General features: G+C 41.8%; 4 protein-coding genes across 6 annotated transcripts in view; 2 read left to right on the top strand and 2 right to left on the bottom strand.

Annotated features, from left to right (window-relative positions):
• The window catches only part of LOC120557475 (ataxin-7), a 31,765-nt gene extending 20,931 nt beyond the window's left edge, over positions 1-10,834 (top strand). Inside the window, exons 6-13 of the mRNA XM_039797832.1 lie at positions 1,520-1,790; positions 3,852-4,180; positions 4,548-4,630; positions 5,992-6,272; positions 6,578-6,767; positions 6,957-7,078; positions 7,207-8,350; positions 9,675-10,834. Of these exons, the coding sequence (XP_039653766.1) occupies positions 1,520-1,790; positions 3,852-4,180; positions 4,548-4,630; positions 5,992-6,272; positions 6,578-6,767; positions 6,957-7,078; positions 7,207-8,350; positions 9,675-9,692 (2,438 nt within the window). The 3' untranslated portion in view covers positions 9,693-10,834. The remainder of the gene's footprint in view (positions 1-1,519; positions 1,791-3,851; positions 4,181-4,547; positions 4,631-5,991; positions 6,273-6,577; positions 6,768-6,956; positions 7,079-7,206; positions 8,351-9,674) is intronic.
• Positions 10,835-12,887: 2,053 nt separating this feature from the next.
• psmd6 (proteasome 26S subunit, non-ATPase 6) lies at positions 12,888-18,985 on the bottom strand. Its single transcript, XM_039797833.1, has 8 exons — positions 18,692-18,985; positions 17,826-18,031; positions 16,304-16,449; positions 15,987-16,206; positions 15,278-15,386; positions 14,852-15,020; positions 13,198-13,275; positions 12,888-13,105 (listed from the first exon to the last, which is right to left on the bottom strand). Exons 1-8 carry the CDS (start codon positions 18,834-18,836, stop codon positions 13,009-13,011), a joined length of 1,170 nt encoding a protein of 389 aa, XP_039653767.1. The 5' UTR covers positions 18,837-18,985; the 3' UTR covers positions 12,888-13,008.
• A 2,145-nt stretch (positions 18,986-21,130) lies between these two features.
• slc2a9l1 (solute carrier family 2 member 9, like 1) lies at positions 21,131-32,064 on the top strand. 2 transcript variants are annotated; one of them, XM_039796716.1, is made up of 12 exons: positions 21,131-21,187; positions 22,258-22,353; positions 22,991-23,151; positions 23,227-23,351; positions 23,428-23,557; positions 23,908-24,056; positions 24,502-24,689; positions 24,791-24,901; positions 28,176-28,277; positions 30,177-30,252; positions 30,349-30,476; positions 31,274-32,064. In XM_039796716.1, exons 1-12 carry the CDS (start codon positions 21,131-21,133, stop codon positions 31,451-31,453), a joined length of 1,503 nt encoding a protein of 500 aa, XP_039652650.1. In that variant the 3' UTR covers positions 31,454-32,064. The 2 variants fall into 2 exon arrangements, with proteins under 2 accessions (XP_039652650.1, XP_039652651.1); XM_039796717.1 differs by lacking the exons at positions 21,131-21,187; positions 22,258-22,353 and having other exon boundaries at positions 23,000-23,151; positions 23,271-23,351.
• A 10,292-nt stretch (positions 32,065-42,356) lies between these two features.
• On the bottom strand, positions 42,357-138,780 carry prickle2b (prickle homolog 2b). 2 transcript variants are annotated; one of them, XM_039797359.1, is made up of 9 exons: positions 138,595-138,780; positions 137,880-137,965; positions 57,026-57,209; positions 49,891-50,004; positions 49,406-49,543; positions 47,060-47,263; positions 46,265-46,451; positions 44,183-45,070; positions 42,357-43,962 (listed from the first exon to the last, which is right to left on the bottom strand). In XM_039797359.1, exons 1-9 carry the CDS (start codon positions 138,634-138,636, stop codon positions 43,025-43,027), a joined length of 2,781 nt encoding a protein of 926 aa, XP_039653293.1. In that variant the 5' UTR covers positions 138,637-138,780; the 3' UTR covers positions 42,357-43,024. The 2 variants fall into 2 exon arrangements, with proteins under 2 accessions (XP_039653293.1, XP_039653294.1); XM_039797360.1 differs by lacking the exons at positions 137,880-137,965; positions 138,595-138,780 and adding an exon at positions 63,458-63,953.
• Between the last annotated feature and the right edge of the window lie 5,399 nt (positions 138,781-144,179).

Genomic DNA, 144,179 nt, shown 5'->3' with positions numbered 1-144,179 from the left:
AATTGGAAGAAGGCTAAACAGTTTGAAGGTGTGTGCTTCTGTGTGTGTTGGGGACTGAGGGAAATAGGGAGTGGCAGCTCTGTGCGTGCATGTGTTTAGCATCCCCTCTATTGTTTTTGCAGCGACAAGCTTGTTTGCAGATCACCTGCTGAGACTTAGCTTTGGCCTACGGCCCGGTACCCTGCTCAACCAAGGAGTTAGCCCACTAAAAGGTTAGCTAACCAGGCCCACAGCTCACCACGTTAGCTAGCTGCAGACAGACTCTTTCTGTGAAAACCTGTACGTGATCATGAAGCTGTATTCTCTTACATTGATGCTGTTAGGTTGTTGTTTTTTTCATTGTTTGCAGTTTTGCTCATGCGTCAGTGTTGACAAGAAGAGGGTAAAGTTAACCTTCAGTCGCCTGTTTCTTCTGAGCTCAACAGTGAATCTCTCTCTCTCTATCTCTCTCTGGCACTCTTTCTCTCGCCACTTATGGTCAGAGTAGTAGTAGTGTCTCTCTGCATGACCCCAGGGGGCCCAGTTTGTTAGGGAGCCGCCCGCTGCCTGGCCAACATTTAAGACTTTGGTGCAAGTTGCAGTTATTTCTAAATATAAAAAGAAAAATGCCTTCATGAGGTTGCTGCCTTTTTCTTAGGTAGTTTTTGCCGTGGCAGTTAGTAGACTCTAGACTCTACAAAATGCGTCTCTGTTGTGGAACTTTATCTGTAATGTCAATGAAATTATTTTGAGAGTGCTATTTCGTTGTTGTATGCTGTTACTAAAAATAGCAAGAGCTTCCTTTGAAAACCCAAACCCATCTATGACGATTGTGGGTGCACATGCAAGAGACCGTTTGAATATCTTTTCAGAGGAAAAGATATTTAGTTTTGAGTGGAAGCACAATTTTTTTTCCCCTTCTATTTCTGTCTTTGTATTCACATCTCCATATCATCCTAACCTTTTCTGCTGTCATACTGCCTTTTATCAGTTTGCACAGTAGCTGTTCTTAGACCTGTTGGCTGCTTCTATTTCAGGCTAAGTTGGCATGAATCACAAATGCTGCTTATTTATTGTCGAGGTAACCTGCTCACTACTGTCAGATTTCTATGTTCCCACGTGTCTTTCCTTTTCTCCTGACTTACGGCCTAATTATTGCCACATTTACCCATATACATTAGTCTGTTAAAGGGCCCATTTCCACCTGGTATAAAAATCCATCGGTTTCACTAGTCATCGCAGGTTTCTTCGCTCACACACATCCAGCCCATATGTAAATGGTAACGAGTGCATCTTTTTTGCATTTAGAGCGGGGAAGTGAGATCCGATCACAAGTGGTCACTCATTTGGAGACCCATTCTACTGCCAGGTGTGAACACACATACTTAGAGCTGTCCACTTGTGACTGGATCAGTCAGGACAGATTTGAATGCCAGGTGGAAATGGGCCCATAGTGCAGCTTTGTGATGCTTCATTCTCATCATCTTATTGAGTTAACTATTATGTTTTAATGCCAGCCTGGTTTATATTGTCGCTCCAGAGAGAAGACATAGTGCGGCCAACAAGCCAGCCTCCACCTCGCCCTTCCCTGTGTCGGGCAGGAACCGGAGCAGCGGACTTGGGCCTGGGCTGGGCTCGGGCTCTGCAGCTGGAGTGGCGAGTGGAGGCATTGTTACCCGACCCTCCACCGCTGGAGCCAGCTTAGCGTCCTCCTCCTCTAATCCTAAACTCCTCAAAACAGCCAAAGAGAAGCCAGGCATTCAGCGAAGAACCCCCTTTGCACCCTTCAGGACGCCCCAGCTGGACAAGATGTAAGTTTCACTGTGTAACATTTGCAGTATAGTGTGTTTTCAGGGTTGTGCAATTTGTTGATATACACCAGGACTAGTGCTGAACAATTAATTTTTATATCAAAATAGCGATTTAAAGGTTTAAGCCAGATATTGTTGATTTCACTGGCTGTAATACAACTGCTGCCTCCAAATGTACTCGGCTGTAGTTAATTGACGTTAATTCATTGTTTTGGCAAGCTAAAAAAAAAAGGAAATCTTGGCTGTTGCCTGGTTAATATGCTCTCTGCTGTCTGTACACTTACATTCTGTCAAAGATAGCTTTGTGGAGAAAGAAATACCACTCATCATTTTTTAAGTTTAAATAAGGAAGGGGACTGTACCATTTTACTGTTATAAAAGACCAACTCAAGATCTTCAGTACAAAAATAATCTAAGTAGGGATGTCAAAGTCCCAAGTTCTTTTGTCCCCTATTCGAGTCCTCAAAACTATTGGTAAACTTAAATTATTGTACTGTTTAACTGTATATTGACATGATGTGATCAGCTTATTCAAGAAGTATCTGTTAGGGTTGTGGGAGCTCTTATTAGGAAGGGATCTTTTAATGGCCAGTGAATGAACAGAAGGAGCAATTACAGCAAGCAAAAACAGCTTCAATGTACATATAGGCACCCGGCTCATATTTTTAGACAGACCTGAAAGATTGTGAACCTATCCTTTTTAAAGCAACACTAGAGAACTTTTCCCGCTTCCGTCCCCCTACAGGTTGGAAGTGGAATTGTCCGTTACATTACATTGTCCAGTTCATTCGAACTACAGATCCGCTACCCGATCTGGCAAACTTGCATAATGTAATGTAATGGACAATTCAGCTTCCAACCTGTAGGGGCACCGAAGCGGGAAAAGTTACATAGTGTTGCTTTAATGTTGGCTCGAGCAGCTACAGTGTGGTATCATCAGGGGTCATCAGTCTGATTGCAAAACATTGTCAGATGTGACTTCCAACTATCCAACAGTTACAGTAAATGGACAACTATGCAGCAGCTGTTTTATCAATACATATAACACTGCTTTGAAATGTTATAATTATATTTGAATATTATTGAGTAATGTCAAGTATACCACTAATGTCATATCTTAACAAATGTGGACTAAATTGGTCTTTTTTTTTTTTTTTTTCTTCAATAAAGAACTAGGCCAGTTTACTGATCTATACCCACATGTTATATTGCATTTGGTAATCATTAATTAATCAACGGGGTAGTAAACCAAATGGTATAATCATGACAATCATTCTTATATACAGTACACATATCAAATTAAACACATCTATGCACATGCATTGCCATATTTAATTCTAAACTCTCCCAGCTCTTAAAGTTCATGTTCACATCACCTTGTACAGTTTTATTCTGATTTATTCTCTTTTCAATAATCATAATCAATCACACGCTGGCTAGCCTTTGATGGTCAACTTGTGTTTTGAAATGTTTCTGCTAATTTGACAGGCTGCAATCTAACTGAAAAAGAGTTGTAAGTGCAGTGTGGTGTCATTTAGGAATGGGCTGGTATACGATTCTGACGGTATGATAACCTTCAGCAAAAATCTCACGGTATTGCAATTACAGTTAAAAATTTATTTATATATTTTTTTTTTTTCAATGTCTGGGTAAAAAAAAAAAGGGAGACAGATTACTAAACTGCAGTTTCTGTCCTTGACCATTCATAAAAAAACATCTTATACCTTAGTGGTTTTGAAACCTTGACTTTTTCAAACCACGGTATACCTTGAAATCGGTAACCGGCCCATGCCTAGTGTCACTATTATCAAAATCTCTATTTCGACCAGGATCTGTGTTCAGGATCTGCCAGAGAAAAATATATATATTTTGAGACCTGTTTTTATTTTTAGTTCGCTGATGAGTCTGATAAATGATGGATCATAGATTTATGCTTTGTCCTCCCAGCCCCCTCCATACGTGCACATCTGTCTCTTACCATGCGTTTCTCACTGGCTCCGTGTTTCTAACTCTCAGCTTCCTCCTTGCTGCCCTCTTCATCTCTGTAACCTTCTCTTCCAGCCTCACCCCGGCTGTCAAGGTGGAGAAGATGCATCTCAGGGTGGACTCGTCAGTTAAGCTGGTGCAGGCCCCATCTGCCCCTGCCACCACCTCACCCTCCTCTACATCCTCCTCTAGCATCACTGTGAGCTCCAACACTACCACCATCACCACCTCCTCATCATCAGCCCTTAAACCAGGCCTTAACTGTCCTTCCATACCAAAGCCTCCATTACTGGCCCCGGGTCAGATTCCCAACGGCAAGGGCCACCTCTCAGTCCTGTCAGACAAGAAGCAGGACAGCAGCAGCAGTGCCAGTAGCAGACGCCACATTAACAAGAAAGTGACAGGTCAGTTGGAGGGGAACTGTAGGGAAACTACTGTTCCAGTTTTGTGCTGTCAACATGTTGTACTGTCAGGTCTGATTCATGAATTCAGTTCAGACTATGATGTACAGTATTTTGATACAGTCTCATAAAACATATTTCTGTGTATCATAAATGAAGTATAGGGCACAATTTACCCAAGTTTGCTGGTAAACAACAACTCTTCACATTGTCACATACATCAGTTTAAAAGGCTAAGGTGCAACTAAGGCGAATATGTTACATAACACAACTTACAGTTAAGCAAGTTACCAGAGCAGGTGATCTGTCACAATGTATGTAAGTAACAATTTTCTTCTCCCTCACCTCACTCCTCTCTTGTGCCTTCAAGAGCGTGAGTTCAATGCAGATATCCACTGTGGCGTTGTGGATATAACAGCTCGGAAACCATGCACAAGATCCCTAACTTGCAAGGTAACCAGTCTTTATGCTTTGTGCTGTGCGTTCAGGCTAAATTGTATATCATTTAAAACCTAAGGATGGCAATGTTCTGCAATTATCTTATTGTCAACAAATCCCATTTAAAGGACCAAATCCTTAAAGTCAAACTATCTGGTTCTAATCCTCAACAATACCTGTAGTACGTGAACATTTTTCCATTTTTCAGAAGAGGAGAGAACAGGTACAACGCACTGTAATGAAGGAGCATGTCATCCAGTGTGCAATGGTTTGGCACATTAATGTATTTTTTTTATTTTTTTTAAGATAATATTTTGGGCATTTTTAGGCCTTTATTTGACAGGACAGCTGAAGACATAAAAAGGGAGAGAGAGGGGGAATGACATGCAGCAAAGGGCCGCAGGTCGGAGTCGAACCCGGGTCCGCTGCAAACCTCTATATGGGCGCCCGCTCTACCAACTGAGCTATCTGGGTGCCCACATTAATGTATTTATTTATTTATTTTTTTTTTTGTTATTAAACTTTTTATTTAAAGAGAATTAAGTTATACATGTTGCTCTTAAGTCTGTATACATGCCATGGATCAAGAAAGGAAAAATTCACATCATTACAAAAGCACCCACACTCACATCACAGTACCTCTATACCGGTTCTGGACTCGTATGGAATTTAAGATTCCAAAAAATAAGAAGTGGCAGTGATAACTACAAGAATAAAAATAGAATATATAAAATAGGTAAAAATACAGCAGTAAGTAAAATAGACAATAACGGCTGTAAAATTTGTCTGCTCCATATGTACCTTTCCTCAATCATAAACTTTTCCTGCAAATAATATCCTATAGTGGGGTGACAATAACTGCAATGGCAAATCAATAACACAAATGATAATAATTCTAGATTAAGTAGGATAGTTTGCTGTATAACCTGTATAATTTGCTGAAACAAAGAACGAAAACTGAACCAGATGAGTGGAGTCAAAAACTAGGGGGATTTAACACATTACATTAATGTATTTTTAATAGTTTTTGGGGACAATCGAGTTCTATGGCACTGAGGGATACACGTTAATAAGTGTTAGATACACAGACAATACTTGTTAGTGGGATCCATGCATTGATTGTGTTGGGCGGAATTTGTTGACAATAATAAACGTAGACTATGACCAGTTTTTTTTTTTTTTTTTTTTTTTAAAGGATGGTTGTGATTACTTAAAGCAAAATCACACGTGTGCCATATCATCTGAAGCTTTTCAGAGCTGTATACGTCATGTACAAATCGGAGTAAAAAAAAAAGCCCCATAATTAGACTGAAACCCAAGCAGACCCACCTCCCAAACAATAATTCTGACCTTTGACCTTTCTAATGTCCCACCAGACACATTCCTTAAGCCAGCGGAGGGCGGTGCCAGGGCGGAGGAAGCGCTTTGACACACTGCTGGCAGAGCACAAGAACAAAGCAAGGGAGCGGGAAAAGGACAGAGATCTCCACCAACCCCATTCCCAGCAAAACCCCTCTCTCAGGGACCCACACCCCTCCTCCCACCTTGCCGCTGGCCATGACGCCCACCAGGTCGCTCATGGCAACGGCCCCGCCCCAGATGCCACTAAGCCTTTGCCTCTCAGCAAGCCCAAATTTCACAGCCCTGGTCTTCCACGGTACGACTTGCTCCAGATCTGTATTTCGTGTGTGTGTGTGTGTGTGTGTGTGTGTGTGTGTGTGTGTGTGTGTGTGTGTGTGTGTGTGTGTGTGTGTGTGTGTGTGTGTGTGTGTGTGTGTGTGTGTGTGTGTGTGTGTGTGTGTGTGTGTGTGTGTGTGTGTGTGTGTGTGTGTGTGTGTGTTGTGACACTGACAAACTAGCCTTTATCTTGAGAGGAGAGGTGAAAAAAAACAATTTTGTGTGGTTCTCTGAAACCGTCTATGATTAAGGTATAAATTATCAGCCATACTATCTGTCCATCAGACTAAACAGCGGTCACGGAGGTGGTACCCCCGGAGACCCCGCAGTAGTCCACGAGTTACCACACCATGCCCAAACTACCCCCGATGGGTTTTCTCGACCCTCCAGTGACGAGGGAGAGAACGATGAGCGGGAGGACAGCGCTGACAAACTGGACTGTCACTATTCAGGTTATCACCCTCGACCGGCAGCTGTAAGTGCACCCCTACCATCACTGGTCTCTGATTAGCCCCAGACTACTGTTCCTTTTTGTTACAGTAGTTAAACTTAGATTTTAGATTTTCTAAAGATAATCCCTTAGTTGTTTCAGATTTCACAGAAATGTTAAGTACTATTTAGTATACTGACTTACTGATAATTGATACCCCCTCTTTGTTCCCAGTTCTGTACATTCAGAAGTCGACTGTTTGGGAGAGGCTGTTACTCCTTTGATCGGCGATGGGACAGAGTGCGATGTGCCCTCACCACAATGATGGACAAGCATGTCAACTCTCAGATGTGGAAGTAAGTCTGTCCAGCTCAGATTTCATTATGGCCAAAGGACATAATAATTAGCCTCCTTGTCTTTCATGGTCACCCTTCTTGACTTATTAAAAGTCAAAGCTAAAGAATGATATCGTTCCTTGTTGCAGGAAAATCCCCTTGGCCTTAGAGAACTCCTCCTCCGTTGCACCTACTCATAGGACAAGCACAAATTCTCACAGTAGCACTCCCTCTTCAGGCTTCCTGGGCCCCCCTTCCACCTTGCCCCAGACTCCTTATAGCCAATCCTACGAGGGCAAGTCAGTGCTCTCCTATGGGACCACCTTAAATGCCCGCAGCTCCCCACAGGGCGGGGCTGAGCACCCGGCCTACGGCATTACGCAGGCCCGACAAGTGTCTTCGTCGCCGCAGATGCCTTCAGCCCACTCATCCTCATCTTCTTCAGCTCCTTCCCTAGCCTCAGGCCGGGTGCCTAAGTCCCGTTCTTCCAGCAGCAGCACTACCAAGTCGTCGTCGTCGTCATCCTTCAGGCCCAAGGAGATCTCCTCTGGCTCCTCCACACCCGTCATCCCCAACTCCATTGGTGGGGGCAGCAGCGGAGCCAACAGTAACAGTAGCAACACTAGCTTCAGCTCGGGGAAGAAGAGAAAGAACAGCTCAATTCTATCTTCGTCCCATGGCCCCTCTGAATCCTCGTCTTCTAATGCCAACTACTCTTCCTCCTCCTCCTCTTTCAAGAAGAACTGTGCAAATGTCGGCAGCTCAGGGAGCACCTACCACCACGGCTCATTAGGTCCTTCATCCTCATCGTCATTATCTTCCTCCCACAGTGGAGTCCACAGTGTGGGTCTTAACTGTGGCCCCACTGTGCGGACCAACTCACTCAGCCTCAAGGTGGAGCCTTCTGGAGGTTCAGCAGGCGGCTCCTCAGGGCCGCCTGGACGAGGTCCTCCCTCGGGCAGCCCTGCAGAATCCATCAAGCGCATGAGCGTGGTGATGAACAGCAGTGACTCTACCCTCTCCCTGGGACCCTTTGTCCACCACCAGTCCTCTTTCTCATCTGACCACCATACAAACTTCAGCCACCACTCCGCAGATGGGCGCCTGGAGGGCAAGAAGCGCAAGAACTCTCCTGCCTCCAGCGGCATTAATAGTGGAGGAGGAGGCGGAGGGGGACCTGGACCAGGTAGACCCAAAGTGGCCAAGTCACCTGCCATTAACAACATCCATGGGAAGCATGGGCGGAGCATTCCAGGGACGCCAGGGCTACCCAACAACTCCCATTTACATCAGGTGGGTTTTGTACTGTACCAATCGGGATGCTTTTTTATTTCAAAAGTGGAGTGTGTGAGTGTATTGTATGCAGGTAGGGAGTTGAGGAAAAACTGCTAATTGGCATGTAACCTAAAGACACAACTATGCAGCTGTGTTTTGCTGGGAAAACTGTTTAGCTGCCCAGTGTATTTCCCCTTTGCATCCCCACGTCATGAATAAGGGGATACAGAGAGCCAAAGTCATGAAGTCCCATCCTGTAGCTCAACGCAATGTCTCATTCAGCATTTCTTTCATCAGTCTCTGAAAAACCAAGATTGTTTCCATATTCCATATTATAAGGCCACACTAATACAGTTTTGTTAAAAAACGCATATCTTTTGCTACGTTTATGCCTCACGTCCACACTCCTCCCGCATTTCCGAGCCCCTAAAACTGAGACATTTGGAAGCACTGCTGACCCAGTTTGAAAACTCTGGGGTTGCATTGTAGTCTGGACGCGCAGAAACTGAGACCTTTGGAAACGATGGTGCACATCAGTCAGTCGTATCAGTTAGTTAGGCGTACATACCTTTCAGTAACACTTCCACTTTGTAAAAATAAAAACGTAGCAGTGTGGAGGTAGCCTAAGACAAGTTGGCGTCCACAACAGCACTTGCTATGAGACATTTGAAACCTTCGTGATTTTAACTAAAATAAATGTTGTACTCTTTCGACACCTTTGTTTAATGAGGTTAAGGTTTTTCTACCAGCATAACTTTTCAGACATTGAAGTATAAAATGGTTAATTCTACTATTCCAACCCTTTTGTAATTCCCTGGAATGTGTCACTTTAAAGCAGTTAAAATGCTCATATCGTTGTATATCTTTTTTTGTGCACGTTATAGGTTTAAAAAGTTAAAAAGCCCAAAGTTCACCCAAAAGGGACTGTAGTCCAGCCTTTACTTCAGAGACGAACGTGTGTCACTTTGTAACACGTTATAATGCTCGCCTAGCTGCTAGCATGGCATGCCCGCATACTCTGCTTCTGACTGGCTAGTAGTCCTTACCTAGGTACTGTGCATTTGCGACTCCCAACAAGGATGGTATAGAAGTGAGATGCCTCACTCTGTAGCTAAAACAGGGAGCTGAACACACAGGGTGAAAAGAGGAGCTGCAGCAATGTGCAGTACAACAAAAATATAGTGTTTTTTGAAAATGAAACCATGTAAACCTATTCTGATATAACCTCTAAATACAATTATGAACCTGAAAATGAGCATAATATGAGCACTTTAATATTTTAGCAGAGAACTAGTATACGGACCACTTACTTAACCATTTTTTCTCCCTCTTTTTCCCCCAGCCAAAGGCTCGTCCCTGACAGCGGTGTCCGGCCTCTGTGTATGGAACCGGCATGCGGATGGGGAAGTAGTCCGGAGCAGTCCGCACACTGCTCTGGGCTGCACGAGGCCTTCTAAAATCAAACCCACTTTACTCTTAGCTTCCCACAATCCTCAGGGTGGAGATGATCTGGACTGCCCAGTGAAGTCAATGTGGTCCTTACTATTTCTCCCAAAGCCATGTGTGTGTGTTGGGGCGAAGGGTGGTGCAATGGCACTGTATGTATAGCGTGGAGTGCCAGTTCGTCTTAGGAGCGAGCCAAGGACCCCCTACACAAGTGTCGTCCCAGTATTCTGAGAGGTCTTCCTGTGTTGAAGTAGTAGGAACAATAGCAACAGCCATGGGTCTCTTGAGCTGTGGTTCAAAGCTCATTGGGTTCAGGTCAAGGGCTGCCGCGACAAGCCGAACACGACGCCGAGCAACTGGGGAGACAACAAGCCGATCTCTTCTGTTTGTTAAAGAATGAGTGTGTGAATGTGAGTGCGTGTACGAGTATTTTTCTCATGTCAGATTCTGCTGGACTACTGGAATTTCCAACTTAATTACACCCCCAGCGCCTGATCTCAGAAGCCTTGGAAGGAGAGCAGGAGAAGCAGCTAACTGTTACTTGCAACACCTTAAACAACACACAATCACCTTGTTGTTTCACTTTTCGTTAGTCTGACTCTCTCTGGCGACACGTTTGAGTAACCTCTGGGTTACCCGCTGTAGCCTGAGAGGAGCCCATAGGGACGATCTGGTCAATTCTTTTATTACCCAGAATAATTATGCAAGTGTTACCTTTTTATGATTTCTTAAGAGCTTTTTACATCAAACTACCAAGAGTCTTTGTAGACGTGGTGAAGACAGTTGTGCTTTCAAATGTGAAAAGATCGCCTGATGTGCCCATTCGATTGAATCCTTTTGTCAGAGAGAGAACTTGGTCTCGAGTACACCTGTCAATTTTCTAAATCTGTTCATTGTGCAAAAAGATCGCCACAGTAGACCCTACCCCCCCCCCCCCAACTGTGAACAGCACTAAATAACTACTTTCTCCACAGGCACCGCTTAGCAGTCCACAAGGCTAGCCAAAAGCTGCTATCAGCTTTGCCACTACTTCTTTTTTTTTTTTTTTTTTTTTTTTTTTTAAACTGAAACACCTTTCAGTCATGCTCGTGAAGCGGTGATGGTGTATTTCCTGCGTGGATAAAAAGAAAATCTGTGCAAACGGTATTGTTATTGCCACACTTTACCTACTTTTTACCCAGCTGTGCGAGATCCACAGCTGTTGTGGGCAGATGTGAATTGAAATGTTTATTTTTCCTACCTAGGGAATCAGGTATGGTACGTCTTAACTGGAGCAAACTTTATGCACGTCACCTGTCTTCTGTGGGTTTGATTGTCCCTCCTTGTGTAACCACTACCCAAACTCTGGATGTTACCGTTTTAACGCCCCACCGGAACACTATGTTGGTCTGTGTTGAGAAGGGATTTATCACAGTAGAATAGGATAACTAGGCATTATACTCTATTCCTTTGTCAAAATGGAGTGTTAAATCCGGCAATACTTGCCCGTCTCGTCAGGATGTTTGCCTATTTTGAATGGGTTTTATGGTGTGAGATTCATGGCGATGGCTTCACGGGACATATTTAAACTTTTGGAAACGCCTGTTGATTTATTGAACCTCCACTGATGTCAGTGTGGAAAAGTAGAGGAGACCATTTTTTTTTTTTTTTTTTTTTTTTTAAAGAATCTTAATTCAGCTTTCTTTTCTTGTAGCCTATGTATCAAACAAGTATTGAAGTATCCCTATTTGAGAATACATATTTTGTTAAATTGTACATAGTTAAATATGTATTTTTGCACAGGCTTTTTTTGTACACGCTGAATTTTTGGTACAATAAAAAAAACGAGATGAAAAGTCATTATTTATTTAGTAAAGATGAAGTCCGAGAACTTGATTATTTGAAGTGGTTCACTGCCAGGTCTATATAATGCAATACGCCTATATGTAGAAGCTGAAGCATCTCATGAATCGTGTACTGAGATCCTTTTAAGAAACAAAGGTGAAGTGTTGCCACTGTAGCATGTGTCTGTATGACGGAGGATATCTTTATTCACTTTTCAAGGTCTCAATCACATGTGCTTTTACAAGACATTTTACGTTGCCTATGAATCAACACAACAGTTACTATGTGACCTAATTAGCCTGTGATTTTTAAAAACGTCCTGCAGGCTTGAAGCTGTGCCCGTTGTCTATCCAGTTTCCACGGACTCTTCAGTCACACTTTATAAGACCTTAAAACACATCTTCATGCTCAAACACTTGCGTTCTCTTTTATAAAGGCTGAAGGGACTTAAGCAATCATCGCAAGGAAGAGGAACACATCAAACAGTCCAACTGCTTGCATCATCGTTGCCAAACAAGTAATTTGAATCAGCTTTTAAAAGAAATATGAAATTAAAAAAGTGCCTGAATTTGTTTCACCCTGACTGTTTGAGGACAGTATTCTTTGCGTTGCTTTACCTTACTTGAATGTTCAAAGTGTTTAGGAGTTTGTTTTTAAGTCTGCCTATGAACCCTAAATATGGTGAAACCTGAGCTTGTCAGCTGCGCAGTATGAAACACTTTAGTGTTGTTCTTTTTTTTGGGGGGGGGGGTGCGGAGTTTATCCAAGTTTTCCAGACAAGACATCGATATTTCGTTTCCCTCAGCGTGTGGCTTAGCCCCCTCTGGTTTACTGGGATTTTATGTAAAAACCTTCAATCGAGTGTTTTGTTTACCCTCAAACTCCACTGACATCTTTACATTGTTTCCAGTAGATGGAAACATTGCGAAGAACTTTTTTTAAATTTTTTTTTATTAGCACCATAGACTTGGAATGTGAAAGTGAAAGAGAATACAGTTAATGTTTGGGAGGAAAAATAAATCCACCATTCATAATATGTAAAAGCGTGTAGATTTTTTTTTTTTGTATACATTATCAAAATCATTTTCAGCTGGACTTATGTATTTGGCTGCTATGTAATTCATGAACAAAACATAGGTTAGAATTAATATTTAAAGAAAAAAGATTGTATAGTATATTTGTTTTGTAACAAGTTTCTGTAAATAAAATAATTTATACTGCTATTTATATGAAATGATGTCTCTGCCTCTTTCCTTAAATAAAGAAAACAGCCTAGAGAAATTCCAACAGTTAAACAAATTTTTATTATATACACAATATAAGAGTCACTTTGTCAGACAAACTACTGGTTCCGGTATATCAAGACTAATGCAAGTCGTCCTTGCATAAAAATATGGCCACCGTGGTTACATGTTGATAACTCTCGACAACTTCTGGACTCTGTTCAGCAGCAAGTCGCCCTTCTTGATGGTTTCTTGGTACTGCCAGTTTTTGCTATCAGGTCTGGAAAGAAGAACAGGACGAGGTTTAGAGTTCTGCCTTTGGTTACCGAGTTATTTCTGGGTGTGCTGAGGTTTGAAGAATAGTAACCCTACCTGTTGGTTTCCACAATCTCATTCACTTTGTCAATTTTACAGTGGAGACGTCCAGCAGCTATGAATCGGGACAGTTCCCTGAGAAAGGAGAGAAGATTTAGTTCAGTTGGCCGGATCAAAAATCAGTGATACATGATGCTTCCTTAAAATATAAAGCTGAACACATGATATGAAAAACCTACAATAAAATAGTTCAATATTTTGGGAAATGCACGTATTCACGTTCCTATGCCGAGAGTTAGATGAGAAGATCGATACTACTCATGTCTGTACGGTATATATGGAGCTACAGTACAGTCAGCGGTGGGTTAGCTTAGCATTACGACGGGAAATGTCCCGAATGAAATATTCCTTTAGTGTTCCCGGGAAGCCTTTATAAAACACTAATGCATGGGCAATCGATGCACAAATAAAGCCTACTGGGAACAGTAGTAAGTCCCTCCATAGAATTTGCAGACTGATCTCATGAATTGCCGTATGTATGACACGCCAATTTGTATGCCGTTTTGGCGCATAATCGCATTTTAGCGTGTATATCAACGCAAATCATTGTCATTGACCTACAGTGCGAGTGAATTTTCGCCGTAGCGAGTAGTATAAAGGAACGGGGTATTGCGTAAGGAGGAAGGTTGGGGAGGTGAATGGGTAAAACACAGGACTTTCACCCGGGCTCGCGTGTGGTGATTTTTCAGCTGTTTTTATATAAAAAAAAAAAAAAAAAGCCTTACCCTTACTTGTTTCTTTCCTAAACCCAAACGTTTGTTTTCCTAAGCGTGTTTTTGTCGTTATTTTCCGTGTTTTTGTCACTGTTTTGTTACTAAAGCCTTTCCCTGTGTTCTTCTCCTAAACCCAACCATTTTTTTTTTCTCGCGATAACACGCAAGGTGGCGAGGCCACGTGGTGGGTATGTTTACATCTGCTGTATACAGCGTAGATATACACGTGGATAGCTGAAAATGCGTACAATAACACGCCATTTGGCTTTATGAAAGTGGCGTGTATGTTTACGCAAAGTCATGATGCCATGTTGGAATTTGGCCAGTAACTCCAAATCCGAGTTTGCACCCTAATACTTGGAAATGCTGATCCATCTGAAAATGTATCTCGTGATTATCTGCCAGTATGTACATGTGCTACAACACCTTCCTGCTCTAAAATCGTGAACTACAGCGAGGATATCTGCAGTGCCACCGAGACTCAACCGGTGTATAAGAAGCTTTTATTTATTTATTTTTTATTTTTAGAATGTCTCCAGTAGAGGTGTTGAAATTAATCAAATAATCGACGCATCGAATCGGGGACATGGTCGATGCTGCATCGATAATCTGCCAGGCCATAATCGATTATTTCTGTTTACAATTTAATGTAGGCCTAACAACATTTCTGGTATGTTTTGCACATTCAGGAAGTGCCATGTGCTCAGTGCTGTAGTTTTATGTATCCAATTTATTTAGTATTAGAGCACTGCAGAATGTTTGGTTTTTGAAGCTATGAATTAAATATCCTATTTGGCGTTAATAGAAAAATGTATTTGACGCATCGAGATATCTAATCGCTGACGTGATAATCGTAATCGATATCGGGAGATCGGTGAAGATTCACACCTCTAGTCTCCAGAGGATGTGGCGTATGGATATTGTGTACGGGCACTTACTGGTCGATGAACTCTGTGCTGACACCAAAGGCCTCAGCCATGTAGCCCAGGGTGAGGGAGCGGTAGGACTCTAGCAGCTGGCTGTAGGCCTGGATCCTCATCTCCCTCACGTAGTAGCGGTAGTGTGGCGCAAAAAGCCAGTCCTTCTTCATCTCCTGCTCCACCGTGGCTGTGGCGCAAAAGAACACAAGTTTCACGAGGTGGCGGAGCAGGAGAAATGCAACAACATGGCGCACACACACACACAATGCCAGTGACAAAAAAAAAAACTGACTTATTAAATAAATGAAAAATATTGGAGTATATTTAACAACAAACTGGAAAGAGCTTTTACGAGTTGGTAGTGATCAACGGTAAAATGACACGTTACGAGTGACCAGACAGAGGGTTTGTTTTCTAGGCCAATAAAAGAAAAGGCTTCCTCACCCAGCGACTGGAAGAAGACCGAGTAACGGCACTCGTAGAGGGAGAAAAGATACTGGCGAATTGGAGGGAGACTGTGCAGCACCTCCAAGATCTCAGCTCCCTTTATTACCTAAAGAGGAACACATTTCATTGCAATCACACCGTCAACGTACACGCGTCGGAGAATGTTTAGTGCTAGCACTATAACCTGATGGAAGGTATTTCACAAAGCCAGTATACACACTGTATATAGTGAGGAGGGAATTAGTCAAATTCACCACCTTTTTCACTACTTGCACTTAGAGCTGGGTAATATATCGATATCGTGATATGAGACTAGATATCGTCTTAGATTTTGAATATCATAATGTGGCATAAGTTGTCTTTTCCTGGTTTTAAAGGCTGCATTACAGTAAAGTGATGTCATTTTCTGAACTTACCAGACTGTTGTAACTGTTCTATTATTTGCCTTTACCCACTTAGTCATTACATCCACATTGATGATTATTTATCAAAAATCTCATTGTGTCAATATTTTGTGGAAAGCACCAATAGTCAACACTACAATATCGTTGCGGTATTGATAGAGGTATTTGGTCAAAAATATCGTGATATTTGATTTTCTCCATATCGCCCAGCCCTAGTTGCACTAAGAAAATTCACAAACACAAAAGACGCACACTCACTTCCTCGATAGTCCCTTTGTGAGTACACACTCACAGCGTCCTACCTTTTCACGCAGGTCAGGCCTTTTGAGGGCAATCATGCACACGTAGACTGTATAGGTGACGAAGGTCTTGTAGTCCATGAGCTCGTAAGAGGTAAAGGTGGAGACTGTGTCGAGGAAGAGCTCGGCAGCTTGCTTGAAGTCCCTGATGGCCACACAGTACAGGCCCTGGTAGACCTTCAGACGATTCCTCCTGTCCCAGTCTCCCCCCTCCTCGATGAGGCTGCGGAGACGAGAGGCGCATCGAGGGATGAGTACAGGGCAGATTACAGAGACGGTTGTTGGAGATGTTTGAGAACAAAAGATATCGGAGCCGTTACCTCTTGGCCTTCTCGGAGTTGCGTGTGATGAGGTCACTATCCATGTAGAAGAGTCCGATCCTCAGCAGGTAGAAGACGATATCTAGTCTGTGACCCAGAGCCACTGTCTTGTCATAGGTCTTCCTGAAGGCTGTTAGGGCGCCCTCCTGTGGACGCACAAGACAAAAGGCAGACATTGCCAATGAATCTGCGACTATTCAAATGTGTGTACATAAAACAACTAACTGTGTGGCCGGCTTAGCTCAGTTGGTAGAGCAGGCGCACACACATATATTCCCCCCCTCTCTCCCCTTTCATGTCTTCTTGTGTCCTGTGGAAATAAAGGCCTAAAATGCCCCAAAAAATAATCTTGAAAAACAGAAATAACTAACTGAACATGTCATGTAACGGTCCTCTATCTTGCGAAAGATTTTTTATTTATTTTTTTAAACCCTTGTGTTGTCTTCCCGTCGACCATTAACTTTTTGTCCTTATGGGTCAAAATTGAAAATGAATTTTGAACGGTTTTTTTTGTCACTTTTTTCAAAGCTTTGTATATTCATGGTCAATAAACCTAATTTATGTGACATTATACCTAATTGAGTTTCTAATGAGAAACTGACCAAAAGTCAATGACAGGCAAACATGCTGGAGAGTGCTTTGGTAGTACTTAGGATTTTGGCTCTGATACAAAGCAGTGTAGTATAGAAAAAAACATCAGTGAGTGATATGTCCCTTGAAAAATATACATATACTTAGAATGATTGTTTGTGATATGAACTGGCACAAATACCAACATTAAACAAGTGTGCACTCTGCAAAGCGTATGAATTCAACCTCCATTGGGCACCGGTAATGTTTAGTGTTGCAAATTCTGTCCTGTGCTGAATGATGAATCTTTTCAGCACTACTACAATGTACCTGTCTGCAATAGTCACAATGGAAAACTGTAATGACACTCAAACTCTTACTGAAGAGAAGAAAATGAAAAGGAAGCTAAATCCTTTTGAAAGAAAAAAAGGAAAACAGCATACTCCTCAGATACATAACATAGTTTAGTCTGACTTTATGACTTCTTGGTTACGGGATGCACAGCAGATGACCATTCCTAATTATTCGTAGTATTTATTTATTTAGGATCCCCATTACTGAAGTAAGAACTATTAAGGTGGTATGGTGCTGAGGATTTCTGATACAACAGATATAAAGAAATGACACCATATAGAATGAGCACTGTGTATTACTCCTATCTATCTATCTATCTATCTATCTATCTATCTATCTATCCATCTATCCATCTATCGATATAGATATATAGATATATATATATATACACCCAGAGGGGAAATCGCATGTCGCAGCAGCAGTACATGTACGAAAAACAGGGAATGAAATGAAATATCCAAATCACAATCAAAATGTCAAAAAACACAAGTACTAATATAATATAAGAGGACATGCCAAAAAAAAAAGCATACTCATGCACATACACATTCCATGTGCTGACTGATGAGGTTAAAGGTAAACTTTATTAAGGAGTTACCTTGTCTCCAATTCTGATGAGGTATTCAGCTTTGGCCATCATGGCGTCTCGTATCTCGCTCTCTCCCAGGCTCTTCTCTGCATCCTCCAGCACATCATCCAGGCGCTTCAGCTCCTCCTCGTTGGCCTTCTTCATCTTACTCAGCAGGTCACCGTCCAGCTGCCACTTCAGGTCCTTACACAGACCCTCATAATACGGTGCCATATCTGAAGCAGAGAGATCGTTTACCCTGTGGACTATGACAGCCCTCAGCTCAAAAACCAACACCTAGTGCGTCTCATATAAACTAACCACTGAGGTTAATAAGTGACTTTTTTTTGACAGATTTAATTAAAATAGTAACATTACGCAGCCTCTTTTATGCTCCGTTAAGTTCCAATAAAAAGGTAATATACATAGTTTATTTAGTCGTTTTATTTCCATTCTCGCATTTCATTATTGGTTCTTTTAACTCTTTCTTTGTCTTTTTAAAAAAAAAAAATGTTTAACTTGTGCAGCACTTTGTTAATTTGTTCTTTAAAAAAGGTGCTAGCTATCTTAAATTAAGTTATTATTAATGATAAATAATGTAGAACTTGAAAAATATGATAAATGAAACTGTACAGTAGCCTACTGCAATGTTACGCAGAGTTTAACAAAACCACTCGTCAGCTTGCTTGTTGGCTAACGTTAGCTGACGTTTGCCAATAGCGTTAGCTAGCGTGCTAATTTCGTTGGGATGATCGTTGTTTAATTTGAATACATTTTTTTAAATTATCAACAATTACGAGACAGTTTTGCACCCAACACTAAACGTATGTGTGTACATTTTTGTCAGCACCCTGTTTATAATGATCAGGCTATAGTGCAGTGATATGCTAACTCACTGTTAGCTTTGATCGCGTCCATGAGCTCAGTCTTCACTTTAGCATCCTGTCGGTGACCGTCCATTGTGAGCAGGAACTTGAGCTGTGCTATCCTCAGATCAGGGTTTTTGGGCAGACCCTCTTCCTCCAGGTTTTCTAACGGCATTTTTAGTTCAAAAAAATAGAAACAAAATCACAAACTGAAGGCTTTCTTTGTGCAGACAGAGTTCACTAACTGTTACTCGCCGTTACCAGCTAGCGTTAGTCAACGATGACTACGGAAAACACTGGACTGTGTTGTTTCCGCCGGAGCGTCAGTCAGCGAGAGGAGCCAAGAGCGGAGAACAGCCGGACATTTAACGTCCAAGTTATCATTATTTAAAAAAAAAAAAAAATTTTTTTTTTTTTTTAATGTAATTATGTATAAGTATGTATAGTATATATATTATATGTAAGTATATGTATATTGTATGTATATGTATGTATGTATGTATGTATATGTATGTACTGTATGTATGTATGTATGTATATGTATGTATGTATGTATATGAATGTACTGTATGTATATGTATGTATGTATGTATGTATGTATGTATGTACTGTATGTATATGTATGTATGTATGTATGTATGTATGTATGTACTGTATCAGTCCTTTCAGAAAAAAGAGTTTTTTTGTGATTGTTGCGGGCAAAAATCCTTGATTATGCGGCACGTTTTCTTAAAAAATGCAATGGAATATGCGGGATATTTATGTAATTTTATGCGATAAAATTGCGGGAACTTGCAAAAATTGCGGTTTGATGAAAAACAGAAAAAAGTGATTCCCCCAACACCCTGCTTTTTTTTTTAGAACTTTATTTCAAAAAATAGTTTACAGATATTCAGTCATCGCAATACGTAAACAACTAACATACAAAAATATATACAAATAATATAATATGAAAGTAAAAATAAAAGTAATAGTCTAAACAGAGGGAAATAAAAGATACAAAAGAGACAGACTTTCAAAAATCGTTAATAATATAGACAGCAGGAGCAATTAAACAAAGAAATTTGAGTAGACCAGTTATTTCATGGATCCAGGATACTATGCATCCTGATAAAGTTCCCTTGGCCTTTGGAATTAAAATAGCGCCACACCATCACATACCCTTCACCGTACCTAGAGATTGGCATGGTTTTATTTCAGTTAGTCTAATAGCTGGTTTGATTTGCATTGAGAGATGATTTTATGAAAAGTACCCCATGCCAACCTCTAGGTATGGTGAAGGGTATGTGATGATGGGGGGGCTATTTTAATTCCAAAGGCCAAGGGAACTTTATCAGGATGCATAGTATCCTGGATTCATGAAATAACTGGCCTTTAAAAATAAAAATCTGCCTGCCTCTATGAGAATTTAACATAGGGGTGTACTCACTTTTGTTGCCAGCGGTTTAGACATTAATGGCTGTGTGTTGAGTTATTTTGAGGGGACAGCACATTTACACTGTTATACAAGCTGTACACTTAATACTTTACATTGTAGCAAAGTGTAATTTCTTCAGTGTTGTCCCATTAAAAGATATAATGAAATATTTACTAAAATGTGAGGGGTGTACTCACTTTTGTGAGATACTGTATATGTATCATTTTTTGCATATTGTTTCTTTTCCGGTGTTGGTGTTTCAACATGCAATACTAATCATAATCATTGGGACCTTGTGCTGTCATATGGTTTAGGTGTTGCCATTAGTGAAATATGCGACACATCATGTATTTCAGATCATCTGCTTATTTACTGTGGTTGTCCCCTGCTCAGACGTTTCTACTGTTGCTCCCGCATGCTGTGTGCAATTAACCCTTTAGCTGCCACACAGTTTTCTGCTGCTTTTAAAGTCTCAGTGTTGTAGGCCTACAACCTCAAAGACTGTAATCTTAATGTTGAGGAACTCACCAACCTCCTCGACTGTACTTGTACTGAGATATTGGACTTTGTTGCTACACTGAGGAAGAAACACACTAAAGCACTTTCAGAACCGTGGCTAAATGATACTACTGCTCTCAGACGTGCCTGCAGAAAAGCTGAGAGAAAGTGGAAAAAGGATAAACTCCAAGTGTTATTTGAAATTTTACAGGACACATTACATAAATACCAGGGAGCAGTTAAATCTGCTAAAACTCTTCTTTTTTTTATCTTACCTGGTTGCTAGTAAAACCCAGAAGCCTCAGGTTCTTTTTAGAGTGTTTAACTCTATTATCAACACTTGTGTAACTGACTGTGCTGTGCCATCCACATTGTTGATAAAATTGCTGGTCTGAGTTTTTCATCCACTGCTTTTATCAGTGACCTGTGATCTGTCTTCCAGCAGTTTGAGCCAGTTCGGTGCTGGTTACTTTGTTTCTAGTCAGAAAGTCTGAAAAGTTAATGATAACCAGCCTGAAATACTTAACAAAGTCCATGTAGTCTGGACATACTGTATGTACTTCAAGGTCCCTGCCAGTGAAGACAGAATGGAAACTTTGCTACAACAGCTGGTAGGCTTTTACTGAATTCTACTGAATTTGTGTATCATTTTATATAGACCACGTATAAACAAATGTTCACAGGACAGTTTAAGCAGTGAGAAAATATGTTTGTGTTAATATGTTTATCTATATGTTTGTCATAAATGTTATATTAACGGGGGAAACGGAAGAAAGCAGGTTGTGTTTTACAGTTTTAGCTGACTTTGTCAATTTTCTGAATTATTCTTTAAACTCGTCATTCAATACAAAAATATAGAAATGAGGTAAGACAATTTTAATCTGGGAACAGTTACCCCTTAAAGAGTGACAGTTTAAGTTTCAACAAGTCTGGGAAAAAAGGGCCATTTAGACTTCTGTTTGAGGTGAAATATGGTGGGAGGGAGTGGGAAATATCTTATAATACCTTATGTTTTTAATTTGCAAAGAAAGAAATCTATACTTCCACTCCACTACATCTCAGAGGCAAATTACTCCACTACATTTGTCTGGCGGTTTTAGTTAGCAGTTACTTCTCAGATTACAATTTTTCATACCCTTTCTGTCCATTGAAAAGAAACCAAAAATAATCTGATAAACCAAGGGATTAATTGTATGTAGGTGTAACAATTTAGAAATCCTCTTGAATCAGCTGGAAAATGCATCGTCACAAAGCTGAAAACAGGGCTGTTTTTCTGAGCTCATGAGATACATGGTTCTATCAGGACAGCCCTGCAAACATATGACGATCTTATAGAATATGATACATTGCTGCAGATTAAACTACTCAACAGTTGTTATTCATTTAAAAATCCACAGCAGTAAAATGCCAATGGCAATAATAATAATCCAAAAACATCACATACAGATTTGTACTTCTAGTGGAGTATTTTCACAGTGTGGTATTGGTACTTTTACTTAAGTAAAGTATGTACAAAAATACTTCTTCCACAACTGCCTTTTGCACAACTTGAAAAGAGTCTAGTATCTGAAGTTACACGAAAAGAAGACCATACAGTTACAGTATATGAATCAAAGAGGTTAAAATGACTTCTGTTAGACCTATCTGTGTCTAATCACTACTGATTCCCTCTGCTTTGTAGACCCGTGGTAATGCTCTGTTCCTCATCATTATTTTGGGAATTGGAGGAACCTTTCAAACTGGCTACCACAGTACTGGATTGAGTTCTCCCTCACCGGTAAGATACATTGCTTGCAGCATTTCTTTTCATCCTGTTTTTTGTTGCTTTATTCACTCTCTCTCTCTCTGTCTCTCTTCAAACCCCCACACCAAATTTTCACCTCCAGTTACTGGCGGATGCTTTGAGAGTATGTGTTTAAATGTGAAAAGTGAAAGGAGCATTTTTTTTCTTTTCAAGCTTGGCTATTATCTCAGCACATAGCTGACATTCCCTAAGCCAGCACACCAGCTGATGGCTCAGCTGATTCCCTCCTAAAGCATATGATTGGATTTCCCAACTATAGCGCTCTATTTAAACTGCTTTTCCCAGCCTACGTCGCTGCATCTCTGCTAGCGCTTGCAACCCACCTCCACCCCACCTCCACCCCAGCTCCTCCTTTTATCTATATTTATGTTGTCTGACTTAATCAATGTCATGTCTGTTGTCATCGATGCTGCTCTGTTCTGTACCCTAAGGGGACCCTGCCATTGCTGCTCTCCCTGCTTAAGGCTTTCCATGTATGCACATGGAATAGCGGGGAGGCCCCAGAACAGAGCCATACCCGCCAAATACAAATTGCAGATGAATAAAATCTATTTATTGACAAAGTGGTCCTGACTGAAATGTCCTTTTTCGTTCCTAACTTTCACTGCAGTACATCCGGCGCTTCATCAACAGCAGCTGGTACGACAGATATGAAGAGACCCCATCTCCTCAGACGATCACGATGATCTGGTCCCTTATTGTTTCCATGTATGCTGCCGGGGGACTCTTTGGTGCAGTCAGTGTCAAATTGGTCTCTGGCATGCTGGGAAGGTGAGTAAGAGAGACCTAATGCAGCATTCAGTCCTGTAGCCTAAAACTACTTTAAGTGATGTGTTTCTTTATCAGAAAAAAGGTGATGATCTGCAACAGCTTTATTGCCATTGTTGCAGCAGGGATCATGCTGACAAGTAAAGGTGCCAAATCATATGAAATGATTATCGTGGCAAGGATCCTGTATGGCTACTCGGCAGGTAAGCCACCAGGACATATTCTACACAGCACGTCATGTTTGTACCTGCCTGATTAACATCCTCTCGTGACCTGCAGGTTTGGGAGGCAGCATCCATTTGATGTACCTGGGAGAGATTTCACCCAGAAAGATAAGAGGGACTGTGACTCTGACCTCAGCAACCTTTGTGTCACTTGGTAAACTGTTTGGACAGATTTTTGGACTGAGGTATGCACTTATTGTCAATACGTATAGTAGGGCAACAGTAGTTTTGATTGTTTTAGAGGATAAGAGACCTCAATGGAAACTGAATGTACAAAATATTAGTGACACCTAATGAGGAGAATCCATGCAAAAGCCATAGTCTCCTATTCATTTTTAATAAAAAAAAAGAAAGAAAGAAAGAAGAGATTTAGATAAAGAGAGACAGAGAAGTTAGAGAAGCTTTTTCACGCTTTGACCATTGTACAAAAATAGCTTCAACACAATATTAGGAAGTGTAAATACAGATGCAATTGTCTACAAAAAAACAACATTTAAACTAAGCTGGAACACGACACTTCCTTTTGTTCTTTCAGTGAGATACTTGGTCACGAAGAGCTGTGGAACATCGTACTCTGTGTCCCTGCATTTTTTTCAGTGGTTCAGATTATAGTGTTGCCTTTTCTCCCTGAGGCTCCCAGATACTTATTCTTAGAGAAAGGTGATGATAAGGCTTGCAAAAAAGGTTGGTATATTTCCCCATATTCATGCAGTACCCGACTGTAACAACCTTTAACAGTTTGAGTATTAAACACACAATAAAACAACTGCTATTCCCCAAGAATTATCTAAAGATGAGCTAATTGGCCACAAAAACACATTTACTGTACTTAAGTAAGAGCTTGGTTGTTTTTGAAAGACATCTGAGGGACAATGAAATTGATATCAAGTTTTCAAAATGTTAAATTGTGGCACACGTGACAACGTACTGTAGGTTGTGGTTTACCAACACATTTTAGATCATAGAGCCTTTGGCAGACTGTTCTCTTCTCAAAAACATTCATATTTTATATCATTCTGCATTACAAACACCTATACAAACACATAATATATGTATTGTATATGTCTTGAATGTGAGCATATGGAGCACATTTCTCAGTTATTTGTGTCTCTGGTCTTTCTTATCCCAGCTCTCCAGAGTCTTTGGGGCCAAGGTGACTACAAACAGGAAATGGATGAGATGTTGGCTGAGCAGGCGGCCATTGAGGCAGCCCCATCAAAAAGCCCTCTGCAGCTGCTGAGGGACAGGACTGTCCGATGGCAGCTTCTCACCATGTCCATCATCTACTGCTGCAACCAGCTGTCGGGCATAACTGCGGTGAGGATGGAACTTAAATACCTTATTTCATGCTAATTTAAGCGTCAAACAACGAAGATTATAGCCTCGCAAAATCTAGTAAACTGTTCTCTCTTTCCCAGATCAGTACCTTCTCTTTTGACATCTTCCTGGCGGCAGGTGTACCGAGAGACAAGATTCGCTATGTTACTCTTGGTCTTGGAATATCTGAAATGATCACCTACATCTCCTGTGTGAGTTACTCCCTCAGTCACCTGAGCTATTTCTTTCCACTTCTCTTTCCACACTCTTAATTTCGCACAGAAATATTGCATTTTTTTCTACTTTACTTCCTGAGCTGTCATTGAGAATCTGTGTGAAACTGTTTGGAAACTGTTTGGTTGTTAAGTTCAGCCGCTGCTAGCACTGGTTTGAACGGCCGCTGCCACTACTACCGGGTTCTTGTATGTCTTACTCTTCCCACCAGAAACACACTGAGGTATGGTAAGCATAGCATCAGCATAGCCTGATTTTTTTATTTTATTTTGTAAATCTTTTAATCTGGAAAGCACCTTGTCAGAAAGGTAGCCTGACAACCCAGACCCACATCAAGATGTTGGGTCTGGGAACTCACCATTGGCAGGGCTCAATCCGAGGGGCGGGATAAACGGTTGTCTTTCAAATTCTTTCTGCACGCAATAGGATAGCGCTACAACCAACCTGAGCAACGTTAGTTGATAGATTAAACTTTTGCCGTATCCGGTCGGCAAAACTCCAAACACATCTTCCTTTTTGAAGAATTGTGCCGTTCTTTGTTCTTTTCTCAAAGAAAAGCTGAACTCCAAGTCTTCCAGAGTCGTGCCCAACCAAAGCCATTTCGAAAGACCGCTGTTCGCCAGCAGCAGCACGTGGAACCATTGCAACTCTGCCGTCATTATGTTAAGCCCGCCCACCGACTACACGATGTGATTGGCCTGACTAGAGTTTGGTTTTTCCAGCTTCCAAGCCAACAGAGAGTTGCTCGATGGTGTTTTTTACACCCAACTGCTCCTTCCAGGCAACGCTGCGAACTTAACCATAACCATAACCAGTGCCTCCCAACGGTGCCTTCCAGGCAGCGCTGCCTGGAAGGCACCGTTGGGGGCAAAAAACACCGATAAACGCTAGACTGACCCTGGCTGCAAATTATATTTGCTGCCACTAAAGTGCTATATAAATAAAAGTATTATTATTTTTAGTATTATTTTCTCATGGAGAGAGACGAGGTCAGAGCCTACATGGCAAACATCAACATAATTGTCGTAAATATTCGTCATTCACAAAATTATCCATTCCATGTGACATGGCTGACTGAACTGTATTTAAATGATTGACACAGTATGTCTACAAATCACTGGTCTTGGCTTTAAGAGCAAAGTGTAAACAGACAAACATTTGGCTCAGCACATTTAAAGGCTGTAAGAAATTGCATCATGTGCATGTAGTAGTATGCCGTTTTAATTCATATACTGTATTTATTTACTGTAACACTTGTAATATTACCAGTATATAAGAAAAATCTGTGTCTGTAGGAAACCTATACTCACAGCTAACACACACACATGGCAGGTACTATCACAACACTAGACATGCCTTTATGGGACGCTTCACACTACCTTTACATAAAACGAATGCCATAAAAAAACTGTAATGTGTAGGGCGAAGTCAAATTGAAACATATTACCACTGCATTTAACACAGATTACAAGTGAGATCAGTTTTTAAAAATGAGTAAAATGAGCAATTAGTCAAAAAGAAATCATCTTAAAGTGCTCATATTACGCTTTTTCCCTTGCCTTTATTGTGTTATATCTTTTTTGTGCATGTAATAGGTTAACAAAGTGAAAAGGCTCAAAGTCCACCCCAAAAGGAGCTACCATCTCCCACAGAAAACACTGTTCATGAACTGCTCCAAACAGCTCTAGTGTAGTCCAGCCTTTACTTCCATGACAAACACGCGTTATTTTGCGTCACCTTGTAAGACACGTTATAAGGCTGGCCTAGCATAGTGTTAAATGCCCTCAAACCATGCTAGTTAGAGTGTAGGCCCAAAGATGTCCAGGAAACAGAACAGTACAGAATTACATAGTTACGTATGAAAGCCTAATTTGTTAACATTTAAATACCTTATGAACTTCTGAAATGTCTTGCTCCATTCCAGGTTGCGAAGCTTGTCGGGTTGTTCTGCCTGTGTTTCGAGATCAGACTCATGTACGGTTGAGCCGAAGCCATGGGTTACCAGCTGAAGCGGGTTTTGTTTTGGATCACACTAGCTTGCTCGTCAGGGCCCCGCCCTACTCTGCTTCTGACTGGCTAGTAGTCCTTACCTAGGTACTGGGCATGTGCAACTCCCAACAAAGATGGAACGTGAGATGCCTCACTCTGTAGCTAAAACAGAGAGCTCAACACACCGGGTGAAAAGAGGAGCTGCAGCAATGTGCAGTACGACAAAAATATGGTCCATCCATCCATCCATCTTCGTCCGCTTATCCGGTGTTGGGTCGCGGGGGGAGCAGCTCCAGCAGGGGACCCCAAACTTCCCTTTCCCGAGCCACATTAACCAGCTCCGACTGGGGGATCCCGAGGCGTTCCCAGGCCAGGTTGGAGATATAATCCCTCCACCTAGTCCTGGGTCTTCCCCGAGGCCTCCTCCCAGCTGGACGTGCCTGGAACACCTCCCTAGGGAGGTGCCCAGGGGGCATCCTTACCAGATGCCCGAACCACCTCAACTGGCTCCTTTCGACGCAAAGGAGCAGCGTCTCTACTCCGAGCTCCTCACGGATGACTGAGCTTCTCACCCCATCTCTAAGGGAGACGCCAGCCCCCCTCCTGAGGGAACCCATTTCGACCGCTTGTACCCTGGATCTCGTTCTTTCGGTCATGACACAAAAATATGGTGTTTTTTGAAAATGTAACCATGTAAACCTATTCTGATATAACCTCTAAATACAATTATGAACCTGAAAAGGAGCATAATATGAGCTTTGTGAATGTGTTGTAAAGTATGGACACTGGTGTACACTGGTGCCATGTGTCCATTACTTGTGTCAAACGTTTGTTGAGAAGGAAATTTGAAGGCATCAGTAGAACTAAATTGTACTGATAATGTGGAATTATTAATTATATTGTATTTATTAATTTATTGTATTTATAATATGTATAAAAGTATTAATGTAAACATTGATTGTCTTGTTTTGTTTTATCTTTTGTGTGGACCACAGGAAGAATAGTTGTTACTACAGTAATAACTATGGGGGATCCTAAATAAATTAAATTAAATTAAAAATAGCTCTGTAGGGGAGTGTTAGCATGGAGCAGCAGAGCAAATGCTCTAAGGCATCAATGATTTGGGGGGTCAGCTGGGATAACTAACACTTGTGCAAACCCCCACTTGTGTTGTTGTATCTTTTGACAGATAGGGACCTTTTGCCAAAGATAACAATTATTGACATATTTCTATTATCATTTTTTTACCTTTCCCTCTCTCAGGGGCTGCTGATTGAGCACACAGGGAGGAGGCCATTGATCTGGGGGGGTTATGGTTTCATGTCTGCTTGCTGGGTGTTGGTCACTATCACGCTCAACCTGAAGGTACAGCTGTTACCTTTGAATACTGAAACAGTATTAGTTAGAAGATATGCAACGTACTTTAAAGGGTCATTTTACCCAAATTACAACATTTTCTTACCCTAAGTAGTGTCAAGACATGCAGATTAGCAGGTTTTTGAGATGTCTGACTCTGAGATTTATCTACCAATAAAATGGAAGTGAATGGAAATGTGTTAGTGTTGCTCACATTTAAAAGCATTGAAAAATACATTTAATAAATTAAGCAGCGAAAGATCTCCCAGCATCCATGTCCTGGTTCTAAATAATAGACGCAGGACACCACAGACTTTAGTGTGTTTTCACTGGAACTACTTCAGAATCATTATCAGCTTTATTGGCCAGGTTTGCGCAAACAAACAAGGAATTTGACTCTGGTTAATCTTTGCTCTCTTAAAAAATAAAAAAATAAAAAAAACAGACAGTGAGAAATATATAAGAATACTGTTAAGTAAACAGTATAACAATACAATAGAATTTTCTAACTTTACAAAATATATACAATAACAATTGAAGAGAGGGAAGGAATATTGCAATATCAGTATAGTCTGAGATTTAAGATTTGAATATAAATAAATACATTGCAAGAATAATAAGAAAATATACATGAGGTAGATGAGCAGAAGAGTGTTGTTTGTCAGGACCCGCCCTACTTTCTACCAAACAAATAGTCCCTATAATTACTACAAATTAAATTCCAGTTTCCTTCTATTTTATTATTTTTAAATCTCAAAAATGCCTTTAAAAGTTCTGCAGCTAAAACTATTTACATGCCTTAACCCTACAGAGGGTAAGTGGTAAGTTTTAAATTCCATTTAAGTAAAAGTGAAAATATACTGCAAACTAAGTTGAAACCGTAATTTCACCCTAGGGTCCTTTGCACCATGACCTCGAGCCAAACACCCCCCCAGAAGCTTTTTTCACCTGGGTCTAACATTGGGAGCATTAGCGTAGAGTAGCGTTATTAGCCGAATAGCTTAGCGCAGGGGCTAATGGACCCACATTTGTATCTCGTAAATGACCCCACTAATAATGCCCAAAATGATACCAAACGTCTACACTAGTACAAATAGGTTATGCTCTCATAAAACAATGGATTGGAAAGTTTGTAAGTACACCAGAAGTTTATGTAAATAACACTTGCCTGCTGGCTTCTGCTCTCTGCTGTTGTTGTTGCTGCTGTAAGACGAGTGCTTAGGGACATCTACAAATTACAACACCGAAAAGAGATGCAACAAAAATATTTTTTTATTTACCTTTTTTTTTTAAGTGCTGTAGTATAACTAGCAGGAGACAAGTAATAATTGAGGTAAGTGGAGACATTACCTTATTTAATCATTAAATTAATAAATATTTTTGTTGTAACTCTTTTCGGTGTATAGTAATGAAGCCGCCTAAGCACTTGTCTAACTCTGCAGGTAGCAGCAGCAACAAAAAAAAAAAAAAAAAAGAAGGGAGGCATAAACTTCTGGTGTAGTTACAAACTTTCCAATCCATCGTTTTATGAGAGCATAACCTATTTGTACTAGTGTAGACGTTTGGTATCATTTCGGGCATTATTAGTGGGGTCATTTACGAGATACAAACGTGGGTCCATTAGCCTCTGCGCTAAGCTATTCAGCTGATAACGCTACTCTACGCTACTCTACGCTAACTCTCCCAATGTTAGACCCAGGTGAAAAAAGCTTCTGGGGGGGGTGTTTGGCTCGAGGTCATGGTGCAAAGGACCCTAGGGTGAAATTACTCCGAACCATCACTTTAACTATGTCCATTAGCTTTGATTGCTGCTGTGTTCAAAGAGAGCAATTAAATATTGCTCTAAAGTGCTCTTTTTCTGTAGCAGACTGTATTCATATTCACATATACAAAATTGTCTTCATGCAGGATTCCAGCTACTGGGTTCCGTACATTTCGGCTAGTTTGATCATCCTCTCCACCATCTTCTTTAGCGGAGGACCTGGTTTGTGTCTTACAGCAATTTGGCTCACATAAAAAAGATGTTTGCATGCACAGATAATTAACTGAATCACCTGTATCATCTCTCTGGTTCACCCAGGGGGAGCCACACATACTGTCTACAGTGAGATCTTCAACCAGTCCAATCGACTGGCAGCGTTTGTCCTCATTGGGACCCAGCGCTGGTTGTTTTCCGCTGTGATGGGCCTGGTCTTTCCATTTCTTATTGTGAGTACAACAAACATGAAAATGAGCAACACAGAAGAGCTTACACTGTAAAAGCAACTGCAAATCTTAGCTTTTAAAGGTAAACAGGATTTATTCATTGGCAATATGGATTATATGATGTGATATACTGTATTTTGACATTTGGTTGTACAACAACACTTATATTATTATAATTAAGATCAGTGACCTTAAAGGTCCCATGACATGGCGCTCTTTGGATGCTTTTATATAGACCTTAGTGGTCCCCTAATACTGTATCTGAAGTCTCTTTCCCGAAATTCAGCCTTGGTGCAGATTTAAAGCCACTAGAGCCAGTCCCACAATGAGCTTTCCTTAGTATGTGCCATTTCTGTGTCTGTAGCTATTGAGGAGGAGGGGGGGGGGCAAGGTGGAGGGTGGGGGTGTGGCCTTGACCAACTGCCACTTTGCTCGTTTGAAAGCCATAATGTCTCTCTCTCATGGGTGGGCCAAATTCTCTGGGCGGGCAAAGCAGAGAAAGGGGAGGTAACCTTGCTCCTTATGACCTCATAAGGACCAAGATTCCAGATCGGCCCATCTGAGCTTTCATTTTCTCAAAGGCAGAGCAGGATACCCAGGGCTCGGTTTACACCTATCGCCATTTCTAGCCACTTGGGGACCATAGGCAGGCTGGGGGAATGCATATTAATGCTAAAAAACTTCATAAAGTGAAATTTTCATGCCATGGGACCTTAAATTAATCTTTTAGTGTGTAGTAGAACTGAAAACTTGATATGTGTCACATTGTATCGAAACACTGTGTTTCTTCTCTCTTCCAGAATGCCTCATACTGCTTTGTGCTGTTCGCCTGTATGTGCCTGCTGGCTAGTCTTTACACCTTCTTCATCCTGCCTGAGACTAAAGGGAAAACCCTGCTGGAGATCTCAGAGGAGTTTAAAGCCATCACTGTCTGTGGGAAATCCTTCTTAGAGGAAAAGAGAGTGGAGACCAAGTTATGATGCAGTCCAGATACAGTAGACTGTTGTTTCAAACAGACAGAGGAATAATGAATGACTCTGTGTGACCTTAAAGGTCCAGTGTGTAACGTGTTTAGATGTTCATTATCAAAATCGGTGTTGCCCGTTCACAAACTTGTCCTTTTTCATGAATATTTACCGCCACCATAAATTCCAAGTATTCCTATTGGCTTGAAATTTTACATTTGCGTTTGCATGAACTAGGGTAGACGCTCCATATTCATGCACCATCTTGAAATCACTGTCTGTGGCTCATCATACAATTGTAACAGTACTGATGAAAAAGTAAATCTTTTTGATTATTTCTACTTTTCCCACGCACCTCAAGCTGAGTTAAAGCAGGCCAGGAAATTAATCTCTACACAACCACAACCAATCACAATCATAAATTAACTATTAAAGTGTTTTTACTCAATCTTATTGATATTTCTGTAATTCTTATTTAAACTTGCAAAAAGAGAGAACCCTCTAGATCACTGCAACTGTGCTGTCACATAGGGCACCCACACCTGATAAAACTGCACCTGCAGCTGCAATATGTTTGTCAGCAGTTTCCTTCCTTCCTGCTCTCCAGCAATAAATCATTCACTGTTCCCTTTGGTCCTTTGGGGCTCTACTGTCTGTTCTTTGACCACTGCAGGGAATGAAATTAATGGAAACTCTCCCACAAAGTCCCACAACATTGTAAAACACCATTCTTGTAAATCGATGTAAATCACCATCACAATCCCACTGAACTGGTTTCTTTTACTCTTCATACCATATTCTTAAAGTGAGACTGTAATGGGAAAATTACATTTAAGCCTAATTCCTTATATTTTTATGTTTAATTCGTACTTTACTTCTCTCACAAATGCTGAAAGAGTTGATCTCATTTCCCACATGCAGATTTTGATTCTAACTGCTGAGACGTCCAGCCTGGAACATAATGTGAGCACTGTTTGTCTGAACAGATAGGGGCTACAAGGTCACTCTAAAACTATCGTACAGGGAGGAGGAGGCGAAATGGCTCCGAGAGTCTCTTGTATTTCTCTGATTGTCTGCATGTGTATCAGATTGCCTGTAAGAATTGTAGCATCATAATAATCCAAGTGCGTGTGTGCTGTCACTCTTTAGATGCATAAAAGCCTGGTGTTCTGTTCACTCATTTGAGAAACTGACTCCACACTGGGCTGCGGCCTTTTGTGAAATCATGTTGCTCCTATTTGCAAATATATACTTTGGTTAATAAAATACAAAAACCCAACTTGGTTCTAGTCTCAGACTGTCTTATTTGTTTCATAGTACTAAACTTTGAAAACTCTTCCCCCTGCTGCAAAGGAAACTCCACTACACACTTCCACTGCAAGACAATGCAACTTTTGGTCAACAGGGGCTACTCCGGCTACAGGTGACAGTTATAGGATAATGCTAAACTACCAGGCCTACTGTTTAGCATTTGTATTGTAACAGCAGCACAAGTGGAGGTACACAGTAATTAAGCTAAGCTAAGCATAAGCTAGTGGTCAAACCATTGTATTAAATTAGGCAACTGTACATTTTATTGGTCATGAATTCCACTTTTCATTTGTAAGAGGAAGAATGTGATATATTTATCCTAGCAAGAGTTTAGGTCTCACTTTAAAGTAGACAGTGTCTGTTTGGCACTACCTAACTGTTAAATTGACTAATCTGACTTGGACGGACTGAAGTCTTTTACATGTTGTTGCTCTTTTTCCTCTTTTAAGGACATCAGGTATTGTGTTCCATGTTGTTTGCTTAAGTATACAGTACATTATGTGAATGCACCACACTGTGTCAGCATATTCTACAGAACAGTAGAAGCAGAATTGCCTACTGGACCTCTTCTTCCTCTGGACATGTTTCTATCCAGTCATTAGTCTTTCCTCCATCATTAGTGTGAATTCTCCTGTCCTGGCCTGTGAGTCCTCCTCTAATCCCAGGATATTATGATACCACACACACACACACACACACACACACACACACACACACACACACACACACACACACACACACACACACACACACACACACATATGCTAGCAGCCACAGGAGCTTCATTAGCTGCCAAACACTCTGTCCACAGTTCAGCACTTTGAGGATGGGAGCTGTGATTGACAGTGTGTTGGCTTGGCTGATCGTCCTGTACTGATGTCCTGCTGTGCCTTGTTAACACTGGAGGAGGATTAACTGGAGGATTAATTGGAGAAACCCTTGTGAGCGGTTTACTCTTTCAGACCTGGATAGTCCCTGTATCCAATTTGTGTTTTTATTGGTTGCAAAATGCAAAAATAATGGCAAAATTATAAGCAGAGAATTACAAATGGACGTTGGTCCAATTGTTAATTACACATGGATGTGTAAAGAAACACACTGAATAACAATTCAGCAAAGTATAGTGTTACCATGTGTGTCTGGGTCTCAGTGGCTTTAGTTTACACCTGTTATTGCTCCGTTACATCAACAGATGGCAACGTTGATCTTCTGCTGAGATGAAGCCTTCACATGCACATCCACACTAACACAAAACAATAACTGTAACCCATAGCAACCGGGCCGAATTCATTGAAACTCACAAATGTCTTAGTTGCTTTTATGTTATTTATAGCCGGTGGTGAACGAAGCTGACAGAAGTCCAAGTAAATAATTCCACTAACTGTTAGTCCTTTCATTTATATTTTAACATTAAGCATGTTTAACTTTTGTAGCCTACTTCAGTTACAGAATATTAACTCTGCTGTCTTTCCATCACATTGTGACAGAATCTGTCTCGTGATTTTACATTTTATATCCTCCTTTACGTATTTATTATTATTATTATTATTATTATTATTATTATTATTAATTAAGCAATCTGATTCAACTCTGACATTTCCTCTTTTAGCCATTATATAGGTGAATTGTGCTTTTGCACACATATGATTTAGCAGAGTTCAAGAGCAGTAACTTTGAGTCCGGTGCAAAAGACACTCAACACCTCTTTATATTATTTTAAATGTTCTCTCTAATGAGGAAACACAAAAGAGGCTAACGTCAGAAGACTCTGCTCTGGGTCATACTTTAAAGCACCATTCTTAGACCTAAAGCCTAATGGTATCTTTGGCTCTTTTATATCTTTCACTGAGACTCCGAAAGAAAAACCTAACCTCCTCCAGTGGTGAACGCATGCGTAGCAAAGAAAAGGTGAAATGAGGGCCATTCTTCTTCTGTCTCTCCACCTGGCAACACTGAGCTCACTAGCGGCGCTGCAAATCAGAGAGGACTGAACACATTTGGGTGTAGTAGATTCAATGAGTCACTGTTTCATAAGTCTCAAGTTTGTACATCGGTCTACTTGGATGATTTCTGGACATGCAATAACTGTGCTGATTTTTCCAGTGAATAGGCTGCTTTGTGTTAGCCATGTGAATATGATTATTAAAAGAAACAATGCCAGTTCCTGCACAGGATGGCCAAAAAATCCACCTGATTAAATTGTCCATTGTGTCTGAAGATTATCTACTTTGTGGAAGAGGATGTCAGGGGAATTAGCAGGTCACAGGGATGCGAGACAGTAAAGGACGATATCAGTCCCTGCCAAAGACAACTTTCTTGAAGTTATGTGTAAATAGCATTTCATAGTGCTGTTAACGTATTTGTTGTGTTTAGACTATAGACATGGCTACAGTGGAGTCATGGCAATTTTGTTGGGGGATCCTCATAATAAAACATTAACAATACCCATAGATTACACATGAGGTTGCCTGATATTCAGCCTAAATGACCATTTAGTTAATTTTTAATTTTTATTCAGATAAAGCCCAGTGTTTCAAATTCCATGTCTGAAAGGGGCTTTTCTCTCTACATTGGCCTCCACTATTTGTTTGGGTTTGGTTACATTTGGTTTTTGTTCACTACCCTATTGTTCACGTTGGTTTAATTTGGTACTCTCTTTTCGCTTCTGGTTAGTTAAAAATAAACATCACGGGTGGTCTCTTTATCTTGTTCTTCAAATAGGTGAATTGTGACTATTCTCGCATTGCCAGACCATCCTCCACACGCTGCGGAGGATGGTCTGGCTTGTACACACAGCATTCCAGGATAGGAGAAAAACATGCTGTGGTTTATTGGCATTTCTTTAAACCAATAACAATCGTCATGGGCGGTGCTAAGCTCCGCACGGAGCCGCTGCACAATAGCCTCAGGAAGGAACTTGTTTTGGTTGAAAGTGTATGTTCAAAAGTTGTTTTTGTCATGCGAGAGAAAACTCAGATTGGACAGATAGTCTAGCTAGCTGTCTGGATTTACCCTGCAGAGATCTGAGGAGCAGTTAACCATAGTCCTCATAAATCCACCAGAGTTTAAAATTCCAACACAAAGTAAGCGGAAGGAAACGGACATCGGCGAAAATTGTGACAAATACCCAACCACAATCTATGGAGCTAGAACAGTCTCAATAAAGATAAATGCACACACTACATTCACATATGCACACACATGATTCATAAATACACACACAGGATACACAAATGCGCACAAAATTCACAAATACACACACAAAATTTAAAAAGCACAGAAAATTCACAAATGCATACAAAATTCATAAATGCACACACAATTTGGAAATGCAAACAACATTTACAAATGCACACAAGATTCAGAAATGCACAGGACAAGATTCAGAAATGTATTTCTGATGCACACACAAATATATCTTGATTTACAAATTGCTTGCGGTCTGTGAACTTCATTGCATTTGTGTGTGAATTTTGAGACTCCCCTGACGTGGCTCAACCATAGACTGTATTTAACAGTCTATGGTGTGTATGTGTGAATGTAGTGTGTGCATTTATCTTTATTGAGACTCTTCTAGCTCCATACAATCTGTTTAAAGGTTACCCCTATACTCTGAAAACTACTATATAGGGCAGAAGGCAAATATCTTTAATGACTATTGCTGAGACAATTAGAGGCGCAAAATGCATCAAATGGGGTTTAACACAATAAAAGTCTTGAGGTTTAAACTTTAACACCTTTTTTTAAAGCCACTGAGGATGTGCTCATCCTAAAATATTGAATAAACTTTCACTAAATAACCATTACACCTGCTGGAGATGCTGACAGACACTTGTAATCTATTACAGCTACAACTGCAAATGTTATACGACAAAAAGGCCCATTTGCCTTTATATAGCTCACAGTGTAATTTGTAGGTCTTGGATAGTCTTGGAAAAATGTGTCACTGTGAAGTCAACATCACAGACCTTCTCTGCCTCATTTACAGCTGAAGGACTAATTGGTCCATCCATCATCTCTGCAAAACAGACGGACAGAAGGGGGGGGGACTGGGAGGGGGGGTAGAAAGAGAAAGAAGAAAAGGCAATAACGGAATAGACATTTAGGTGGAATGCGCGAGGGAAACATTGGAACAAATGTGAAGGGTGTCCTGCATTAAATGTTGCTATCGGTGGTGATTTGGTACAGGTGGCACACAGATGGGGCCCCTCTTGGGACCTGAGCTTGTTAATGAGTCACAGAGAGGAGGGGTGAAGCGGGCTGATATCATGAACCAGACAGATCCCTCTGGCAGCACAAAATCGAGGTACCCAGCATGCCATTCTTCATTATGGCGAGGTGCCCTTTGGGCCGTTGGTGCTGCGGATTAACCCAAACCTGGCAACCTTTCACCGTGCCACGTGTCAGACTGAGCAAACACTGGAAATGAATTGTTATTTTCTCTCAGCGTGGCTGAAAGATAACAATCAGGCCCAATGAGGGCCCCCATCGAGACTTATTATAAGCTCTAATTAATGGTACCGAGTGGGTTTTGTGATTCCTGTATGTATACAGTATTTAAAACGTTAAAGTGAAGTCTATTTTTTATCAGGGATTAGTTTGAGAATTGAAGCTGAGTGGTATACAAAGTGTTGACCGGTCACAGTTGAAGGGCAAAGGTCATGCTTAAGTGGGTTAGAATGCATTTCGAGATTAGTGGGTTTAAGTCAAGGTCTACAAGTGTAATACTGTGCTTTAGTACTTAACTATTATTCACTATCCTTTTTTTGCAGACAATTGGTGGCTGGTTGAATGTACAAAGCAGGAAATCTTTCGAAGAGGATTACATTTTGGGTTTAAATGCAGGTGTTTTATAATTTCTTGTACTTGAATTGTGCATTGCCTGGGAGTGTGATGCAACATTTATACTTGTTTGTTTATAAATAACATTTCTTGAATTTTGCAGTAAGAAAGTAGGAAGTTAAAGAGTGGAAGAGTGAGTCTCCCGGGCGTATCCTGAAATATTGCTGCTATATGGGGATTTCACACCCTAAGGAAGAGAAAATGCCTCCTAAACACTGATAATGAATTTAGAAAATAGAAAATACAACTAACCTTGAAAAAGGGATTTTTGTCCCTGTCTGGCTCATGTATTTAAATGTCAGATTTTAGTATGTTTGTGATATCTGTATTTGTGTATCTGTTGACATTGTTCTGGAGCATTCTTCCCACAGTAATTGAATGCACATGATGAGGCTGAAGGAGGGGAGACTGCTGGTAAGGCTTTAGTCAGTCCTGTCACGCGTGTCCTTTTTACCAGCCCTGTGTGTGTGTGTGTGTGTGTGTATGTGTGTGTGTGTGTGTGTGTGTGTGTGTGTGTGTGTGTGTGTGTGTGTGTGTGTGTGTGTGTGTGTGCAATACACCATTGGCATTCTTCATTTTTAAATAATTGAATCAGGCTATTTTAGTTTGCTCAGAGCACAGCTGTAATTTGCAGCCGTTGTGCTCTTAAAGACCGGTAATTATGGCTTTTAGAGTATCCCAAAAAAACAACTCAAATGGCTTCAACTCATGACAGCTGTGCATCTGGGCCTTTAAATACACACACATACAGGCACCTAATGTGTGGCTGTTAATTGAACTGGTATGTTCCAACTGAAGTGAATTTTAATACATGGGTACGACACACGAGTAGCCCACTTAGTATGTTTATGAATTAATGCAGGTTTTTTTCGTCCTATTAATAATAAAGATTTTTTTTTTTTACTATCAGACCTTAATACACAAACTATATGATACAGGCCACATCACTTAAAAAATGGCTAGGATATGCTTATTTTTTTTTCCAATTGTGTCTCATTACTTTGGAAATTTCCGATTTGTCTGAATCTTAAGGAGGACCTCTGTCTATTTTCACTCGTTGCCTGATTTGGTTGTTGTGTATCCAGTGCAGACGCATACCTCAGAGTTAAGGCCTGACAGAGTAGACATTGTCTGGAGAACAGACAACCATCCTTTCATTAATAAACCAGAGTGCAGTCAATGTGAATTAATGGACGATTATTGTGAGAGGAGAAAACTAGACAATAACAAGCTTCCTCAGCAGTGTGGCCACATGAGAACTTTGTTATCATATAAGTTATGAGACTACAGCCAATTTACACCTTAAACACTAATGAGAATCACCTTAGTTTTACTTGACAGGATCCTGAATTATTGTTTCAGTCAACAGACAGCTGCTTTCCAACTGAAAATAAAAATAATCAAAAACCAAATTAAAATGAACCTGCAGTAAATAACAGTGAACTGTGTTTCCATGCAACAATTTATTCTCTTCAAAACGCTGCATTCATTCTCTGATTAGGAAGAGCTCCTGCTGTTAAGCTCCAGCGGGAATCTCAGTAGTTACTTTATGTGTAATAATCACCTGTGATTTGAATGCACAGGTTTAGAAATTTAGACAGCCCCCCTTATGTTTAAAGGACAATTCCGGCGCAAAACAAACCTAGGGGTTATTAACAGATGTGTACCCGCTCGATCGCTGACTGAGACATGTTTTCATGCTAATCGAATGTGTTTGTAGCTTGAAAGAAGCTAGCGCGGACTGCTGATTAGCTTACAACGCTAGTATTCGGGGCACAGGGAAAGTAAAAACAAATCACTATTTATACCACTAAAAAGGCTCAAAATATCACCAAACTTCAACGGTAGCATAATGAGGGTCCCTAAATGTTAACCGAAGCATTGAGAACATTGTAAGTGTACAGAGCGTTTATTGAACGAAGAGCTGCGGGAGCTCCGTGAAAGGGCTACGAGAGAGAGATGCCGCAACACAGCCTCGTACTTCGGGAAACTGGTGGTGTACCTGCGGACATTGTGAAGCTATGGCCACCGACCAGGAGTGTCTGTGTTGCACGGAGTGGGACCTGTTGCGTTGCGACACCCAAGAGATGCTGTGTTTAGTACAGTCTGAAGATTTCCCCTCTCTGATAAACAGGGCTGTACTTGCTGTGCGACCCAGACTGGAGGGACCAGATAGACAGTTATCCACTGAGTAAGTAGCTACACTAGAGAAGTTATGTTTTACATCGGTGCAATTATTTCAGATATATTGAGCAAATTGCTTTTGATTTTAGTTTGCATCACCAGCTGTAAGTCATGACTGGTTTTCAAGACGGCGGCCACATGTAAACATGAACGCGAGTGTCTTTATAATCTAGCTATCTTTTCAATAAACTGTCTGTACACTTACAAAGTTCTCAATGCTTAACATGTAGGGACCCTCATTATGCTACCGTTGAAGTTTGGTGATATTTTGAGCCTTTTTAGTGGTACAAAATAGTGATCTGTTTTTTGCCCCGAATACTAGCGTTGTAAGCTAATCAGCGGTCCGCGCTAGCTTCTTTCAAGCTACAAACACATTCGATTAGCATGCAAACATGTCCCAGAAAACGATCGAGTGGGTACACATCTGTTATTAACCCCTAGGTTCATTTTGCGCTGGAATTGTCCTTTAATAAAAACGTTTATATTAACCTTTAATTATGCAATTGTCCACTGTAAATAGGTTTTGACTGGCATATTGTAAAAAGAAGAATTAAGGGTGGAGAAAGCAATAGCAGGAATAAGGCTGGGATTTGAACTCATTCCAAAATATGTAGTCCAAGACGTTAATGTTAGTGTTATGCCATTTCCTAAACATGATCATTGTACTTGATGATTAATATAAAACAGGCTCTGGAAAATGTTGTTCAGGTAAAAGACTTCAAACAGATAATGTCGATAGTGTTTTACAATTTCATTGAGTCAGACTAGGTGTCACACTTATCAAATGGTCGATTATGTCATGTTGGAGACAACCACGTATCTTATGACTTTGGGATTGGACAGAAAAGCAGCATTGTATAATTGATGGCGCCGGTGAAACAATAAAACATTCAAAAATATACGCAGTAAACTTTGTACATTATCTTGAGGTATCCATTCATGGATCTAATTTACTGGCAGTCTCAATCATTACTGAAAAATCAATGGAAAGCATCCACGCAACTAAGAATTATATCCCCCATCACTGAGAACATAAGACGGAATATGGCTAAAAGACGCGCATTCATTTGCTTTACTTATGGCACAAAGGACATCGGTAAGGCCTCGGGTAATGAAGAATTACAGTACTGTTCTAATGTACTGTATGACACACTAGTAAACTGATTGCAGTAATACTCATCCAAACTCGCAGCTGATGTGAGTAACAGTCTGCAGCTGTAGTCTGAAGACTTGCTAAAAGCAGGGGAAACTCCACATTTACAGACCAGGCCATCAGCAGACATAATGTATCTCACGTGTTTGTGCAGCTGGTTAAGTCGTATCATGGCTGACTAAATGAGGACTCTTTTCCTCCCCGTCTGGGAGTTATCCGATTGTCCCAGAGTAAACATGAAAACTGGAGCACACGCCCGGGAAGTTGAGGTTAGGTGAAGTAAACGCATTAATATGCCAATCATGTCAACAGCATTAGTGCTTGAACACCTCTAATCATGAGGTTAGTGTTCACACACCTTTTTCCAAACATATGTGTGTGTGTGTGTGTGTGTTGTGTGTGTGTGTGTGTGTGGATTATGGGGGCTAGCGGCAGTAATCCCCGGACCACATGGACGTCAGAGGCAATCCAATTTACGGTACGAGACTGCTTAACTCTTACAGATACAACCTGCTATACTGTATATGTCAATATTTAAACAGGAGAGGTTGGCTTGTTTAGGATTTGACTTGTTTCTTACAAGTACACAAGACTGTGAGGCTACAGCCCCGCTAGTTACTAACGGAGGCTGTAATTGGGAACAGCGGTGACTTGTGCAAACTGGTAATGCCAGCATGGCCTGCTTAACCCTTATATATGATCCTGCGATTCTTGCATAATCTTGTAATATCGCAACAATGCAGCTGCCATTCAAGGCGATGGCATGCTCACAATTGCAATGCCAACAGGCTGATGATTAGCAGGTATAACGTTTACGATGTTCAACATTTCATTTTAGCATGTTAGCATGCCAGCTAACACAAAATCGTAAATCTGAGGCACATGGGAATATCATTAGTTTTGAAGGGATTTGATCATTACCCAGAAGTACTGGACAAATAAAAAAATTTGACACAATGATGACGCTACTTTAAAAAGGAGGAGGATCACCAAAGTTATTACAATTCATCCTGTGGGAATCATGAATGTCCATCCAATAGTTGAGATTTTTCAGCTTGGACCCACAGACCGGCACTGCCATCCCTCGAGCCACGCCGCTAGCATGCCTTACATACTTACACAAAGCATCACCAAGTTTCAATAACTAATTCCCTAGACCTTTGTCAGCAGTTTCCAACTTGCATAGGCTGATGCAATAAACCAGAACTTCAGGGGCATCTGTTTCTAGGACAATGGAGCTCTGTGTATTCAAATGTGATGGCACCCATTACCGTGCAAATACAACCTAGTGGAGGGTGACTCTCCTAATCAACCACCACACCACATTGTCATTCATTTATGCATTAACAGATGGAGAAGGTGACTGTTATGCACTCTTGTGAACACCAGACACTCTCTGGAGAGAAACACCAGCTGCCAATCAAAACACTCAGTGAAGTTCTCCTTTATTCCAAATGCAGGACCAGGTCAGCCACATAAAACATGCATAAGTTGTGTTTTTCATTTTCTATCTCTACATTATAGATATTTAATACATAAATGATTCTATCCATACAAAATATAAAAATATGTGAGGCCTCATTTACAACCATATTTACATGGACTTCCTTAATTTAAGTGAAATTATTAATTCATTTATCTATGTACATACTATGAACTAAAATACAATAGTACAGTATATTGTATATCTAAATCACATTGCATGAAAAAGCTAAACTGTACCAAACTGACTACGTCGCACACTTGTTTGCTGCATGGAAATTAAGTTATGATAAAAAGAAACTAAATTGCACATCAGCTTTAAAAAAAATATGTTGTGACTTGATAAAACTGCACACATAACTGTTAGCTTTAATACTCAGGAGATATTCCGAAACATTAACATGAACAAACATGCAAACACTGCTGCTTTTCACTGTTTACCGACTGTAATTCATCACTGACGTTCAATTACATGATATTCAACACTCAACAACACTGAATAAATGGACTGCGTTTTATTTATTTTTACGTTCCAGATGGAAGATGTTAGTGTACACAAGCTGGAAAAAAAAATAAAAAATAAAAAGTCATTTCCTTTACCAGATGACAGGATGTTAGGAGATAATGCAGTTCTTGCTTTTTCTGCGTTTGCGGGTGTGTAACTGCCCACTGCGGTTGGGTCCGCCGATACCTGTGTTGTACTTATGGACGAGCTCCTGGTTGCTGAGGTAGCGCAGCTGGATGGGTCTGGGGATTGGCTCACCCAAGAAGTAACCTTCATCCTCTGATTCGGAGGATGAAGAGCAGGTGGAGCACCAGCCATCGTCATCGTAATCATCCCAAGAGTATTGGTTCAAGCCAGTGCGCCGGCTGGCCCCAGGGTTCTGAAGAGTCAGGTCTGAAGTGGTTCTGGGACATGGCCTGAAGGGTTGGGGCTGGTATCTTCCCCCTCTTCCTCCTCCTACTCCGAACTGGTCCCTGGCGCTCCTTGGCGGCGGGAAACGATCGTAATCCTCACAGACACGCAGCTGGGATCTTTCTTGAGGTCTGACTCTTCGCTCTGTTACCAAGTTGAGAGCATTTTCTGAACGAGACCGGCGGGATCTACGGGAGCGGTGGTGGTGGTGCCGGCGCCTCTGAGGAGTCTCCTCCGGAGCATCTAACCGGATACTGGCTCCCCTTCCACCTCCGCCTCCACCCACCCTGCGCTCACTAATGGGTGGCAGGCGGGCAGCGTTGGCGCTGCTCACCAAACTTACCCTATCCTCTTCTTGGAATGTGAAGCCAGGCGGTAAATGAGTCATACCCATACCCATGCCAGGGGGGTCGCAGTACTGCACCTGGTACTGGGAGGACCTGTGAGGATCCATTTCCATGTAGGGCTGACTGGCGGTGAGGCTGTGAATAGACTCAGAGCTACGAAACTGCACTGAGGAGTTGAGGGTGCCCATGTTACTTTTCTCTGACACGTTCATTCCAGAGTCTTTGCTCAGGTCCGGCATCGAGAAACGAGAAAGGTGCTCCTGACGCTTTCCTCCATCTGCTGAGTTGCCTGTAGGGAAAAAAAAAAAGAAAAGAAAAGTTTATTCAATGTCATCCCATTAAATTGAAGTAGTACTTTTGTCAAGCTGAATTTCACTTTACGCAAAGTAAAGCAAACACAAGTTGTAATGTATACTTCTAACAATACAAGCACTATTGTATGACAAAAACACACAACTTCCCTTGGTCGCGCTAACATGGTGCCAAACCAGCAACACTACCAAACCCACCTGTTGCATTGGACAGGGCCAGGGACTCCATGGATCCTCTTGGGGTCTGCTCCAGAGGAGTCAGTTGCTCTGTGAAGTTAAGTGCATTGATGGGGTTCCTGCTTCTTGCCACCTGGGTTGCTGCTGGAGGCCCCGCCTCTCTGTCCCTGTCCCTCTGAAAGCCGTGCAAACTGATGGAGCGCTTGTCAGAGGAGAAGCCATTGTGGTGCTGAGAACAATGGGACACCTCTGTGAAGCTCTTTTGGGTCCGCAGTTTGGGTGGATAGTACTCCTCTGGAGCTGGCTGTTGGAACCACATGTCATTCAGAGAGTGGCCCTTCATGGCTGAGATGGGTGGTCTCTTTAAACCTCCGTTCTCCTTGATCCTGTGATCTTGCTGTTGATTATTCTGTCCAGAGCAGGTGGGGTTATAGGCCGTCCTGACATTGCACTGGCTAAGAAGCTGGAGAGGGGTGGGGTTGGTAGTTGGATCTGATTGGGATTCATAATTATAGACATCACCTGCTTGCTCTTGGCTCTGCCAGGCAGGTGGCTCGCGTGTCAAACTGGGTGTTTGGCTGGATAGACTCAGAAGATCCATTTGTAAAGAAAGTGGGTCCACCTCCCCTGAAAATCTTTCAGTCTGAACTCCACCCCCTCCTCCACTCTTCCCTGCCTTGGAGCTGCGTCTGGACTCTCTGGTGGAGCGAGCGCTTTGGAAGGCCGAATCAGAGGAGTCAGAGCCATTGGGCTCCTCCCCCAGGCTGCAGGAGCGTGAGCAGAAGATTTGGCCCTGCTTGGGCAGGAAAGGCCGACCCAGCAGAGAGCGTTTACAGCGGGCACAGCAAAAGCAGCCCTCTGTGGCGTGCCAGTGCTGCCCATCATACGTCATCTGGCCTTGGTCTATGCCTGCAGAAAAGATACACATGGATTTATACAAAAATAAGATTATGGGACTTAAAATGCACAATTAAATACAAAGCACCATGTCTTTATCAAAGAGCTGAAATGAAAAATGGTAATGTCTTTATTTAAAATGCTGTTTTAAAAAAAAATAGCGGCATATTACAAGTTGCTTGTTGAGTGAGAAAATAAAACTGGAGGCTGTAACGTAACTGCGCCTGGGGAAAACTCATTATGGTGCTTTCCCAGCATTGTATAAACACATAGCATTTTGAGTAGGACTGCAGTTGTTGAAGGGGGGAAAGAAAACCAGCTATTTGCTAATGGCTGCCATCTGGTTCAAGCATGTTTTCTGGTGGTTTCAATTTATAATCAGTTGTGCTTTTTAGTCAAATACTTTTCTATATCCTGTCTAACAAATAATTACAGAGCGGATTTGTTGAGAGCTATGTGCCAAAATCACACCTGGGACACACACACACACACACACACACACACACACACACACACACACACACACACACACACACACACACACACACACACACACACACACACACACACACACACACACACACACACACACACACACACACACACACACACACACACACACACACACACACACACACACACACACACACATACACACACACACATATACACACACACACAATATATAAAGGTTTCCTGCTGAAAAATACCCCAGTTTCTCCTCTCAGTGAGTTTGCCTCTACCACCACAGGTTGCAAGATGTTTAAATTTGTATTTCACTGACGCTTGGTGCATGCGTCTGTGATAAAAACAGATCCTGAGAGTGAAAAGTCACTTGACAGTCATGCCTTTGCCCCAGGTTGGTTTCATGCTGCATAATGACATATACATGTTTCGCTGTGTTCCTCTGTTATGTGCCCATGCCTAAAATGCCTGACCATGACATCATTCAATGACTAACTGCTAAAAACCAGGCCACATCTTCCTTCCTACTGTAGCTCTTTTCCCCTCTGTGTTACTCTATGCAAAGAAAGTTACTCTTTCATCCTCCTTAAAGAAAAACCGCAACCCAATAACCTTTCACTTTTTTTTTTCCCCCATGTATCCTTGTATTTCGCATTATATTTTTTTTCTGCAAGTGTCCCTTTTGACCTATTGGAGATTAATGCAGTTTCATATTTAAAGTGATAGATGCAGGTAGCATACCAATATGTTCCCCGCAGGAGTCGCAGTACTCTGCGTAGAGGGACTCGAAGCAGGAACAGCAGTAGGGCCGACCCTCCTTCATGATGTAGCGCTGGCCCCCCAGCACAGTATCGCACTCGAAACAGCAGAAGTGCTTCATGTGCCAGTGACGCCCCTCTGCCTCAGTGCACTCATCCGCAAGGATGATCTAAGAAGGGACAGATAAGAAAGAGTATCGTTTATCACAGGTCCTCAGAGGTAGAACCTCAGTTGGGTTATTACTGCCCGCTGAATGACGGGACAAAGGCTCGGCTCGCCCTTTCTCCCCCTCCATACGCGCAGTTTACTCCTCTGCAGCTTAGTAATCTTAGATCCTCCTCTTTATCACTGACTTGTGTAGGAGGCTAATGTGTGTGGGTACTTGGTGAAATCTAGATGGTGCATTTACTTTTAATTACGCTGCTGTTAAAACACCGGGGTGCTTTTTAAGTACTTGTCCCCATTTGCAGAGAGGGTAACTCAGTGCTAATGGTTGGGAGATCAGGATATTGAGAGCCGACCCCATTAGACCAGAAAAACCCTTGCATGTGTTAAACTGTGACAGTGTGTATGGAAGCCTGTGAGCATCATATGACAGCAGTTTGGCGTTATGGTCATGTATTTTTGCAAAATTTGTGCCTGTAAACACTTCATAAAAACACCGTCCCACATTACAGACACAGTATGTTCAAGTAAGTGATACAGTATGTGTGTCTGTGAACACATGATAGTCCATGTGCAGGCATGTGTGCGTGTTGGCATGTAAACTGTGTCTACCTCATCGCAGGCGGTGCAGCGAGGCTTCAGCCTCTCGGCGTGGTGCCGGCCGCAGTAGATCTTCCCGTCCTGGTAGAAGTAGATGAGGTCCACCAGAAGCTCGTTGCACATGCTGCACACGAAGCAGGCTGGATGCCAACACACGCTGTGACCTGCCCGTGATGCAAATACGGCAATGTCTCCGCCATTTATCTGGCCTCCGCACTAAAAAGAGGTGGAGGAAGAGGGAGAAGAGAGTTTTTGAGTAAATGGTTGCAGCCACGCAGCTTTTGTCGGTACTCGTCACTACTTAGATCTGCTTTTTTTCTCCAATACAAATTCCGATATGTAAACTCAAAGTAGTGGCTGATACCGAGCAAGTTTTTGTCGTTCTGTACACCCGAGCACCCAGTGGCCAAGTGGTGGACTTCTCATGCTCCCTAGGTTTCCTGTCTGCCTATTACACTGTTAATGTCCAATAACACTGTTCATGTCCAATAAAGGCAAAATGCCAAAAACACCAATATTCTTGAAAAAGGTTTGTGGAATTTTTATTACTTTCTTTGTTATTAACATTTCCTTATGACAGTGACAGAGAACCTAAATAATCTAAAGTAATGGACACTTGTCCAGAGTGACTTTTCCCCCCCTTGTACAATCATTGCAAAAGAAAAAGGCAGTTAAACGATTCATAAATATTTGAGTTACAAACCCAAAATTATTCATTAAGTCTTGAAGATCAGTTTCAATAAATGATTTTCTTCCCTATCACGTGAGCGAGGGGTCAGCATGAAGTCAGCCAACTCTTCCAGAGATGATGGGCTCAACATGGTAAACGTCTAAGGAACCCCTAAAAACACAATTTCCTAAAGCCTGAGGTCATGTCTTCATATTGCTCGTTTTGTCCAACAGTCCAAAACCCCAAAGATATTCCATTCACTATCACATAAGAATAAGAAAAGCAGCACATCTTTACAAATGAAAAGCTGGAACATGGGAATGTTTAAAGACAAATCGATCAATTAATGGTTTCAGCACTACAGCAGATCCCCACTGAAGATGTACAGTTTTCCAAGAAGTTCAAGAGCCCATTTCATGGGATCTTTAACAAGGTCAGTATTGGTGCCGATACAGATCGGTTGCATCTTGGTCTTTAACAGAATTTGGCTTGAAAACTTGAGAGCAAGAGGGTGCGTTTACATGTGTGACCGGGGAAGACAAGCACACAGACAGACAGGAAGTTAAAATACTGCTGGAAGACAGTGGTGTGGCAATAGGGGAGAAATAAAAATTGAGGGATATATGGGAGGATAAAAAGGAGAGCAAGATTGGCGTGGAGGTGTAAAGGTAAAGAAGCCGGAAAGATAAACGAGAGGGAGTGCACAGGGTAAGGTCGGGTAGGCAAAGTAGATTTAGAGGGGTTGGAAGACTGAGACGAAGCAAGAGTTACAATCAGGTTATCTAACTGGCACATAGGCTACTGCTGCAAGGAGGCCAAAGGGGGGCGGGGAATTCAATCAATACACACTCTCCAAACAATCTGCTCCCTCATGTATGTGTATGTGTGTGTGTGTGTGTGTGTGTGTGTGTGTGTGTGTGTGTGTGTGTGTGTGTGTGTGTGTGTGTGTGTGTGTGTGTGTGTGAACGAGAAACACAAGCTTTAAAGCATCTATACACCCGAGGCACCAACACAACAGAGAGTAGCTCCGTTTTGCTTGAGCTTGTTGTACACACAGTAACAAATGGCTAGCGGATGCTGAAGTGCGCTAGTTTGTTGTTAAAAGAACACTCTCCATTGCACTCTGCAGGCCACCGGAAGAATAAATGTAGACAACACATTAAATATTTGATGGGACACTGGGTAATACTATGAAATGTTTTCAGAGGGATTTAGAGCAGTTTTAACTGTAACTTGGTTCTCCGAGGTATTATGTGAAGCTACATTTTAAGACAAACAAAAAGTGTAATTGGTAGACAGCTTCTATGGCAGCTGGGACAATGAGACGCAACACACGTGCAAGATGTGATATAAGATCCTCTTAAGAACAACACTTTGAGGTGAGACTGACAAGGCCACAACGTTGTGATAAAAGCGGGCGACTGTACGTCTCTGCCCTTTATATGTCAACATAAAGCACCTCTCGTACATCATCACAAAGACCTGAAATGCCAGCGGGCTGTTCAGTATGTCTGTCACACTATTTAATGCTTTCATTCCATCGGCCACACGGCGCACCTTTGACCTCACTGCACTTCATACGCCCTTGTCATGCAACGCAGAAATGACATTTAGATCATCTCGTCATGTCTCTTGACTGCCGGGGAAACGACACAAAAATGTAGGTTTCGGATATTTCTGTACGATACCTGTTCGCAGATTGCCCCCGTCATCGTCACGGGGAACGGCCGGACGTTGCCGCGGCCCAGGTTCTCCCGTTTTCGTTGGTTACTGAAGAGCTTTAGTTCTCGCTTCTCCTCGTCGTCCAAACCGTTACAGTAGCGTACCTAGACACACACATCAACATACATTTGTAAAGTGGGATATGTTACGCAGACGCATAGAGTTAAAAGGTGGTTGCCTGTTTCTTTAAATCATATAACACCGTTAAACTAGTCAAACTTTGGTACTGTACCAAATTGTTGGTTTATTAATGTAAAAAAAAAAAAAAAAAAAGAAAGCTACACACACAGAAACCTCACTTTTTCATTCCTGCCCATTAAGACAGACTATTATTTCCTGTTTTCTGTCTCCTTCCTCTTATCTCTGTACTGCCCTGAAGGAGGGGATGGAGGGAGGGCTAGATATATGGATGGATGGAGAGGGTGGGGGAGGGGTCAATTTGGACTCTCACCTCATTGTCGTGGGGCGGGAGCTGCTGGAGCAGCTGTTTGATTCGGTATTTCTCTCCTGGGCTGTTCACATAAGGCACCTTGTCCTCGGGCAGTGAGCTGTAGTACTGGTGAACCTGAGCACAAGACCGAGACAGAAAGAGGATGTGCGTGATGATAAAGAAGAAGAACAACAACAACATATCCGTAACATGTAAAGAAGCTGACAAACCCAAAATACACTGATCATTTTCATTATCAAATTAACTAACCCTAACCCTCAATTACTATTTCTGATTAATTGATTTCATATTTTTGTCTATGAAATGTCACAAAATAAGGAAAAAAAAAATCCAAGAGCTCCTATACTCTCACTTTTCCAATTGCTTACTTTGTTTGTACAGCAGTAAAACAGCTAAACGGTCAGATACAGTTTATAATAAGACAAAGAGAAACTACAAATCTTTCTTTAGATAAGCTGGAACCTACACGTTTCACATTTTAACATGACAAGTTACACAAAACGGTTAGATGTCTATTTATCATTTCAGCACTTAAAAAAAAAAAAAAAAAAAAAAAAAAAAAAAAAAAAAAAAAAAACGAGAGTGACCACCACACACACACAGAAAACCACTTTGATTTATGGCCCACCCGCGGAGACTTAATGGAACCGCACCTCTCCATCTTTGCACATTGACATGGGAATGTATCGCTGACCTGTCAAATGTGCACACACACACTCACGTACACACGTGATTAACACAAATACATGTAGCAGTGTGTGTGTGCGACAGCAGGATTAATGCTTATCTGGCCATTCCAAATTGCTTTGGACAATCTTTACATTACAGCTGCAGACAATGAGTGTCATCTCAGTGTTATTTATTGCAGTCCTTTTTATGACACTGTAACAGGGGGCCGGGGTATAACAGAGGTCAGGCTGTCATATATGAATGTGATTGGAGGGGGTAGTAGGAGAGGTGTGGAGAGGAAAATAAAGACATGATGAAAATTATAGATGGATGAAGAGAGTGAAAGTAGAAGAAGAATCAAGATAATGTTTGATTGAATGTAAGAAACAAAAGCAATACCGAAGAACACACAATGAAGACTTGGAATGTAAAGAGAAACAACATGATCGATACCTGCTGACTAGGTCACGGCAATCTTAATGCCTCATCTGTCTACCCAATGGATCTACTGCCCAGAAGCCATTAGCTTCGTCCTTGGCAATAACACAGAGTCACACAAAACACTAAACAGATTAACGTGAATAACGCAGACACACATTGGTACGTAGAGACCAAAATGAAAATATATTGCTTTTAAAAACGCTCATTTTTTAGTTTTCTTGTCCTGATGCTGTAGAGCCAGAGTCTAAATGCACGTTTGTTGGGATGAATTAACAGCAGGAACCTCTTGTTGCAAGTGTAACCTATTTCCTTCTTCTCTGCTTTTGTTGGATGCCGGATCCGTCACACACACACACACACACACACACACACACACACACACACACACACACACACACACACACACACACACACACACACACACACACACACACACACACACACACACACACACACACACACACACACACACACACACACACACACACACACACACACACACACACACACACACACACACACACACACACACACACACACAACACACACACAACACACACACACACACACACACACACACCTACCTAGAGGTGAAAAGATTGTTGCCTCAAGGAACAGATCTAAAGACAGATACACACACACACTTCGATGCACATAATGGACACAGTTGGAGGAGTAGCTTGTGATAATAACTGTAATCGAAAGCAGACAGAACTAAAGACAGGGCAGAATTTCGAACTGTACTGAAAGGAGAGTTTTTAAAAAGCTAAAGCAAATGGTAGGACTTTGCATCTGAGTGACAAGAGCGCACGCTTCACACAGCTGGTTTCCATTGCTGTTAATGGCCAGACAGTTAGAGGAAAAGACACCACCAGGCACCAGTCCTGACATTTTCTTAACAAGCCACTTCACAGTGGTTAGTGGACACATAAGATATTATATTGTTGAGAAAACACTGGTAGTTACAGCCAAACATGGTGGGAAAGATGGTGATTTCATAGTGAAGTGAGCAGATTTAACGACTGTTTTCATTCGCTGTCCTTCTCTTCTAATGTCTTTGCTGAAATGTGCCCACAGCTCAACACCGTAGTCAGCAGCACAGTTGTGGGAGCAAATTTAATGAGTTTGAAAGTTAAAAAGGCCTGAGATGGGTTAATTAAGCACGAAATATAAGCTATACTCAATATACTAAGAGTCTACAGCCATGCTAGCAGCTCTGTGAGGTTGTATGGGGACCGCGGTGCTCACAGTTACACGACGGTGTGCTGATGTTTAGCAGGTACAATGTTTACCATTGTCACCATCTTGTGCTATGTTCCAAATCACATACTTTTTCTATTTAATTTTAGTACGTACTGCATCTGCCCTTACAAAAAAGGTACAGTGTGCATACAATTGGGACATAATACTTCGTCATAACACTGTGCCTTTGACCCTCTTGCTCATAACCGTCAATAAGCAGTCATCAGGCTGTCATCTGTCTGTACTCTCTCTGCGGCTCAGTCAATGTGACATATCTTAAGCTGCACAGAGAATTGTGGGTCAGAATAGCCAGAAAAGCAATACTGGCTTGCATACTGCAAAATGTGACTGAATGCAGTAGGACATCCTGGAATTTTGGTCATACTGCATTTGACAGACTATGTATTGGGACATACTAAATCTGTTTTTGGCATACTAAATAGTATGGTAGTATGGGTATTGGAATGCACCCTTGAGGGTAAAAAACAAACACAAGCACTATTGTAATAGTCAGCTGTTTTTCAACGTTTGTCCATGACTGTCGGAAATGATGGATGACGGAAAACAATAATTATGAAATATAAAGTCCACACGTGCTACATTAGGGGATTAAAAAACACAATAGGACGTCACACAAATGGGCCATGACACTCCCACCGCTAGGGTTGGGCATCGTTTGGATTTTAACGATTCTGATTCCAATTCTGATTCTTCTTTTCGATTCCGGTTCTTATCGATTCCGATTCTTTGAGGGGTGGAGTTGAAACGGGTCACATGCCTATTATTGATTCAATGGTGGTTTGCAGTTTTACAGCTTTTTCAATGTAAAATAAAGCCAGACTAGAGCGCTGCTTACTGTGCTCCAAGGATGCAACACAACAAGTGCCTGGCCACTACGTAAACCAAATCTTACGCATATTAAATTTGGAACCCATGATCAGATTTGAAACCAAATCCTCCAAACGATTCTAATATTTAATTCCACTGGAATCGCAATTTTTGAAACGATTCCAAGCAGGAATCTGTTCTCGATGCCCAATCCTACCCACTGCCGCACAACCCTGCAGCGAATCGCCAGATAGCTTTTCTGGTCTGAATTGGCCCTTAGGTGTATTAGCATGGTAACATTCAATAATTAGCAATAAACAACCTCACTGTGGCACAAGAGGAATGGTCAGAGAATCACCTAAGTCAGTGGCCTTCATCCTCTGGGGACCATGAATATCTATAAGTGGTGTAAAGGACCATAGTTGATCCGTGGTCCGTATGGATCAACACTCACAGTTCGGAATGCATGTGAACCGCGTTTAACCATAACAATAGTGTGTGTGAAATGCATTTTTACTGTCGCCGTTACTTAAAGTAAGCTGATAAATCTCTATGAAGGTTTGCCGTGAAAAGATACAGGACATTTTTTTTTGTCTGTGCTGCTCTCTGATGCTCCGAAACCGTTGTTACAGGCAACAGAAGCAATGCTGCATGTCAGGCTTGTAACACTAACGTTACACTTGGCATTGGGTAACGTTAGCCTACCGTTAGCTAGTAGCTGGATTAAACACAGTTAAAATGCTGACAGCTATACTGTAAACAGTGTAAAGTGGGTCTTTATTTCACTGTAGAGGATTCCAACACCAGGATGTACAACAGTCTGCCGGTAAAGCTAAGAGCCAAAAGACACAAACTAGCACTTGGTCACTGCCGTTGTCAACCTCGTGGTGCATTCAAAGTTATTGTAAAATACCCTTTTCTCATCCGTTTTTGTCGTTTAACCACAAGTTACTGGGGAAAGTTTGTGTTTTTACATTTTTAATTAATCATTCAGCCTTTTTTTTGTGCTGATCCGAAAATTGATCCGATCCGTGACTCACAACCATGATCTGATCCGAACAGGGAGTTTTGTGATCCGTTACACCCCTAATATATATATATACAAACTTTCATGTCAGTACATCCATCAGATATTTCATTCTGGATTAGGGTCATGCTGCGAGCATGGCTAAAAATGAGTTGACAGATTGGACAATCATTTAGAGATGCGTAAAGCGCTTTTTATAGCTATATCATTTATCTCCCATTCACAGCTGCTGGCCGTAATCAGGTAATGGGCTGACATTTGGCATGGTCCTTAAACTCAGATGGGAATCAGTCAGGTCCATTTGGAACAGGTCAAACTAGCCTCCGGTACCTTTCAGACGGGCTCTTTGTTGTCTGAAAGTTAATCCACATCAGAACCTGGATTGAACTGAATTTCTATTCAAATATCCCACATGGGAGTAGTCTGAAAAAGCAGACTTCATGATTAGGGTTGGGCATCGAGAACCGATTCCTAATCGGAATAGTTTCAAAAATTACAATTCCATCGGAATCGTTTCTTTATTGGAATCGTTTGGAGGATTTGGTTTCAAATCTGATTATAGGTTCCAAATTTAATATGCGCAAGTTTTGGTTTCCGTAGCAGCCAGGTGCTTGTTGTGTTGCAGCCGTGCACACAGTAAGCTGAGCTCTAGTGTGGCTTTATTTTGCATTGTAAAAGCTGTAAAACTGCAACCCACCTATGAATCAAAATAAAACTTTGCTCTTATTTGTGAAATTAGCATCTAACCCGTTTCAACTCCACCACTCAAAGAATCGGAATCGAGAATCGATAAGAACCGGAATCGAAAGGAAGAATCGGAATTGGAATCAGAATCGTTAAAATCCAAACGATGCCCATCCCTATTCATGATTGAATGCAAATTAAAATCCGATCCTGATACATACTGAATAGCGTATGCACATTAGAGTGCAGCTCGTGCTTCGTTACTGTAAAACAAAATTAAAACACCAGAGACAGGCCAATGCTGAGCAACATTCTTGGCCTTGACAAACTAACTTGGCAACGGTCAAGAATTTTATTTGGGAAGGATGGAGAGAGGAGAGCAAAAGAAGACAGTGGGAGAGAGAATGTTGGCAAGCCCTCCTTAACACCGCAGCTCAATAACATCTCCAACACACTCACTAATGACCACACACACACACACACACACACACACACACACACACACACACACACACACACACACACACACACACACACACACACACACACACACACACACACACACACACACACACACACACACACACACACACACACACACACACACACACACACACACACACACACACACACACACACACACACACACACACACACACACACACACACACACACACACAAGGTGCTGAGTTATCCCTCATAATCCTCAGATATAGCTGACTGAATGCCACTGTCCTGGTCTGAAATCTCTCGTTACAGAGTGGTGACTTTACACCACTGCTGGCTGAATAGCCGACTTATCACAGCCCCGGCTCCCTACGGGGAAACCTAAACCCACCGTTTAGATCCTGGAGATTAACTGTGTGTTTACAGTCACCTTCTATTCTCACTCTGTCTTTACCTATTGCAGAGGAAGGCCGGGTGTTGAAAAGCCCCACATCAGGCATACATCCGCTCCTCTGTAGGAGGTCACACAAGTTTCCACAGCTTGAATGCCTTGGACGTAAAGTTGGGAAAATTTAAATTTCTATAGCTAAGGACACTCTTCATCTAGGCTGTTAGAAGTGCTCTTAATTGTCACAATATTTTCCACATAATACAAAAATAGCTAGTTAATTTCAAGATTGTTTATAGTGCGGTGCTGATGCAATACTGCACAGTCCAGTTTCCATTATGGCCTGACTGTTCCTGAGGTCATACCCCCACTAGACATGAACCTAATTGACTTCAGGGTTAGACGCATGACCCTTGAGGGGGATGGAAAATAGCTGCGCTCAGTCCTCGGTGGTGAAAACTAGGAGCCATACCAACATTGTATTGGCCTGTTCATTGCTTCCAGCTCATCAACAACATGAAACCAGCTTCCATAAACGCTTCTATTGTCCTATAAAACTGGAAACCCTCCCACACGTGCACACCTACGGTTCAATTGAGCATTTTCAAAATAGGATTTTCTTCAACATGCATGGGACCTTTAATGAGTTTGTGAATTACTCAGGCTTAGCTTTGTTGCCGTGAGAGCGATGAAACCTACTGTCAACATGTTTGCAGGCAAAAGGAATTGGAGATTAATTTCACTGACTGCTGGCGCCATATAATCCTGGTTATCCATTAGCCTGCAGAAGGAGCAGTCAGCACAATTGGTGAGCTATCATATAGTGAGGTGGAGCTCTAACTGAACAATTACAAAATATTGGCATGATGTGCAACACAAACTTTCAATTAGGTTTAAACTACTGGTATGTAAATGTATAAACTTGTAATCTTTCTGTGCATATTACTGAAATCCTTCCCCCCCCCCCCTGCTTTGTCCAAACTCAAATGTTTGATACATCAAACATGTCTCATGTATACATTTGAACTTCCTGAACTCATATTGTAGTATGTACATATAATGAAATGAGGTTTTTTTAAAAGATTATTTTTTGGGCATTTTTAGGCCTTTATTGACAGGACAGCTGAAGAAATGAAAGGGGAGAGGGGAGGGGGGGGAATGATATGCAGCAAAGGGCCGCAGGTCGGAGTCGAACCTGCGGCGTCGAGGAGTAAACCTCTTTATATGGGCAGTTTTTTTGATTAGTGTAATTGTAATGTGATCCCAGGACCTTCACTGTCTTTTGATCCATTTCTGACATGCCAGTCTGTTGTTAACACCAGCAGCTGGACAACAAACAATTAGACCTCAGTGGTGCGGTCCAGTGTGAATTTAATGTGGCTCAGATAAGTGTAAGATGTTCTTAATACCTGCTCAGGTTTGAGTCCTGGTGGGACCCAGGCGTACTCCTCCAGGGCACAGCCCGAGTCGTCGTCAGAGGTGGAGTTCCTCTGGAAGTCGTACATCAGCTTGGTGACCGTCTTCTCCATCTCTACAGGCATGGCTGTTACAGCATGCTCCTCACGGCGACACTTACAGTGCACACAGATCTTCCTACACCACGCATGGACAAAAACAGACAAAGAGCATCTGTTAAGCCAATGTCGTATGAAGACTAAACTTTGCTTCAACAATAATGAAAGATTTAATAGAATAAGAGACTCAGATTAGGAATGAAGGCAAAAGTTATTTGACCTCCTAAATTACACTGTTGAAAAGTGTGATTTGTGCTTTGCAAATAACTTTCGTACACTTCAACTCTTTCTACCCCAGAATACACCACCATTAGGGTAAAAACAACCCCTCAGTTTAATAAATCACAGTGTAAACAGAAATACATTTGGGGAGGTAGAGTTTCAACAGAAACAAGACGTCATACTGCAGTTGCTGCTTGGGCCTCTGAAGCCTGCCATTAATCACCGAAAATAAAAATAACCTAAATAGCTTTTTTCAAAAAAAAGGTAACCTCAGACAACTACCTGTAAAAAAAGGAAAATCTGTCACCCAACCTACTCGTCTGTAGCCCCAGTAAAAGCCCCCTCAAAAATGTTGTGAATCTCTCGATTTTTGTTCAAAACCACATGGAGTCTGTTTGCAGACCCTGTACTCGTAAAGGATGTTAACTCCACACAGTTTAAAAAGGTCAAGGCTTCCCACTGCAGCTCTCACAGTAAAATGTGGGTACCACAAATACAATGCTCAACAATCCTCTCGGGTGCCAAGAACAAGGATATAATCACAAACAGACTATGGATATTAGCAGAATACAGCCAATGACCGTGATGGAAAGCAGCACTGTACGCACGCACGGACTACTATTCTGAAGTGTTGTCTTACAAAATATTGGGATTAAAGGTCCCATGACATGGTGCCCTTTGGATGGTTTTATATAGACCTTAGTGGTCCCCCAATACTGTATCTGAAGTCTTGGTGCAGAATTACAGCCACTAGAGCCAGTCCCACAATGAGCTTTCCTTAGTATGTGCCATTTCTGTGTCTGTAGCTATTGAGGAGGAGAGAGGGGGGAGGAAAGGTGTAGGGTGGGGGTGTGGCCTTGACCAACTGCCACTTTTCTCATATGAAAGCCATGATGTCTCTCTCTCATGGGTGGGCCAAATTGTCTAGGCGGGCAAAGCAGAGAAAGGGGAGGTAACCTTGCTCCTTATGACCTCATAAGGAGCAAGATTCCAGATCGGCCCATCTGAGCTTTCATTTTCTCAAAGGCAGAGCAGGATACCCAGGGCTCGGTTTACACCTATCACCATTTCTAGCCACTGGGGTACCATAGGCAAGCTGGGGGAACTCATATTAATGTTAAAAAACCTCATAAAGTGACATTTTCATGCCATGGGACCTTTAAGAGACAGAAATGATTCGAAAACCTGAAAATGACGCAGAGCGTGTGTAAGACATCTCCCAAATAGGAGAAGAGGATGTGGGTTAAATACCTGAGAGCATGGATTAAAAATAAAATATAGGCCACCTTCACCAGGTCTGTACTTTGCTCCAAAGGGAGAAGACACTGCATACATACCGATTCCCGTGTCCTTGACAGCTCTAAGCCCCTGAATGGAGATGTAAACTCTGGGTGGCCAGAAGGTTGCATCCCACTAAACCTTGCTCCCCCTTAGATGGCCAAACCAGGGAGACAATCCCATTACTTTCCCAGACGGACACCTGCCTGTCTGACTGACTGACAGGCCCTACGGAAGAGCTTAAGGACAATCAGGACACTGTTTGACAGACTGACAGCTTGGTCAGCTGAGGATCTGGTAGTATAAAGCGCTTGGAGTGCAGACAGCACCATGTGGAGAGCTGGCCAAGTCTCACCATGTCTGTCGTTCAAAGGGGCACTTCTTGCCCAAGGGTTGAGTCTTGGTAAACAAAGCACTTCAGTCTACTTGGCTCAGCACTGATGAATCTTGTTGATAGAATGGACACTGGAAAGACGTGTAGCTCTCCAAGTAAAACACCTCATTGACATACCACAACATATGACATGTAATCCTTAAAAAGAAAACACACACAATATACAGGTCTCAAGTTTGAAGAATTCTCCATCACCACTTGAGATTCATCGCCATCTGTGAGGAGCCTAGCAGCCTATAACTGTCAGCTCCAGCTTTCAACACCGCCTAAAGCAGATAGGCAGACCCCTGCAATTTCTGCAGTGGGCAAGTCACAAGCTTTACAAACTAACTCCATCAATATTACACATGAAGTGGCCAGATATCATCGGCATTAATATTAATGTTATGATAAACCGAGGAAGCGATGCAGCTCAGGCAGACAAAGTCATCAAGGAGCTGTCAAGCAGGCCGACTCTTTAGAAAATCCCTGTCCCAGCGGCATGAAGCTATAGCCAGGGGGGACGCAGCGTGCCTCATTACAGCCCAGCACCTTCACCATCATTACTAATTTAAGGCGGATTAACTGGCTGACACACAGAAATGTGTGCATCTTTAAGAACACACACTCGCAGCGAGGATGATGAGTGTAAGTGAAAGACAAAGACACCAAAAGGGGAAGACAAACAAGCATTAAGCACGTATGGACACCCTTTCCAGTCTTATGACACGCTGCCAGGTGGTTAGCAGTTATTTCTGCCTTGGGGTGAGGAGGGACTCTTGGCGATAAGAGTATACAAATAGCCAGAGCTGAAGGAAAGCATTTCACACTGCATTCCTTCTGAGAGGACACATTACAACTTCCCTGCCCCACGCTCCGCCTATGGTCTCTGTGGAGTTCAATTTGGAGGCAGAGAAGCTCGTGACCGTTGGAGAAACGCACCTATCCGACCCTAAATCTCTCAGTCCAGATGTGTGATGATGACCTTCCTCAAGCGATTCAACTCGAAAATATCTGATCTCCCCCACATCAGCGCTGGCAGAGATACTGTAGGCCTACAGGGGCCTGTTGCTCCTTCCATCCCCTTCTATCCTCATGATTTACAACACACTTCATGCACATGTCTGGGATTTCCCCTCCACTGAAACCTAATCCCCGAGCTTCCCCTTGTAATCTACGTGATTTCAATTAGGAGAGATTTTGGGTCTTTGGTAATACAAGTGAAGTGCATCGCTGTCGCCTCATAAATGACTGAGAGGTAAAGAGAAGGGAAGTTAAAAAGGCTTGCTCTTTATTCAAACATGACTGGGCTTTCATCCCCTGGGAGATGTAAACGCTGATGTATCATTGGTCAGGTGGAGTGTGAGGTTTGTTCAAGACCCGGGGGGTATTGTTTTTGGACAATAATCCCCGTGACCATGATGTCAGAGAATGATTCACTGTTTTGGGTTAATTATCATTGTCTTGCTCCTCTACATTAGCCCTGTAACCCAGGTAACGGGTGGTTTTAATATGTGACTAGTCTGCCTGGAGTCTGAGAGGCACACCTCTAAAAGTTACATAAGACTCGGTTCAATTGCGTTAGATCACTGATCTTCAGCAAGCATGGTCTCAAGTTTGGTCCAAAGAAGCCATGTTGTTGTCTCTAGGATCAACTCTACCATCTTGGTAAATGTGCTTCAAAGCAAAGCAAAAGTTGACTCAAAATTATCTTTGCAAGGCAAAAAATTAAATAAAAAAAAAAAAAAATTAAAAAAATAGGGCTAGGGTTGGAACTATAATTCCTTAGGAGACGCTTTTCAACCCAAGCTTAGAAAACCATCTGATTCAACTGTATCCAAGAGCCAGTGGAGGGAGTATAGCCTTGGAGGGTTTGAAGCTGAAGTCTCATTCCACTCTAATTCCTGAGCAGCTCCCAAAACCGCTGCAGCTTTTCCATGGCATCACTCTAGATGGCCAGATTAAAATCCCATCTTTAAATGGCAGCTCTGCGCAAAAACTGAGGTTAGATGACAAGAGAGGAGAGCTCAGAGGAGAGAACAGCTGGGTGCACACTGCAGCCAAGCATGGGCTTCTTTTTTCCTGCCTCTGCTTTTGTTTTCTCTGAAAGTGGGGGAAGAGGACGACAGACTCTTCTCTCTGTAACTGCCTTTTTTTTGGTGAATGCAACATTTCCGTTGTCCAGTGTTTTGAAACAGTTGTTGGAATTTTCAGGATTCAACGATTAGCCCCGCTTGCACAAATTACAAATAAAAGGTCTTTTTACATACACTGGGCTGCATGTTGACATCAGAGCCATTAGGAGCCAATCACAGTTGAACATGACTGGAGGTGTTCCCGACAAGAATCAGGCTCGACAAAGACCTTTTCCATTAGTGGCTAATTAGTAAGAACCAGATGCAGCGTGTTGCCAAGGACAGAGATTAGGCCTGCATCCACCTGTCATAACAAATTTTAAAGAGCCAAAGTCATGTGCTCTTTTCAACTAGCCTTTAGACCACTAGCCTCAACCTGATGAGGAGTTTCCAAGAGTAATGGACAGCAACACAGGCATCTTTGCATTTTTTTAAAAAAATTTTTTATCTAAACACAACCATTTCATTAGCATTCAACAATAAACGCTCCCGTGAGACACTCCACCAATTGTGCACATTACTCAAATTGGTCTAGAAACTTACATTTTTCAACAGAAAGCCTGTGTTATAAACTAGAGGTGTGGGGTTCAAGAAAAGTGGGGCAGTGGCAGTAGAGGGTCTAATCACTATTGAGTATTATGGGAAAAGTAGGAGCCAGTGTTTTGGGATCTTGGCCCACACTAGAGACTTAAAAAGTTGGGATATCTCGAGCTCTGCTGCTTCAATTTCAATCAATGGACCCTGCCCCAACTTTATGAAAGTACAGTACAAAAACTGCTGGAGCACACCTGTAATAGTGAACCTAAGACTCGTGCAAAATAATGACTGTCTCATATTGGTTGAAATCATTTGTGTTGTCCAGTAAAGTAAATAACAATTTAACATGTATAGTATCAATGTTTTAGGCTTTCATAAAGAGTTATGAAGAAATATTTCAACGCCAAAATTATTGAGAGCCAAAAGCTAGTGGAACACAACCTAATGACGAATTTGGGCGAGACTTTTTAACTGTATAATGTAACCTATAATAACTGGAGATATGTAATACACACAAAACACATGCACTACGAGGACAACAACATCAGGGCTCAATGGTCACAGTATTTTTTAAATTGTAGATCTGTAAGAGACTGGGCTTTTTCTTCTATATTCTCTCCCTCGGCTTTAAGAAGGAGACTGGACCACATACACTCATTCACTGTTGACTTGTTCCATAAAGCTACTTTGGATGGTAACAGAGGAGTCCTGGAAGGGACAGGCTTCCAAGACAATCTCAGTACAGACTTCAGACCATACTCAAACACTGGTAACACATTGCCAGGAAATCTGCCATCCCTCTAGGAATTTTATTGGGATATTATGTTGACTTCTCTTTCTTGTCAGTGGAGAAAAGAGCACCAACCAATGCGGTGATTCTCCCCCACCAAAAGAAAAGCAGTTGCGGATGTCAGAAATAATGTTGATCTGGCGTTTAGGCTCCTGTCAGTTCAGTTAATGTTTGGGCTGCTCTCAGACCCGAGGAGCCCGACGATACTGCAGCCAGCTGCTGAAGCCACATTATTCATTATCTCCCAGTCAGTCCATTCATGTGCTAATCCAGTGACCCTTTACACGGCCAAAAAGTAGCCATCTAAATGGCTCAATTAGCCTGCAGTCTTGTAATGTGTTAAAAACGATTATGCCACTTGATTCCGGTGCAGTTTGCAGCAAACTCCAGGAAATGATTAGGGCATTTTAACTATGAGGACTCAATGACAAAATAATAAGACTTGACTGGAGAAACATCATGAAGCAAGTTGATCGGGGGGGTTTGGGGACGAATTAAATATTTTACAGATGCCTGTTTATTTATCAGTTAATTTACTATCAATATATAATCCGTATGGCACCGAGTCTGACTCTGCACAACAAAGACTTTCTGGCTGGAAAGCGCACAGTAGCTTGACCGTTGCGCCACAGGGGGTGGGGTGGGGGATATTTAAACGGTGAAAGCTACAGTGCGAGTCCGACAACTCTGCATCCGACAACTCCGCATCCAAATAACACCCGGTGTTGAGCAAAGTGACAAAGAAGAAGAGGGCAAAAACTTATTTTCAAAGCCCATGGTTTTTTTCCCCTTTTAGTGCTGTGGCTACTTTACGCACACATTTCAAAGAGAGTAAAAAGCTTAGTCAGAAACAAATTCGATTTCATACATTTAAACACATGGGACTCAATTATCTCTTCCATTATGCTTTCGAAACCCCAACAAGTCGCCCGTCGCGCTATTATAAACGGCTCCAAACACAACATAAACACGATCAATAATCAGCTGCTCACCTTCTTACAAACTGCGACGGATGTCAGCCATAGTCCTGACGTCGGTGCTGGTTGTGGTGGTGCGGGTTTTAAAATGCGTCTTTCTCATTGCAGAATTTGTCATACAACTCCAACGCCACGGCTTTGCCACGCAAACACCCCACTCTTACCCGCTGTGCGGTGTCTGCACCCCTCTGCTACATGTACCCCCTCCGTTTAAACGCCTTTTGTCAACCCCCTGCTCTCCGCAAACACATTCAGGAGTTGAGCAAATGAGGAGAAAAGCGCAGATAGAGAGCCAACTTAAAGTGCGTAAAATCAGATCCCCGTTTACAGATCCAAACGAGAGCGCAGATTCCGACAAAATATTTGAAAATCCAAATGAATAAGACAGAAATCTCTCTTGGAAGCAGGGTTAGGTTACTGCTGACGGCTCTAAATGGAGATCCGTGCGGAGTTTCGTTAAAAGCACTGAGCATACGTGTGGAGCTGCTCCGCTCGCTGCTGACAGACCCACTGGACAGCAGCGCTTTAATCTTTAACCGGTGTCAAGAGCGTATTTATTACACGATCTCTTCCGGTATGCACTTTCAAAATAAAAGCATCGTTGTCAAAAGTTTTGGGACATATTTTGGTTTATAATTTAATCAAATAAATGTGCCCTTTGTGATTTAGATTTTTCTATCCCCGTACATGTATAGGCAACACATAGGTACATATGTAGGCAATTCATGTTGTATGTATGTTAATGTAACTTCAATCATATATAATATTTGGGAAAACGTTGGCTTTTTCTTTTACCAAATTAAAAGACAGAATGCAAAAGGAGTGTGCTACAAAAGGAAATAGCTCAGTGATAACTATGCTGTCTTCTCAAATGAAGATGGAGATTGAACGCTCTGGAAAAAGCTACTGGGAGCTTAAGATTTGACTTATGTAGGCCTATTTTGTAATTAAACTACCATGCACATGATCAATCATTTAAACTCAATAATTAAACTTTTACACGTAGGCCTAATTATTGAGAAATCCACAGCTAGTAATTAGCTTTTATTCTATTCATTTCTGTCCTGAGTGAAAATCAAGTCAATTTAAACCCCTTATATTAAGTTTTTGTTTCGAGGCAACCGCTTACTTCCTGTCTTCTGGGGTAACTTGACACACAAACGCGCGCGCACACGCGCGCACACACACACATGCACCCACCGACCCTCCTCCTCCCTCCTCCCTGCATGCTAATAACCCGGTGTGATGTCAGCAAGTCAGCGTCTCAACACTGGCGTAATTAGCAGCGTGAATGACTGGTGTTCTGGCGCGATTTGCATGTGAATTAAACCACTTCCCTGAATCAACTGGCCCGGGACAAGAAGAGAGAGAAAGAGAGAAAGAGAGAAAGAGAGGAAGAGAGAGAGAGAGAGAGAGAGAGAGGGAAGGGAGAGAGGAGCTGCAGGGCGCTGACCTGCATGGGGAAATGGGGAAATGGGGAGGTGAGCCCCTGTAAACAAAACAGTGTCGTTTAACATAAGAAGCGGACATTAGCTGGATGAAGGACAAAAGGCCTACAGACCAATGAAAAACCTTTGAATCAAAAAAAATGTAAAGACAATTTAGCAGGATCATAAAAGTAGCCTATCTTCCCCCCTGCATTGCACCTATTGGATCTGTTTTTTTGTTTGTTTTTGTCTGCCAAAGTTTAATTAACAGAGTAAAGAGGATTCTCTAATTATATAGATTTAACGACCACCTATACATATTTGGTATTTTATGTTATTACGAGTAGAAAATGCTCTAGTCTCCAGTGTTAATCATTTTGTAACTTCTGATTTGAAAAGTGCTTCATAATTAAAGTTTGCTTCCCACATTGATATTTATCAAAATGCAACTGACCAAAATACAAAAGGAAAAGGAGATTAAATCAGGGACTGATTTATATGAGAATGTGATGTCCGTTAGCTCCGCTATTAGCGACAACATAAACAGCACAATAGTTCCCCAGCAGATTGACACCATCTCAGCTATTTTGGTTCCTCAATCTCTCAAACACTCACATGACAATCTCTGCTATTTCTCTCCACTTGTTCCTACGATGTGTGTTACACCACGTCCCACTGCTGCTCCTCATTTGCATATTTGTGTAAGACAAAATGTGTCAAGAACAAGGAAAAATGGCCAAAAGTTTTCTGGCAATCAGAGCTGAACAGATTTGTGGAAGATTTCAGAAGGCATCTTGGAAGATGGATGGAAATGGTTTAGAGAGTAATTAAATCAAGATTTGTGTATATTTTTCCCCAAAGTGCCCCACTGCTGCCTGTTGGCAAAACACAAGTAAAAACAAAATGTGTCAAGGAATAAAAAAAAAAAAAGCTTACTTTGAAATAACGTATGCAAAGCTGCACAAAGAAGAATTTTGCTGTAGCTGCTGAAAACAGCCAGCAGATCTGAACAACCTCCTCAGTTTTTAAGGACAGTGCTGCACTCTTTTTTTCTCCTTTCAGGAACTGTTCCCCTGGCTTCCCTGGAGTCAGACTAAAAAGCTCTGCTTTTCTTTTTTAGTGAAAGCCGTCTTTCTGCCCTGGATTCTCCTCTCACACGTGGCGCGACCGCTCCCGCCTTGACTTAGTCTCATATATAAGAACATATAATCGCGGCCCCTTTACAAACACAAGACTATCAATTACAGCTCAGGCTGTACTTATAGCCTATCCACAATATTTTATGAGGAGCCCTAAGTGACAGTGTCCTCTGCTCGGAGCGGCCACAGAATGGGTCAACTGGTTTGGGGCCAGCCATTTACCCCAATAAGTCATTCCCTTTTCCCCAATAAAGTGTTCCTTGACCTGCAGTGAGCGGTTTTAAATGCCACGAGAGGACTGAATAAAAGCAGTGGAGGCCAGCTTGGGGGACATACCACAGATAGCATTGCATGCATGGACCCTTGGCATGCACCGAGAGACTCTGCTTGGTAATTTTAGACACAGAGCCAGGTTTACTCCCTTCCTAAGCATGCATAAGCATATGGAGGTTTTTGTCTCTATCAAAGCACAGGATAAGAGATATTGTAAATACATGTTCGCCTGGGAGCCGGGAGCCCTATTTGAAGTATGCAAGAAAAGTTGTACTGCCTCAAAGGATCTTATCCTACAAGAACATTATTCATGTCTTACCAGGGAAGGAACTGATTTATATACTGCATGATATGGTCAGAAACACTCCTGATAAATCAATGCCTTTATCTCGATTTGAAATGTTGCCAACATCCCAACATGGCATCTTAATCTTTATTTCTCATCTGCTTTTTTAGGAACACCAGTCTCCTCTCCTTTCATGTGGCAAATGCTGATGGCTATCACTCGAGAGTCAACATCGAGGCAGCTGGGACTCACCCCAACAGCTGATAGCTCAGACATGTTGGGAGGGAGGGAGAGAACCAGCTTTCTCTCCCATATAGCTTTTCTATCCCACTGCTGCAGGTTTCGTAAGCTAATTTCTAACTACTCTAAGTAGTTACACTTCCCAGAATCTGATCCCCAACTGGCTACTGAACTGTGTTGCAGCCCCTTAAACCAACTGATCTAGAACTGAGGCAAACATGATTTTGAGGGCAGGGTAATATTATTCATTCATTCCTTAGCAACCAGACCTGATCTGCAATGAGAAGTATAGGGAGCAGCAAGGGGATTTTGGTTTGACTGGAGAAAAAGTGACCCAAATTCATTGTAAAACTGCAATTAGAGTTCAGGGATCTCAAAGAAATCAAAACTATATTGTAAAGTAAAATGTGTACAGATGGGGTCAAGATCAGGTCTCCAGAACTGCAAATTGTATTGTTAACGAGTTGAAGAATAACTTCTACAAAGACAACAGGGAGTATTAAGGTGCCAGCATGCCTAAAAGTCAATTGCTTGTCGAAACGTCACCAGGCGTTAACGAAAGTCCTGCTGTAGATACCACTGAGCCTATTCATGTAGCTGTAAACCCTTTACCCAAACCCAATTTACATCTACAAATATGCCTTAACAGCGCCTGAACCCATCTCTCGTACACCTTTTCGGCTTTGGAATCAGGTGGCTGTATAGAACTTTCTGTAACTTCCTTTACTGAAAGCTCACCCATTTCAAAAAGCGATTGGTTGGAAGGCATGAACTTTTCTCTCAGGCTCTCTTTTTTCATTCTTCACACAACTATTTCGGTCATATAATAGGAATGGTTAATCAGGTCTCGCCTGTCTCCATGACGGCAGGATTTTTACCCAGTCATTGAGAGTGGCCGTTCGGAACAGCTATAGACACTTTGGCCTTTAGATGTGGGTTTTCTTTAAGTGAAAATGTTTTAAGCATAACCAAAGAAAACCTAGAGCAGAATGGGTTAATCTTTAATTGCTGGATTCTGTGCTAGGACAAAGACCAACAAATCAAGCAACCGGGGTGTTAAACTCAGTGCATGGCACATTGGAGATGATGTGGAAGTTGTTGACATCCAGTGCTGATAATCCTGGTGAGTATGTTTGCTTACCTGCTGTTGGATAAAGGTCCTTCCGCTACATTAAGAGTGTAATGACTCATGTGAACACTCGCATCCAGTCACAAAGAAGAGGAAATGGCTTTAGTAGAAAGGTTCACTGGTTTTCCTAACCCATTCAGTGAGAGCAGTGTCATTCTGAAGCCACACTGACCTCCCCTCTACCATGAACTAGCAGTACTGTGGCCCAACTACTCTGGCCAGAAAGCAGATTTAGTGTGACACAAGACTGGGGGCTCACTATGGGTCCTACACCCAAGAGTCTCTCTGTACCCATGTTCCCAGCAGATAAGTGGCCATTATTCACCCCATGTTGAACATTAACTGGATTAATTCTGCGCGGGTTGAGGGGTGAAATTGTATTTGTCCAAAGGGAGGGAAATGGCAAGGAAATGAGGAGAGTAGCCAGCTTGGCTGAAATTCTAATTAGCTTGGGGATTCGTTAGCACACAAACTCAGCTCTTGCTGCAGAGACCTTGCTCATGCAGAGGCCTGGGTAAGCCATTAAGCCACAGAGGGGAAAATAGAGAGAGAGAGAGACAATGAGAAAGAAAAAGAGAGAGAGAAAGAGGAAAGAAAGAAAGAGTATGGACACTTAGTTTCACGCTTGAAGGCCCAGGGCAAGGAGGTGACTTTGTGGAGTGACTCCTCCTGGGGACTGGAGCTATTTTTTCTGCCCCTCCTGGCCCACTTACACAAGGGCTCTTCAGCACAGAGGAAAAACACACTCCAAGCCCTCCACCTTCGTCTATCCATTAGACCATCCATCTCCACAGTAGACAGTACTCTCCAGGGCGACGCAGTTCAATTTCCAGCGCGCTGTGCCCAACAACGGCAGTTTGTCAATGAGCTTTTCTCAGCCCGACTGTACATGTGGATTCTGATTCAAAACATAACTAGGTCATGCACTGGTTTGAAAAAAAAAGAAAAAGAGGGAGGAACAGTTGTAGGAAGTAAAGAAATACTGTAGTGGACGCAGTGGGATATGAGGAATGGCAAACAAGAGAAAGTGAAAAATGAGTTTGGACTAGGCTTGGGCCGGTTACCGGTTTCAAGGTATACCGCGGTTTGAAAAAGTCAAGGTTTCAAAACCACTAACATTTTCTGTCATACCATTCCAAAGGTATACATTTTTTTTATGAGTGGTCAAGGACAGAATATGCAGTTCAGTAATCCGTAATTTCTTTTTTACCCAGATATAAAAAAAAAAAAGAAGACATTTTTAAGCTATAATTGCAATACCGCACCGTGAAACCGTGATATTTTTGCTGAAGGTTATCATACCGTCAGAATCATATACCGGCCCATGCCTAGTTGGGACATTATTATTATTCATGTTTTCGTGCCTTAGAAATATAGATACACTTGCGAGAGGAGCTCTAGCTTTCTGAGTGCTCAACCCACCCTTTAATCGCCTTTTAAAAAAATGTTGTGAAGTAATGCACAAAAATCTCTCATTTCTCTCACAGCAACACATTAAGCGCTAGCTCTGATGCAGAATGATCTCGTGGCTCCATGAATGAACCACCCACCTCCGAACCGCCCACATTCAGCACCCTGTAGCACATTTCTCTGACTCAACTCTCTCATTCAGCCTCCACTGATATTCCACTTCTCCACCTTGTCATCATGACCCAGATGAGTGGTGTGGGAGTTGATACTGATTTTCTGACACTCTCCCTCTCTATATCTCACACACGCACACACACACACACACACACACACTCTCTCTCTCTCTCTCTCTCTCTCTCTCTCTCTCTCAGTGTGGGCTTTTGTTTCATTCACTACATCGCTCCATCAACTAAACTTCTTCTGACTTTTATTTCTGGTGCTCTCTCTGTAACAAATCATCTTGCAGCCCTCGCCCGTGGCCACAAGCTGACCTACCAGATGTTCCATCATTAATAATGAAAATTTGCATACTCATTAGCTACACCACAATTGTGGGGTGGCAGCCGCAGTCTTGATATATGATCTTACTGCTTAATTTCAGAAGGCCAGCCAACCACAAAAGGCTTTATGTGGAGTTTGAGAGTTTATACACACTGTTCTTTGTAAAGAAGCCAGGTAAAACCAATATATCCAGTTAGGGTGAGAAAGTGCAACAAAAGAAACACATGTTGAATGTGTATTTGGCTGGTCAGCCTCTGGAGCAGGCCAGATGCTCAGTAGGTTTATGGTACTTCCATAAATTTCAAATCTAGAGATAACATTTGATAAAAGGAAAAGCAGAGAAACATGGGATTGAATAGTGAAATAGAAGGTGAGGAATAATGAGGTTTTGCCCTAGCGATGTAAACATAGTCTGCATCTGCAAAAAATATTCTATGCCAAGGGGGATGTTTGAACTTTCTCCAGAGCTCTCCTGTAATGGTTTAAACTCAAACTTTTAGTTAAATAAACCCCAACAGTCAGCTATGTCACGTTTAAATATTTAGCTTTGGAGGACTTGTGGGTAGAGCAGCGACAGACAGGATCAGTCCATCAAACAGAGTTTGGACAGTGGGCTTTCGATCCACTCTGGAACTACAAAAATGTACATGAGCAGGGCGGTGCTTATGTAAAACTACACCATACGTTTGGTTTGCAATTTGCTATCAACACAATTCAACTGCATGAAAAAAAAAGACTCTTTCAACAACACTAACTGGACGTCTGAGTTTCCCATCACAAAACCAGTCTGTGTTTTTGTGTGTAGCTTTGGGTAAAATAATGAATAGCAACATAAATAGTTGAACATGAGTAATGATGATAATGAATGAAGTCAATTATGAGGATACCCAAAGGTTCAATCATTGAATTAGCATGTAAAACAAAACTAAAAAATAGACACACACACACACACACACACACACACACACACACACACACACACACACACACACACACACACACACAAACAGATCTAGGGCCACAGGCACAGGCATACCCAGGGTGCACAGGAAACAGGGCCTGTAAAGACATTGGAAAATATAAAAATGTAATGTATGCATTTTGACAGCGAATAACTTTACATCTGAAGCGTTTAAAGACTCTATTTGTCCATTGTTTATTTCTAAAGAAACACGACAATGTATTATAGGCTCCATAACCTTGTATCTCTCGTTATGGCTCAGTAGCAGACGTTTTTGGAAAAATAGGCTAACGATTGTGTCATAACCACGCGACTTACTGTTGCAGAGTAGAGGAATTACTGTATAGTACAGGAGAAGCTCGCAGGCAGTTTCGACTTACATCAGTAGGTTCAAGTTTAATTACTAATGTTAACTAGCATTTTAGTTAGCAATAATTAGCCTGTGCCCATGCTATCTCCTTACATATACCTGCTCTCTCCATCTCTGCGAGATTGGGAATGATTGAGATTTCTCTTGGCACAGCTACCAGAAGACTTACAACTTTCAGACAGGTTGCTCACGTCACATCTACGTCTTCGAGCTCAGTTGGAGGCTGCGCAGTAACACTCAGCCAGCACCGGGAAAGTGCTTCTAATATCCTTCACTGGTCTCCGTCCAGAGCAACGGGATCATTTTATATACTCTCTATGCATGTAGGCTACTGCCTGCGCTGCAGTGAAACAAAGCCGGTGTCAGAGCACATACTTAAAGACGTAGCAGAGCCGAAATATTTTTGGAACTTAATGAGCAGGAAAGAAACAAAACAAAGTGACATGTTCTGTTACAGTTACCGCACACACACACAACAGCGCCGAACCTACGCGTGCACCCCCTGGCACAGACACACAACAAACAGCGCTAAGAATACTGATTTGGCAACGATTACCATGGCAACGGTCGAAGCTTCAAAGCATTTGGGTCAGCCCTACTCTATAACATTAAATATTCAATATTCAGTAAATAAGCAACAATCACAGTTAAAGTTTGAAATGTTGTTCTGACAAGATCACATTTTCCCAACTGAGCCCCGACCAATTCAAATCAGTGAGAAGAGCACAGAAGAAAAAAAATAACAGAAATCTCTCGTGGGAAAAACGACAACATTTTGTTAAACTTTTACATTCTGTTCATGTAGATTCATGTTCATGTACATTGCTTTCAGTAATAAGCTGATTGAGAAAGTAGGTGTTCAGGGCCTTTCTTTATTTTTTCATTAAAACGTAGCTTTGCTGTAGCTTTTGTGCCCTTACAGGTGGCCTCACAGCAGAAAGTTTCACTTACATAGACAGAAACACCCAAATATACTCAATGGGAAGTTGGGAGGGGGCAGCCTTTTCTCCCTTTAGTTCAAATTTGCCCCTTCTCACCCCAATAATCCAGCTCGGAGCAGTTAAATAGCTATGCATCTCATGGGGCGATTGTGTTCATATACAGTAGGCCATTGGAGAAACGATGTAAATGAGTTGTATGAGAAGGAAAGCGATAATCTCTAGATGAGGTCACGTGGTAGTCTAGATAATAAACCGATGAATCTGACAGAAGGAATTAGGAGACTAAACTCAAATCAGATTCAGACTAAGCACAAAACCTGAGTCACTTAAGCTAATAGACTAGTAACCCCACAGAGAACATACTGTATACTGAAAGCCTACAGAGTTTCTTCAAAGGTATCATTTGATGAAGTAGAAGTGTTATATTTTGAAATGATTCCTCTCAGTCAGTTTTACGCAATTTAATTTCCCCTTTATTTCATCTGTTTACACTGTTTACCCTAACAAGGAGGGGATGGATGATGAGCAGATCACACACACACACACACACACACACACACACACACACACACACACACACACACACACACACACACACACACACACCACCGTTAATGTCAATGAGGCCACCACAGCCGTCTCCCTACAGGACCTTGAAGGCCATTTCCAGGACGTGACAGACTGGAGAGGTTTTTCATCACGGGCCGATAGAGACAGTGAACCCAGGTCTTTATTGACTGATCGCTGCCGAGAGGGGACACAGTAGGCAGCAAACACACATTGACAGACAAGGCTGTGGAGAAGGCACGGGAGGAGGAATGAGTCACATTGAGCGACACACACACACACACACACACACACACACACACACACACACACACACACACACACACACACACACACACACACACACACACACACACAGACAGACACACACACACACAGACAAATCCCATTAAACAACTTTTATCAGATCAAGGTCAAACTTTCAGAGTTAGCACATTTCCAAGCAAAGACTCTCAAACCATCACTTCTTGCGCCTTTTAAAATGTACAGTAGGCTTGTTTTGAATACTAAGTCTGAGCAATTTTCTTCACAAGACAGTCACATCAAAGTGACTGTAGCTTTTTCTTCACCCACTTTATTTCCCACTTACTGCTGCTCCCCTACGTTCCCCATTTAAAGCATGGCCCATTAGGAAGCAGTGAGAGAGAGCAGTGCCCTGAGAGAAACTAAATCACCCCGGCCCGCTGTTGTTTACACCAGACCCAGCCCCGCTGCTTGAGCCACTGTTTATTTGAACTGTGAACCTCCATGTGAGGTGTTTGTGAAAGGAAAAGTGTAAGCGTGTGTGGGTGACAGAGAAAGAAAGAGAGAGCATGTGTACTGCGCAGGCGAGGGGGAGGGAACTGTTCCACACAAAACCCAGTGTCTCGCCCTCTGATTTCTTTCACACCTCTCTCAACACGCTTTTCACAGCGTATTTATTCGCCCCGCGGGCTCCTGGCGCTCCTCAGGTTCTTCAGGCCACAGACGGGCCTCTGTGCTAGACCAATTGGACACAAGGAGGCCAAAAACAGACCTCTTACACCCCCCGTGGAGCTCGAGACACAATAATGTCCTTCTGCTGACCCACATATGACATCACAGCCTGGTTCTCACACATTCACAGATGCACAAACACACAATCATACAGAAAACATACAGACACGTCTGCCACGTAGCATGCACACACATATGTGAGCAAGAATGCATGCAATTGTGTGCTTATTTTGTATGTACATGTATGTAAGGTGACACACACACACACACACACACACACACACACACACACACACACAAACTGGAGAACAGTAAGGTGAGTGTGGGATCGGTTAAAACTGTCCAAGGCAAGAGCAAAGGATAAGAAGACCGGAGCATCAATGAAGCCACTGTTTAAAAGACGCAGACTGACTGCTGGAGGAGCGACGAGGAAAATGAAAGGCTTCCAAGTATTCAGACACGAGAGCATGGACACACAGTAAGGAAACACACACATATACACATGACATAAGAACATTAAAATATACACCAACGTGTACACAGAGAGCTAGGCTTATCTAAATCCATTTGAATGTATTGGAAGACTTATCTACCTTTTTGCTATTCTTTTAAAAAATACTAGCAGCTTGGGCAGCCTCTAGCTCACCCAGTAAGAGCGTTGGCCCCATGTTGGCTGAGTCCTGCAGCGGCCCGGGTTCAAATCTGACCTGCGGCCCTTTGCTGCGTGTCAACCCCCCATCTCTCTCCCCCTTTCATGTCTATCCACTGTCACTATAATAAAAAGGGAAAAGCCCCCAAAAAAATAAAAAATACTAGCAGCTGCTCTTTCAGCTCCATTTATGTGTGGGTGGCTCTGAATTAGCAGCACAGGCGTCACTGGCAATAAACACGCCATTCACTCTCATGATTAAACAAACTGACAATAAAGATGATATAACATCACTTCTTTTCATCAGATTCCAACGTGTGTGAGGCACGAACATGTAGAAGACCACAGGAGAAGTAGCAGCCAAAGCCTGGTTTGAGTTGAAAGGATGACAGATAAGTGATCATCAGCATCAGTTCCCTAAAGAATATTCACACATGCTCACTGACTTTAAGCTATTTTATGGACAAAAAGAAGAAAAAAACTTGTGACTGCTGAAGCGTGGAACAGCTAATCACTGTGTATCATTCTTCTCGCCTCTGTTACTGGGGTCCACATGTCTTCACATAAACACACTTTCTGGCCACACAGAAACATACAGAGAGACAGTGCAAATACATGATGCTTCATGCTCTGGGCATGTGTGTGACACATTTGATCACACACAAAACCACGCAAACAATCATATCTGTGTCTTTAAAAGCTACCGTTTTCTCTAAAATTCATGCAAACCCATCAGCTATGGGTAGCACAACAGAGTTACATACTAATCCATGAAAAGGCGCTGTCGATATCCTCCATGTCTAATCACATCACAGCACTGCAGCTCAAGTATGTTTGGTGCCTGCTCTGGCTCCTTTCTGGTATCTGGGGCAGCATACCAGCAAGTAGAGTAAACTCTGGACAGGAAAGGCTGCTCTGTGTGTGTCTGTGTGTATCTGCATGCCAAGTCTGTGCCAGCCAAAAGACTAATACTGGTGTCGGAATGAATCGCACTTAGTCTGCTATTCCTTCCCTGCAGTACACCAAGAGGTTCGCTGAGAGAGAAAGACAGAGAGAGAGAGAGAGAGAGAGAGAGAGAGAGAGAGAGAGAGAGATCATAAAAAAAGATCATAAAAGCAACATCAATGAGTGATGGACCGAGTGAGAGGGGGAAACATTAAAGGGAGTGTAAAAACCAGGAGGGCTTGTGCGACAAAGCTTGAGAGGGAAACAATGAGGAAGAAAAAAAACACAACAGGGAGGGAGAGCACACGGCATGACCAAGCCCATCCATCTGCAGCCAAGCTACATGTGAATACATTCATGCATTCTCTGGATTTGACCTATGGATTTGTCTAATTGTTGGTTCACCTCCCATTGTAAGTAAACCGCCCAGTGGTATCTGTGGAATATACGGTTGCACGAGTGTTTACGAGTGCATGATGGATCAGACCAGTAGGGAATTTGACACTAGGCTGCTGCGAGAGTATCAGCCAATAAACAAACAGAATTTCAAGACACTTACTGTAGTCCCATTAATTGCCTGTGGTCGTGAGTTAATGCTTTCTCTTATCAAAGTCACTTTTGTATATAATTAGACATGTGAATGTCCATGTACATACTGTATATCAAAATTCACACTTAGATTTTTAGATGTGTAAATGAATTATATTTGCACTTCGGTAAATAAAATAAAATGGCGGACAGTAAATTCCTGTAAAGTCATGTTCCTGGCTGACGAGCGAGTTAGCGGGTAGTTCGTCAGTCAAAGTAGTTCACAAACTAGTTGTGTGAGTAGTCTCTACACGCAGAACTTCACTCGGTCACTTTCTGGTGTCCAGGCCTTACTCCCCCCGAGTCCTCAATCAATATGGCCAATAGCGGGCTTCCAGCCTCAAAGCCGACTCTTTCGCACAGTGACATCGAGACAACCTGGCTCTGATCTCTATTGATCATGGGCTATTTTGCATTTAACTGCTGTGGCTGACCCTGCTTATCCATCTGATCTGCCAAAGGCCACATATCTTACCAACAGATCAGAGCGCTGCTTCGCCACGCATCGTGCACTCTATTGATTACCAATAAAAATCAACTGAAATTTTAAACAGACAGACTTTCATTTTCTCAAACAATATCTGATCAATGCTCTGGATGAGTCAGCAAGTTAAGCGAGAATAAGCACAGGCTTTACCACATCTAAATTGGAAAATGAATAGATAGTTGTGTAGACTTAAACAATAGGTCATAAAAACGTCTCCCATGTTGGGAAGCGGATATGAGGGAGCACAATTTTTTGATGACATAGCACAGATCTCGGGGTGCAGACAGCACAGCCTGAACAACTCATGAACCATTCACATCTGGGACACATTCAGTACCCATGTGCAATGTATTACATATTTCTGGAAACGAAGCCATGCTCGAGTCTGTAATCTGTTGATGGGAGTTTATTCCCGTTGTTCATGGTTTGGGCTGTTGTGACCTCAGCATGGTAAACAAAGTTTTTCGGAGAGGAGCTGACACAGAATGACTGAGGGGTGAAGAGGGAGGGGAGACAGAGAAGCTGGATGAAGACACAGGGGTTAGAGAAGGAGTAAAGCGCGTCAGATAGAAGTGGAGAGAACTCAAAAAGTGTACAAAACTACAAAGCAAAAAAAACAAAAACAAATCCAATGCAGCTCTTTACACTCCCAGAATTCTCAGCTGCAAATGACTGTTTTAGAGCAGAGGGGTGGAATTTGTCACCCTCACGGTCGACATGCTGGGTAAACTTTAAAGATCCTGTGTCAGCCTACAAACTCTGATCATCAACTTGGCACTGTAATGACCTTCAACTAGAGAAGTACGCTGAAAGATGGTTATTAACTAGATGGTTATTAAGTAATGTTCTTTAAGAGCCTTAAAGGAATAGTCTGACATTCAGGCAAAACATGCCTATTCACTTTCTTGACAAGAGTTAGATGAAAAGATCGATACCGCTCTCATGTCTGTACGGTAAATATGAAGCTACCACCAGGAGAAGGTTAGCTTATCTTTTAAACAGATAGATTGAGCTCGGTCCAAAGTTTAAAAAAAACCCATAATAATTAGCATGTTGTTTGGAGAAACCGACGTGTTACATGCTGGACTATTTCTTGGCCTTCCTGGAAAGAGCCAGGCTGCTTCAAATCATTATGCTAAGCAAAGCATCGCCTGGATCTAGTTTCATATTTAACAGACAGACCTAATTAATTATCGGCAAGAAAACCATTAACCGCATTTCCCAAAATGTTGAACTTTTCGTTAAACTCAATAAATAATATTATATTATACATTATTTATTACATATTATATTATATACATTTTTTTTTTTAAACAATCCTTTACTTATTCCATTACCAGTGGAGCTCTAATACTACAGTAATGTAATATGTCCATTAAGCCATCAAAATTCGAGATTGTATCGACTTTTACATGTAAATCTTAGGATAACTTCCCTTTTGTTTGGCTGCAGCAGGAATAATCACAGAGACCATGCAAAGTTGATGTTCTGTTTTTCTTGGTGAATAAATGCCAAGTAGTGGAAATGCTTTCCAATAGGAGATTGTTTTTTGTAGTTTTTTTTTCCTTCATCTATGATAGCTAAAAGTAAGAAAAACTATGAGTACATTGATTGGACAAAAAAAAAGCTGGGGGGTGATAACATGTCAACCCAGAATTCAGTGAGAGACTAAAACTGCATCAGTAATTCATTACTTTACCCGTCTCTGCTGAGGAAAAATAGCTATAATTTCCCTGCAAAACATTACTGAGTAGGCTACATTACAATTTTATACTGTTAATAATGAGCAAAAACTGTATGAATTTATGAAGACTGTCAGGGTCTACCACTGACCCAAAGCCACATTAAATCCTAATAGGCAGCACACAAACCAACAAAGACATAAGAACATGGCTTTAATAAACCTATTTAACATGACGCTTTAACATGGCCTGCCCAGCCCTCGTCTAAACCTCAGAGCAAACCTCAGTCAGCCTCTGTTTGGAGTCAGCACCCTACTGGTGGCTCGCTTCCGTGTCCACTTGCTTTTTAGGCAGAATGCAAAGCAGCCGAGCGGTGGTAAGGCTACTGGCCAAGCAGCCACTTGTTAGGTCTGTGGGGTTAGACAGCCACATCTGGTCTGCCTGCACCCACTTAGAGCTCCACCATGGTCTACTGTTCAGCCAAACCTCAGAGGTCAGACACACAACCAGAGAATGGGTGTGTGTATTTCAGTGTGTGTGTTTTGTCTGTGTGTGTGTACCCCTAACCCTCCCATATAGGAACAGGAATTGGATGAAAATTTGAAGCAGTCCTAAATAAATATAAGCTATTCATTCAAATGATTCAGATTAAAGATAGCCACTTATCCTTTATTTTTCAAGGATTTTGATTCATTTAGGCTGGGTCAGAGTAGAGGAGAATAGAAAGTAGCAGGCAGCCACTGATGTAGAACCAGAGTTAAATGAATGCAGCTCGGTCATATTCATCAAGGTGTGATATCACAGGTTCTGTCCTTGAGCTCTTTCACCTCCAGCCACTTTGTCACAATGCAAACGCCAGCACCTGATGTAACGCATCTGTTGTAATGAAAGACATCAGCGAGCAATAGCTTCATACGACGCACTCAAACATGAAATGATCATAAGGAGCCCATCATATCTGCAATAAAAAACTGCATCTTAAATCAGATGTTGGCTCTGATCATTGCTGATTGTGTCTGTGTGTTCAAGTGATTCACAAGGTTACCTGGTTCTGTATGACACAAGCAAAGCTACCGTAAAAAGATGACATCATGACAGTGACAGACAGGGCTCGTCACTGGGTTTTTGTCACCATTGGACTAAATGGACGGTTCTCTGACTCTGAAGGTGTCGGTATACAAACAGCATAGATTTACAGAATGCAAAACATTGAATGACCGATTACAATTCTGTATCATGACTTGGTTTTCTTTGCTTTTGTACATTTCACACTTGTGAGACGTAATTGTAACTTAGGGAAACAACATACTGTATATGGCAACCCAACAAAATGACTAGGGCTGCCTCGTAAGCATCAAATCATCAATTATGGACCCCCTGCCGATTCAGATCTTTTGTTGTAATTCAAATCAAATTGTACACAGGGGAACACAGGAAAACAGAATGGCAAGCTATTAACTTTTACAAACTGAAGAGGCCAGTTCACAAAAGAATTGTGTGGCTTTTGTGGCCATTAAACCTATAATAAGACAAAAAGAAACCATGTCATTATCAAAGCACCGTCAGCAAACGGTGAAATGCACCCCTAACTGCGCTGCCAAGCAAATAGCGTGTCAGCGCTCCAGTGCTATTTGCACATATTTAAATCGGGACATATGCAGATGAGCCTAACTGCAAAAACAGTACAATTCACAAAGATCAGCTCTAACAGCCACACAGTTACAGTGAAATGATTAGCATCTTCAGAGAGTTGGTGGTAAACTGAAGCACATGTATAAGGGGTGTCCTCTGCTTTAAATCATGCCATCTTCTTTTACAGTCCAAAGGTGTGCGTTTGAAAACACCAACAGCACTGACAGACTGGGATATTACATAAAAATAAAAAACCTGCATATACCTGCAAATTTTGGTACAAAAAGGGTATAAGTAAGTATGAAGCAGCCTCACGGTCTTCTGTATGGTGGTGACAGGGATATTGCAACAAAAGTATGAAAGAATGTACCACCCCAAAGAGGAATATTACAAAAATGCAGAGGTGAGTAAAATGTTTGTTAAGCAAGTCATATCAAGTCCCATCTGTCAGCAGGGCACTTTAAAGTGGAACTGCGCTGCAGTGCATTTGACTACCAATAAGCACATACAGTATCTGAACTGCACTGTACTGGCATGTTGCCATGCTACCCCTACCCGAGGTGGGCTAAAAAGAACAACATGCAAACAAAGTGTTCAGAGCAGCAAGCTAAAGGCCAGGATTACTTTGTCATTCTAAAAATATTCTTTTATTTCACTAAGATGCAGCGACCAGAATTGGACTCTGTCACCGCACAGATTGTGAACAATTAAGCTGGGAAGCAGGTGGCCGCTAATGTGTCATATCTAGGCAGACATAAAATCTGGCATTGGAAGATACATAAGCAAAATATGGCATGTGTTGATTAATGTACTGTTAATATGAAGGACGCAAAATGGTGGCACTGAAGCAGCAGTGAATGATGTGTTCGTCACAGCAGGGTATCGGCTGGCTATAAAGTGGGTTCTGCTTTTTGTTTTTGACTGATATGATTTAAGGTAAAAAAAGGATGCTTGAAGGGGAGATATATGCCATGTTTGTCTTTCACATGCACTTGCAGGTGAAAGAAGCTTGAAAACAGCCTTTCTGTGATTGTGAGGGGCTTTGTGATAATTGCAAGGGGAGAGACAGATAGAGAGCACAGTTGAGATAAATGAACGACATGACTGAGAAGCACAGATTCACTTCCCCGTGGCACCATCTTCATTACACAAGACCACCAACCTTCCACACAGCAGCACACATGTACACGTACACACACAGACCGATAAACACATGTAGAGATAGAGGAAGAGGAAGGGAGAAAACATAATCGCTGACAAATGGAGGAAGCTTTTCTGTCACAAAACACTCCAGCGGCTCCAATGAGAGAAGTGACAAGTGTAGCCTACTTCCAATACATCGACTCGTACCCTAGCATCAAAGCTGTGTTCTGTGGGAGTCTCGCAGGGGGTTTAACCAGTGTTTGTTCCCTACAACATTGATTTTCTCTGCTAGAGCCGTGCAGCCAACTGCAATGTTCCTCTAATGACTTAGGGACAGATAACTGACAGATTCAATGAGGAACAAGGAAACTCTGAGTACACATAATAATATCTTTGTGTGTGTGTGGAAGAGGGGAAAAACTTGATGTGCCAGATACCAGAGCATCTAACTGCATTAAACAGATTAATTAACAGCCACAATCTGCTTCCTATTAGCTCTGTATGCTTGTAGATGGAGGTCTTAAGCCACACGCGGCGCTGTGTGGGGGGTGCGGTCTACTCCGATTACATCAGAGTCGAGGCCAGGAGGGATCATTTTAATGACCAAAAAACTAAATCTCCAACAAATATCTCCATGATGCCCTATCGCCCGCAGTAACAACCTCTTGTAGACCAACAGGCTGCAAAATAAAAACAAGTTTAACACAGTGACTGTTTCTCATAGCCACATACACATCTTTTTCTTAGCCAGACAGACACAGACACAGACACACACAGACACACACAGACACACACAGACACACACACACACACACACACACACACACACACACACACACACACACACACACACACACACACACACACACACACACACAAAGTGCATCCAGGAAGTGTTTCCTTCTGGAGTGTTTTGCGGCAGTGGGATGTAGCAGAAGTGTGTGTATGAATATAGAGGAAGGGGGGTTGTCAGAAAGCAACAAGTTGGAGGTCATTGTCCAACTTCAAAGGACCCACCCATCCCCCAAAACCCCTCTGACTTTATGTGCTGTTTTACGATGCAGAGGCAGACAGACACCGTTGAGTTTCTGGCAGTGCATTTTTCATGGCTATGGTCTCCTCTTGGTCGGGAACAGGCACCGGCACAGGGTTGGATGGGTGGATGGATGCATAGATGGATGGATGGGGGGTGGCAGAGGAGGAGGGGAAAACCAACTTTCTCCACTAACTAACATTGACCTGAAGCAAACAGTGGGGGCCTTTTTGACTTCTCAGTGGGGGCTGGGGGTTAAAGGCAGTGGCTGCTTTTACACCTCGATGTCACCAGCACTTGTGCGTGTGTGTGTGTGTCTTTGTTTGTGTGTGTGTGTGTGCACAGAGGTACAACTATAAAGCACTTTGCAACCGTGAGAAAATGCAGACAGAAACACAAGGAAGAGGAAAGAGAGCCCACAGAAAGGCAACATTAAGATTTTTATTTAAAAAAGAAATCGATTTTGTCACACAGTAGTGGGCGTATGAAGATAAAAGCCTTCCAAAGCAAGGACTGGGGCTCTCTTATCTGCAGTTTTGGGCTCTGTTAGAGACTGTGGGAACATTCAGGGGTGGTCTAAAAATCACTGTTTTTCCAGAGAGTCATTTGAAACGTAATAATGGGGCTTATGATTCAACGCTGAGGGCTACAGGTCACTGATAGGCTAAAAGTGCCCCTCCCCACACACACACACACACACACACACACACACACACACAAAATACCTGCAACATTTTTGTAGCCTACATACATGGAAGACATTCATTAATTAGTTTATTTGTCTTTTATTCATATATGTAAACACACAAAAACAATACCACCACATGGCAAACGCAAAGACCCTCCACATACACACTCAAACACATACATCACACATCCATTTGGTTTGGTTTGAGTCATCCAAAAATTACCCTCTAGTCTACACACTGCCGTCAAAAACCAGTATGGTTTTGTGTGCACCTTTGTGTCTGTATAAGCATTTGCATGTCCATTGTGTGCTTGTGTGTTTGTGTGTGTAACTTTGCTCAGCCCTGCAGTGCCCCAGCGAAGTCTGCGCTAAGCATTTATGAGCTAATTAAGGTCTGGCCAGGACTGGAAAGCTGGTGATAAGGGCTGTCTCCGGCCCGCTCATTAGTGTTACACGCTCCGCTGGGGTTACATACACACACATACACATAGTAAAAAGTCTGTCCTTCAAAACAACAGTGGCCGCACTATTCACTTATTATTAAGCAGGCTTCCAGACTGATTGCTCAGATTTTGCCATTTGGGAGCCTGGCTGGGAATTCTGAGTGACAGAAACTGAAAAAGGAAATGGAGAGGGTGTGATCGTGTTGCATTAGTATGTTACTAATCTAACTAATAACTCTAGACTGGTGGCCAAATTCTGTCAATATGGAGGTATAATAAGTGGATTAAAAAAGCAATTTTGAGCCATAATTCTCTGTAATGTCACAGGAGGTTACAAAGGCAATTACTTTTTAAAAAGGTTTCACACACGTCTTTCTACAGCTGCACCGGAAAGCATTTTTCTCCATCTCTGTCAGGTCTCTCCTCATCTTCCTTCCACCAAACTTAATCATCTCCTCTCTTCACCCTATTCTTCTGCTCCACATTCCTTTGCATTTGATCACTGCTGATGTTGATCTCTCACTCCCTCCTTTTGCTTCACAAATCAAACACAACCTAACATGCAAACTCTCCTTGTAAAAGAGAAACAATAAAAAACCTCAACAATTCACTTTGACAACAGCACATGCTATGTTTATGCGTGTGTGTTTGCTTAGCGGCATTCCTTTCTGTATAGATTTGGCAGGAGGAGACACGGATCACAGACTGCCGGGAATCAATTTCTAAACCATTACTGGCCAAATTACAGAGAGGCAGAAAGAAAGATGGCAAGACTGCAGAAAGAAAGAAGGAAAGAGATCCTGAAGATGAGGAAGAGGAGGATGTGGCAGGGAAAAGAACAGCTTGCAGCAGTGGAGGAGAAACAAGTTACAGAGAGCATGTAGGCTGGTTTGCTGGGGAGATGACCTGTTTGGAAAAGGACCAATCTACAGGCTGTTCGTCTGTATGAAACCGAGCCAAAGTATACACACACACTGACCTCCACCACCCTGAACATGAAAAACCTGCCCAGCCCCAGACAGGAGGCAAAGTTAGCCACCAGCTAACTAGCTAGGGGAGCCAAAGATTCTCTATAACTAAAGCTAACACATTATACTCTACACCAATGGTATGAAACGGTACACACTTCCTGTCTCCTAACTGGTCTGTCCATCCTAAGTTGCTCTTCGTGAGGTTTTTCTATTTTTCCCAGTTAAAAGGCTTTTTTGGTGAAGTTTTTCCTTATCCGAAGTAAGCGTCAAAGAGGACAAAGAACAGGTGGGTGTCGTATGCAATACAGATTGTAAAGCACCCTGAGGCAAATTTGTGATTTGTGATATTGGGCTATATAGATCAAATTGACTTGACCACCCAACACATAATCACTTTTCTGCAAAAAAACAACGTAAATGCGCACAACCAAGCTGCACACTGATTGATATGTGGAAATTGGATCATTTCAGAGGCAAGAGATCCACAGTATTCAACTGTAGACCATCCAGCTTATCATTATTTTAGACATGAGGACAATAAGCTATGATATTTAAATATGAGAATGTTCTTTTATCAGACCTAGTCTATAGCCTATTACACACTACTTATTATATGAAACCTATCACTGCTCCTGCTCACTGAATAATGTACTATATATAGACCCAACCAGGCATATAGACAAGCAGCTTCTACCTTGCCAGGTTGCCATGGTGGGGCAGGGGGCCAGATGAAGTGCCAGTGGGTGGTATGCTCTGAAACCTGCTCCAACTGGTTATGTGGGAACCAGCCTGACTGTGGGGGAGACACTAAGTATGTGTCACATCTAGGACACAATATGGTTGTCATTCTAAGATGGGACATCCAGCATCAGAGTCGCCTGTTACCGTTATGGTCAAGTGTTCACACAGTTGAGGCCTTTGAATCCAACATGGATATGTTTGGAGAGTTACATTTCAGGTAATGAACTCCATGCAGCAACATGTGCTGTCCATGCTGCATACACACGCACATTTAAGATACATGCACATGGATAGACACACAAAAACCCACAGAGATTACTGTGGACAGTCATACAAAGAGAAGGGAGTAAGGGAAAGATCCATCGTCGCTGTCCTACTTTCCACAACAGTTCTCCTTCTCTCTCCCAGCTCCAGTCTTTTGGAAGGGATCTGTTAAAAACTGCCTTTCAGCAGAGTTACGGCTATTCTGTACATCCAGTGCTGTTCCCTCCTAATTCAAAGCTTCCCCTCTACAACACCACCAATGAAAGGGAGCAGAAATCCACTTTTCACCGCAGATACCAATTCACATGACTTTCAGGTTTGCACAAAATAGCATCTGAATTCATGAACAATCACACACATGTGCACATAGAGCATACATCCAGTGGACAGAGTGCTATATAAACTGATCCTTTACAGCAGAAGAGATTCTTTGTAATTCACGGATGAAGAACACCACATTGCATCAACAGAAGTTTTCTACAGAGAGGGGTGTGTCATAGTACCATTTTAGGGTTGAATGAGAGGTTTCAACTGTCTACATATAGATAATAATCAAGGAGACAGGCAACCACAAGCAGAGACACAGTTAAAAAACAACACTTTCCGATTCCCCTGAAGTTCATGTATACTTATTGACATTAATCCACATGCAGAGATTTGTGGCTGAAATGTAAATCAGCTGTGTTTAATATAAATAATCCTGTTTTTTTTGGCTCTCATTTGTTGCATCACTGCAACACAGAACAAAAAAAGTGAAACCGTTCAATGATGGTTGACTGTTGCAGTTTGTTTCAACTGAAAAATATTGGTGTGTAATATAAGATGCCACACACTCATATCGTTTTGACATTTGTTGCTCTCATCTCTTGGATCCTCACTGACTGACAATAGTACTGTCTTCAGATTTTTTTAGTTGGGCTGTATCACAGTGGTTCGGCCTCCACACCTACGGACATGCAGGGGGGGGGCAGGGAGACACATTTACTGCCATTGTTTTTCTCTGCACACTGAACATGTACTGTTTGCGCGCCAGTGACAAACTGGCAGGCTGACGTTTCGGTGTAGTGGTGACAGCAGCGAATACCACAGGACAGCACAGCTTGTTTACTGCAGAGGAAGAATTTAACATTTGTCTTGACTTCCATCACTTGCTGTGTGTGTGTGTGTGTGTGTGTGTGTGTGTGTGTGTGTGTGTGTGTGTGTGTGTGTGTGTGTGTGTGTGTGTGTGTCTTTGGAGGAACAGTTTTCTTGTGCATTACCAGCCTGTCATGCCGAACAATAGGTTGTTTTACAAAACCCACACTCCTGCCACCCCGGGTCTGGGTGGAGAGACAGAAACAGAACAAAGGTAAAAATGTGTGTGATAGGTATATAGTGGGTGGTAGGAGTAGACAGACAGTCTATATAAATGCTGAAATGTAGTGAAGAGTCAATATACAGTTAGTGCAAGTTGTGGTCTAGTTAGTGATGTAGATCAGTAATAACACAGTAAACATGAATAGATAGTCTATATAAATGCTGACTGTTGTGAAGAGTCAATATACAGTTAGTGCAAATAGTGGTCAAGGTAGTGATGTAGATCAGTAATAACACAATATGCATGAATAGACCGTCTATATAAATGCTGAGATGTAGTAAAGAGTCAATGTAGGCAATGCAGGAGCTTTTTACAAACTCTGTTGTGTTTGTGTGTGTATTATCCAAACTTCAGTGTGTGTGTGTGTGTGTGTGTGTGTTTGTGCTCTCCATGGCATGATTGAGCGGGTCTGGCGGCCATGCCAAGGCTGCGGTTATTCTCCAGCCAGAGGCAGCAGCATAGGAGCACAGATACTTCATTATGGCCTCATTCATCACCCCTGGGACAGCTTGGCACCACTCTCAGCCCCCCTCTTCCTCCTCTCCCTCCTAACCTCGTCCCTCGCTCCTCTCTACTTACAGCTGCACAAGTCCCTCGCTCAGCATCTCCTCTACCTCTTTCACCTCATCTCCCTCCCTCTGTGCTCTGTGCTTATTAGTCTTCTGTCTTCTGGTCAGATATGACCACCTCGCTCTGCTGCTTGTATGCATCACTCCATCGTTTCCCCCCTCTCACTTTACTTACCTTTTCTAAGCTTCACCCTATACCCTCTTTCTCTTTTTTAATTAACTCTCCCTAATCCTCCGTGCCCCTCTGTCTTGACCCACCCTCCCAGGCATTCATTAACTTCCTTACTCCCTTTTCTCTACTCCTTCCCATAAACTGGGCTCATTTTTCATTCCTGTTACTGTTCCTGCTCCTCCTCCTATAACTGCGGCCCAGTCTGCTAAATTAGCTAAGTTGTGGTGTCCACTGCCCTCTCAGCTAACCAGAGTTAAAATATGCAGCTACCAGTCCCTGTAAGGTACTTTCAAGCAGTTTTCGTGCAGGGCCATTGCTATTAATGATGGTTGAACTTTTTTGTACTTGCCGCCACAGCTTGCAATGTATCCATGGCAACCACAACAACAGAAACTACAAAGATGAAAATGATAGCTTGTTAAACAATGTTTATAATACTAGTTAGCTAACCTTTGTGTATTAATTGTGTCATACTGCCAACCATTTCTTTTACTTTAAGCTTGCTCTATTTGGCTAAAATGACAATTTGGTGGTTTTAAAGGATGTTACGTGCTGTAACTATTTCTTGGCAGGAGACAACCGGTCACAGCAACTTCCAGACTCATGTGGGGGAAAAAAACACTGCACAGAAGTATTGGGCGGATGGATAATGTGTTCATCAAGAATTAGTTACACCACTTCCTCTGACACCACAAATAGCTGTTTTTACATTTCTGTTTGTGTATGGATCAAATTAACGTGATGCAAAGTGTCGATTGGTGAGCTTTAGAGGTGCTGGTAGGCAGATTTGGGAACTTTGGACAGCGCCAGACAAGCCGTTTCCCAGCTGCTTCCAGCCAGGATAGGGGAAGTTAATGGGCTCTGGACTGTAGCTCCATCTGGCTCTTTGAAAGAAAGCACATGAGCGCATTTCCCAAAATGGTAAACTATTCCTTTGAGAGGTAGTTGTTTGCCTTTCATATATTATCAACACCTGAGGAGGCTTCAATCTTTTCCATGGGATTCAAACCATAAAGAGGAGCCGTCAGCCTTCAATCTAGTTCCTCGCTCTTTACAGTAATTTTCCTAACCCTCTGAATCTGTACTGTGTGTGTGTGTGTGTGTGTGTGTGTGTGTGTATATGTGTGTGTGTGTGTGTGTGTGTGTGTGTGTGTGTGGACCACACGTGTGGGGAGCCTACCTGCTGTCCCATATGGTTGGCATTCAGCCTAATTAAAGCTTTTGTTGCCCCACAAAATGGGTGTATTACCATAAGTGCTCCCTGAAGTCGTGTATTTATGGCAACTTGGCATTATAAACAAGGATAAAAGGAGAGCAGAGACAAGTCTAAATTCTCTGCACGTCACCATAGAGACAGAAGAAAAGTTCCCGGGCGAAAACAACAGCTAACTAGCAATGGCAGGTTACATGCCCACTTCATGACCGTAAATAGTGCCACGGTCATGTAAATTGTTTGGTTTTCTGGTCATAAGGACATATTTAGCCATTTCGATATATTCATAACACAATTGATTTGAGAAATCTATCTAAAATATTCATAGGCAGCCAAAGCAACGCTCTTTGGGAAGATTAACTGACCTGTCTCGACCTATCTTGCTCTCACCATCTATGACAGTGATCAAGCTGACAGTTATATAGTCAACAAAGCTCTCCTCTCCAGCCTTTTCCACTCTCTATGCTTATCCCACATAGCAGTCATACCTTTGGGACTAGCTCAGGGTGACCAGAGCAGAAGACATGTGACACTGAAACATTAACACATGACCCTGAGCTCACTGGCTGAGGCTCAATGCAGAGAGGCTGCCCTCACACAGCCTGAATATTGGCCATGCTTTACCACACTGTCCAGGTCAGAAGCATGTCAATTAAACAGTTCATAATTATCCCCCACTTTCATGGACTGTGTGAGAGCTGGCACTTCCGCAGTGAAACCAAAAATAGCTCCGTTTTGTGTGGCACATGCAGCAGATGGATCAAAAACAAAGAATTTCCACTGCCAAACTTTCCACCGTGAAACTTTTTCCACAGACAGAGGTGGTGTGTCGGGCTGTTACGGGGCTCTGTGTTCTTGACCAAACATGACGGAAAAACAAGGGAGGTGAGGAACAAGGGAGGAACAAAATCAAGTTAGCTCGTTACTAATGCTGTGGCTCAGCTGTGTGTCTCAGTTTCCCTATCAACCCTCACCAGAGATGTAAGAGCGCTACGCATCTCATGAAACTCCAATCCATCTCTTCATGTGTAATGGAGGCTACAGGACCGGAGGCAACCCCTTAGCTAAATGAATGCTACTCAGGCCACTTTCACAACAATGCCAAGAGATTGGGAAAGGAGATAGGTGAAGAACAACATCTGGGGCCTCTTTGATTACCAGTGACTCTACGTGGGAGAGAAAAGAATCAAGGAAAAAATTAATAAAGACGGAGTGAGTCTGAACATATTTCTCTTTTTGTGTATGTGTTATCAAGGACACACATGACTCAGAGTGACGTGTTCATCCGCTGTTGAAAAAAAAAGCATAAGCAAAAACTAATTTCCTTCTCCGTTAGCAGAAAAGTTCAGAGAGAAAAAGTTCAACTAGAGGATACCGAGGAAGCTCTTCACCCAGCCACCTCGAACTGACACATCCCTTAAAAACTGCTGCTATAAGGCCTTTTTTTTTTTTTTTTTTACATTTCTGAATCAGGGTTCTGTTTACAAAAAATGTCTTCCATTGTGAATCTTGAATAAAGCGCTATTGTTACGCCTGGGTCTCATCATGACAATAACTTGATTTCCATGAGATTTTTATGGTAATTGACGTAATCTTTGCAACCTAATCAGGTTTTAGGCAGTAAACAGCAAGAAATAAGAGAACAGGGGGTGAAGTTGTGGTTTAGATGGAAGTAAATGGAGAACGCTGTTCTGGCTAGCCTAACTGAGATCATTTCGACATGCTGCTACAGTAAGGAGTGTTGTTAAGGACGGGTGGTTTGGCTCCACGGCAAGAGGGTCACATTCTTTGGAGACCCCCCCTTTTCTTTTTTCACTTCTTCCTCATTTAACCAATCTTGTATGGTTTCATGGATTCCGTCCTGGTCCATTTTTTCTTTCTCTGAGCCTCTTCCACTTCCTTTCTCTTTATTCATTTGCCTCAATCCTCTTATTCCCAAGCCACTCTATATCTGTCTCCCTGCCTCTCCATCTTCCTCTCTCACACTCCTCCCCCCTAATCACTCCCATCACTCTCTTGTGAAGAGGGGAGGGAAGCAGGCTCTTGTGCTTGACAGACAGGTCCTGAGTGCAGACATCTCCCCGTGGTCGACCTTATCACTGGCCAAGCCTGGCAGAGTGGAGTGGCAGCCTACTTTTTCTGGCTGCACTTTTCGCCTCTGGTCGTCTCCAGAGTGTGTGTGTGTGTGTGTGTGTGTGTGTGTGTGTGTGTGTGTGTGTGTGTGTGTGTGTGTGTGTGTGTGTGTATTCTGACACATTTGAAAACAGGCTAGTCTGATAAAAACAATTGTGCTGATATTTTCTTTTTTTAATTTGAAATAACCTTCAGATGTCAGTGGGGCTGAAAGAGCTTTTGTTTCAGTTGAACAACCCGCCCCCACACACACACACACACAAATGAAATCAGTCATAATTGTGACACAACCCAATTACCCAGGTAGTCTGTTATTTCATTCAAGTTTCATCCTGTCCGATCCCTCAGACGGCCAGCCTGAGAGCTTAGAAATGTCCCAAGACTGATATTGTCTGGCACTGGAAAGAGATGAAGTACAGATTCTGTACTGTCCAACGATCAATAGACGGAAAACAGTGAGGAAGGATTCAACAAAAAGGAAGAGAAGATGAGAAAGAAAAAACAGACAAGCTATGCGAGGGGACTCATGCTTTCTGTCTCTTCTCTCCAAAGCAGTTTTTAAATGTCTGTGTAATCTCGCAATGAATAAAATCTTGACTGTGGTCACATTATAGCCAAAATGTTTGACAATGCTTGACAATTGAAATTCAATTTCTAACCATGCTAGCTAGCAATGCTATTCGGATGGTAATGTTGGTTGGTCGTTTGGTCGGACAACTACTTTGGTCCAGACTAAAATATCCCAACAATTCGATGGGATTGCCATGAAATTGTGTACGGACATTTGTGGTCCCAAAGAATGAATCCTGCTGCTATTAGTGGTTCTGAACTTTTCCTGTAGCTCCAACAGCAGGACAACGTTTTCACTCATCCTGTGAAATATCTACTGGCTATCATTTAGCACAGACATTCATGATTAATTTTTTTAACAATGTATCCTACTGACTGCAGTGATCCCTCAACTTTTCCTCAGTGTCACAATGAGGTTGACATTTGTGGTTTTGAGTAAAATGTCTTCATAACATTTGGATGAATTGGTATAAAAATTGGTACAAAAATGTTCTTTCATCTAGTGTAATCATCAGATCCAATTTTAAATCTGTCCATTACTAAATACACTACATCACTATCATTAAGTACAGCTTGACAGACCCATGACTGTTAAAAAAAAACTCAATAGAAATACGGCTAATATAGCCTACTGTGTTAATATGAAGGAATTTTCTGTAATGATTTTTCACAGGTGTTTTTCTGTATTTAGATTTTTTGGTTTAACAGAAATTTCTGTTAAAAAGTTACAGAGGATACACTGTAAATCTACAGAATTTTCCGTTTTTGGATTAACAGAAATGTCCATAAACTTAAAGGAAAAGGTACTGGTAATTTTCTGCCAGGGTATTATCCGTTTTTTCTAGGGATTTTTGTAGAGTGTAGAGTTTTACTCTCGTTATTTAAAATGGCCCTTGCATCCAGGCTGGAACTATGCGATATTGCCAGGAGATGACGTCTCATTCTGAATATGTGAAGAATATTGTGGGATGTGTAAATTCACAGCTAAAACATGAAGATAAAATAGAGTTGAATCTTCACAATAACAGATCCTGGATGCTGTCATTGAATACATTTGACACTGATCAAAAAAGAGGAGGTATGATTAAATAAATTATGTCACAGAAATAAAAAGATAATACAAGTACAATGATTAAAAAAAAAAAAACAGAAAGAAAAGACCGTCTTTTTATGGAGCTACAGCAAACAAAAAGTAAATGAGTGGCACAATTGCAGCCCTTTTTAGAGATTCAGATGATGAAACCTAATTAGGATTAAAATCAATGGAACTGATCAATGCAGCTCTAAGTTGATACACCGCTGTGAGCCAGCTCCTTGACATCGATTGGTTGACAGCACACAAATGCAGGCGGTAGGTCTGGCAGCAGGAGGAAGGATGGGGGGATGGGGGTGGGTGAGGCGACTGCTCGCTTACCAAATCAATTGCCACTCTCACCGCCTGAGGAGCAACTAAAGCTCCACTTGCAGAAGCCAATTCATTCATCCCTCTGTTTTCCATCCCCCTCCCTCCCCGACCCCGAAACGTCCGTCTTCCTCCCGTTTTAGTGAGATTTAGTGCAACTCCGCAGATTTGAAATCTTTCTTTACTCCAGAGAAACTTTGGTGGGGGGTTTTGGGGAATTGATGGGATTTTTTACGTCTGGCCAAATGGTAAAAAAAAAAAAATTAAATCTAAATAAACGTCATTATTGTTGGCATTTTTGTATAGTGGGTGGGTGCTCGCCGCCCAGGTGCAGAGACACTGCGAGCTCCATGCGGCTCAGGAAACTGCACTTGCTGTGCTCTTAATCCAAGCCTCTTTTTTTCCCTCCCCTTGTTAGTCTTTTACCAGCCACTCACACAAGGGTGCCATCAACAGAGCTGGCAGCATGTCTGTGTGGAATGCACTCTGGCAATTTACGGACACACTCACACGGTCAATAAAGACTGTTGAGCCGGTGCTGGATCTCACACATGTAAACTGTTCTTAAACTTGTCACATATGACATGATTTGAGGCAGAACACACACCGGAGGCTTTAGGGAAAGGAGCCCTTGATTTGTCTGGCAGTGAAACTCATGGCACTGACATATATAGGCATACGCTGATACAGTCACACAAAGACCCCCCCCCCCCAAACCCATGGAAGCACACATACAGAGTTTAGGAGACAATAGTCTGCACACTGCCTGGACCTGGAAGCCTAATATAAGTGTCCAGGTTTAAAAATAAAAAGGGGAAGGCATGTCGCACAGCTGTGAGATGCTGGGAGATATTTGTGCTGTCAGCCCACTTAAATCACAACAGCTGAGATGACAAGGCACTGCCTCTCAACTGCCTTTTCCTTGTCTTTCTTCTGTCGTTCACTTGCTTTTTTATTCCCCTCTCCCTCTAACTCAATCCATCTCTACACGTTTTAGTCATTTCTCTCCCCCCTTCTTTCTCCCCTGACACACATTTTCTCACTTCCATCTCCTTCCCTCTTGTCTATAGAGAACCCCACCCACTCCTGACAACTGCATTGGCAGCCCAACAAAGCAGCACCCTAGGGAACGGAAAGACAAGATTCAAGTGACGCTTTTACTCAGTTGTTACTGCTAGTCAGTCGTAATTCACTGTAAAAAAATCTCAGAGACGGATTTGCACACCGACGGGCACAGTCCCTTAAAATTACACTCACACTTGAGAAAGCACAGATACAGCCAGACCAGCCACATATTGCCCCAATTGTTGCGGTATGCATGCCCTCCCAAAATTAAAACATTCCATAGTCTTAATCGTCAATCTTAAGAAAACTAACTAATCGCTAAGGGGATTTGCTACCCAGAATGAGGGTGTCAAACTGCAGAATTTACACCACCCAGGGGAAAAGTTTTGACTCCCTGCCAAAGACAACTCTTCTCCACCAATCAGTTGTCTCAGAAGCGGGCACGAACAAATCAGCAGCTGAATGATAGGGATGAAAATGTTTAAAAGTTACTCACCGCTTCCCGCTTCCCCCCTGGCTGTGCTGGGAATGAGGTGGAGGGGGGGGGGAATAAACACACTAAACGACAGGAGAATCTCGGCGGCAGAGAGCAGCAGCAGTGCGGCAGCCTGAAGCAAACACTTTCAATGGCTCCCCCTAATTGAAAAATGCTGTTTTCATCTCTCTCAGATCGGGAGAACGAGAGAGGGGAGGGAAAATCAAATTTGCATCAATTTGATTAGAGCTGCTAGGATTCATTGATTAATCAATAGTCGACCAACAGAAAAATAATCAGCAACTATTTTGAACGTTTAAGATTAAATTAGAAACTCCCTGGTATGTGAGAATTTCTTGCTTTTGTTAATCTTGTTATTATGGTAAACTGACCATCTTTGAGCTCACCTTTGGCTTTAGGATATTGTGATGGTAATTTTTATTTTTTACTTTTTGCCATTTTTAAGACTAATCGATTAATCTAGAAAAGAATCGGTAGATAAATCAATAATTAAAATAATCATTGCTGCCCTAAATTAAATACCTTGATTTGTCAGATAATTGCCAAAAATCAGGAATCCCCTTGTGGCCATTTAAAAAATATTCACATCTTCTCAAATTAATTTCCAGAACTGAATTCTCCACCTAAATATGGAGAAACAGTTCAGAAGACAAAGAATTCATGTAAATAATGTTAATATCTTATTGCATTAAGAGGCTACACAATTACTCAAGTTTCTGATTCATGTGGAAGCACATGAATGTATCAAGTAAGCAGACTATAGAATAGGTTGTACTGTGTGACAGTGGTGATGATGAGGATGATGATGATGACACATGGTGTGTGTGTGTCTCCCAATTATCATCATCATCATCGTCATGATGATGATGACTGGGAGACACACACACACACACACACACACACACACACACACACACAACACACACACACACACACACACACACACACACACACACACACACACACACACACACACACACACACACACACACACACACCATGTGTGTACTGTCTCTTCCACACAGCAGCTCAGTGTTTGAGTCTGAAGGCATGCATGTTATACTTTAAGCATGAGCAAAAACTGTGTTTCACTGAATTAAATTTTAATGCAAAATAGGTGTCTTAAGCTGTACAGTGACTGACCTTTACGTTTACAGAAAGTACTATAGTAGTATTCCCTCTTCGGCAGTCAATCAATCTACTCTCCCTCCTTTGAATGCTAAGGCCAACAGTCTATGGAAACATCTGCTGGAGCACTTTCCAAAAGCCCTCTTCTGAAAAAGTTTGTTTTAGACAGACTAATGTACATTCAGTAAGCAGCGGATAACTTAAATCAGCCCAAGTTGACTGCGACCTTGTAATAGGTCTCTGGGTGCCAAATCCTAAACTAACCATAGCCTAAAATGGCCGACTCTGAGGGGAGGTTTTTACCCCCCCCATCCCTGCCTGCCAGTCATATGTCAAATAAATACAGGAAGAGAAACGGCGAGGGAGAGAGTGAACACAGGAAAGAGTGATCTATCTCTGCACAGTCTGAGGCTGAGGTTTCTGGCACCGACAGCGAATGTGATGCGGGCAGAATGTCATCACTTCTTCTGTGGTGCTTACACTATGCACCTACTGTTCTCGAGAGTGTGGGCTAGCCAGACCCACAGCTGTAAATCTTGATGGATTTCTGGAGAACAAGCAGCACTGCAGCCAAGAGAGGTGGCTCCTGTCCACACCTGACAACAAAGACTTGTGTTGTCTCTGCTGAGAATATGCAGGTATTCACATATTTAACAATGACATTTCCCAAGGACAGACAAAACACACACACAAAATAAAGCAAGACAAAGACACAAGGAAAAACAAAAACAAAAAAGATAAAAAATAATGCTTACACAATGCCAGTCACCAGCCTTTAAGACACACGTCTCACAACATTTATGTAGATTAAATCAGTTACAGGCAACAATCCAACGTCTCTAGTTTTCTTTCTTGCTACTATGAAACTGAACTGCTGCAGTCCACATCACCCAAATCTGGTACAAAAGCTTCCCATCATGCCCAAAATATGCTGAGAATCTAAATTTCCCTGCTTTGCCAGGCAAAATTGGTCCCATTTGTACTGAAGAAAATAGCAAAAATTACCAGGCACCACATGACTGCATGCAAGAGCTGTCTTGCGACAAAAAAAGCCCCCATACCTCACTTTCCTAATGACCGACCTAATGCTTTTCAAAAAATGAGATCATTTGTCACCGTTAAAAACAAAATGTGCGTGAAGAGGGCCTGAGGTGCGTCCAGAATGAAAAAAACGCCCCCTCCATCCCTACACAGAGAGGATAAGTCATGTACTCATCTCCCTCTTCCCTTCAGGAACAAATGAAGTTATCAATCAATCCCACAGTCCCACGGAGAGAGGGAAGAGAGGGCCAGAGGCATTCAGAGATCTAAGCTGAGGCGGCCAAAAACACTCAAAGAATACAAGAGGATTGTGTCACGGAGGAGTCCTAAAGCACAGTAGCAGACAGAAAATTCTGTATACAAATACCAATTTTTATGTTTGCATACATATGACACAGTGCTGTCACTACATGATCCAACATATTCATAAATCCTTTATTCCTTATTACGTCTATAATAGTTCTTAAGTTATAAAGTGAGGAACTCTGTATATGTAACAATGTCTGCACATAGCATATATTTAGCAGCTAAAGAGCCAGATATGTCCCTCAGGAGTTGGTAGAGACCAAAACAGAGCTAAGAAGAAGAATAGATTTACATTGATCGGATAGACACAAACATGACTCTAAATGTTAATTTTGCTTTGTGTTTGCTCGATTTGTAAATAAGCTTAAAGAATGCATGTTTAAAGAAGTTATAGTAGTATCAAGAAAATGTGTGTTTGTTAACATGCTAATTTATATAGCAAGTTGCTCCAAAATCTAATGAAATCTAAAATAGAATTTTCTATTATTGGTGAGTTATTTTATGCATACCAATACCATAAGGATGTGTCAAGAATCAGACAAAACTATGACGACGTAATGCGCTCCATATCCCAAAGAGACGTAAAAGACAAAGCAACTGTACTATTACTATGTCTATACACAGTAGAAACTAGGGATGTCACGAGAACCGATACTTGCGATACCTTTCGATTCTAAAATGACAAAACACAGACAATGCCCATTTTTTTGAAGCACCATAAGCACCGTGAGCGCTTTATACACTTCAGAGTGTTCCAGTCGATACTTATATTCAGAAGTAGGAGGTCACGAACAATTGGAACTACACATGGCATATGTCGGTACACGATCCGTTCTGCCTGCACGATCCGTTCTGCACATGCGCAAGATAATACTGTTTTACCGAGGATACGACCTGCACGATCTGTTCCACGCTAGCCTATGGCTATGGCTAGCCTCCACCGGGAAGCTAACGTTAGTTTAGCTAACAGCTAATTCGGCTAACCGCTACCTGACCGCTAGATTCAGTCTAAAATAACGTTAAGTCAAACTTAATGGGAGAAGCAGGCTACAGCTGAATTAAGACTTGACAGTAATAACAATAAAGACAAATATTGAGTGATTGTATTTTAAATGAGCACAAGTAAAGTAGAACTGACGTAACAGCTGTTATATATGTTAACGTTTATTTTCAAGTTTTATTTTGAGGGTCTTTTAAAGTGATTACATGCTGTCTCAGCTAGCGGTTAGCCGAATTAGCTGTTAGCTAAACTAATGTTAGCTTGGCTGTCGACCGGAAGCGTGGAACAGATCGTGCAGTGTTGTAAATCCTCGTACAACAGTGCATGCGCGAAAATTTTGTTTGTGCAGAACGGATTGCTCATGTGCAGAACGGATTGTGCAGGCAGAACGGATCGTGTACCGACAGCATAGAGAGCCAAAGTCACGCCCTTCTACTTCCGGTCCATGGGACCTATGTTTTTCGGAAAAAAATTAATGAGACTCGCTGAAACTACGATGTCTGTGTGTATCGTTACTCAAATGAGCAGCGGATCTTACTTGTTCTTTTGCTTATCTGCTGAAAACACTTCACTGGATAAAACACATCAGGTAAGATAACGTTACATGTGTTGTGGAACAGAGCTAAGCTAGCTAGCTAGCGAGCAAGTTGAGCATCAAGCTAGGGGACGTCAATTGTGTGACGAGAGATGTAGTTCACCGAGCGGTTTCACACAAAACTAAGTGGTCCTATGACAAACATACAGCTAACTGAGACTTTCTTCGGTTGAAAAAATATCTTTTAAATTGACGAACATGTGGTACTGAAATTGGCATCGAGAATCGTGTTATTTTACTGGTATTGGCACCGACTACTGAATTTTTGGTATCGTGACACCCCTAGTAGAAACTAGTTTTCATTCAACATTAATTTGATGGAACCTATGCAAACGTAGAGAAAAGAGTAAAAGAGGTACAAAACAAATCAGTCTTACAGAGCGCCAAAGAATGAGCAGGCTACAGAAAGTAAGTAGCTGACGCACAAAGACAGCTGCAGCTATTTCAGTCAGTTGTGTCATGTTGAAACTGGGCTTTGGCTAATTACAGACTGAATAAGAACTGATCAGCATAAAAATGATGGCCTATGTTGCAAGAGAAACACTCCTTTTCTCTCAAATGGATGGGAATGGATTCTCAAAGATAAAAACAAAGACATCTCTCTGAAATCAGTGTGCATGTCATAAACACTCCGTAAGGCCACACTTATCACATGTAGCCACAAACAGGCCTGGAATTTGTCTTGTGACCTGGGATGTCCACACAGCTCAGCAGTGAACTCATCATCTGATGGTTTCTGGCTGTTAGTTCCCTCAGCTTGTTGGCTTGGTTGCATTTCTCTCTCAGACAGTGTGGTGGGCGATGAGGAGCGGTGAGGCAAAAAAACCAAGAGCTGAGCTTCAGCCAAGAACGATATGGAAAGAGAGCGAAAGATCGAGGGAGATAAAAAAGCGAAGAGAAGAAGAAAAGAAAGAGATTGAAATAGTTGTGCTATTGTTTCAAGGAGAATAAAAACAAAGAGGGATGAGGAGGGAGAGGGCAGAATAAATGGAGTGTGGCTAGGAGAGGAGTCAAGAGACTGAAATAGAGAGGGGTGAGAAGAGAGAGTTTGCACCTAGTCTTCTCTCCTCTCTGGCATGGCAGTTAGCCTGTTGGCAGAACCTGAGGTATCCATTGCATATGGGCAGCCCTGTGGAGAGAGACGCACACACACATACAAACAAAGGGACCAACAACACAGAAACAACACTGAAATCTTTGAGGGGATATTTGAGGCAGGGTGCTTTTCTATGTGAAAAAAAAAAAATGTCTGAGGCATCACACCCCAACTGACTGAGAAGCCATGATTGGCCCTTATTAGCCAGAATAATTTTCACAGCTGTTTCCGCTCGGTTTGAGCTTCTCGTGGGCCATGAAGAGGAATGGAAAGTGAGGATTCAAAAATGAAGGAAGGAGAGAAGCACAGGCAAAAGAGAAGATATGTTGTCTGCCTCTTTGACAATAACTCAACAGCCAATCACCATTTAACTCGTCGCACACAGTGTGTGTGTGTGTGTGTGTGTGTGTGTGTGTGTGTGTGTGTGTGTGTGTGTGTGTGTGTGTGTAAACACATGCAGTCATACAGGAGTAAATAATGTCCTCAGTGAGCTCTGCAGGGACAATCCTACTTAGAGGAAGACTTGGATTTCACAATGCCCAGCTGTTTCACTTGCACAAGTAAAGCCCATGAAAATTCCTGCTTACAGTGAAGAGGCATCGCCCCACACACACACACCTCCAATACACAGGGGAATGAGCTCAAGGCAGTGGAAGATCAAACCATTAAGTTCATAAGGGGTCTTGTTTCCTCTGTATTTTTCTATCCCGTTTTTCCATCTCATCTTTCAATCTATACTCCCTTCTCATTCCCTCAATAGATCCTAAATCTCTGGGGAAGAGTGGACACACACACACACACACACACACACACACACACACACACACACACACACACACACACACACACACACACACAATCCCACGGACACTTTCATAATCTCCCCAGTTAGTTACTGTGTCATTATTAACTGTCCGGTCAAGCTCCAGCAGAGTACACACCAGCTAATAACCTGTGCACAGTGGCTGTCAGGGCTGTCAGTCAAGCCAAACAGTAGGACAGCACATTAAAATAAAGCAAACACCAGCTGTCTTCTCAATGATAAAAACTTGCCGCAATCATTTTGTTTTTAAATTGAAAATGAGGGATAAAGGGTGCAAGGGGTGAATATAAAGAGCTCGGCAGACATTATAATGAGGACATAGTGAGAATAGATTTCAGTGTGACATGTTATTTCATACAGCACTTTCCAGGAAGTATAGGGGGGAATAAAGAAATCCATACTATTTAAAGGAAAAGGAAGAGAATAAAATAAATCTAAAATTATAAAGTTAAAGTTATTATTGGTAACAGTTTTATGTGAATAAATGTAAACTTTTGCTGACTGAGATTAAAACACTAAATCTACAAGTTTTAATACAGTTACTGCTTCTCTGGGTCACTCCTCTGACACACTATGATAGTTGGCCAAGGTACTTGGCTCACTGGGTAGTACAAGAAAAAAAGCATAGCAGCAAAGATCGCCAAAGATGATATTTGGGACCTAGTGAGTTTTAAGATCAGTAACTAAAAACCAAATGTTATGCTTCTGGCAAATTATCAAACCCTATCAATAGCTTCTCCCCTGTTTCCACCACCTCCACTACTGGGTCCTTTTCTTATTGCCCCAGTGAAGACACAAATGCTGCAGAGAACATATGCTGGCTTGCCATTCTCACAAAGCACTATTACAATATGGTGTTCCCCAGGGGTCGATTCTTAGGCCACTATTATTCCTTATTTATATAACAGAGGTCAATTTTCAATCGGATACAGGGGGCCCAGCTAATTGAACTCTTTATTTCATTCGGTTAATATATATTTTTTAAAGTCTTGCAGAGCTTATAAAAAAAAAACATAATCTCTGTTTACAATCTTATTTATGTCAATTATTTTGAAATATTTAGGTAAGAGTAGAGTAATATACAAGTAAGGAAGCAAACTAGCCAACGGGCTACAAAACGAGGAGTTTGAACAAATCCAAACAGCCAAATCTGTCCTTTGACAGCCAAATGTGCTGTAAAAGGTCCTTGAGCTAGAAAGTTTTTTTTTTTTTTAAGAAGACAGTCTGCTAAATGTCTAAAATGTCAATTACCTGGTGAATCAGATTCCAGTAAGGGTCATTGCATCATCAACCGTCGAGGACAATTCCTCAGTGGGAGTCCTAAAGACAACCACATCCACACACTCACATATGTGCATACACACTTAGCTGAGTAATCAACCACTGGCTGTGATTGGAGACAGTCCATCTGCCATAGGTTTTCAAACACACCATCTCATCACAGACAAAGAAGGTAACATGAAATCAGACGCACGTGCGTGCATGCAACACACACACACACACACACACACACACACACACACACACACACACACACACACACACACACACACACACACACACACACACACACACACACACACACACACACACACACACACACACACGTCTGATTAGGCCATGACCTGAGTGAACCCTAACCTGTTTGGATTATCTGTGTGTGGGGTCACATTTGTGTTTGTGTATATGTGCGCACACGTGTCATGGTGAAGCACACAGATAGTCACCACTTTCTGAATAATGCCTGAGTGACGTAAGCATCTCTCGCTCAAGCTGTAATTCATGATCTAACTACAATTTTCTAAACAGATTGTTTTTCCAAAAGTCTCCATAAAAGGTTTGTGTCATCTGTGTACAGTGTGTTCTTCTGTGTCAGGTTGTGTGTATGTGTACATCTGTGGGTCGGTATGGGTGAGATGCTGCCTTTGTTTATCACCACAGCCACATTGATGAACTGTGGCTAAAAGCCTCATGTCATGCAAATCCTAATGGCGAGTCCTCACAACTTGGAGTGGGAAAAACTGGAGAAAACCTCCCTCAATAACCAGTTCCAAGCATAACACTCCAAAACTAAACCTCTCACTATACACACACACACACACACACACACACACACACACACACACACACACACACACACACACACACACACACACACACACACACACACACACACACACACACACACACACACACACACACACACACACGCTTTGCTCGCCAGTCTCATTATAAAGCCATCGCCTCGCTCTCTCGTGCGCCCAAACAAATACAATCGTAAATTGAGAACAGGGTGGAGGAGCAAAAAATTCCCACAAAATGGAGGCGCTCCCTTTGTGGTGACTGTGGCTTCACAATATGGGATTTCTGGAGTGCTTCCAAAACTGGCGCGTGGCCCCCTGTTCTGACAACAGCTGAGGCCCTGAGCCCCCCACCCCTTCCCTCCACACACAAGGTCTCAAGGGATCAGCACTGTGTGACACAGTGACACAATCAATCAGTGGATATTGCTCTATTGACAGTCCCCAGAAGAGTCTCCTTCCGTTTGATGATCTGTCGCCCTTGTTTCTTTCAATTCTTTCTTTCTTTCTTTCTTTCTTTCTTTCTTTCTTTCTTCTGACTTAACCATTTTCTCTTCAGTTTCTTTGTCCTTTCAATCATACATTGACATTTGAGTCCAGATCTATTTTATTTCCACTCTTTCATCCTGTACTTCTCTCCACCACGATCAACTCTGCACACCTGTCTTTTTTTTTCCCCACACACACACACACACACACACACACACACACACACACACACACACACACACACACACACACACACACACACACACACACACACACACACACACTTCATTGATCCTTGCCCCTAACACAATCAGACAACACAAAACGATTCCTTCCTTTGGGGGGAAGGAATGAGGGGCTGGGGAGGGGAGTCAAAGCACAAGGGCTCATGCATATTTCATATCTACTCTGATACACTTTCTTGTCCATGCATAATGCAGACACTGTTTAAGGATGAGCATTGGGGGGCAGGGAGGGATTTAAGTTGGGGAAATTAAATGGAAAATGAGATAGCACCCACTACACATCACTCCATAGTTTAAACACAGCATGTCTGCACACAAATACCAGTCGTCCAGACTCGAAGTTCTCCTCTGAGCCATTCATCAGAACCAACAGATGGATGAGTAAATTGGAAATGATCCTTATATTTTAATCCAGAGGAGACTTTACATGCGGTGTACAAGATGTGTTAACAGGACCATCATGTAACTCTATTCAGTGGAAAATGGTCAGTTATTCCTGTTGTGGAGCAGTGATTGTTGCTTCACCACCACTTTGTGCCAGACTGAAATAGCTCAACAACTATCGGTTGGTTTATAACCAAATACCTGCAAAACTAATGACAATTCCATCTGCTTTAGTTGTAGTTTCGGTTTTGTGTTTAATGTAAGAATGCTAACACTAAGATGTTGACCGTGGTAAACATTTCCTGCTAAACATCAGCATTTACAAAGACTAAGCATTGTCATTTTGAGCATGTTAGCACGCTGACTTAAGCATTTAGCTCAAAGCACTGCACCAAAGTACAGCCTAGCACGGTTGGAACCTTTTAGTCTTGCTAGCAAATAGTTCTGGTCTATTATTTGGGTCATGTTAGCTAAACTTATATGGAAGCGTGAGGCAAACAGTAAAATTATTACTGACACTTCACAGATGAACGTGCTGGTTCAACTTTGACCTACATTGCACACACACAGTTTTCAAGTGCATTGCGGGATTATTACCTGGTTTAGATCATCTGGCTAAACTGTTAGCTTGTTAACAACTTGTGTGATAATCTGACTGCTCGTGTTTCTTGTTGGACTTCATTGTAGCAATGTCACTGTGTTGCTAGATCTGAACAATTACTTAAGTGCTGACATTGTTATCATAACTGACAGAGGATTATGGCTACAAAAAAACAGGGCCCAAGTTGTTATAAAATGGAATGATCTTTCAGTAGGAGGAGGTGAAGCACATTACTACACAGAAAAACAGAGAAAATGTCAAATTCCCCTAGCAGTAGCTAATGTTCTTCTTCCGTAAATTCCCCTCATGTGCACAATCCAGTTCCAGTTAACCAGATGTTGTATATCAGCCTCTCTGTGAGGAAGCCAAGCCACTTGTCCCATCAAGGCTTTCAAAGCACATGGTCTGAACATCCTCTGTATTCTGACTTAACATTCAACAGAAGACAGCAGGTAAAAGGGGGTCAATAACTTTACCGTGACAAAGGAAATCCCTTCTTTTTAGTGGCTTTAACAGAAAGCTGCTAAAGTGCCTAATTCCTCTACTTTATCAGTGGATGTACATTTAAAACAGGAAACAGAGTCAAAGTAGATACTGGAGGAAGACAAGAGTTTAAGATGGTCTATCACTCAGATGGAAACAAGGCAATAAGCTTTCTGGCAGCAGCCTGTCAGTTTAACGAGGCTTGATGTTGGCCTTCCTCTCTCTTTATAGCCTCTCTTTCCCTCTATTTCTCATTGAGTGATTTTCTCACACTGTGCGTTTCCATATTTCTCTGGCTTCCTCCGTCTCTCCTTCTGTCCCTGTCTGGGATTGCTGATAGTTCAGGGAGACATTTCAGAGGTGAATAAGTGAGTCCTCTTTCATGAGTGATTTTAAGTTATTTCTTTTTCAATCCAAACCTCCTTTCTCCCTCTCTACAGTCCCATCCCTCAATCCAGATGCACAACGCATGGAGAAAATACCAAAGATGCATTTCCATGTCCCACTAGGGATGTCCACAATCCAATTCCAGTCAAACAGATGCCATATATCAAGCTCTCTCTGAGGAAGCCAGGCTACGAGAGAGAAACGGAGGGAGTAGGGGAGGAAAAGAGAAGGAACAAAGGAATGATCAGGGAGGTTTTTGAAAGGCAGCAGGCTCAAAGTCAGACCCCACATGCTACAATGCTAGAACAAACACAAACACACAGTAGGATTGTAACAATGGTGAGGATGTGGTTACCACACCATTATACAACCTCTCTACTATTTGTATATCATCTTCTCATTACCCCCCTGACTATGCACACCACTACCACCCCTCTCCATCACTCCCACTGTCTCCAGACGTTCTCTAGTAAACAATAAAGAAAGTAATTTGTGGTGAATTTACTCACTTTTCCATTAAGAGACCCATTGTGCTTTTGCTTTCTGGCTAAAGAGACCATAAAGGTTGTCAGATGGGCTCATTATGATTTGTTGGTGGTGGGCAGAAGTCATCAGTCACAATGGAGGGAGGGGGGTTGGCTGGCTGTATGACTAGATGGTGGTTAGATAGATAGCTAGATTAATGGGCAGATAAATGACCCCAATACATCTGGCGTTAACATGAATTCTGGGTAATTAGATTATAATTAGATCTCTTCCACACTGAGTGGAAAATGTATAGAATCCAGTTGTAAATAAACCTAAGAAGCTCTGAAGATCAGAGTATTCTATGTAAGTATGCTTAAGAAGTAGTCAGAGGTACATGCTAGAAATATTAGTGATAAAGTGTTTAGCTAAAGCGGATGATAATGTTAACCATAGTCACCATCTTAGTTTAACATGTTAGCATGGTAACATTTGAGTACAATTATAGCTTTGACAGTTTTGCAGGTATTTGGTCATAAATAAAGTAATGGACGGATTTAAAACTTGAGCAGATGATAAATCAAAAGTCTGGGGATCACAAGTCATTAAGGTACATTGTCTGGGGAACATGAATGTCTGTACAAAATGGTGCTGCAATCCATCTAATAGTTGTTGAGATTTTTCAGTCTGGACAAACTTGGCAGACGACAGACGAACCGACTGACGAACCGACATTGCCATCCCTAGAGAAAGGGTTCTAGCTCGGCTGAAAAGGTCACTTGAGTACCAGCATCCAAAATGATATAGAATAAAATATAATAACATAATAACCCAAGGATGTGGGGCAAATAAGACAACCAATCATCCACTTTGGCAACGTAAGGTTGAATGAAACTTTAGTGTGTATACCAGCTATGCAGATGTGCTCCGGTTTCCTCCCACAGTTAAAAGCAACACATCCTCCAAACCATACGACGATATACAGTGGGTACGGAAAGTATTCAGACCCCTTTACATTTTTCACTCTTTGTTTCATTGCAGCCATTTGCTAAAATCAAAAAAGTTCATTTTATTTCTCATTAATGTACACTCAGCACACCATCTTGACAGAAAAAACAGAAATGTAGAAATTTTTGCAAATTTATTAAAAAAGAAAAACTGAAATATCACATGGTCATAAGTATTCACACCCTTTGCTGTGACACTCATATTTAACTCACATGCTGTCCATTTCTTCTTATCCTCCTTGAGATGGTTCTACTCCTTCATTGGAGTCCTGCTGTTTTTAATTTAACTGATTGGACTTGATTAGGAAAGGCACACACCTGTCTATATAAGACCTTACAGCTCACAGTGCATGTCAGAGCAAATGAGAATCATGAGGTCAAAAGAACTGCCCAAGGAGCTCAGATACAGAATTGTGGCAAGGCACAGATCTGGCCAAGGTTACAAAAGAATGTCTGCAGCACTCAAGGTTCCTAAGAGCACAGTGGCCTCCATAATCCTCAAATGGAAGAAGTTTGGGACGACCAGAACTCTTCCTAGACCTGGCCGTCCAGCCAAACTGAGCAATTGTGGGAGAAGAGCCTTGGTGAGAGAGGTAAAGAAGAACCCAAAGATCACTGTGGCTGAGCTCCAGAGATGCAGTAGGGAGATGGGAGAAAGTTCCACAAAGTCAACTATCACTGCAGCCCTCCACCAGTCGGGGCTTTATGGCAGAGTGGCCCGACGGAAGCCTCTCCTCAGTGCAAGACATATGAAAGCCTGCATAGAGTTTGCCAAAAAACACATGAAGGACTCCCAGACTATGAGAAATAAGATTCTCTGGTCTGATGAGACCAAGATTGAACTTTTTGGTGTTAATTCTAAGCGGTATGTGTGGAGAAAACCAGGCACTGCTCATCACCTGCCCAATACAATCCCAACAGTGAAACATGGTGGTGGCAGCATCATGCTATGGGGGTGTTTTTCAGCTGCAGGGACAGGACGACTTGTTGCAATTGAAGGAAAGATGAATGCGGCCAAGTACAGAGATATCCTGGAAGAAAACCTCATCCAGAGTGCTCAGGACCTCAGACTGGGCCGAAGGTTCACCTTCCAACAAGACAATGACCCTAAGCACACAGCTAAAATAACAAAGGAGTGGCTTCGGAACAACTCTGTGACCATTCTTGACTGGCCCAGCCAGAGCCCTGACCTAAACCCAATTGAGCATCTCTGGAGAGACCTGAAAATGTCTGTCCACCAACGTTCACCATCCAACCTGACGGAACTGGAGAGGATCTGCAAGGAAGAATGGCAGAGGATCCCCAAATCCAGGTGTGAAAAACTTGTTGCATCATTCCCAAGAAGAATCATGGCTGTACTAGCTCAAAAGGGTGCTTCTACTCAATACTGAGCAAAGGGTCTGAATACTTATGACCATGTGATATTTCAGTTTTTCTTTTTCAATAAATTTGCAAAAAGTTCTACATTTCTGTTTTTTTCTGTCAAGATGGGGTGCTGAGTGTACATTAATGAGAAATAAAATGAACTTTTTTGATTTTAGCAAATGGCTGCAATGAAACAGAGTGAAAAATTTAAAGTGGTCTGAATACTTTCCGTACCCACTGTAGGTTGTTCACTCCTTCCCTCCAATACGACCCATAGGAGTGTTTCATAAATTAGTGCCCCTAGCAGTGGCAGGAAAAACGACCCACGAGAGCATTTTCTCTCCTTAGTCCTGTCGAAAGACAAGCAGGTTCAGTGAATACGATTCTAACTTTGCCCATAAGCGTTAATGTTTTGTCTGCTCTCGTCAGTCGGCCTGCTCCTCTACCTAATGCATGCTATCATTGGCTGTAGCCCTCCATTAACCTGATCAGCAAGTAGAAATAAAGGATGGATGGTTGGATGGATGTAAATATGGTCCAAGTACTAGTATGCTAGGTCCTAGTAAGCTGTAGAAAAATCTGGATATGATGGATGAATAATGGATGGGTGGACGGATTGAGCGTGACATGTGTTATAAATCTAAGATCTAGCTCTAAATCAATTTAGATGAATTCTGAACATCACCTTGACAACCAAGGGGGCTGAAATGTACTGTACATGACATACAAAGATAATTACAAGTGCTATCCATAAATTATGCATACTCATGAGCCATTATTGCAAACTTCTATATACTGGAATATCATGAAAAATAGAATGTGTCACTAAATGTGACATTGAACACATCAACACCCATGAAGACCCTTAGACTGATGTGTCAGCTACCACAATAAACTATCACCTAGTGTTGACATTCATATCTGAAATAAAGATCAGGACTATGACTGACAGGAGACAGAGTTAGGCATCTGTCAGCGTATGGCAATGACTATAAATTCTCCCTTTCTGTCTCCATGTCGCCTCCATCCCTCCTTTCATCCCACCCTCCTTTTCTATCTTCCTCCCTCCCTGTCGGTCTCCGTGCTGGTGTCCTATCTGTGTCCAGTTTTTTTTTTTTTTTTTTCATGGTTCAGGGCTTCTATCTGCCTAAGATGATTCCCTTGTGGCGCCATGAAGTGAGACAGAGAGGGGGAAAAAATCTCATTAAAAGAAGGGATCATCTGCTGTCAACTACCAGCCCCAGCCGAGCACGGACACAGGGAAAATACAAATGACCAGAAAGACCCACCAGTAATTTGGAGTGCTGCCATGCTGCACACTGTTTTGTGTCAGCTGCATATTGGACGGTGTAGTTTAATAAACAAGAACGACTAGGAGACGTCAAAACAATGGAACATATGGAATTCTGCTGATGGAAATGCCATCAATGTCCTTTGTTTTTGTTACTTTATATGTAATAGAATACACCGGGGGCAGTTAGAAAACTGAAATGAGAGCAGTAACAGGCCACAGAAAGCCTGCATGAGCAGTGGAATGAACTATGGTCTTCAGTCTGAAGCACTATAAACCTAAAGAAAAGTTCCCTTAGCTGGGGCAAAAAATAAAGCGGCAAATGAGGTGAATTGTTTTTGTTTCTTCTGTGAAGCCTAAATTAATTACTTGATTTGAGGCACTGGTAGAAATTGGATGCTTGATTAGAGCTCATGAGAAGCTGCATATAAGAACAGCGATGAGAGGAGTGCAGCCATTATTAGGCCTGCAAATGAGTATTTTTGTTATTGATTAATTATACTAATTATTTTATTTCAATTTATCGATCAATTAAAAAAAACAAAAGCTATTCAATTTACAATGTTACAAAATTAAGGAAAGCAGACACATATTCTTATTTGAGAAGCTGAAACCAGCAAAGGTTTGTGGTGTTGTGGTTGGCACACATGTTCACGATATAGCTTGTTTCCACACGTCTTTACTATTTATAGGCTGCTTTCTCTATTTGCAACAACAACTTTGGTCCGTGTTGCAAATGCAACACGTAAAATTACAAGTGACCCCTCCACCCTGGTTTTCCCTCAGCCCATGTATTGCGCTCTGATTGGCTGGAGCTTCCCGGCAGAGTCCCTGACAGCTGCTGCATGTGTCTGCGAGGCACCAGCGAGCCTCTCGTCTCGCGTTTATGAACACTTCACAAGCCAACGCCCATTTGCCTCCGTCTTTGTCTTTTGTCAGAGAGCTCCAAAAACTGTTGGCGAGCTGAAATAGGGCTACAATCCTGTAGTGGGCACTTGCCATTAGCTACCATCGATCAATAGATGAATTTGTCTATATGATGTTTACTATCGACTTTCATCGACTCTTGTTTAGTTCAGGTAGTATCACGCTCTCACGCTTTCCCTAAATTACCATTTCGAAGTCTCTGCTGTCCTGATTCTTTACTCTTTACTTACAGTTTATACCGCTTCATAAAAAAAAGACAAAAAGTGATAGGCCTACACGAAAGGCCTTTGATAATTTACTCGTTGTAAAGTCAAAACTACAATAACTTTCTAATTGGTATGCTTTTTACCAGCTCTTGCTGTTATTGTAGGAAAAAAAGCTTCTTCAAACCAAAGTTAATCTTCTAAACACTTCTTGCTGCCCTATTTTTCCAAATGATACTACGCACACCACTTGCATTGCAAATTTCCACCTGAAAAAGGTTGCCTCATCCCAAAAAATATGCCTTTTTTTAAATTCAGCACTCATTAGCTGAAATTAAAGTGAGGTTTCCTTTTGCACTACAAAGGTAGGAAGATGTAAATCAATGTGAAAGTGAAAACAGGAGATCAAGAAAAAAAGGAGGGATGAAGACAGAGAAATAGGAACTTCAAAGCGTTGCTCCGTGGAAAAATAATCATTCCTTCTGGTAGTGATGCAACAGGTCGCCATCTTTGTACACCACCTGGAAACTCAGCAGATACTCCTTCACACACAGACACACATTTTCTCGACATTTCATTCCCACTCGCTCCCTCTCCTTTCTTTTGGAAAGTAGCAACTCTCAAGAGTTTAACATGCTGAAACGCCCTGCCTCTGCATCTTTTCAAGCTCATCCAGTGATGATGTGACCTCTCCTCCCTGGCGTCTCACCGTCAAGCCTCATTTCCTCTACATCAAAGCCCCACCCCTGTGAGGTGCTCTGGTCAGACAAACCAGCGCTCCTCTGAGGTGGTTTAATCAGAGGTGACGCTCTAATGAAGCCAAGGAACAGTATGGTTTTGGAAGAGAGCAGGCATCCACAGAAACCCTGCCCTTGTTTTCGAGCCCTCCCAGTTTCCTACTTTAACCAGGAAACTGTACGCTGTGCAGTTACAGACAGGCCCGTATGGCAGGTGAATCCCATGGGGCTCATTAAATCCAATCTAGCAGATTAATGCTAGTTGATGGGGACAGCCAACCTGCACCTTTCTTTAGAAACTGCACTGTAACAGGCAGCTCCAATTTATATCTGCAGCTTGGAAGAAGAAATATACAGTATAAAGGATGGGAGGGGTTGTGTGTATGTGTGAGTCAGTGCGTATGACGTATTAGTCAATATGTATGGGTCTGTGCATGTGTGTGTACCATATGGCGAACAAATTAGACATCACACAAATCACTGAGAAGTCTGGTGTGGTGAGCAGGACTGGCCTTGGATGTTTCTCCCACTGTGGGATTAGAACAATGCAGAGAGAAACTGTCAATACCTGCCAGGATTGTAGTGCTATTGTGTCAAGGCCGGATGTTCTGTGTAGTGTTTCAAAAATGGAAAGGAACACGTCTTTACTTTTACTTGTCTTTGAAATAGTGTTGTTAAGCCATCTTCTTCTACATGTATTTTAGAGTTTTATACCAGCTGTGTCCTGTCATTGACAAAGTATATTCACACATTTCTTCAGAGGAACTAAAAAGACAAGAACTTGTGAAAGAGAAGCTGTCAACAGCAAACAGTACACATCCCACACAGCAGCTCATGACAGGACCTCATATTATGCCTGCCTCCGCACTACCACAACTCTGCTTCAACCTTTTTCCATTAAGGAGCTAAAAAAAAAAAAAAAAAAAACTCTGAATAAATTGATGTTGTCGCAATTCAAACCTATTTCAGGACAAAATTGCAGTGAAATGGGATGACTCACGCCACAAAGACCGTCAGAAATATCACTGAGAATAGTTAAAGAATAAGCTGCCGTGACGCAACAGTGGAAAAAGAGAGAACAACAGCAGCAGAGTGGGTGTAAAATACACCAGCTTGAACTAAATAAATCACATTTTTCAGCATGACGACGAGCAAACGTGTCTCATTACAACTGTTGACCTCAATCTTCATAAAGGCTGAGCACTTAAAGTTTTCTTTTTAGGCTCTTTAAAGGCTTTTCACACTGACCATGAAACTACAGTATATAAAAACGTTATCAGCTCTGGACTCTCAAGAGTCAGGTTAAGGCACTGACACACCAACCCGACGGCTGACCATCAGCAGAAAAGGCAGTCGATAGGTCCAAAAAGTGCCTCGGAACACACAGAAGCAGCGCCGTCTTGAGCGTATGTTCTGCGCGTGCGCGAGACGCAATACAAAAAGTGAAAACCGGAAATGACAAACGCGTCCCGTGGGTCTGGCTTCTCCAGCTGACCGTTAATGGCGGCTTGTTCGAAATACGATCTCGTATTTTACGAAAATAGTTCACTGAAACGTGTTTCTGAAAACATTTTAAGTGAGAAATAGGCCATGCAGTTGCTGAATCTGTCTTCATTTCAGATCGACAAAGGTCAGTTTAAAAGATTTTTGTCTGATTTTGAGAGGCGTTCGTAACTCATCCCGCTCGCCATTTCGGGGTTAGCACTCCACCAATCAGATTGGTCAATGAATCCGATTGCCCGCCCTCTGACCAAGCAAGTCAGGTCGGCCAAAATGAAGGTTGACAGCCCCTCCGACGGACGACGGCACGGAACACACCGAACAGACTCGAGTCACCGACCTCGCCAGACTGTCCGATGGCCGATTATCAGGTTGGTGTGTCTCACAGCACTGTGCTCGCTGTGATTATTCACTCCAAACAGGATCTGGGCAAACTGCTTAAAGTCAAGATCATATTGAATGCAAGAACACAGAAGTGCTTTCAAAAGGTTTCAAGTTGTGTGCCCACTGGCCAGAGGGGTTTGTGTGATTCAGTGTCTGTTAAATAAAGAACAAAACTACTGAAAGTGAATGAATTATCAACCTTTTTTCACACTGAGCTCTGAGACGTGATCTGCTAAGTAGGATCAGTTTTAAGGTGTGATCATGTTATCAATAATCTTGTTGGGCATATGAGAAGATAATCATATAATTCAGTCAGGAACACTCTCGTCATAGCTTTAACCATGTATTGCAACAAATGGAAATACAGTTATGCTTGGCGCTGATGCCTCCGGTCTTGAGAATGCTCCCTGGACCAGCCAAGCAGCATGCTAAGCTGAACCAGGGAGCGCTATGCAGAAATCCCCCTGGGTAAAAAAAAAAAAGAGTGAGCCAAAAGAAAGATGTTGAAAACCATTTTAAACTTTGAGTCATGTTAGGACTCTGAACTAGGAAGGTGGAGGCTGGGGTGGTGGAGGCAAAGCGTTGCCAGCAGCAGCAGCAGCAGCAGCAGCAGCAGCAGCGATTGAAGCAGCGTCAGTGTAGCAGGGACTGTGATTGGTGTGTGTCTGATAGGAATGATAATTCAATCAGCGGGCGTATGACTTCCATGTCCTGCATGAACTAATGATGAGCTTAATTATATATATATCCACACACAAAAGATGACACATAAGGATTAAGATTTGGGGCCACCAACAACAGCTTCAAAGATCCTTGCCAGGGGACCATTTTCCTTCCATTTGGTGTTTGATGATAGTGTCTAACATGTTGCTCCAAAATCTATAGATTTTTAACTTGGTTGAGATCCACTGAAAGTCAAGGCCATAGCATATGATTCACGTTATTTTCATACTCCAACCATTTCATGACCCCTTGTGCCCTCTATGGAAGCATTTGCTATTTTTTCTCCACTCATTTTAATAAAGTTTTTCCTTTAAAAGGAGTAGTTCAAACTTTTAGAAAATGCTCTTATTCACTTGCTAAGAGTTAGAGGAGAAGATTGATGCAGCTCTCATGTCTGTGCTGTAAACCGCCGCAGCAGCTGGTTGGCTTGCCACAGGGGTATTCAAAGTCTGATAATGTGCACAGTTTTAAGTCTTTATGCTAAGCTAAGCTACTTGCCTGTCGTGGTAGTTTCAAGCATCAGCAAAGAGACAATACAATCTACACAGACAGATGTGTTAGAACTTCGTTGAATGGAAGTCAATGGGACACAACAGTTTAATAAGGCTAAATCGACATATGAAAAGCAAACAAAGCCAATGAGCTAAATGAAAGAGGAGTTTGATGCATTTTAATTCAATAAACTTGAGTGAAACCATGAGGAGCAATTCATCACTCAATGCAAATTGTTCATTATTCTTTCATACTGCTTTTTCAGATTCATGGGTTGAATTTCAATCAGCTTCCTGAGTTGTAATGACTTAGATACTAGAATCAACGAAACTATGAATCAATGAATGAAAGCTTTCTGAAATATGATCATGATGGATGCCCACTTAGCAAGTGAACCCCAAAACTAGCCGTCCCCCTCTGCCAGGCTAACCTCTGGAACAAAATAAGTCCCACATGTGCACATTTGGCAGGAGCACGACCCTATTAACCCTAAAGAAGGCCTATGCTGGGCCATTGCTAATGACACCCCCCCCCCCACCCTCACTCGTCTGGTCCATGATGGCTCACTGACAGTCATGGTCTGCACACACAAACAAACACATTGCATTATCTCACACACACACACACACACACACACACACACACACACACACACACACACACACACACACACACACACACACACACACACACACACACACACACACACACACACACACACACACACGACCTGTGGAGGCTGGTTGTGTGTCGATAAGGAGGAGGCCAAACAACAGATGGCAGCCAGAGGATTAGTACAACTCTGTCAACTTCTAGTCAAACACAGCAGAGACCCACACACTTATACTGCTGCATTACAGCTGGGTTATGGAAGTCATCATTACTTTTCCTTAAAGTAATTTTACCTGCAGTAGCTGGGCTAGGCTTCATGCTCACACATGATATAAGTCTCTACCTAAATGGTTCACAAACTGGGGGTTGGAAGCCCATAAGGATCAAAAGAGAAATCTCGGAGTCACAAGATTTATTATTTTATTTTTTCTTATTTGATTAATCTGCATCTCAATGACATATAATGTAACCTGTGAGTAGACATTGCTTCATTTTAAAAGGGTAAAAAGCCAAAGTGGTTAGGAACAAGTGCCCTACCTGATCTCTAGCCGTTATAAAAAAAGGGAATATTACCAAACATTTGACACAAGAAGAAAGGTGGCTTTAGACATAAACTCACTAGCCCGGTCCTACCAGACTCTGGTTCATTTCATTTGTACAGAGAGTCTGGCCACTCTGTGTTAACTTCCTTGAAGGTGGGTACTCTGTTGAAGTTTAAAACTACTGGATCTGCCCAGAGCCACTCTGGATCTGCCATAACCAATTGCTAAAGTTTGGTCGTGATGTATGTCATGCGCATGTGCAACAAGAGGGGAGACCGACAACAACTATCGGCTTATATTTAGCATTAGCATCGCTAGCTTTAGCCTTAGCCTTAGCCAACTCCTTCACCACTAACGGAGCAAGCTGGAAAATCTAACTTTTCCCGAACCCCGTGGGAAGGAGGGCCACGACATCATGGCCACCAACACAACTCAAAGATTGTTCTTGCTCGGGCTTTTACTTCTGGATATTCGGCAGCGTTGCCACGACAAACCGAATGGCTTCGCTCGCATCTTTCTAGCGCATGTCCTCAACGTCATCGTTCTCAGCCACTCCCTCTGTTCACTGAATGGACTGCCAAATATTTGGCCGGAGAAAACCCAAGAATCTACCGCAAACCCAGACGGAGTACTGAAGGAAAATGAAATTTGAGCAGAAGTACGTAGGAGCCAGGCTATAAACTCAGAAGATCACTAAAGTAACTCTAGGAACTAGGAATCATCCTCTGGGGACCATGAATGTCTATCTGTAAATGTAATGGCAATCCATCCAATAGTTTAGATAGACATTTCAGTATGGACTGACAACAACAACCAACCAACTTATTTGTCAAATGTCAGGTCTACAGACATTAGTTCTGCTTCTGCTGGCTCTTCTTATCTTACATACTACGGTGTTTCCTCTATGTTGATTTTGTAGTGGCGGCCCACCATGGCAAAATTTCTGCCACCACGGTATCAGAAGTAGGGCTATACAAAAAATTTTGTCATGGTTGCCTTTTAAATTCTCCTGCCGACATAATGCACCCTCCACATTGCAATTTAACAAGTAAAACTATTCAGAGGTTATTGGGCCCGTCCAGTTTAACTCCACATAATGTTGTGTTGATGTAGTTTATCGTCAAAATGTTGGCTTTCTTCCGAGTCGACTATTAAACGAACAGCTCCACCAAAAACATCACCACAGTGGGTCCGTTCTAAGTGTAGGTTTTTCAGACAGACCTGCCCTCACTGCTAAAAAAAATCCTAAAGGAAACACCGCTATATTACATGCCTAAACTAGAAGTTTAACAACAGCAAAAATTTTAAGAATGAATGAAGAGTCACAAAGCCTTCCAGGAGAGGGAGCTGGTCTGACAGATCTTCTCATAAATTGCTCCACAGGTATTGTGCAAACTTTAAAGCTGAGCACTATAAAAATAAGCCAGTGTAGCAATGGCACAGCAATAAAAACACCATTTCACCAGTTTTGAAACTGACACTTCCAAGCAACATCAGGGTCAGAATCTCCTTGCAACACAAGTGATGCTTAACATAAGCGTGTGTAGGCATTGATGTTTTTTCTCCGTTGTGCAACCATGACTGTAAACTTTTTAGGCTGAGCACGCTCACGCACCGGGAGAACTGCCAAATACATTGAGTGCTCTGGGGATGCTTCGCAGCTGGCAGGCATTTATCATCACAGTCGCTTCCACAGAGACTTGTGAAGCTTGATGTCGAACCAACATTATGATTCTGTCCCTGGAGTGAATATCCAGGTCAGTACAGTAAGACTTCTCAGGATTAGATGTCACTATGTACAGCTATATGCATGGGTAAGACTGTGTCCCTGTCTCTAGTTCTCTCAGGCAGTTAGCAGAACACATACTCACACACATTTCATTTTTTTATCACTCGCTCCCAATTTTAACCTGCTGGAGCACACAGGTGTGTCGACTAACCAAAATCCAATTGCATCAGGCAGGCAGTCAGGCAAGAGCAAATGACTTGTGTGAGAGAGTGTGTGTGTGTGTGTGTGTGTGTGTGTGTGTGTGTGTGTGTGTGTGTGTTCTATTGTGTTTGGGAAGCAGATCCATTTACTCTCCCTTCTGCTGTCCCACATCATTAATTAGACCAGACAGGATATAGTCTCTGTGTTAATGATATGCACCACTAGCTCAGAAAGCAAACCCAATGAGTACAATGTCCTACTGTCAACACACTCCATGTAAAAAAAAAGAGTTAGTCTCTAAGTGCATGCCCGTTCATTTATGATGGATCATTTTTTTTTTTTTTTTTTTTTTTTAAATGGCTCACCAATCTATAGTTTTACTTCTAAGAAAGGCAAGGTAATAAAAAAAAAAAAAAAAGTGGGCACTGTAGTTTTAGTAATGTAATATAAGCGGTTTGAACCGTCTCATTCATATGCATTTTACTATTGATGAATATTTACTTGAAGGAACATAATAAGAATTATGTACTTAACAAAAAAGTGTGAAATAACTGAAAACATTAGTAGCCACCCTTTGCTTTTTTATTAATAAGGGAAAATATTCCACTAATTAACCCTGACAAAGCACACCTGTGAAGGTAAAACCATTTCAGGTGACTACCTCATGAAGCTCATTGAGAGAACACCAAGGGTTAGAGAGTTATCAAAAAAAGCAAAAGGGTGGCTACTTTGAAGAATCTAAAATATAAGACATGTTTTCAGTTATTTCACACTTTTTTGTTAAGTACATAATTCCATATGTGTTCATTCATAGTTTTGATGCCTTCAGTGAGAATCTACAATGTAAATAGTCATGAAAATAAAGAAACACATTGAATGAGAAGGTGTGTCCAAACTTTTGGCCTGTACTGTAAATCAAAACAAAATAAATAGTGAATTTCCTGGGGACTACATTCTGCTGTAGACTAATACACACTAAGTGCAATCAAAAATATTACGGTGAATGTGGAGTTGACTCAAAATAAACTATAGTGCAGAGGTTATTAGCAAGGAAACAACATGCCACAGCATGTCTCATTCATTTCAATCATTGGTAAATATGCTTGTTCGCTTTCCTGTTGAAAGTCAGATGAGAACATTGATACCATGTTTAGAGAGTGGTATCAATCTTTTCATATAAAACTGTAGAACTACTTGTTTTACAACAGTGGTGGTCTATGGCACACATGAATAATCTATAGATAGAGTTTGACTATACAGGAATAGGATCAATTCATTGTTGGTTTTAGTCTTTTCATGGGATTGGTTGACAATAAGAAATGTATATATGCAGTATCCTCTAATTGTAGCATGTTGTACTTGTTACTCTTAACATTACATTTGTACAGAATAAATTATGAATAGATTGCAAATTACTGCATTCATAATATGTATAAAATCTCTGCTGATCCACTCTAATCTTTTATATGAATTAACTGTCACACACTCAAGAGTTTGGACAGAAACATCATCAGTGAGAGCACGAGCCAGAGCAACAACATAAACAACAGCATACTAACCAAGGCTGAGACACACACACACACACACACACACAAGGAAACAAGACGAAATCCACTAACAAAAGTCAGACACATACATGCTACCATCAACCATTCTCCTTGTGCTCAGGACTCATTATGTAGGGACTTGGAGCATAGCTTGTCTGAGTTAAAGCATCTGCAATTCAAACAGGCCTGAGGTGGAGCTGGGACTCAGTGAGAAGCCCGTCTAACGTACCTTCAACACACACACACACACACACACACACACACACACACACACACACACACACACACACACACACACACACACACACACACACACACACACACACACACACACACACACGACTGGCTTACCTAGCGAGAAAGAGAGGTAAAAAATAGTGAAGCAGTTGAATTAAAATGTCATCAACTTGACATCTGTGTGTGTGCGTTTCCTCTAAATGCGTGTCAAAACACACAACATTCAACACAAAATACACAGAAGGAAGGGGAGGAGCCTCAAGCAGTGACTGATGAAGATTTTTTTTTTTTTTTTTCCAGACTCGAAAATAAAAGGCCACAGTGTAGAGAACAACAACGTCAGCGTGTCATGTCGGGATAAACAAAAGACTATTTAGACAATGCACACGTGCTTGGAGTCCCACTGCCATCCATCCGATCTTGCATTGTAGACAGAATGGAACATGAGATTGGACATTTGGGCTGAACACCATCTGACTATGAAACATAAACTGAGGCACGCTTTCTGGCTCAGGTGTCAAGCTATTAAATATTACAGTTTTAAACTTTGCGGAGGCTATTCTTCACATGCCGCCAAGCACGGGCAGGCACGTGTGGCAGCGTACACAAACACACTACACCTGCTTCAGGGCATCCCTTAACAAACAAAGAGTCTCCAGCATTTAGCACCTGCTGTCACACACGCTGCCCCACGCACACTCTTGTATGCCACCTGTGTGAGGAACGCCACGGTCAATTTAGAAAAACAGGAGAGTGAGGCGAACATTTCCTTTTGTCTCCACATCCCCGCACACACATTATATCAACAATTCCTATCTGACCCCATTGCCATTTACTCTCTATGTTTCAATCAGAGACAAGAGGCTTAACCCGAACTGGCTGAAAACCTGATCACAAAACAACTGAAGCGTCATTACGCGCGGCTGTGACAGATGTGGATCCAACGCTGGCTTATAAAAGGGCTAAGAAGAGGAAAAGGTTCTTAAAACACATTAGAGGATAAACAAACAAACAAAGCCAAGAGTCCCATAAGCCAACCAGATTGGAGTTAAATTGTGCCATTAAAATATACGAGCCACGAGCTCAGGCAGTGTGATCGCCTTGTTCCCACATGACAGGAGACAGGACTTTCCATACACTGCGGGTTATCCAATCTGTCTTCCTCCAGTTTCATCACCAGAGCTGCAGGCAAACAATTTACATTTCACTCTGAATGTGCTCGCACGGCGTTCATTATATGTCAATTACGTTTCTGCTAGGCAAGGACATTAAAGCTGCTGTAATGAGGAAGAAGGGGTTTGGTTTAAACAGATAAATAAATAAACCCAGATAAATAAAAGGGCAGACGGGGAATGGTCTCGTCAGAATCAAACGAGAAACAAATTACCCCCCAAGACCACTTATAAATATTGGCGTCTTTGATCTCCAAACCAAATGAGTGATTCGGCCTGTGGGTGTGTGTGTGTGTGTGTGTGTGTGTGTGTGTGTGTGGACTGTGTACACCCCAGGCCACATTATTTTACAAAGGTGGTTGAATTGAGGCAAAGCTCAGCTTCACTGTTAAAGAATGCAGAGACGCACAGTGCAGATCACAAGTATCCCTGACTAAGCAAGTCCAGTCAGCTTTACTGCTGACTTTCTGTTTGAACAAATGTGGACTGATGATGCCACTTAGCTACTTTGTGTTTCGAATTTATAGCGGTTCATTTAAAAAGGCAGGGTTGGTAATCATTTCCAAAATACACTTTTGTAAATATTGTTTGCAATGGTCTTCACACCCCAACAGCAATAAATAATGTATGGGCTCTAAAAAAAGGAGAGAAAAAGATCTGCAAGCTGCTGTAATCCTGTGAAAACACCCACCAATCACTGCCTTCCGGTCAGCTTAAGGTGTAGACACATATAGCCGACGGCCGACCGTTGACAGAAAACCCCGTCGATATGATCAGTCGTGTCCCCGAGGTCCAAAAAACTGCCACAGAACAGACCAAAAAGACGAGAGGAGACGAGACGTAATACATTTCTATAACAGCAGGCGGCACTAATCTGTATTGTTGCCCAAGAAATGAAAACCGGCAGCTGATTGGACGAACTCGTCACATGGGTTTGTTTTCTCCGGAAAGTCAAAGCCAGACTGTCATGGCGGCCGTTCAGAATACGATCTCATATTGTACTAAAATAGTTCACTGAAACATGTTTCTGAAAACATTTTAAGTGAGAAATAGGCCGTGCAGTTGCTGAATATGTCTTCATTTCAGCTCAACAAAGGTCAGTTTAAAAGATTTTCGTCAGATTTTGAGAGACTCTAGTCACCTCATCCCGCTCGTCATTTCCGGGTGAGTCCCGACTTCCCTGCCGCCGACCGACCATGTCAGGTCAGCCAAAATGAACGCCGACAACCCCCCAGACGGACGACGGCACGGGACACACCGAACAGATTTGAGTCACTGACCTCGCCAGACTGTCTAACGGCCGATAATCGGCCTGGTGTGTCAGCGCCCTTAGAAAGAACCAATGAAATGCCTCCTTGCCCCGCTGCACGTACTCTACCCCTCCCACGTACGAGCCTGAGCCTCACCGCATTGCTAACAGTAGTCATGTTTGTTTTAAACTTTCGGTATGATAATATTAGGTTAGTCTGCTTAGTGGTGAATGGGACATGAAATAGAATTGGGGTCCTTTCTCCGCTCTGTTCTGAAACAGTGACGCAGCGTTGCTCGTGCACGTCTGTGTGTGGGGGGAGCCCCCAGGAGATGCTACTTTCAAACCGTGATAGCTTTTCAACATTACCAACCCTGCCTTTAAAAGGCTCTGACACACCAACCCGATTATCGGCCGTCGGACAGTCTGGTGAGGTCAGTGACTCGAGTCTGTTCGGTGTGTTCCGTGCCGTCGTCAGTCTGAGGAGCCGTCGGCCGTCATTTGGGCTGATTTGACTTGTTGAATCGGAAGGCGGGCAGTCAGACTCAATGGCCAATCTGATTGGTGGAGCGCTAACGAGCCGCCATTATGCTCCGTTGTAAAATCAGGGAACAGCCAGACCCATGTGATGCATTCGTCCAATCAGCTGCCGGTTTAAATTTTTTAGATTGACGCCACCTGCTGTTACGGAGACGTATTACGTCTCACGCAGAAGACTGATGCCGCTCAAATTACATTACAACTGGAAATAGTAATTCGGTCGTTGGTTCGGTGTGTCAGAGCCTTAACAAAAAAAAAAAAAAAAAAAAAAAACCCAATAGCTCTTATCAATTAGCTAAATTGATTGTATTAATACAATCATATTTATACATGTACCCTATATTTGGAATTGCAACTAGGGGGCTGAAGTGTTTTTTCAGCTGCTTGTAATAAGGGTCTGAAACATATTATTTTGCACGCTGCAATTGCCAAGCTATACAATTTTTATTGCAACTAGCTAGCATTTCCTCAAAACTGCAAAATGGATAACTAGCACAAAAAACCTGTGCAGAACATTAGTAAATTACAGTATAACTGCAAAGTTGCTCGCTTAAAAATACGTTCAAATTGTGTATTCAGTTAATTGATGTTTCATTTTGTGAATACAAATCTGTAAATACACAGTCCACAAATGAGAAAACACTGGCACAGGCTAGCTACTTCTACTTAGCATTAAGCTAAAGTGCTACATGTAGCATGGAATGCCCAACTGAGTGATTTAACTGGGAGACAGGGATGATTTTGGTGTAGTATCAAGTTTTATTTGTATAAACTGATGGTTAACATCAAAAAGAATTAATCAAAACATTCTGTGTTCATTTATATAGAAGTGTATGCCTCTGAATAGACCTAAATGTAAATTAATCTCTAAAATAAATGTGCCGCTTTTGTTTATTATATAAATCAACTAATATTTAGTAAAATTTGAATCCTCTGACATGACCACATATTGATGTAGCACTTGCTTGTTGGAGTTGGACCCACAGTTCTGCTATAACTGCAGGCCAAAAGATCTTTGTTGGAAATAGGACTACTTGTATGTCTTGTCTGAGGCTTGTGAAAGCTTTCAGGAGCCATCACGCCCGTCTGTCAGTGGTCTGGTTGGTCCGAGGTGAGCCCTGTGGTGTGGGAAAACCCCAGGGCAGAGGATTAGACTGGAGAAAAGGGGATTTACTGGTTAAAAGCTGACCTCTGACATGCATACAACAGCCTTTTGATTCAACAGATCAGCTCATTCTGCTTTCCGCCTCTAGACTTTGCCGTCACACTGTCACTTAACCAAAGTCACATTCACTGTCATGGCTGTACACGATAACACTGGTTTACAGTATACGGGTCTGTTACGTGACCGATGTGACGGTTGATGCGACAGCCTGGGACGCAGCTGAAAGCACAGCAAGTGTGATCGCACGTACTGGCGTTACATCAGCCTCTGAATGTGCGATACAGTCACACTGTCCATGTGAATCATCTCCTGATAAACTGGACTAAGTCAAAGGTGAAACTGCAGGCTCATAGTTTTGATTATATTTCCAGGTGCACATTAGGTTTTTCCAACTCTAACCTACCAGGACATACACGTTTCCAGTGTTGGGTATCATAATCATAGTCAAAGCTAATTTGAGCTCTTTCAACATCAAATTCAAGAATTGTTACAGTCTGTCTGCTAGCCATAACTACAAGAGTATCAGGTGGAGAAATACATCACGGAGGGGGTTTACAACGAAAGGCTACCTTGCTGGCGAGTTACTCTGCTCTCTGGTTTCACAAGATTTTCAGACTTTACAAATGGAAGGCATACCTCCACAGCTCGAGCACTCTTGGGGCCACACTACTCTGTGAAGAATGAATCAAGGAAATTTCTTTACATATATATCTACGTATTGAATGCCACAAACGTCTGGTTTTGATTCTTAGGATGTGTGTGTCTGTTTTATGTTTCACAGCGGGAAGTCAATCAAATGTCACTGGCAGAAATGCAAACTATGTGGTATCGAGCAAAGCACTAGACATTCCTGCTGACTGGAGCATCTATTTGAATGAAGCCAAAAATAAATCAACAAGGTAACTCTGTTTGGAACTGATAAGTTAACTGTATCAAATGTGCGCTTCAAGTTCAATATTTATTTAGGCTGAAGCAACTTAATGCTGATATTCTGACACTCAATTTAATTAAATTTGACACTTTTCATCAGGAAAAAAAGGCGAGCAGTGTTTCCCACAGAATTTTCTTAGCTGGGGTCAAAATGCTTTTAAAACAACTTTCAGATAATGGAACACTAAAACATTTCATTGAATGAAAGCCAATAACCTCAAAAAACAATGTTAATTCTCTTTGGGTAGTCTGACGTCAAGTGGACATCAGCAAGCTCTTTGTTTCTTAGTTCTCTCTTTCTCTTGTATGCATGTTCACTCTGTCTATCCTTATGTGTTCTGCTCCCATTGTCATACTGATAATGCAGTACTTGTCTGGCCTGTTGTCAAGGCAGCAGCAAACTTACAGCACACTCATCGCCTTGGCAACCGGTCAACCTGCACAAATAAACTTGGCCAGATGAGTGATAAAGATAGATATAGAAGAAAGAGAATAGCAGAGCTCCAAGTAGTTACGCTGAAGCAACAGAGACACTATTTTGCGCAATAAGTGGGATGACGGCTTCAATCTGATTGCCTTGGCAGCTGTCTGCATTACTGGCTCCCATTTCCATCCATCTTAATCCAAAATGACTCAATGTCTTTGCCCACGCAGTCTCCGTGCAAAACACAGGCCTTAAAAGTACATGTCATTGTACTTTACATCCTACTGTCTGGACCGGCTACAGCATGCACCATAAAAATGTGCTTTGTGTGTTTCAATTCAACCATTGTCACATTATGTCATCCATCTATCTATCTAATCTGAACTGTATATTAATACAGCAACATACCTTTTAAAAAATGCACTTTTAAAATGGAAAATGCAGGAACTACCAATAAATCGTCCAGTTTGATATATCGGGCGACAGCTTGGCGCAGGTCGCCTAAAAATGAATAAATTGCTGCATAGAAATCCAAAGCTATGTTTGAAGTAGTTAGTTAAGGTACAGCGTCGCCCCGACATAACATGCCAACATGCACACAGTAAAAAAGTTGCAACATGCTGATGTTTAGCAGGTATAATGTTTACTATCTAAGTTTAGCTTGTTAACATGCTTGAATCAAACAAAGAGTACAGCAGAGGCTGATGGGGATGTTGTTGTTTTTTATTTGTGGGTAGATGAAAAGTTAAGGGATCACCAAAGTGATTACAATTCATCCTTTGGGGAACATGAATTTCTGTTTCATGGCAATCCATCAAAATGTAATTTCACTGAAAATCTCAAATGTCAAAGAAGGAAGAATGAAAAGTGAAGGGATCACCAAAGTCAGTAGGATTCATCCTCTCGAGACCATGAGTGCCTGTTCCAAATTTTGTGCCAATCCTTCTGATAGATATTGAGATATTTCACTGAATAAGTGGTGGCCTACAGCAAAAGTCTGGGGATCACCAAAATAGGATTCATAGTCTAGGCAGCATGGATGTCTGTACAAAATATCATGGCAATCCATCCAATAGTTGTTGAGATATTTCACCTGACCGACCGACTTACAATCCCTAGAGCCATGTGTAGCAAAAAGAACCTGTCAATATGTCATTTTCAGAGGATTTTAAACTCTTAATTATTGATATTGGCCTAAAAAAAAGTATCTTATGGGCTATAGCAAAAGCCATAAATGAGCAAAACTGTTATATTTGTCTATATTACAAATTTGTATAAATAGTTTTAGATGAACACTTCAACACCACCCAGTACAACTGCAATCATTAAAGTAGTCTGCCTGTTTTCTCCCTGGTTTGTGTGTGTGCTGACCTTATGTCTCAGTGAAGCAGTGTGTTACTTCAGGCCTCTATCAGAGGAAGCTGGCCATGCTTCAGAGCCTTTTTTCATCTCCTGTTTCCTGCCCCCTCTATTCTCTCTGCACCCAGACCAGTAGATAGATACCTGTACAACTTGGCACTGTGAGCCAGCCTATTCCCTCATCTCATCCATGGTCATGGACTATACAGCCTTCACTTAAAAGCATCTCTGCTAATAATATTAACACACACACACACACACACACACACACACAGGAGAAAAACAAAAACAAATACACGACCAAGAAAAAGTGTCGGTGAACAAGCTGAACAGAAGCAGGGACAGCATCACAGCTCATTCAGCCTATTAGATTCAGCTTTGACTCATGCAGAGCTGTGAATAGAACTACGACAGCCTGCCCACTCCTCAGATGACGACAAATCACAAACAGAGACAGACAGACAGGGGGAGGAAGGAAGAGAAAGAGATGGGGGTTAAGAGGAATATGCAAGGGTCAAAGCTGTGACGATGTGTGACGATAGATTAAAGAGTTTAATTGGGTAAAAGAAGACAAGCAAGTGCAGTTTAGCAAATGGAAATGAAATCACACACACAAACACACAAACACACACACACACACTTGGTCTTGAGGTATCAAAATGCTCCATCAATACAAAAAATGAGACTCCTCAGTGCTGTTTCATGGAGTGGCTGTCTGGGCCCTTTCTTTAATATTAGACAGCAACAGTCAATTCTCTCAGATCAATATGTCACTTAGGCCAACCAATAACAGGGAGGCTCGCTGAATCAATAAACCAATCAAATAATTTAACACTGCAGAGTCATCAAGCTCCTCTTTTGCAGTTTGGACAAATGAGGCTTTAGGTTCCATTGGGATTTTGGGTCTATAATGAAAATAGGACAAGTCATTAAAGTAATGGGGAAGTCAAAGAGAAACTGTCAGCATCTCTCTAACTTATGATGTTAACCTAATTAACAAAGTAATGATCTCTGCCCAGTGTCATACAGTAGACTGAGCATGTGTTATCATTCATGCTGTATATTCATTCCTAGTCACTTTAAGAATCATATACTTAAGTTCATGTATGAACCAATGATGCAAAGATTACACCGGGGAAAAGAATACTTTGCTGTTGTACAATGCTGACCTCTATTGGCTGCTACAATCTTAAAAGGTAAAACAGAGAACTCTTTTTCCAAAATCACCACCCCTGAGGTGGTGATCTAGGACTGTGTGTTCAAACCACACCGCTGGTACAGCTCTGATCAAGGACTTCCACCCTCCACCCCCCACCCCCTCCCCTCCCCCGGATGGAAACAGGTGGCTGGACAGAGAGAACTGGAGGGGGATAAAATAAGAGGAGGAGAGAATCAAAGAGGTCTTTGAAGTGGTGCATTGCTTAAACCTTGCTGCACTGGCCTGGCTGGTCTTCTAACTGGATGGATGAGGAGGTGCATGGATGGATGGGCGCAGGCAGGAAAAAAAGAGGGGTTAGTGAGCGGAGGTAGATGCAGTGATACAGAGGGTATGTCAGAATCAAAATCAATAAGCACAGCATAAAGGAAACAATTGAATTCTTCTTGTAACTCTGTCATTTTATAACCGATTGACCCGAGGTTCAGTGCTGTGCGATACCAGTTACCCTTATGGGATTACTGGTATAGATGTCTTGTTTAATTGGTGTATGTCTTTTTTAAATTTTTTAATTGTGTTGTTGTTGTTTTTCTAAATGGACCATGAATCTAATAATAAAGGTTATCTATCTTTCTATCTATCTATCTATCTATCTATCTATCTATCTATCTATCTATCTATCTATCTATCTATCTATCTATCTAATAAAGAAATTGTGGACATTTAAAGAGAAGAGCCAAGTGGCACTGGAGTAAAAAAGGGAAAGTATGAGAAGAGAGCACATCATAATAAGAAATATATATGTTGTCCATCACTCACTACATTTTCCATTAGGGCTGCACGATTTGAAGAAAATATCTAATTGCAATTTTTTTGACTGATACTGCGATTTAATTCACGATAGGGAATGATCATTTTTTGTCTCATTATTCTCATTTTCATTGAAAAATATTAAAATGAAAATGATTGTGTGATTTTTTTTTATAAGAGAATTTTTTGGGGGCTTTTCCCTTCATTCGATAGTGACAGTGGGTAGACAGGAAAGGGGAGAGAGAGAGGGAATGACACGCAGCAAAGAGCCGCAGGTCGGATTCGAACCTGGGCTGCTGCAAAGAACTCGGCCTACATGGGGCGCACACTCTACTGGGTGAGCTAGAGGTCGCCCCACAAATACTTTTTTTCTTTAGTCTGTAGGATAGGATTCATCTCTGCAGCACCACACTACTTCATTCAGAACGGTTTGACACATATTTTGCCTTTAACAAATATTGCGCCCCCCTACGATTTGGATATTGCACTTGTCCATATTGTGATTTCGATAAAATTGCGCTTAACTGTGTAGCCCTATTTTCCATCAATCCAATTTTCCCTGCACCCACCCATCTATTGCTGATCTGTGACTTAATTGATTAGTCGACAGCCAGATAACTTATCAAATTTGATAACTTTGAACTTGGCATTAGCAGCATTAGCAGCACCTGTGAGTTTATCATGTGACAGCGAAAACGCGAAAGGCGGAGCAGTATGTCGTTACACACTGGACCTTTAAAGTCATGGCTCTAGTTCGTCAGTCGGTTGGTCCACCGTTTATACCCAGACTGAAATATTCTTCACAATTATTGGATGTATTGACATGACATTTTGTAAACGCATTCATGGTTCCCAGAGGATGAATCCTAATGACTTTGGTGAGTCCCATACTTTTCCTATAGCGCCACTGTGAGGTTAGATTGATGGATTGCCATGGAATTTGCTAAAGATATTCAAGTTCCCCAGAGGATAAAAACTTCCTTTTTCTCAAGCTCCAATAATATCTCAGCATTTAGGTTTGTATAGACATTCATGGTTCCCAAATTATGCATTTTAATGACTTTCGTGATTCCCTAGTCTTACTTTGCCAGACCTTCCTCCACAGCGCCGCAAAGAAGGGTCTGGCTAGTCCACACAGCATTCCGGTATGGGAGAAAAACGTGCTCTGGTTTATTGGCATGTCTTTAAACCAAATATAATCCGTCATGGGCGCTGCAAAATAGCCTCGGGAAGGAACTTGTTTTGGTGGAACATGTGTACATTCAAAAGTTGTTTTAGTCGTGCAACAGAAAACTCAGATTGGACAGATAGTCTAGTTAGCGGTCTGGAGTTACCCTGCAGAGATCTGAGGAGCAGTTAACCATCGGCCGGATTTGGAACGTCGTGGATATAGACTAAACTAAGATGGTAAACATTAAACCTGCTAAAAATCCACATGCTAGCATGATCATTGTGAGCATGTTAGCATGCTCAAAGCATTGCTGTGCCGAGCCGCTAGCGTGGTTATAGACTTTACTATTGCTTATCACATACCTGTCAAGTTTTGGATTTGAAAATAAGGGAAATTTTCCGGCGCCCACCGCAAGCAGTCCCACCACCCCAACCAAGCTCCAGTATCCCTTACATTTTAAGACAGGTGTACAAGAAAGCTAAAATCACCACTTGATGCAGAATGCTGAAAACATTTACAATTTATAACATTGCTTGTCTTTACATTTTATTTTCATTCCACACATTCTTTTCATTTCACATAACTTTTCTTTACTCTTTTAGTGAGTTATTGTATAAATTTGTTGCAGACTTTGCATTCTTTAAGATTGTTTTGGAAGGAGTGTATTTGTGGGCTGGGCCAGAGTGGTTTACAGAGTGGTTTACACAAGAGTAGAGCGCAAACAGTTCTGTTGTCTAACGTCATCCTATTCTCTGTAACAATCTTTCGTACCATGCTAAACACCCTTTCTCAACTTGCATTGCTATGGGGAATGCATAGTAAAGCCTTCATAAGTTTTGGCAGCGCACCGTCTCTGTCGAAGCGTCCATCATCCATCTCTGTTTTATTTTTGTTTTTTTTCCTGCGTTGTCACTCATCATCTGACCTCACACACTAAACTCGCGACAACTGCCATCTACTGTAGTAGGCTACTGCAGGTGGCAGTTATCGCGAGGCTAGTGACAGAGCTCAGATTGGGAATGTTTTTTGTTTTTTTACTCCGCTCGGACCCGGGGTATTATTTTTTAATAACGCAGGTTAAAATACGGGAGATTTACGGGAAAATACTAATACGGGAGGACGGCGGGAAAGAAGGGTAAAATACGGGACTTTCCCGGCCAAAACGGGATACTTGACAGGTATGGCTTATCATTGTAAATGACATAAAATGATATGCATCTCTTTGTATTTTGAACAGTCTGAAGACAGTTTATTAAAGTTGTGTCCTCAGGCTTTTGTGAGATAGATAGATAGATAGATAGATAGATAGATAGATAGATAGATAGATAGATAGATAGATAGATAATAGATAGATCTCACAAAAGCCTGAGGAGAGAGAGAGAGAGAGAGATTTATACACTTTGAAAAATTGGTGGCAAAGAGATAGTGTGTACTTGCACCAAATGCTTATAGTAAATGAACGCCTGAACTATACAATTAATGGAAAATGTGCTTTTGTTCAAAGCACAGAGAGCAGCTTTAGAGAGCAATGATATCAGTTAGCTAAAGTCAAAAGCTAAACGTTCCACCAGGCAAAGTGCATGAAGTAACGAACAGGAGAAGCGATCAGGATGACATGAATGAACTCTCTACCGCGGTGGGCGGGTCGGAATTGTAGGCCTGAGCACAGTAAATGCTAACTTGCTGTGCATATGACAGCAGTGAGCCTTCCTCCCTTTATTTTCAGTGACAGTTCAAAGGCAGCTTAGCATGCTAAGCCTTCATTAAGGCATGGTTCAGCACCAGGGCAAAAATCGGAGGGAATTAGGATCGCTAGCGCACAGGTCGGGGAGAATTACAGAGGTTTGCTGATGTGAGAAGAATAAAAACTAGCTACCAGTGGTACAAGGCTACAACCATGTTGTGTTCATTTAGAGCAACTGCAGAGTGCATGGCAAGTTGTGCCAAATAGTGTTTAAGTTCAGAGGGAAAGTTTTTACACATTATTTACATTATTGTGTATGTGTCCTTTTGATGCATTTCTGACTTCAATGTGGTTTTTCCGTCTTTGACAGTAATTTGTAAGGTAGCACATCGTTTCATCATTTCACCAGGGACATTGTAACTTTCCTCCTGTTTCACTGTGGGATTTATGTAAGATATGTGTCTCTGCTTCACCCTCTCATTCATTCATTCATTCATTCATTCATTCATTCATTCCAGCTCTGACTGAACTCTCTTCCCCAGATAGTAACTCACTCCACCATCCCTGATGCCTTTCATCCATGCAAAATGACTGACATGTAAAGAAAAAAGTTAGTTAGGCATAAAAGAAGAAAGCACCACTAAACTATTGACCTGCGTGCATACTTTTATTTTCACAAGTTCATTTTTGAAGGGATTTAAACAAGTGAGACATAACAGACTGATTTCATAGATAGTCGGTAAAACAGAGAGATTAAATAACACTCACTGTTTATCTTATCTTCATGCATTAGCCTATATATAAATAAAAAGAGCATATTATTCCTAAAGTACACACATCAACATAAACATACCATCTTCTGCGATGGACTAAAGTGACTTTTCTGATGCCTATCAGTCTTAATCCAAATGAACGAGCACCTGTTAGAGATGACCTTGATAAGAGAAGCAGGGAAAATCCTGGAGCTGTGGATCAGAGAAAAGCTACTGGCTTTACTGCAGAAGCTGCCAGAAATCACTACACAGACTTACACAGCTGTGCTATAGAATAAAGCTCTATTGAGACTATATGAAAGAGAGTATGTTGGGTATGATTAGATAACACAGTTAATTAATCAATACTGCTGAAGTATAGCGATGCAATTTGTGCAGATTAAGACAATATTGTATTTTTGTATGTGGACACTTATTTTTGTCTTTTGGCTGCTTCATTGCTTAAGAGTAGTCATACCTGGCTCAGTTTTATGGTTTATCATTAAATGCCTTTCTGTTGCCAAATATGTCAGTAGCCTTGTTGCCACAACAGAATTAAAAGAGAGGATAAGCCTTCATGTATGCCAATGCACTATTTCTTTATTTACTTACTCATTTGACATTTCTCTTTTTCCCCCATTATATACTGTATCCCTTAGTTATATTTTAGAAGTTACCATGTAAACCTCCATCACCGCACCAGAAATAGAATCAAAGAAAATTCAATTTCTGGTCTCAATCTTAGGTTTAGGTACAATGGAGCGAACTTGCTGCAAACAAAGTGGCTGCTGGAGTTCAGTGTGTCTGAGTTTGACATGTTTGCCTCCTGCTGGTCGGTGAAGTGTACTTCACCACCAGAGAGGAAAACAGCTTTGGACTGAACAATAGAGCTTTCTTGAAACAGCTTGTGAGAGCATATTGCTCACTTAATCTGACATACCAGGTCTTCATTTGAGGTTTGAAAAGATTTACAAAATGTAACAAAAATGTAAATCAATGCGTTATCAATCAGGGCAAGAAAGGCCGTTCAATTAGAGTATTGTAATCTAATAAGCTAAACAGAACATTTTTCATTTCACATCAAAATAACAGCTCCTTCCTTCACGATGCTTCACTGGAAATATCAAATCTGCTCTCTTCAACACTGCTCTCGTCAACACAGGCAAATATACTGTAAAGTAGGACTGGGCGAAAATCAGATATCACGATATTCTTGACCAAATACCTCGATATCGATATTGCGGCAATTTTCTAGGGTTGACAGTTGGTGCTCTAACAAAATATCTTCACACTTAGATTTTAGATAAACAATCATCAGTAATGTGGATTTAATGTTTAAGTGGGGAAAAGGCAAATAATAGAACAGCTAGAACAGTCTGGTAAGTTCAGAAAAGGACATCACTTTACTGTAAAGCAGCCTTTAAAACCAGTAAAAGACAGCACTTATGCCATATCACGATATTACGATATCCAAAATCTAAGACGATATCTAGTCTCATATCATGATAGATATAATGTCGATATATTGCCCAGCCCTCCTGTAAAGACAATCCAGCTAAAAACTAAACTGCCACATTGTAAATTACAGGAATAATTATAATGCTGAGCTGATACACTGACATTTGAATAGCTCCGCTTGAAAATAAAAACAGAGGAGTCAAAGTGGTGACTCCTCTGGAACTATATTCCAGAGGAACTATATTCTACTAATTGCTTAACGGCGGGGCACTCTTATTAGTCACGTTTATTTTCACATGCAGCGTAAATGACAAATAAAAGTACATATGTTTTTTTGTCAAATGGCATGCATGACTAATAATACAGGAGCTACAGAAAGTTACAAAATAATTTTCAATCATAGAGCACAAAAGCAACCCAACACATCGCAGGATCTCCTGTTTTATGTCTGGAGCCCATCTGGTGGGTGAGACAGAACTACCTGCTGTTATGTCTTATAGCTCACTGCGGACACATCCATCTTTGTTTTAGACATGAAGTTGAAAGCCTCAAACGTGCATGCTCTCTGTGTCTCCAGCTCCAGCATCTGCTCCAGAGGTGTCATATGTGTATAATTACAAGCTGTATCTAAACCAGATAACAGGGATCATTTCCTCTCTCCTGATAGGGTCTACAAATACACAGCCAGCCAATAAAACAGCCAACACAATGCCGCTCTATCGCACCAAATCAAACAGAAGAGGTGTACACTACTCTGCCTGAAAACGCAATAAATTGGGTCGTTATCGATGCTGGAGAATGCATTCAGAATATCTAAAAGAAAAAGAAAAAAAAAATGATATCATGGAATCACAGTGTATTTTTTTGCCAAAGGCAGTGAAACATTCTGTGCATTCAATAGGACAAATCAGACAATATCTCAGGATTGTGAGAAACAAATAGGTTTCTTTACTTGTGCTTATTATTAAAACCCAAGTCAACCATTCAGCCATGGTGCTGCATAGCTTTGACCTACGTGTGTGTTTTTGAGTCACATCTGCCTAGCACTTGAATTTTAATGCTGGGTTTTCATTGGAATTCAGCAGCCAACCGACAGGCCCCTCAGGATCTCAGCCTGCCTCGGCGTTGACCATCTTTGGCTCCGTGACTGCCATGGTAATTTGCACAAAGTCCGTACCATTACAGTCAAATCAAATCAAATGTTGTCTTATGTGTATTTATCCGGGGGTAGTATGGGGTGATTTAGATAGAATGAGATGAGGGATAATCAAGGGGAAATCACAACAGGAATGGTGTGTGTGTGTGGGGGAAAGCTGGTGAACAAAAGAAACAGCAGAAAGAAGACCAAGGGAGTGAGAGGAGAGGGATGGGAAGCGACAAGTTCAGCCCAACACTGTCAGAGAATCCAAAGGTCAAACTATGATTTATATCAGGGCTTCACAGCTCTCCGGGTTTGAATTATCTGTTAAAAACCTTCATACATCACATGATCCCGCAGACCTGTCACTATATAACCCCTTCAAAACAAATCTCCTCTAAATGACAAAGACAAAACACACCATTTACACAATAAAAAGCCCAGCTAAAAAAAAAGTAATTTGCCTACTGACCCATACCATGCCATCACAGATGTTGCTCCTGCTTTCTGCTCCAAAACAAGCACAGGCAGGGAAATAAGGGCAGGGTAGGGAGTGTTTTCAAAACCTGGACACTATCAAGCGAGGAGGCTTACCATCTCCATGCAAATACACAGACATAGCTTTAGTGATAAATCTGCTAAGTTTCTATTGTGTGGCACGGACCACCAATGGCTTCTTCTTTTCTCTCTCCTACCTCACCTCATACTGAGTCTTCTTCTTCTGTGCCGATATAGCCGGAGTCTTTTCATATGCCTGGGCGCCCTGACAGTTTTATTTGCCAGGCCGTCTTGTTAACACAGTGAATGGAGGGGCTGGCCTGTGTTATGCAGATCAGACTGGGTTACTGAGGGGACAGACGTCAGCAAGCCATTCAGGGCCGGGTTAAAACTCAACCTCGGTCCCTCTTGTTCTTCTGCGACCATCTTTTATCCTCCTCTTCTACCCTCTCACTGCTGCTTTAAGCCAGCTAAAGTTTCAGCTAAGGCCCTGTTGCATACAAGGACAGGCTTTGTCCAGCCAACCTGGTGCTTTAATTGAAGTTTTAGGTTGTGCTGCTGGCTGGAGGAAATGAAGGAATAGCAAATGGCAAGATCTCATGGCATGAATCCTCCTTTGTAGTCTGATTTGCGTTTGTACTGACCTAACCCAAACCAACAGGTCAAGTGTAACCTTTTAAGAACACGAAACTCTAAAAACACACCGGCGTCGTGCAGAAGAGGGTGATAGGGCCGATCAGATAGCGCATGAACACTCAGGGCCCATGCTAATAAGTCTGGTAATGAGTCTCATTAGCACAAGGAAAATGAATCAAGCCAAAGGCAGGCATTAATAATTCAGAAGGAGCATGTTGTGCAAGGTGAATCTACTCCTATGGCCAACCTGCCCAAAGCAGCCCACTCAGCTTACACAGGCACACTGACACACAAGCAGCCAGGTAACAGAAGCTCGTCTTTCATCTGTCCATTTTTTTTATTTTTTTTACCCACATCAGGGTAAGCAGAGCAGCCAGGGTGTCCTATTCCACAGCAACTTCCGCAACTTCAGCCACCGTATCCAGATATATCTTACTGAGAGCAGAACAGCGTCCTGTATCTTCTACCAGGCCTTTAAACATGCACCTCCACATGGGCATCCATCCAGATCTGTGAATGTCTGTCATTGCAAATAAGCAGCAACTCTCCAGCAAACTTCCGTCACACAGAATGAGACTGAACAACACCGTGCAGACATTCCTAATCTTAGCCACTTGTTTCTGCAATCACATTTTTTAAGTCACTAGGAAACCAGTTATTGTACTTTAAAGTTTATACTGTAGACACAGGCCACTGGGTTTAACATTCACATTTGAGTCAAATAACATCTACAGCAAATTCTTGGGGGTAGTGTTTTGGTAGGCCTGGGTGATTTTAAATACCCTAGACTGGCTCCTCTCTTGACTCTGAATGGGAAATGCCTCAACACACTCAGTCAACATACTATAAAAGAAACACCCCCCGGAGCTCAGCTTAGTGGAAACATCTTATACAGAGGCAGTACAGAAGAGAAGAGGAAGAAGAAGTAGAAAGAAAAGGGAGAAAAACAGTGCTTGTAATGCACATTCATCTATGAATATTGATGAGAATCAGCAATATTTCAGTTAATTCTGAGACACACACCCCAGGAGACCCCAAGGAGCCCTAAGATTAATCTAAGGGGTCCCCTTCTTTTTTTACTAATATTTTACTTTTTCATTCTTTTTGTGAAATGCTTTTACCTCATAACGACCCTAGAAATTCTTTGAATAAAATACATTAAAAAAACAAAAATTTAACCGTCCGCAACATTATTCTTGCTAGATGTAATTTAGTCTCACATTGCCAGACCTACCTCAACAGCGCTGAGCGCTGACTATAAGTGTCTACACCACATTTCACAGCAATCCATCCAATAGTTGTCACTTAAAAACCACAAATGTCAACCTCATGGTGGTGCAAGTCATTAGCATCCATTCTCTCTGCACCAGAGTTTTTTTAAATCCATCCAGAAATTGTTGAAATAGATAAAAATAGGCTAAAAATGATGCCGTTGATTTGCTGACTGCCAGTTTTCATCACTTTGTTGGAGGAACAAAGTGATGAAAAAAATCAAAGGAACTTAAGAAAAATCATACCTGGTACATGTGAGTTTGAGAATACAGCAATCCACATTTACCATAACTTATATTTGCATTAGAAAAAACAAATCTTAGTCAACTGAGCAACAGACAAACAACATATGTGACCAGATAAAACAGTATGTCCACACCTGCCCCCCTTCATCTCCCTATCTCTAACATCAGGGTCACTTAAAGTCCACCACATTCCAAAGAAAACCATTACTACCATACCTCGCTAAATTAGCATGAAAACACATTTATTTTTGCACGAGGAAAAAGAAACAGGAAATTTTCGAAGTGCTCTATGCAGGAACAAAGACTTGTTGGAGCCATAAAACAGCCTTTTGCCTCCGTCGGGCTCCTTAAGTCTGTGTCCACTGACAACGTTTTATTCCAGTTTGTCAGAGGGGAAAAAGTTTATTTAACTTTTTATTGTGGTACTGCAATTAAAGGCTGCATTCCTGAGCCCACCGTCACCCTGTAATAGTTTACTTTACAGCAAAGGAGGCAGGATGGCCTTTATGGTTCAGACCCTCCCCTTCTTTTGTGGAATCCCATTAAGAGAGAAAATGCCTGATGAATCCATGGCTGCCGTGTTAACTTCGAACAAACTGGCTCCAACCGGGTTGACCTTTCTTTTGCCAAAATACCGTATATCTTAATATGATTTATTCAGTGGTTTTGATTAAAATTGGTATTAAAGGTAATTCTGGTGTACTACAGAATGAAGTCGTGCAGGTGTAAATAAAATTTAAACTGAATTGAACTACGGTTTTGTTGATCTTGTAATTTTGGACCTCTCTTCCCCAAGTAATCCTCAGTGGACCAAGTCAAGCAGCTTATTGTGCTCCACGATTACAATGTAGGATTTGTAATCGGTGCATAATGTGCCATTGGGTTTTGTTGATTACAGTCTCAGCTTTAGCAGCCACTCATATACACTGATATAGCTCACAACATCTCTATTAGTACTGCTTATAGAGTCACTTTGTTACTGAGTGATTGGTGGTTATAAGAATCAGCTGATACCGGTAAACGTACAGTGCTTAGTGCCCTCGTCGAAAATATTTGATGCTATTTGTACTGCATTCCTAAGACATAGTTGCACACATTAGTCACACTCTTTCACGCACTAACCCAAACCACCTGTACTTCATAGCAGTATCACTTCTTATTACAATATACTGTTTGTTTTACAACATACCAGTAAGTAAATGTACATCCTTCCCAGTTGTGACAGACTGTAGAAGACAGCAGGCATGAATTCTCCCTGCTGCATGAATGATCTTACAGTAAAAACTATTATCTCAGCACACAGAGGGGCAGAACAATAGTTTCTTCACAGTAGTATGGATGGCTGATTCTATTCAAAGTACCAGAGATCTGAGAGGGTTCCTCCTGAATGCCACTCTACTTGAAGAACATACCTTACTGTTGTTTTGTACAATTAATATATCACATGTTGTTAAATTGCTACCGACTTTATAGGCTGGTTACATGCAGCATATAAGCCATGGTTTTAACTCTCATCATGTATTAATTCACTCACGGAAGCCTCAGCTGACTGCAAATTCACATCAGTCTGCAAGAGTGGTTTGATATGTAAAGCACTCCTATCTTTGGCATGGAAACATCTGCACATTTGAAAGGACGCCGACTGTGTGGGCATCGATGTGTTTTTGGTTGCACGGAGTGAAGAGAAGCTGTTACCTCCACTTGTGCAGGGCAAAGCCAGGACACTGTTCTCCACAGCTGATGCAGGGCTGTCCTCTCTGCGGCTCATCTGCAGGGTTCAGCTTGGGAGAAACAGGAACACGAGATGATGGGTCATAGCTTGCACTAGCCTTGTCCATTTAGACAACATAGCTCTAAATGTGATCGGCTAAGTGTTGACTTATTCTATGAGTTACTTTACCTACTGTACAAAACCTGTGTCTAAATAGTTTTCAAAGCACCCCAACATACAGTGGTAATGTGCTATTTTAGCACATATTTTAAATGGAGTTCTTCATGTAACCTGCATTAATTACAGTAAACAGATGAATGAGTTAATTATAAAATAAATGAATCAAAGCAATAAATGGCACATTTATTTTGGCTCTTCATCAGCTAAAATGGATGCGTGCTGCAAAACTCATTACATGTGTTATATGTTGTGTTGGTTATATTCAACAACAAAAAGCCACTGGTTGAAACAGAGAAACATATTTCATCGTGTTCCATGTTGTGTTGTTAGTGCGGCTTGTGCCAGCGTTATCATAACAGAGCAGATGTAAGTTGATGCCCTTGGCAACAGCAGAAACAAAACAGGGAAAACTTCACATCAAAATAAGTCGCATGCGTATTTTTTAATTAGGGCGCAAAAGCAAGTCGAGACATGCGCTATGGAAACCACCAAACCTCTAACTTTTTTATGCCTACCTACCGATTTGCTGGAATCTCTTCTCTTATAGCTGCGACTGAACATGACAGGCTGATGACAGGAGAGGTAAGGCACAGTCGGCTACTAACGGGAACAAATAGCACACAGACGAAACTGGAGATCAGTGCGCAAATGATAAAATGCCCTCACGACTTTCTCAAAACGCACCGAGCCCAGGCTGCAGTCCTATCCTATTAACCTCCTTCATTAATGAATGGAGCTGTTCCGGATTGTAGCTCCACCCTGTTTCCTCACAGCCAATAGAGGACTAGGAAAATACTTTTGGAAGAAAAGGGACAAACTATAATTACACTTGGACAAAACTAGTGATGCTGTGGTAAATGACAGTGTGGTCGAGTACTGACGTTCAGTCTGAGAACATGTCAAGGCAAATAACATACCCTGTAATTATTGAGGAAATAAATGTTTTATGCTTGCATTCTCCTTCAAACACCCTGCCTTCATATAACCGGTTTCCTATTATTCTCTATGAATTGCAAGGCAAAGTAGCAAATTCCATTATGCCAAAAGACTCAGTTTGAAAAGGTGAATACATTCCAAAAATACTTTCACATTTTAATGTCACTGCTGGGTCACAATGTAACACAATACAACATTAGTCAATATCAACGACGGTTCATTTACGGGATAGTTCCATTGTCACCAGAAGTTCCGCCGGATGTCCCTCACTTTCCGCTTTCCTTTATTTCGAATCGGTCAACATTAACCAGAGCAACGTTAGAGGCTGAAAATGGCAAGTTTTAAGGAAAATGTGTATCGTGCAACAAGGCAGGCCTGCTTGGTTCGTTCGGGAAATGATTTACAAAGAATATGTTTATGGCATTTACTCTCTAGCTGGGATGTTTTGGGACCTATTGACAGGGATTTGCTATGGACAAAATACACATGGCGAGAGAGAGCAAATTACATTTAACCATGTATCCAGCTCATTAGCTCATGTTATTCTATTGTGTGAACAGTTAACTTCATTTAATATTGTATGTGGCGTTTTCTTTTGCGGGCTGAAAATGTTCCACCTAAACAAGTTCCTTCCCGAGAGACATTTAGCAGAGCCACCATCGCTGCGTCTGGAGCTTAGCGCCAATAAACCAGAGCAGGTTTTTCTCCTATCCAGGAATGTTGTGTGGAAGAGCAGGACCTTCCTCCGCAGTGCTGTGGAGATAGGTCTGGCAATGCGAGACTAATACAACATTAACTCAGAGACAGGTTATTCTCTCTCTCTCTCTCTCTCTGAGCATCTCCTTATCCTATGCTACTAATTCACATTTGTTCAGAACAGATTCATTCCTAACCTCTATTCATCTCACTAGAAATGTCTGCCATGTTTTTTCTGCCGGGTGGTCTAACAATGTTGACTCTCTCCAGCAGGTGCTTATTCTATTCATCATCAGAGAAAAGGCACAGCCTCAGTGTGAGATTGCTTTGACTCAGAGGCACTCTTCCACCAAGATTTGCTTATTATTTTGACTTTCGATTTCAATTCATTCAATAGTTTAGAGTGATACCACAATAATATATTTGGGCACCTGTATATCCATAGCTTAATTCAGTTTATTAGTGCCCCTTTATTTATGCCATTTATTGTGTAAATTATCAAAATTACACTCACTGTATATGAAAAATTAATCAGATTCTAATGCAACACATTGATGGGAGTTATAATGATATGTTCTAACATCATTTTCATCTTTGATTGATGCTTGTTCTCATCGTGGATCAGAGGATGTGAAGCTCTAGTAGTAGTATATCTTCAAAAGTCTATCTGTCAATCCATCAAAAGCACAATGAAAGTGAGTCTGAATACAGTTTTCTGCTCTTTTTTTCTTCTCTTTTCGTATTGCGTCATGCAGGAAATTCTGCTTTGCTCTTTCATTTTCTTTCTCTTTTTTTTTAAAGAAAAAAACGTATGGAAGCGACAGGTGTTGCTGTGTCAAAACTAAATGTTTCTGCACTGAACGGAACTGAGACAGAGAAGCGGCGAATTCTCGGCTTGTCTCAAGGACAGACCAGTAACCCAAAGACAGTTGCACCGGTTGATAAAAGAAAAAAACACAAGACATCCTTGTCACACATCAGCAGTAGTCTAGATTTTACAGTGAGGTAGAAAAAGAGAGGCATGAACTAAAGACAAATGCACAAATCCACAACTGCAGTCATTCAGAAAAACACATACAGTACTGTATCTGGGCATCCACATTATTTGTGTGTGCATGTGGGCTTACTACTAAGCCTCAGTTCAAAGCAATCCCAGATTACCTTAAGGAATGATGATGATAATGATGGTAGAGGGAGCTGACCCTGGGGACTCACGACTTTAAAACGCCCCTCATTAAGTCCTGAGTTAAGAGCCTAAACACTGTTGGCAGAATCCAAAACGACTTGCGTGCTATTCCGAGCAAGATCTCCTTATTTGGTTGTACAGTCAACAGGGTACAGCGAGTGTCAGTGTAGTTGACATCAGGCTTTATTTTGCTACTGTCCTTGAGGAAAACAACAGCCTCCACAGAAACTTGATCCGGGATTTTTGAGGCCGTGCATTTTACCTCGCATTATCTCAAATATCTTGCCAGTGAACTTTAGACCTGCAGAAGTCTGTCACGGCTGATTTGGCTTCAATAAGCGGCTGCTTGCAAGGTGGCGGACATGACGTTCAGAAGTGTTGGGAATGGCCAGTACACTAAGAAGCCTACTGCTGCTTAGGTCTAATCCTTGTGGGAAGTTTCTGTGAGACTAACTGCATAGTGCATACTGTACTCACGAGTATGTGCATGTTTCTGGTATTCATTACAATTATTCATATTCGTCACCTTGTTTGCACAATGGAAAAATCTGACACCCCCTGTCTCGGTTTGCTGAGCGATTCTTGTCAGCACTGGTGTCAAATATTCCCTGTCCTCCCCCTTCCCTACAATCTATCTTTTTCCCAGATATGCACCTATACACATGTTTCCTCACACCTAACATTTAGAGATGACAGCAACTTCTTGCACCATTAAAAACAGTCAAAAACAAAACTGTTTCAGCGTCCTTTTAACTGCTGCATCATTCACCCTCTCCCTGTTCTTCGGTCAGTAATAACAGTACCTATGTTTTCTACAGGGACACATAGGCACGTCAGTGTGCTTTTAGACCCCGCTGAGAGTGAAGGTAAAATGATGGCAGTGGTAGGTGCCATTTACCTGCAGGAGGGCTGCAGATCACTGTAAAGGACCAAGCAGAGGAGCAGAGGATAACTACAGGCCAGTGAAGAATACCAACAAGAACAGTGGAGTGAAGCCCTTCACCTGCACTGCTCCAAATAAAACATGACGTCTACTAACTAATAGAGTGGATGTTACTTGTTAATGATATATGTATTTATACATTTGTTCAAATATTTAAAACTCTAATTAAGCGTCTTTGAGGGAGAGAAAATAAAGGCTATATACAGATTTGAATCTTTGTGAATTCACTTACTATTGAATACTCAGTGTTGTATGGACAAAAACAATGAAGTCCTTATCTCATAATTATGATTTACTATCTCATAATTAGGAGAAAAGATCTCCTAGTTTTAAGAAAACCAGATCTCGAAGGGATGAAATTGTGATCTTTTCTTGTAATTGTGAGATAACATCATCATTTTGACATACGGAAGTCATAATTTCGTAATAAGGTCTCTATTTATTTTCTTTGGTTAATGCAATAAAGATTTTACATTTAATACAACTAAATTTATAGCACTGAAATAGTTTATTGAAATAGTAATTTTCATAATTATAATAATTAAAACATATTCATATTTAAATGATTAGGTATTCAGTGGCTTACAGGACTCATATCTTACGTACAATGAAAGCTCATATGCAGTGAGAACGTTTTTGCACAAATCATAAATGCACGGATAGACAATCTGATTCATGCAAATTTAGATTATAATTTTAAAATCTTGAATTAGTACCTCTGAGGTGCCACGAGTGTTTGTTTCTGCTTTGAACCACCTGCCCAGCCTGCATGCATGTGCTGATAGCTGGTGTCAAACAGAACACGACCCTGTGAGGTCGCCATGGAGAACCCACATAAACTCTCATAAACACACATTATACAGATGCCAAATACACATTAAAGGTACATCTAACGCTTTTTGACACGTGCCATCAACCAAAATAAACCATGTCCTTTTCTGCTTGACTATCACTGATTCAAGCTGCTTCTAATTTAAATCATAGTAGACATAGTAGTGCACTAACTCACCCTCTGAGTCAGCATCAATATCTGCACAACAAATCAGATGTGTCTACTTCTTTCCCAGTGGACCGTGACATATTATCTCCTGCAATAGAAAACATGAACCTATCTCCCAAACTATGGTTCACCTAAGTCCCTGTGCACATAGGAAGTATCGGTGCCACTTTCTGTTTTGCTCAGATATGTTGCTAAAAACCTGGAGTTAGTCTCACAGCTAGAAGCCATTGTCTTTGTAATGTTAAACCCGCATTCAGCATGCTGGGAGGAATTCATCATAACTTTTACCAGTGATGCAACTATTTATAAGTAGGGAGGGAGAGCTCTTTTGATTGCATTTGGCTACATCAAGAGTTCACTGTAAGTCTGTCATTTCTTTTTCAGAATATCTGATGTAATACAAACCTGCTGACACACCGCTGTCATTCAGCTACTCTATAGAGGACTTGTCTCACAGCTTTCATGTGTGAGCAAGAAAGAGAAAAGGAAACGCAGAGTTTTTCTACAAGCTGACCCCTGGGAATCGACTTCTGTATCACGTTCTTAGGTTTAGACAAGTCCTCTGGAGCTGCTGAAAGCTCCTGCATCTCCAACCCTGCTTCCCTCTCTTTTCTTTCCACACTTGTACTTGTACTTATCCCCTGTATAACATCTCAAACAGCAGCTCATGTATTTGAGGAATCAATCCCCAAATGATGTGTTGGCTTCTATTGCTCTGCGCCACCTGAGATACCAAAACATTGTGAAATAAAGATCGTGTTTGTGTAAATTAGTCTATCAGAGCAATAATGCATATTCATTCGGCCCTGTAGCTTTTTATTCCCCACTTCAAATTATTATGAAGTTACATACAGGATGCAAGAGTCAGCTGTATACGTTCAACATTTTACAGTTAAAGCTACACCTTAAAGTGATTTTTGTTGAACTGCGGTCAGTGACCTCAACTGATAATTATGGAATAATGGAAAATCAACCAATCAATCAATTTTTATTCGTCACATGAAATTGTACGATGTACAATTCGAGTACAATGTAATCCCATCAGCTCCTTCAACTTGTGCATGATTCATCATGAAGCAGAATGTGGCCGTCAGATGAGGCGGGTGTGAAAGCACCCAAAGCAGGATTTAGTTTGGAAGCTAATCATGTTCCAAAGGCAATTTGTGATGTGGAAACGTGAAGCCTCCAGTACACTGAGAATGGACTTTTTAGTGGCGATAGCTGTTGTCCAGCAGTTAAACTTTTGAAATGAACAATATTTGGATATTAACAGATTCTGGAATTGAACATTTTTGTTGAACAGCCATATCAGACACATTATTCAAAGCAGAGTTTGTTTTCAA

This window comes from Perca fluviatilis, chromosome 4 (genome assembly GCF_010015445.1).
Source record: "Perca fluviatilis chromosome 4, GENO_Pfluv_1.0, whole genome shotgun sequence".
Classification (NCBI taxonomy): domain Eukaryota; kingdom Metazoa; phylum Chordata; class Actinopteri; order Perciformes; family Percidae; genus Perca; species Perca fluviatilis.
Note: the sequence above shows the minus strand (reverse complement) of the source record. Positions and strands in the feature narration are given on the sequence as shown.

Excerpts from the sequence above, each read along its gene's own strand:
- psmd6 (XM_039797833.1), bottom strand. The coding sequence starts at position 18,836 with ATGCCGTTAGAAAACCTGGAGGAAGAGGGTCTGCCCAAAAACCCTGAT. Across the intron at positions 18,032-18,691 it reads GGACGCGATCAAAGCTAACA|ATATGGCACCGTATTATGAG; the intron begins GTGAGTTAGCAT and ends TCTCTGCTTCAG. Across the intron at positions 15,021-15,277 it reads GGTCTTCTTCCAGTCGCTGG|CCACGGTGGAGCAGGAGATG; the intron begins GTGAGGAAGCCT and ends TTTGCGCCACAG.
- slc2a9l1 (XM_039796716.1), top strand. The coding sequence starts at position 21,131 with ATGTACTTCAAGGTCCCTGCCAGTGAAGACAGAATGGAAACTTTGCTA. Across the intron at positions 22,354-22,990 it reads GATTGAGTTCTCCCTCACCG|TACATCCGGCGCTTCATCAA; the intron begins GTAAGATACATT and ends CTTTCACTGCAG. Across the intron at positions 23,152-23,226 it reads GTCTCTGGCATGCTGGGAAG|AAAAAAGGTGATGATCTGCA; the intron begins GTGAGTAAGAGA and ends TTTCTTTATCAG.
- prickle2b (XM_039797359.1), bottom strand. The coding sequence starts at position 138,636 with ATGTTCAGTCGCAGCTATAAGAGAAGAGATTCCAGCAAATCG. Across the intron at positions 46,452-47,059 it reads GCTGCACCGCCTGCGATGAG|ATCATCCTTGCGGATGAGTG; the intron begins GTAGACACAGTT and ends GTCCCTTCTTAG. Across the intron at positions 43,963-44,182 it reads GGCCCTGTCCAATGCAACAG|GCAACTCAGCAGATGGAGGA; the intron begins GTGGGTTTGGTA and ends TTTTCCCTACAG.